This window comes from Chlamydotis macqueenii, chromosome 5 (genome assembly GCF_036417535.1).
Source record: "Chlamydotis macqueenii isolate bChlMac1 chromosome 5, bChlMac1.mat, whole genome shotgun sequence".
NCBI classification, from domain to species: domain Eukaryota; kingdom Metazoa; phylum Chordata; class Aves; order Otidiformes; family Otididae; genus Chlamydotis; species Chlamydotis macqueenii.
Window position 1 is genome coordinate 41,501,423 of NC_141560.1, and position 116,897 is coordinate 41,618,319.

Consider the following 116,897-nt stretch of genomic DNA (forward strand, 5'->3'; position numbering starts at 1 on the left):
TCATTTTCCCAGGTAAGAATTCCTTTAGAAAAGCAGCCAGAGCCTTCAGTAAAATTGTGAGAGATGGTCTTTACCAAAGCATCAGCATGGTGGATGACTATTTTCACTGGCTTATAGCAATTTTGGTGCCATTTGTACATCATTTTTGAGTGTAAGAATCAGACAAGGCCTGTGACAACCTTTACTCGTTGTATTCTGATGGGTTATTTTCTTCAGATCAGATGAAAGGTTCATAGGTAGATCATAAATACTTGGTCTCTGTTCCTGAATTCAAAGGTCACTTTGCATGAAAACAGCAAGCTGAACGTAGGAATAGGAGTGGATCGACAGCCAAAAGTCATTCTCCAGAATGAGTAACTGCTGAATGTCAGAATGGAGTTCCTCCAAACCTGAGTAAGTCAATTTTTTTTTTCATGTTCTTTGATATTTTTTCTGTAATGTATTATTATAGCCAGATTTGTCTTTTAGCACTGCCTTTGCATCCTACAAGATAATCTATTACAGATCTGCCTTCAGGTAACCATCTACCCATGCAGGGAGAATTTCTAACTTAATTTAACAAAACAGGTGAGCTGTTGTGTGAGGCAGTAGCTCAACAAATACGCTTCCATTGCACCTAAATGAAATCAGTTTGGTCATTGTTCAGGGTCTGCAATGCTTGGGTAACAACCCTGTTAAAAAAGGGAGCCCAATGGTTCTGAGAACCATTTGGCAAATTCAGAACTGGCAATATGATATGGATTAACTATTTGGGTTTATTACATGGGAGTGAGTTAATATCACCCCTCTGGTAGGGAAAGGCAATTCTTTGAATATCTGCTCTCCAGATGGAGAAAGTAGACAGTGCTAGACTAGCTCAAAAGATGAGAAAACATTGAGAGGATTTTCTTTATATTTCTATTTCAAACTTTGCTAAATTCTTCCTTTCATAAGGCTTTCACCTATGGTTGTGATCCTTCCCTGTGTTGTTGCTGAACTGTCGGGCTTCAATGCTGTCCCTGTTTTGCAGAAGTCAAGCACTGGGGGTTAAGAAACATCTGCCAAAAAAAAAAGAAAAGAAAATGCAGTAGAAAATTATTGCTTCTGCACTTCCCATACCTTTCCATCTTGTAAAATGGCAAAATTCTTCATATTTATTAGAGCTCAGAAACCTATCAGGCAAGCAACTTCCCATTTGCAGCGGCTGCTGTTGCTAGTTCCCTATTGCTGTCTCCTCACACTAGGAGAGATAAGGTATTATTTTATTTTATGTTTTATTAATTAAAATGGCACAGAGCCCAGAATAGCTCAGAACTGGACCTTCACAAAACGGACACAGAATATTTGGGAAGCAGGTCACCCTGCTCCACACCTCTGCAGTTTGTCAGTTTGTTAATTTTTCATTCCCTTCTCTCTTCGCATCAGGTTGACAGCAGCAGACACCTCTCTCCACTTCCACCGTTACAACAGGTTTCTTGGTTTTGCAGCTAGGCTAATATCCAGGTAATACTTATAATGATGGCAGTAGTCCAAGCAGATTATGTTTGGTCACTAAAGATGTTTCTAGCTATGGATATTACTTTTTTTTTTTTTTGAGTGATTCTCTTGCCTTCATAACAGCAAGGTCACTGCTGTTACAGATTTACACCATAAGACAAATGACTCCAAAGGAGTTGTTCAATTGAGCTGAAATCCAGTTTAGTGTGTAGCAGACTCTGAAAGGCAGACTCTTCCTTTCTAATCTTCCTGAATGTTCAGCTTGGGTGCTGTGATGGATTACAAGCCTGATTTTTCACTGATATGGATGAAGCAGACAACACAGCCTGGGGAAGAGGAATAATGCTTCCTGACTCGCAGCCGAGGACCTTGTCCATGTGATTATGAACCTGTGTCACAATCCTTACAGTGAAGATATGGAAAAACTGAACACATGAGAGGAAAGAACCAAGTTGGTTCCATTTCCTTACTAAGCAGCTATTTGATTTCCGTGGGAAATACTGTGATCTGAAAGCCAACAGCAGCACCTCAAACCAGTCTTCAGACAACATAACACACTTTCAAGCACTGCACTGGAAGTGATTTGCAGATCCCTCTTTCTGGCAGAGTCTAAGATCAGTTCTCTGTTACTCTACTTCCAGTGCACCCAAGGAAGTTATTGTTGGCTTTCAGGTCACGGTGCTCCTCATGAGATCAAGTGGCTGGAGAGAGACTGAAAGAAAGAAAGTAAAGCTGCATAGATACATGTCACAGTTTCATCCTGAAACTAGAGATGTATTTTAAAAGGAAGAACTCAAGTAAGTTAAAATTAAAGCTTGAGTGAAATTAAAGTGCAAAGTTCAAGCAAAAGGAAATTAAGGTGGTATATTGGGTGTGATACTGAATGTTGTACCCATTGGGGCTGGGTTCCCTACGTACACTGGGCATGTTATAGTTTTTTGTAGCTGGCTAGACAGATCTCTTCAGCACTGAGCACCTCACTGGAGTTTCTGACTTTCTCAGTGACCATGGGTACCGAATATGAGAAAGATCATATCAAAAAGCTGCAGGAGCAGCGTATGTCCATGCAAAAGAAAACCTTCACCAACTGGATGAACAATGTCTTCTTCAGGAATAATGTATGTAGCTCCCTCAATTTGGGGATTTTTTTCTGGTTTTTTTATTTTATTTTATTTTATTTATTTCATCTACTGTATTCTTTCTTTATGTTATTTTTTACATATATTTTCCTGAGTGTTGTAATTACACATATATGCAAGCAAGCAGGGCTTTGACTGCTCAGAGTGCTCCAGCCTGTATCTTCTACTTTACATCTGTCTCCATTGTCCATGTTACCGGTCTTCCTTGAAATCAGGGTTTACTTTTGTAGACTATAGAACCCGGTTGTATTGGCATGACCAGTGTATCTTGGTGATCGTTTCAGAGGAAAATCTTTATTTGTTTTTCTTTTTTCCAGTAAAGTATCTGCACATGTCTGGATTTCCCCAAACAACGGTCAGTTATTAATTGCCTGGCCAAAATGTAATACTTTCTGCTTTGCCTGATCAGTCCAGCTTGAGTTGCTGCTCAATGGCTCTGAAAAAGTTGCCTTAAGTCTAACAATTTCAGACATACTACCATGCAAGTATGGCCAGTTTGTTTCCAGTAAGTCTCAGACTTCCAAAAAGCTTCAGTTAGTGTGCAGTTGATTTGTTGTGCAAGGTAATGCAAATATATTCCAAAAGTCTCCAGACTCACTGCAGATAAACTCATTTCAGGCACAAATGATGTAGCTGTGTCACTGTAGGGAATTACATCATATGAAACAAATTCCCTTTTCTTGAGTCTGTAGCTGAAATGAATGAAAATAGACTTCAGTGACACTGAGCAGGACGAGGCCTCTTGGCCTCTATTTTATGATGTTTCAGTACTAGATATGTTTTTTTTTTTTTTTCAGTGTAAAGTTTTAAGCTGGTGATTGGTGCAAAGGCAGCCTCAGAGCACAACAAATTTTAAAATATCTTTTTCTTACTGTGAGAGGAAAGCTGTAAAACATATTTTCATTTTTCCATCTGCAGAAAGTTAATTTTTTATGGTGTAGGAAATTATTTCTGTTTAGCTACAGATACATACATACACTTTCTCATTTTAAAAGCACCTTCAAGTTCAAAGATTAAAATGTCAGTCTTAACTTCCTGCACAGTACTTGTTCGTGTATCATAAAAGCATGGGGGAAAAAAGCCTCAGAGAGCTTTCCAAACCATATACGGTAAGAAATGGTGCAGAGTCTGACAGCTTATCTAGGTCCTCTCAGCAATGTAGTCTCTGCTTTTCAACGCCCGCTTTAACATGATTGGATCATACAACGGGACACTGCAGTATTCTCAGTTGCACTGTTGATTAAGCACTAAGGACGCTATTGGATTGAATTTGTTAAGCAATCTTTGACTGGGATCTTTATGAGAAGAACAGTGCAACAAAGCTATTAAAACTAATACTGGGTGAGGCATAAAGCAGATATATGAAGACTGTCTCATTGCAAATTTAAATGGAACTATTCTTCGTTTCTAGAAATGTCACAGAATGTAGCAGTTTAATTTTTTAATGGTAATATACCATAGGTAGAATTTTAAGTTTATTTAATATGTAAAAGAAATAAAGTTGGCAACTAAACAGGGAGTTTTTAATGGAGATAATAAGTCAGAGAAAGTTGTAAATTCTTGTTCTACACACAGACTTAAAGTCTCTCTGAGTTGCTTTTACACTTTCACTATTTTCTTCTTTCTCTGGAGAAAATATCCGCTAAACCGATTAACAATCGGTTAGGAATGAAAAAGCATGTCTGTTACTTGTCCTTTTTTCCCCCTACATTTGACTATTCTCTGAACTTAAAAAGCTACTACTAAACTTCACAATTATTTTTTTTTTCCCTGAAGATAAAAAGATTATTTACCGTGATTTCAGAATCATAGTAAATTATTGTTGGGTGTGTGGTATGGTTTTAATGTCACTTCCAGATTACTAGTGGCATAAGGCCAAAAGGAAATGCCCAAGGCAAGCTCTTGTTAGGTCAGAGTACACACTATGTCATGTTGTATCACCTAAGCACTGTGTGACCTCACTACTGGCAGCAATGAAATAAATTTTTGTAAAAGATCTTAATTTTCTCTTAGTGTGAGACTCTAGCTAAACATATGGAGACTTTGAGTTGTAGCACAGGTCTAAGCAGGATGTCGCTAACTTTGTTGAGACTATGGAGTAAAAACTGAGTCATTAAATGCAGTTATCAGCTCAATTTTTGAATGAAATGCATTGCTTAGAATAAAGAGTTGAAAAGATTAATTTGAAATGCAATTAAAACTGTCAGCACTTCCAAAATATTTTATTTTGAAAGTGCTGGTTTATTTATTTATTTATTTTTCAAATTCTCCTTTTTTACTTCAACCTACTTTCATAAATTATAGAATCATAGAATAGTTTGGGTTGGAAGGGACCTTTAAAAGTCGCCTAGTCCAACGCCCCTACAAGGAGCAGGGACATCTCCAACCAGATCAGGTTGCTCAGAGCCCACTCCAACTTTTGCCCTCCAATGTTTCCAGGGATAGAGCATCTACTAACTCTCTGGGCAACCTGTGCCAGTGTTCCACCACCCTCATTGTAAAAAATAATGTTAGTCCTCCTGCAAATCAATTTTTTGTGAATTAAGATTCACCACTTTTCACATATATGCACTGACATAGTGACTCGGTGAAACAGCAAGAATGTGGTGTTTGTTTAGTGTTGGAAGTAGAGGATTCTGTGGGCCAGATGTTCAGCCAAAGTCTGTGTTGTATAACTGGTCTTTGCAGGTAAAGGTTGAGATACGAGATATTTACACAGATTTAAAGGATGGCATCTCTCTCATGCAACTCCTGGAGCTGCTCTCTGGAGAAGCTTTGCCCAGACCGAACCGCGGAAAGATGAGGGTGCATTTTCTAGAGAACAACAGCAAAGCCATCACATTTCTGAAATCCAAGGTAAGTTAATATTGATATTATAGAACACAACAGCTTATGCATGTTACTAGTTATAGTATTATGTTCCTTATTATTTCTCCCTCTAATACACAGTAAGATATTCTTTGAAGACAGGCCAAGAGTTTCATTAAAAGAAAAAAAAGTCAGCAGATTTGAATGTCTTTGTTAGAAACAGCTAATGTTCCCCCAAAACAAGTCACACCTAAGTGAAAACATGCTGCATTTCTATCTTTCTAGTTGTTATGTTTTCTCAGATGTTAGAGGAGAGCAAATGTCATTAGGCAAAGCTGAAGGTACCTCGTATAAAAATGATTCTCACAGTTTCAGCAAGTCATTGCAGTGGTTTTATTTACTCCAGTTGTGCATCCTCATTTCAGCTACACATTAGCATGTCATTTCTTTTTCTTTTCCGAGCAAACTATTTATTGTAGACCTCTCTGGAAAATTATCACACAAAACACTGTGCTATGAATTCCAAAGGAGCAGAGGGGTTTTGTAGCTTTAGACATGGGAAAGTATGTAATGTCTGGATTTGTGCAAATGCAGTACAGCACAGGGCTCCAGCTGACACATGCCTGCTACAGGTACACACTGTGTAAGGCCCAGTGGTATGTGCACATGCTGGCTCTGCAAGCTGGACCAGCCAACCGTCACTTGTCACATGAGTCCAGCCTCCAGAGAGGGGATCAAGCAGATAGCAGGAGCTGGTATAACATGCTCAGACTTCTTGAAGAGATATCACCTTCTTGGCATAAGCTACAACCTTACTTGCTGTTGAAGTAATAGTGGAGAAGGCAGATGTGGCTTGTTTAGTAGGATGTTTGTACTGTTTAGGGAGCCCGAGAGCTATGTGCTGACTAGCTGGCTGGAGACCAGACAGAGGAGACGGTCTCTGAGTTTTCCCTGCTGTCACTCCTTTGGAGGAAAGGAGCGCTGAATTGTGTTTCTTTCCTCCCCTTATCCACCAGTTTTCAAAACCCTTATAAGAACATTAAATCTTTGAGACTACTGTCCCTTTGCCAAGCTTTTGCTGAAACTCATCCGTGGTGCAAATGAGAGCAGGTGTATAGACAAATTAAGAGATCTGGTAAAACCTGTTTCCTTAAGAAAATAGCCTGAACATCCTCTTCAATAACAGCTTATTACACAGATATCTCCTTCAGAGAGTTGGACATAAGTAGTTTCATGCTGAACAGATATTGGTTTATTAGCAGGTACAAGTAAAAGTGATTGGTCCTGAGAATATTGTAGATGGTGACAGAACCTTAATCCTGGGACTCATCTGGATCATTATACTTCGATTTCAGATTTCGTCTATCAAACTTGATAAGGTAAAACAGTGTCTTTGTCTCTTTGCCTGATTGGAGTATTTCAGAGACTTCGTAGAGTTCCAGGCCAGCAAGGACCATTTTGATGTTTCCCACACATTCTGATCATGCAGATCTTATAGTATTACCCAGTTACTCAGCCAGCAATTTCTAAAAGTAATTGAATCCATTTTATAGTTTCTAAAAGAGACAGAAAGCAGTAACTTGGAGGTAGAGAGGATATTCATGTTCCTCATTCTCTTCTACAAATTTTTTACTGGCTTTTGCCTCCAGAAAAAAATTTCTCTGATGACAATTCTCTCTAGATTTGAACTGCATGCTGCTCCTTTGCTCTTTCTCTGAAGAAAAGTATACTTGTAAAAAGTATTTAACATGTACTCTAAGTACATGAAAGACAAGATCCTATGAAGATATTATGAAATCAAAGTTAATAATTTCTAACATTAGACCTAGAGACATGATATTTTGTTTCTGAGTTTTAGTTCACAGCTAAGGAACCAAATAAACTGAGCTTTGCTTTCCATTTGACTTCTACAAGCCATGCAGAAGAGAAATATTTAAAACTTTTTAACACTTGCATTTCACATTATAATTTCTGAGTTCATTCAATTCACTTCTATTTTAATAGAAAACTTACACTTTCATGTGATATCATTCTACCTTAATGGCAGATACAGTCTGCAAGTCATGACTTTGAGGGGATTTGTGAATAGGACAGAAGTAATACAAAAAGGTCTTCGGGAACATAAGTGTAAACCACTGATCTGATGCTACTTCCATATGTTGTTAACACTGATTTTTCTTTTCCCTGCTGTCTTCACAGGAAGAATTTGGAGGCAGAGCTGATGTTCTATTTGCCAATGAAGCCTTACTACTCTGGTGTCAGCATAAAACTGCCAGTTATTCCAATGTGAATGTGAAGGACTTCTCCAAAAGCTGGAGTGATGGACTGGCCTTCAATGCACTCATACATGCTCACAGGTAAGACCTGATGGATCAGTTAAGAAAGAGTTGCTCATTGCTGTTGCTAGCTCCAGCACAAGTTGTTCCAAGTTCTGAATTACAAGTATTTGTCTCTTTGCTCTTTCTCACTGAACACTCTCCTTTCTTAAATGAGTATTCTCTCTCTTAGGAAAGAAAGCTCAAAAGCTCCTTCTTGGTAGTTCCTTTTGTGGGCATAAAATCACATTTCCAAGGGAATATCACACATCTGAACCATGCTGCCCATTATTTGGTCTTAGCCTTTCAGTCATGTTCCTGTTGCTCTTTTTTCAAAAGTTATTATTTGAGAGACTGGTTTTATTGTATGAACTTTGTGAGCATGTATACCTTCTAGTAAAAGTAAGCAACCTCTCAGTCTCTTTCTCCCTTCTCTGACCCTTTGAAAAAGTGTGAAGAAAACAGCCTGAGGCAGGAGAGAGAAACTACCTGGGACAACCTTGAACACTTCTTACCCCATTAACAGTTCTGCTGCATTGCCTACAAGAAAGATGGGGAGAGACTGTTTAGTAGGGCCTGTTGTGATAGGATGAGGGGTAATGGTTTTAAAATAGATGGAGGTAGATTTTTATTAGATATTAGGAAAAATTTTTTTACAATGAGGGTTGTAGAACACTGGCACAGGTTGCCCAGAGAGGTGGTGGATGCCCCATCCCTGGAAACGTTCAAGGCCAGATTGGATGGGGCTCTGAGCAACCTGATCTGGTTGGAGATGTCCCTGCTCCTTGCAGGGGGGTTGGACTAGATGACCTTTGAAGGTCCCTTCCAACCCTAACCATTCTATGATTCTGTGATCTTCTGGCAGGATACTACAGTGGGATCCTGAAACTTCCCCAGCTGGGAGTCACCTCCCTTTTCAGAATTGCCTGTCTAGTGGGCTTTGGTTTTCACCCATGAGTGAAAAGCAGAAATAAATGAAGGGCAGAGATTCACTGGGAGTGGTACTTCAATTTCATAAAAGATAATTTTCTTCCTGTTATGTAGGCAAGGGGTGATGCTCTTGAATGAAGCCCAGGGTCAGAGAGAGTAATTTCAGAGTTAATGTCACATTCCTTAGTCTAATAAACAGTTTATGTTTTATAATCTGAAAGAACGTATGACAAACATCAATCTTTCTTCCCCTCCACACCCTGTTGTTCTCCTTTCCCAGGCCTGATCTTATCCACTATAGCTTACTGCGGCAGGACCAGCCCATCAAAAACCTGAACAACGCCTTCAACGTTGCTGAGAAAGAGCTAGGAATCAGCAAACTGCTTGATGCTGAGGATGTGGCAGTACCCTACCCAGATGAGAGATCTGTCATGACTTATGTGTCACTCTATTACCACTACTTCTCCAGACTCAAACAAGGCCAGACAATACAAAAGCGACTTAACAAAGTAAGTGTATTGCTATCTTCAGAAGTTAAAAGTTAAATACCTAAAGCTAAATTTATGTTGGAAATGAAGGAGAGTTTTTCAAGCTCATCTTTGGTTCTTTTGAACTGAATCAAATGGCACAGCCATTTAAAAGACCTTTTGTTGTCACTTGAATCTTAAGAAGTGTCTGTAGACTCTCTGATCTCTAAAGGGGATTGCATTTATCTCACTGAAAATGCATCCCTTTTTGACCTCATAGTTTCTGTTTGAGAACTGATGTGGCTTCAAGGCAGCTTGAGGCATACGGATCTCATTAATCTTGGGAGGATTACTGGTAGGGAAAAGTAGATCTAGTCAACAATTTTCTGATTTAATAGGAAAGAACAATGTTTTTTTTTTTCTATGAGAATACTTTGGATTTTATTACCTGTGAAAATCCTCATCCTTTCTTTCTAACTCTTTAGTCACATACAAAATGAAAAAAAAAAAACAAAAAAACAACCTTGAAAAATGAGGGAGTGCAAAAGAAGGTGAAACACTCCCGGGGATTTTTTTTTTTCGCTTTCCACATACATTGTGTCTCACATATGATCATGAGTTATATTAAAAACTACTTGCATCCTGTTAATGGAAAACTGAAGGAATGTTGTGGTCTTTCCACTGAAGACCACTCTCCTTGGAGAGAATTTCTTTTCTACCTTCAAAATAATCTATTCTGGTTTTGTCAAAAATACAAAATAAATAGCCCACAGAAAACCTACACGTGCAGGATGGGTCCTACATGAACATCTGGACTTGGAGAACTGCCTGTGCAGTTGAGAGAGGGAATATATTGCTTAATGGAGGCACAAAAATCCAAACTAAGACTTTTCTGGTGGTGGCAAGGTGAAAAGCTTTTGCAAAGCAGGGTTTGCTTAGCTAACAAAGTGGTCTGGGACAAGGACAAGATGATCCCAAAACATGTATCAATAACAGTGATGTTCCCTGAAGAGAAATATTAGATGAGAGCAGTACTTGGAATTTGGTCAAACAAAGATTGCACACGAGTGACGAGAGTGGGCGGTAGGATCTGACTGGTCTACATGTGAATCTCTGGATTCTGGCCAAGAGACATTTCTTTTTTTTTCTGATAAACCTGAAATAGTCCTGAGTCACCAAGCATGTATGAGAGGAAATATAAGGACCAAATAGGCTGTAACTTCTGTGTTACAGGAAAAAAAACCCTAATATTTCTGTCTGTACTTTTTCAGTTCTTGTTGTGCTCCGTTGTTTTTTCCACTTTTTATACATGTATTTATTCTTTCTTTTCTCTTTCTCTTTCCACTTACCTGCTTCTTTTTCTCTCTTTGCCTCCTTCCCTAATTTTAGGTTGTCTGTAATATCGTGTTCCTATCTTCCTGCATTTCTGACACACACAAATGTTCAGAAGGAGAACAACACAGATGTTAATCTCTTCATGTCCTTAGTCCCCTCAAATAGGCAGCTCTGAATTTACTAATAGGATTGGGGAGTGAAGCCTGAATGTGTCAAGGAAGCCTTTGAGTTCAGACTAATTGTGTGACCAGGATGGAAGAGAGAATCAGCTGGGGGAAGTAAATCTGCTTTCCCCCTCCCATGTGAGATGACCATGCATTTGCTAGGATCTTTCAGCAAGAATTGGGTACGATGGCAGAAAATACAGAATGGAGCCCTGATGTCATGGGCTGCTTTTCCTGCACTAAAGGTTGGTGCTGTTTTACTCCTCTTCCAACTCTGTGACGCTTATTCATTGCCAAGTGCGCTTTCTGGTAGGTAAAAGCAGATTACCGCTTGCAAAGACCGGGTCTTTGCTCAGTGCCATCTCCCTTACTAATCTGCCTGTTTGAAGCAGGCAGGCTCAAGGGAATCATAGAGGCAGACAACATTGTTCAGCATTAAACTGGATGTCTGCAGATGGGCTACTAAGTTAGGATGCAGCAAAAATATAATATAAAGTAAAAAGACAAATATGGAAAACATGTAAAATCGAAAGAAAGGATGATTTTATTCTAACACTTTTTATCTCATTATGGATTTAATTCTAAATGTTTGCTCCAGTGTTTAGCTGAACTTGAAATTAAGGCAGACCAGACCACAAATTAGACAGACAAATGTCCTAGACTTGGAAAATTAGTATTGAATCGGAGTTAACATTCTTACCGAGCCCCTGTTTGGCTACAAGACATTCCCTAATAATTTATATAAAGAAAAACAGCTTCAAAAGAAGAGATTCCAAAGGGGCTGTTTGAGTACAGTCTGCTGTGGGCATGTGAGAGAACCAGGATCTTGTCAGATGGTCTCCTCTAGCCTAAGGTGGTGAAGCTGAGAGAGTGTAATTGCATATTAAATGACATAAAATTGTTTTGGTTTCAGGCATGAAAACAGGAAAAAAAAAATCTGTTTTTCTTTTCCGTTGTGGATCAAAAGATCTGAACCCTCAGTCTGAGATACTTGCTTTCTAGTCAGTCCACACAGGAGCTGCTGACAGTCTCCATGTGCACCCTGTTAATTCCAAAATTAACCTTTTCTTAAATAAAAGCTGAAATGAGACATTAAATAATATTTATTTCTCTGTGCTTTATGGAAAGTTATTCTAGGATTTCACCTGGTGTCAGATGTGACAGCTATCACCACATTGGTATAAAAATGTGGTGACTGTGGCAACCTGCTTGTTAAATACTGTTTTCCTGATGCATATTCAACTATTTGAATCCTAAGCTTGATTTATGAAGATGTTTTCTGTTTACCTATCTTGTGTCATTCTGCTTCTTATGTGGCTTGTAACTTTATCCTTCCATCACAGATCGTGTTCTTCCTGAAGGAGATAGATGACTTGAAGCTTCTGTATGAGCAGATGGTCTCTGACCTCCTGAAATGGATTAAACAGAAGGTGACGGAACTGGATGACCGTCATTTCCCCAACTCTCTTCAGGAAATGTGGCTGCTCATGGCCAATTTCAAGACCTTCCGCACTGTGGAGAAACCCCCCAAATATCAAGAGAAGGGCATGATTGAAGCTCATCTTTTCAACATCAGGACCAAGCAGAGAGCCAACAACCAACGGCCATACTTGCCACCAGAGGGGAGGATGCTGCAGGACGTTGAAAAGCACTGGATTCTCCTGGAAAAGGCAGAGCACAACCGGGGGAAAGCACTGCAGAAGGAGATGCTGAGGCTAGAAAGGCTGGAACAGCTAGCCCAGAGGTTCCTGAAGAAGGCAGCCCTGCGTGAGTCCTACTTGGAAGACATGAGGAAAGTGATTGGGAAGCAGGACTTCTGGCCGGAGAGCGCAGATAGGATGGAGGCTGCTAGTAAGAAGCTGGAAGCCATTGTGGCAGATGTACTCCCCAGGAGGGAACGCTTCACAGCTTTGGATGAAATGGCCACAGTCATCAGCCAGGAGAACTATCATGGCAAAGATCAAATTGTGAAGAAGTGAGTGACAGTCATGAGACTGTGTAGCGGTAGAGATTGAAATTAGTTGAAATTGTGATGTGGTGGAAGAAAATGAATTATAGCTGTGAATCATAGCTCTGCTCCTCATCAGTAGAACTGGCAGGAATTTCTTCTACCTGTGAATAGTTTCAGCAGATAAGATAGATGCTTCATCATCTTTAAAATGTTAATTTTTTACTTGAATGATCAAACTCTTAGACTGATTTCTGGTGAAAATTAGCTTTAAGATATTTTCATTATATATGAAAATGCTTGTTCTACCAAAAATCCTATTTTCCATCAAAAATGCTTAAAGGGATACATTTTTTTTTTTTCCAAATCAACCTATTTCTTTTTCAGTGTGTAGTTTGGGGAGACAGAGATTAGTTAAAGCACAAAGTCTTCTCAGATTGACTCCAGTTTGGAGTAAATCTTGAGAAATTATGACTTCTCTGATTATCAATATAGCCTGATTTGGGAATGGCTAAGAATGCCATATAAATAACTTGTGGTATTTCAATGCTTTTCGAAGTTCAGATAAAATCAGAAATCTGTGGAAAAACTAAGAAAAACTTTATTAAAGTAAAGCAAACTCTTTACGAGATCAGATCGTGATTTATGATATGGTTTAGACCAAGCAGCCATTTCAAGACCACTTATTTTTTTCAAGCCTTTCCATTGTATCAGATTAAAGCAATCTGGGATATCAGCTATGAGGATAAAAAATAATGTCTAAATTAAAAAAGGCAATGACACTTGATATGCTAGTCAAAATTCCTCCCTGTGATCACACTAATTAGACAACAATATTGCTTTGACCTGTTTTATGATCATGGCCTGTCCTCTTGCACTGTTGGCAAGAGTTGCGTGTGTTCTTTTAGCTCCTCTAAAGCTACAAGCGCTGAGAATCTCCCAGTGCTGCCCAAAGTCTTTGGTCCAAATTGGTCATTTCTCTCCCTTCCTTTGTAGGCAAAACAACATTTCAAAGCAATGGCAGGACCTTCTGGATCAGCTGCAGAGACGACAACTCTCCCTGGGTACAATGCAGGAAATTCTGGGCCTCCTGAGGGACGTTGATACCATTACGGAGGAGCTGAAAGAGCTGCAGGTACTGAGCCCTCTCCACCAGCACACAGCTTGCACTGCTACCTATCTGCGTTCCTAAAAAAGCCTCCATGTTCCAGGGACTGACTGCCTGGTGCCAACAGAAAATAAGTCCATCGGTTATAGAAAAAAAAAATGCCATTTTTACTTAGATGCCTAACTGCATTTCAGTTCATCATTGCAGATGACTACATGAGAAAAAATAAGCTTTGCTACAGGGCCTCTCCCTAATCAGAATGCCAGATATGGTAATGCAGAGAGCGCACTACAGGTTCAAGTTATGTGGTAAAATAAAGATGAGAAATAATCTGACCTAAATTTAGAAGTGTAAAATCAAAAGTGGAATGAAATAGCCTACTGTTGCCATTCCATGTAATTTTTCTGAATTACCTTCTGGAAGTACCTCCAGTGATTATACAGGTAGGGACTAGCTCAGGCGTATGTCTGGAGAGAGAAATGTTCCACTGTAAATGCACAGTGATTGCTTTTAGGAAGAGTTTCCAAGTGCTATCAGGGTGTCACAGTCCAAAGTCTTCTCTTTAGCATAGGAAATAACTGGTTTCATATTGATTTTGTAATGGCAGGAGGTATATATACATCCTTTGGTCTTGCCTTGTCTTATTTAAAGACGGAAAAATCCGTACAAATACAAGTTGCGTTGTACCTAAGTTGAAACAGTTAACAGGGTATATGAAGTTGTGAATTTCAAATTAAAGATAAGAGCTATCTGTAAGTTATTAATCTTTCTATCCTAGTGTTAGTAAGTAAAGAACACCTAATGGTAATAATGTTGTTGGAACCAACAGGATATGGGACAAGATTGGTATGGGATATGAGGATATGGGACAAGATTGGTAAGGAAAGATAACCGTACAGTAGGATTGATAATTGTGTCCACTGATACAATAAGAAAGAGGATAGGCTTTAGCCACCAGCTAAATACTATGAAGTATGTACTTCATTATTTAGATAGCAAGGGCAAGTAAGTTCCTCAAACAACAACAAAAAATTGCAGTCCATACATACCATAAAAAAGGATATTGTAGAATCCTCCAAATACAGACTGTGAATCAATCTGCCCACAGATGGATGTATAGCAGAGAGCTATTCCTTGTGCACGTAAGTTCTAAGACCTTGAGTGCTTCATCAATAGAAGTAACTTAGATGTGAAAACAGATGCTTATTTGAAGAGACCGTTACTTGTACTGCAGTAGATAGAAACTCTTGATTGTTGCCATTAGCTTGTGAAATTGAAATAAAAGTATGATTTCTCTAATTAGGCAGCTTTTTGGCTTTAGCTAGCTGACATTCTTTTACATTTAAAAACTATAAGAGTCAACAGGAATCTTTCAACCAATTTCTTCGTACTGAGCCCCTGGATGCACTATCTGCCAACGCCTTTTTTTTTTTCACTTTGTTTGCAGGTGCTGGTGAATTCCCAGGACTGTGGGAAGCAGCTCCTGGAAGTAGTAGATTTGCTGCAGAAGCACAACTTGATTGACTCGCAGATCTCTTCCTATGATGATAGATTGACACAAATCACCCAGAGGACAACAGAAATCAGCAAGGACAGCACAGTTAAACCAGAAGTGCTTTACGCGAAAGTTCAGATGCTTCGTCAGCTGTATCAGAACCTCATAGCTGTGAGCAAGTCACGGTAGGGCTGTGCTTATGGTTCTGCTCTTCCTGATTAGGATGGCAATCACTCCCTTAATCAGAAGAGACAACTTCCCAGCATTTGGGATTTTTCATTTCTCCATTTATAAAGACACAACACAAGCAACTTGAGTGTCTTGATTGCAGGTGACTGGAAGAGATCACTCGCTTTCCTAGATAAAAAATAGCTTAATTCTCAGCATTTATTATGACTTCCTTTATGTGAAGTCTGAACAGCATATGATTATCTCCTCATCTCCTACAGGAAGAGGGAAATGTAATTTTGTTTCCTTTGTCTTCTTCCATAAATAAAATGATTGATGACAAAGAGGAGTTAAAGGCATTAAAATTTTGGATTTTCTAAATTCTTCTTTGATTATGCTACCATTGTCTCCACAGGACCCTAATTCTGACTGAGATATACTGTTTGTTTCTTTGTTTCAGAAAATCTTTGCTAGAAGACACTTTGAAGCTTTTTGAATTCTTCCGTGACTGCAAAGAGGAAGAATCGTGGATCTCTGAGAAATGGAAGCTAGCAAGAACGACAACATTAGGGAAAGATGTCAGCCAGATTACGACATCTATTCAGAAGCACAAGGTATCTTACTTTGCTGGTGGTGCTTTGTCGTCGTATTATAGCAAGATTTTAGACATTTATGTCCTTTCAGTTCAGTCAGTGCAGCACTTATAAGAAAGCTGTCAAACCATACATTATCTCAAGTGTCATGACCAGTGTTTGGAATTTTTAAAATGTGTATAGGACAGGGATTTTTCCCCAAGAGGGGAAGGAAAGGGTAGAGAAGGAATATGCTTCGCAATGAACTAGAAGTGCAGCTTCTAGTAAAGTCACTGGGCTCCATATTAGCTTGCTTTGGATGGGAGGGGAAAAAATTTTGCAAGTTTTTGTTTTTCCCACCCATCTTTTCTGGCCAAGAGACACGTGTAGAAAGAAAGAGGTGGTGAAAAGAAAACAGATATCAGCAAGTAGGATGGATAACATTGTGTGAGTTTACAAATCTGTTACCACTTTCCCTAAGAGTTTGCTGTGGGCTAATATAAAAAGTTTAGCTATATAAACTACTACCTTCTTATGTGTCATGGTTTAGCCCTAGGCAGCAATCAAATATCATGCAGCCACTCACTCAGCCTCCCCCTCCCCAGCAGGATGGGGGACAGAATCAAGAAGAAAGGAAAACTTGTGGGTTGAGATGAAGACAGTTTACTAGGATAGCAAAGGAAGATGATGATAACAAAAAAAAAATATAGGGATACTAAAATATACAAAACAAGAAATGCACAATTTCTCACCACCTAACAACCAGCCTGTCCCGAGCAGTGATCATGGAAATGAAACTGAGCAGCAAGCAAAGGAGCGAGAGAGAGAGACCTGCCCCCTGGCCAACACCCACTCTTATACTGAGCATGACATCTATGGCATGGAACACTCTCTTTAGCCAGTTTGAGTCAACTGTACTGGCTATACCTCTCCCAGTTTCCTGCACCTGCACATTAGTGAATCCTGGGAAGCTGGAAAGATGTCCTTCATCGTTCTAGCAACAACTAATAAAATCAGTGTATTATTAAAATTCTTCACGTACCAAATTCCATACCAAATCCAAAACACAGCAGCTACTGAGAACATCATTAGCTCCATCCCAGCTAAACCAGGACATTATGGCAAAGGATCACTACGAACAAGTGAAGTTACCTGTGGACCTGAAAACTTGCATGACAAAACTGAACAGGATCCTCTTGTGTAATTTTAATATACATTAGTGTACATCTGCTTGTGTATTTGTTGCTTCTGGAAGTCATAAGACAGCTGAATTGGTGGACAACAAACAAGTATCTCCTTCAGAGAAGACTGCATAACAAGCTTCACACTAAAGGCGAAGAAGTAGGACAGTAACTTGTGGGGAGCCGAGGGGCAGTCATCTTGGGGCTCAGGGAAAAGTCATAGGCTTGGTTAAGACACGAGGCTCTTAGAAGTGTGTGTATTACAGTAGTGGAGAATAGGACCCCCTCTTTGCTCTCAGCTGGCGCGGAGTGAGTTGTTCTGACATGTCTCCTGTCTTTCTGCTAGGCTCTCGAAGCGGAGTGCAATTCCCACAGGGCTGTATGTGCAGATGTGATGAGGAGGGGCTGGGAGCTGAGCCAGAAGAACCCCACGCACCAGGAGGACATTCGAAGGCAGACAGACAAACTCCAGAAGTTGTGGCAGCAACTCCAAGATGAGGTGGCTGATCGCAAAAGCCGCCTACAGGCAGCAGTTCTCATCAAACAGGTAAGCAGCTCTGCTGTGGTGTGTGGTATGGGGGGCATGGATGTGGTTCACTTCTGCACCATGTTTCCACATGCAGGACAGGAGTGGCAGGAAGCCTTCAGTTGTTGGTCTTTAAAAAGATCTCCAGCAGCAAAATCTCAATCCTCCTGCAAGCCAGGCAGACAGGAGATTTGAGCAGCTGGGAGTTGCTCTAAGCTAAAAATGCAAAAGGAAATAGCTCACATAATAGTGCTGATGCAGTCTTTTTTGTGGGTGGGATCTGGGTAGCTGTGTGACATTTTTCTAACATGAAAAAAAAAAACAGCAAACTAACTAAAACAGAAGCCAACAACATGCCTTAAGACCTGGATTGACCATGAATTTCACAATGTCTGGGAAACGTTTGACACCATCATACTTTTCTGTGTAGACTCTGATCTACATTTTTACACCTACAGACATTCACACATCTGCAAATAAAGAGCTCTTATAAAAGCAGCATTCACAAATCACATTACATTATCTCAGGTATTCTTATTCTCCCTTTCCTAAGGTCTTTGCTCAGTCTGTTGTTCCTACAAGACACTCGAACAAAACTTAACAACTTTTTCTTGACAAAGTCTAAATTCTCTCTTCTGTCTAGTAAGTTTAACATCACTATGGTGTTGTAGTTCTTTCCCTTTCCTTCGCTACTATGGGCTTTCTTTTTTCCTGTTGTACCTTTTTTCTATATCTCAAAAACTTGCTTTGCTTTTTTACAACCACAGCCAGCTAGACTGCAAATTCTGGAAAAAAAGAAGAAAGCTTTTGTTGTAGACAGAATTAAATGTTCATTGCTGGATTATTCCTCAGAACCTTTAGTAAATATCTGTTGGAATTATGTGGTGCCTACCAACATCATACATTGTGGATTCCTTTTACCACTGCTATTAAGCACCATAAGTTTTAGTTAGTTAGGATTTTTTAAAGAGTTACATAGGCAATCCTTGAATCTGTTTACTCACTGTGTTCTGTGAATTATCTGTGCTCGATGTGATCATGAAATCCATCACGGATTTTGAGTTACCTTATTCATAGCTTTCACAACACCTAGAAGTAACCTTATAGCTACAGACCTAATGGCATTTCTGTTTTATTCATTATTTTCAAAAGAAGAAGGAGCTGGATATGATACTTTTTAGGATGAAACCAAGTGTTTTCTTCCCTGTGTTCCTTCAGTACTTTGCTGACATCGATGAAGCAAATTCATGGTTGCGAGAAAGGCAGCCCCTCCTGGCCAGCAAGGACTATGGAAAAGATGAATCGAGCGCTGAAGCACTGTTGCATCGTCACTTGCGCCTGGAGAAGGAGATTGCAGCCTACTCCTCTGAGATAAGACGCCTGAAAGAGCAGGCTGACATTGCAGCACAGCAAGCTCCAGCTGCAGTAAGTAGATGAGGAATTGTGTCACATTTTATTGAAGAATATAAATGAAATGTTTTTTAATTATATAAAATATTTTTATTGTGCCAGAATATAATATTCCAGATGACGTAAACAAGAGCATTTTTTTTAATTCAGAAGAAATTTTTAGAATTGAGGCGAAGTTTTAGATGACAGATGTTCATTGGCCACTCATAGTTCATCTAGTTAGTGTTTTGTGAAATCATAGAATCTTAGACTGGTTAGGGTTGGAAGGGACCTTCAAAGGTCATCTAGTCCAATCCCCTGCAAGGAGCAGGGACATCCCCGACTAGATCAGGCTAAAATGCTAGGAATACGCTCGTCTATATTAGTTCCCTCTACAGGTTCTCACAAATACTTTCACATTCTTTATTCTCATAACATTATTAATTTCAATCAGCTTTAAAAAGCAGACATTTAATCTAAACACTTGTACAAATACTTTCTACACCCTAATGTAGTGAGGAACTATCCCACAGCTCCAGGAGCAATTCATATCATCCCAGGATGGATGTTTAACGCACATGGGATGAAGTCAACCTCTGCAGATGTCTCTCTTTTTCATTGACCAGAAAGGGAACTTTTGACTTGAGATCGGTTAATTTTGACTCGAGACAACAGAAGTCAGGGAAGATGAATGACGCATTTCATAGCTTGCTTCTTTCAGACTTCTATGATCACTCAATGTTTAGCCAAACCAGTTTGAGAGCTATGAACACCACTTTGAGTTTTTCCTTTACCTCATTGTTTCAACATTAATTTTTATTAGAACAAAAAATGTATTACTTTGATATTAAACATGAAAAAGTATGTGATAGATGGTATTGATGTGCAAATAAAAACATTTATTTATGAGGGTACTTACAGGCTTTGAAACTGGAAATTTCATGGTACTAAAAGAGCACTACAAATAGAACTGTTAGCATAATCCTTGGCTTGTTGGCAATTTTTAAAGTTTTTTAAAAAAAAAAACCAACAACCTTGATATGGGCACAAAATGGGAATTTTTACTGAATATTTTAAAATGAGCTAAATTAACCTACTTCTTTAAACAACACTAAAATGTTTTTCAGTTATTTGGTTCATTCTCTCAGAATCAAACAAAGGAAAAAGATTCAAGCAAATACTGGAAATGTTTTGTTTAAAGGGTCAGAATGCTGTGATTTGAACTAGCAACTGCAATTTTTTCTTCCATGTGAAATTTTTATCCAAATCAGAAATCTTCACCCACTGATTCTATTAAATTTTCCTTAACAGATGGTGAAGACAGACGCCCCAAGTGACTTAAATCAAAAGACAGCTAAGCTACCATTCAGTCGAACCCAGGCAACATCTGAAACTGCATTCCCTGGAACCTCCAGTTCAGATGTCCATTTTCTTCCAGAGAACATCTGGAAGACCCAAGATGAAATAGATTCACTTTATGAAAATATACAGAGCATGGCTGAGGTATAGTATCCCCTCCAATATTTTGCAGTTCACAAAAATAGTCAAGTCCAAAGCAATGTAAAGTGAGATTAAGCGTCGTGCCACCTTCTACTTTTCAGTCTAATAAGGTGCCATTAATAAATGAGTAACTTCCCATTTACCTTCTAGTCTTTTTATTTTATGAAGAGTGGATTCTTTTGTGTGATCTTTTTTTTTCCCCTTAATATTTGCTTGCTGCAGCTCTTAAATCTTTGGGCAGTCTTACCTGATACCAGAAAAAATAAACAGCCATAATCTGCATCCTCCATTTATCACTTTTCACTCCCACCTGCCAAAATCTTGCCCTAAAGACCGACAAAAGCATGTTGTATGAAACTTTTACATATTCCTGAGATTACTGAGATAAATTCTCATTCAGAAGCAGCAAGCAGCACAATGGCCTTGCTGCCTGTCAGCTGAGCACTCTTCAACTGCTTCTCTTGTGCTTTTAAACTACTGTTGCTCTGAGAAGAATTATTGTGACCATGAGGTAACATGTTCTGTTCTCTTTCAGCAGTGTCTGTCAAAACTGCTAAGCTACCACCTGTGTATTGTAGTTCGAATGCAATGATCTTTTGTTTTCTTCAAATGGCAAGGAGTTATTACAGCAATACTTAAGTCTTCATCTGCTTTACAGGACAGAAAAAAGGCTCTGGAGGAAATGATTGGTTATTACCGCTTCCGTAGCTCTTGCGAAGAATTTCAGTCATGGATGAAAGACAAAGAGAACATTTTCCGGACTCTGCAGCCTCAAGCAGACAATGTGGAGGTCATGCAGCAGAAATATCAGGTACCTCTTTTCCCTGCTCAAACCTTTTAAATTGGATTGACGTTGGGAGAATAGATAAAGTTGAAAAATGAAGTTTTGAGAGTCTTTTCATACATTTCATCTTATGGAGTTGTGCATAGAGGAGATATTTATTTCATATGAACGATGCCAAGCTTATTGAAGCTGGTGTAATTATGTCCCTTTAACTTCTCCTGCGGATGTGGTATCCTGTACAAATATAATGGTACAAAAGGACTCTCTTTGTGGTTTATCCTGTGCCACTTGAAGAAAAATGTCAGATGATGAAAAAATCCTGCATGCACTTGCATTCTTGTGGAGCGAGACATATGTACATAGGCAAGTGTGCACACCAGGGAGGTCAGGAGGGCTACAGGGGAACTACATGTGCAAGTGTGGATGGTGTTAGCAGACAGGAAAATGGAGTAACCAACTGTGGAAGCAAGAGATGAGTGGAAATGACGGATTATTGAGAATTGTGTCGATAGCAATGGAAAAACCTCAGGTTCTGCATTCTTGTGTCTTTCTTATTTTAGAGCTTTTTAACAGAACTGGCTGCAGGCAAAGGTCAGCTGGGAGATATTGAAAACTTAGCTGTTAAATATGGAAAGATCAGTCCCAGTAAATATTCTGAGATCCAGATTTGGCTGGAAGAGATCAACAGCAGGTAAAGGTGCTACTGATAACAGAGGATTGTCTCGTGGGAGCAACTAGAGAGCTGACCTTTCACGCCCTATCTAGACTACACTGAGAGAACACCCCTCCGACAGATTTTTTTTTTTTTTTTTTTTTTTAACTCCCAGAAGTTGCCTGAGGGGACGTTTTCGCTGAGGTGGCTGAGGTTTGTTGTATTCAGGTGTGGCTGTCGCCGCCAGACAGGGACTAGGGCGAAGGGGCGGGGGCTGCTCCCTGGGGCCTGGGCTGGGCCTTGCAGCCGGGGCCTGTCCCACTGCCCCAGCCAGGGAGCCGCGCAGGTGCAGGGGGTCAGTCCGTGCTCCTCATGCCCGATTAGTCTGTGGTGAGGGACCAGGGCTGCAGACTGGCTGGCAAGCCTGTTTTTGGTGTAAGACCTGGACCTGGGCCCACACCGGGCTGTCAGGGCACAGCGAGGTCTGGCTGCTCTCTTTGGGATGGGGAACCAGCGGGAGGAGAAAGGCCTCAGCAGACAGGGCCAGTCCCACAGGGCGGTGAGCAGGGCGGGCCTGGGATGGTAGCCAGGGCCAGAGGTGAGTCCCAATCCTCAGTGCTGCCTGGCAGCCTGTCCCCACTGTCACCAGTGGGAAGGGGGCAGCCTTCAGCCCCACTGAGCCTGGTGTCATATCTCCAGGACTCTGGGGGGGGAGCTTCTATGCCCCTGACACTGAGATATTTAAACTGCAGCAATTTGTGTGTATTAAAGCACAACGTGAATCCACCCACTGACGGATTCAGAGCAGTTCTGTTTGTATTGAACAACAGTAGCTGATTTGGTTACTTAAACATCAGGGTGAGGGTACCCTTCACAAATATTGAAAGGAACAGCAAACCCTGTTTGATTTTAAGTATGTTTAGTACCTGTAATATACATACTCCTGGCACCATGCCATTCAGCTGGAACTGAGAGGCACAGCAAGGTCTGCATTTTGACCAGTGCTGTTTATTTGCATCATATCCATGTTCTGGTCACCTGAGTAGCACTCCTTTGCCTGAGATGGCACTGAGATGAACTTTGAGATTGTGGACGACTGTTCACCACCTCAGCCCACTTAAGTCCTGATGAAATCTTTATACAAGACTTTTTCTGAATAGAAAAAGCATCTAGCTCATGTATAATGAAGGCTATAAATTGAATCTGCTCTCTAGGTGAAGGTAAGTTTACAAGAAATGCAAGTAATGAGGTTATCTCTCTCCAAGGTGGGAACACATGGAAACTCTGAAGGAGGAGAAGGGCTCTGAGCTGATTGGAGTGGCTGATGTGAGGACATTTCTTCAGGACTGTCAGAGCATAGGCATACTACTGCAAGACAAGATGTTCCAGCTCAGGCAATTGGAACCAGGAAACTCATCTGCTGGGCTGGAGTCAGACGAGCACAAACTGTCTACAGTTGAGAGAGAGGTCCTGGTGATAGAGAGGAAAATTGAATACTTGAGGAGTGTTGCAAAATCGTAAGGAACCTGCTCTTTATTTCCATATTCTTTGCTAGTTCTCTAAGGTCATGTTGTAAATTATGGCTATAAAGAGAATGAGCAGCTTGTAAAGGTTCTCTAGAAGTTTTTCTTTCTAGCAACTGACTTGCCTGCTGGATTGAGAACATCTCTCTTCAGTATGGCTGGGTGATTGGTGAAGTGATTGCTTCCAGACTTCACTGTTGCAGGAGGATAAATACCACAGGACTGTTTGTGGCTCTAGAAAATTATCTCTGCTAATGGGAGTTACTTCCACATTTTGAACTAGGTATTGTTTAGGTCCTGAAAGAAGGTAATCAGGGGAAGCAAGGGTGAAGGAAGAAAGATAGCAGACAATTGTGCACAGGAGTTTGAATTTGAAATATGAGTTTAAAATTTTTTACTTCTTTAAGTTTTCCATACATTCACAATGGGAATGAATCACTGAACCACAACAGTGTTACCAGTGTCTTTCACAGGGATGCACTTTCTGCAGTACACCATATTCACACCAGTATTTCTTACTAGTGTCAAGCATTTTTTGCCTTAGCTGACTCTTTAATGGAATTCTAAATATCCAAATCCATTTAAAGAGTATTGGTTCAAGCTGTAAATGCCTGAAGTGTTCATCCAATTGAATGTATTTTATTTCCTCTTGTTAGGATTAAGGACACCAACCCTGCAGAGAGCAGGGCTATCACTGAGCAGGTGGAAAACATGGAGAGGCTTCTGGCAAAGTTCAAGCTCGAGACCCAAAAGAAGTGGGACATTCTGCAGCGGGCCAAAAATCAACAATCCTTCCTGCAAGAGAGCCGCAGGCTCCTGCTGTGGGTGGAAGGCATTCAGGAGAAACTGAGCAGTGAAGAAATGGGTGTGGATGTGGCTTCTGCAGAGCAATTGCTGAAGGAACATCAGGACCTGCTGAAAGAAATCAGGTCTCAGAAAGAAAGGTAGAGAGATTCTGTCAGGGTGGGCAGAGTGGGGTGATAGACAACAATACTGTAAAGATGAAACTTTTCTATTGTACATGAATTATGTATGAAAGTGATGCTAAGAGTTTATTCAAATGCTCTTGAAACTTTGTGTTGAAAAGAGACTGTGGAACACAAAATCCAGTTAGTTTTTGCATACTTATCCTGATGGCTGACAGAGGGGGAAGGAGGAGCTGTATGTTTGAGAAGTATTCCACAAGCTCTTCTGACACTCAGGTAGTGCCATCTGCACTTTATTTCAGTTCCCCTAGTCCTTCTCTTCTCAGGCCTTATGCTTCCAGTTGGCATCATCTTCAGTTCTCCTTCTGCACTGTTATGAAGTTCCAGATACTGGGTTGACCCTACTCTCCCTTTTAATGGGAAAGCCTGCTTATATGGGCTTTCAATCCAAATAGGGAAATCTCACCTACAGCCTCCAGTATGTATTCCTGAGCAAACAACCAGCTTCGTAGTGCACAACCGTGGCTAACAGGAAGAGTGAAAGGAAGGGAAGCTTAATGTCCAGGCACTGTCAAGAAAGCAAATAGGTGTGATGAAAGATAATTCATATTCACTCATGCAGTGAGGTCTCACTTTTCTTTTTGACTCTGAGAAGATTTGTGCAGCTTGAAGAGCTAGGGGTCAAGGTGATCCGTGAACAACCCAGTAACAACAGGACCATAGAGGTCCACCAGTCCATGGAGAGGCTTGCCGAGAGGAACAAAGAGCTGGAGAAAATGTGGGAACAGCGACAGAAAAAGCTGCAGGATGGCCTGGAATTGCAGAAGTTCAATAGGGAGGGAGACCGTGTCAATGCAGCCCTCTCTGGCCATGAAGCCTTTCTTCGGGGAGATGATCTTGGGGTATGTGCAGCAGCTGATTGTTTTTTCTCCTACTTCATCTCCCCATCCAGGGAGTAGCAACAATTTTCTTAATTAGATCATTTTCCTCATTCTTATGGTCATGGCATTCAGCTGAAACTTCGATAGTTTTTGTCAACTAAGTGGAATAAAGTTTTACTTAGTTACGACCTTTTGTATTGCACATCCTTAGATGTGCCAGAGTGCTGGCATAAATGAAGAGTATAGATTTTCTAAAAAGGTGAAGATGGAACCATAATGGAAGCATAAAACAGAGGAACCAGATATGATACAAACGTAAATGCCTGTGGCTTGCTTGTAGCCCTGAATGTCCTTAGGCACATGCAAAATATACACTATATCTCCTACCTGAAAAAGAAAGGGGAAAATAAGGTCCTTTTTTTTTAATTGCTACACAAACAGCACATGACCAAGAAAAGACTTGATCTAATTTTCCTTCTTAAATGCAGGACCATGTAGATGCTGTTCAAAGCCTACTGAAGCAACATCAGGAATTTGAACAACTGCTGATGGCTCTGAAGAGACGAATTGAAGCACTTAATGAAAACGGAGTGAACCTAATAGAGAGCAGGCACTTTGCGTCTCATGTGTGAGTCCAAACATTTTTGTTTTTTATGTAGCTTTAATAAATGATCCAGCGTGATTAGGGTAAGATGAAAATCTTTATCTGAGCCAGGATTTAGTTGACCTCCAAGCTGTGATCTGCTAGATGAGGGAGAAAAAGGTATTTAAAAAAAAAAATAAATACAGACTTCCTGTGCTCTCAGAACAAATAAGCAAAATGCTTTAGGTTAAAAGTAGCATTTGACAGAACACTAGAATGATTCACCTTGTATAATAAATTACCTATAGTGCTAAAACTTCTTTAATATAAACTCTTTGAATACCTACATAAAAGAAATTTTCCTTCATTTATCAGTATCACAAGGAAATAACTCATCAGGGGCAGCTCCTTCATGTTTTTGTTGAAGCTGAACTGTCATCTGTAATTCCTTTACTGTGCTAGAGCCGCTAGAATCTAGTAAAGGGACCTCTGCATAGACAAGAATTAGAAATATAGGGTCAGAATGGACCTCTTGGGCCAAAAAGACCATGTTCTTGTGATCACCAGTCTTGAAAATTCCCTCCGCAAATTTATAAAACTGCTCTTAAAATCTGATTTCCTGCCAGCACTACTACAATTAGAAGGCCATTCCAGATCCTCATTGCACTTACACAGAGAAAATTATTCATTAAGGTGGAATATTGGGAAAGAGAAAGGTCTGGGTGTTTTAGTAAAACATACATGACTCTAATTCACTAGTATAACACAGCCATACAAAATGAAAGTCCAGGGCAACCGGCAAGAAATAGCTGCTTTCCAGATGAGCCCAGCGTGGTCATTGGACAGGGCCATATATGCCTTCCTCCTGTCAACAGAGATGTTGAACTAGATTTCATTTATATCATAGTCATGACTACAGCACAATCAAGGGGAACCAATATGACCAGTGCTGCATTGGACTTTCTGTTTTCTTGGTAGTATTGAAGAAAGAATGGTCACTCTCCGGCGAAGGTGGGAGCGGCTGATACAAAGCAATGCCAAGAGAAAACAGAGATTGTTGGATTCCCTACAACTGCAGGTAAAAGGACTGATGCTTCACATTTTGTCAGGCATGTGTGAAGTAATTTTACCCTTTGTCTTAATATGGCACAAATCTCAAACTGCTGAGCATTCCTACTGCAGCACATTTTCTCTTTGTCTATGAGACTGAGAATTTCACTTTCCAGGCAGCAGGTGATGCACTAGTAATAAATCTTACAAAGCCACAACCATAGCAAAATACCAAAACAAAAATGGAGACATTGAATGGAAAATATCAATAGAATGTTTTGTCTACTGGATGAGTTTATTCTGCTCATTAATTCTTATTGTTCCAGGCCTTAATAATGTATTTTTGGTGCCAAATTTAGCTTCCGGTGCTGAGATTCAAAGTTATACTGGAGGATTGTTACACTTATGGTTAAAATAGTCTATCAAAAATGCGAACTTCGACTGACAGTTAAAAATAACACATTAGTAAAGATGACAAAAAAAGAGACCTAAAAGTTATTACTCTGAGGGCTTAAACTCATAAATGGTGTGAGATCATACCTCTTCAATTAAGGGTGTTCAGTATGCAGAACAAATTTTATATTAAAATATGTCATGTTTCCTAACTGTTAGGAAAAAAAAGAAAATCAGAGCTTGATCCTAACAGCAAGGATGCACTGCAAATCCACACAGAATTAGAAGTTAGATCAATTTAATCCTGTTTGTTTCTGTAAGGAGTTTAATCGTGATGCCGCTGAGATTTTGATATGGATGGAAGAGAAGTACAAGATTGCATCAGATGAATCCTATCGTGATCCAACAAATATTCTGCGCAAACTGAAGTGGCATGAGGCTGCTGAGAAGGAAATGATGGCTAATGAGGAGCACTTTGCAACACTGATAAAGGTGGAGGAAGTTTTGGAGCTAAGTCTTCCATCTTGTCTCAAACTTCATAGATGCTGGTCTGCTCAAAAAAATGATGTGCTATGTTTCTCCAGAAAGGAAATCAGCTGATTCAAGACAACCATTATGCTGCAGTTTCTATCCAGGAGAAGATGTCAGAGCTTCAAGAGAAGTGGAAGGAATTGTATGGCAAGATGATAGAGCGAGGTGACAAGCTAAGACAAGCTGGGCAGCAAGAACAGCTCATGGAACTGCTCCAGGTCAGGAGGTGATAGGGAACAGAGGGGAGGAATGGCCTAAGAGCCTGGATTCTCTGTTGTGTGGTCCTTACGAAAAAGAGCAGAATACCTTCCAGATAAAAGTGTGTTTTAAGGTGTCCATTTTGTCTACAGTCTGAGGAGAGAAAATTCAATGTAATACTGACCAAGCTCACTCCAAAGCTATGAGCAGGATAACAGTGCCAGCACAGCACCAAGACACAAAGCCATTGAACTTGGGCTCAGCACTGCATCTGTGTGGCCATCCTGTACTGGGAAAACAATCAAAACTCTCTGTATGGGTCAGTGCTGTGCAAAGATAAATGCTTGTTTGGAGTCTGTTTAGGGGTTGGAGGCATGGCACTGTATTAAGTATATTGTCGTCCAGGCAAGTTGTATGAGAGGAACAATGGGCTGAGAAGCTGTTTCGATACTAGTATGTCATGGAACTGCTGTTGTGTTGTAGTTATAACCTGAAGCCTTTGAAGATTGTTTGATTGTTTTGTATTATGTCACTTAAGATAGTTCAGAGAGACTGTTTTCAATGATGTACTTTAGTGTCTCAGAGAAGAGTACAGTGTGCAAACCAAAATATTCCCAGGAGATGCCTCTTAGAGATACCTGGCCATCGTGTTAAGAAAGGACATATGGATTTAAAAATTGTGTCCAGGAAGCTATCATGGGAGGGGCTGAGTGAAAGAAAATTATGGTGAAAGGTCAGTACGAGTGTGCCGTAATCTTTTCCTGACAGGATGCCAAAAAGAAGATAGAGAAAATTGAGAAAGTTCTTCAGGAATCTGAGACAGGCCATGACTTGCGCTCTAGCCGTGATCTACTCAAGCAGCACAGACAGCTGGAAAATGAGACACGAGAGCTGGCAGAGAAAATGAACTCTATTGTATCTCATGCGAGGAAAATGGCCACCAATCACTTTGACTCCCAGAGGATTCTGGATGAAACACAGAAATATCTGAAAAGGTGAGGTGTAACTCTCTTTTTGTCTCCACTCCTTGTGACAAATAGCATTTTTTGTTCTACCTTACAGAAAATGTATTTCGGTTGATTAGGTTTAACCCATATTCAGGGGTGCTTTCTCCTCCCAGTTTTACCACAACTGTGCTTTGATCTGCACCTACACAACTACCTGTTGACCTGCCTCAACTGTTATTACTGGACCTTGCTCCTTGCGTGCTGCACTCCTCCTTTAGTCCTCTGCTTATCCATAAGTCATCCACTGCTTTCTATGAAGTGCAGTGATCCAGCATTCAATAGTGACTAGTTCCTTAAAACATTACAGGACAAGCCTAGGACTTCAAAAGTGTAAATCACTTTTCCTCTGCTTACATTTCATGTCATTGTATAAGTCTACTTGCCAAAAATAGCCTTCTGGAGAAGGGATTCTTGTATGTGCAGCCAGCACTAATCATTTAAAATTTAATTGTAAGATAGTGTCCAGTGTTTTTTAATCTTCACAGTAGTATCATAGCCTAATTCCCTTGGCAGAATCAGGATAAAGCTTTGTTTTGACATATTTAATGGATGACCCCTAGGTTTAAGTCTTTGCAAGCACCTCTTGATCAGAGGCGTAAGTTGCTGGAAGCTGCAGTGGATCTCTATGAGTTCTACCATTATCATGACATGGAACTGAGCTGGATTAATGAGCGATTGCCTATTGCCCATTCCACCAACTGTGGGAAGTCCTTGGATGTGGCTCAAAGCCTGTTGCAAAAACACAAGGTAACTTCTTAATTAAGTGTATTATAGCATGTTGGCACATTGCATTTCACCTCAGCCTGCAAACCAGCACCTGCACAGTTCTCTTTTACCTTCAGGAAGGCTGTTGCAAGCAAAATGTATTGCCACACTTTCAATGAGTACGTTCATTGATTCCAGCACTAGCCCAACTAAAATGGCTCCAGTGGATTGAGATAAATCAGCAATGTGGTGATGATTTTCAGAGTAAACACAAAATTCCTGTGAGAACTGCAAAATTTGTCATAATTTTCAGTATTATTATTCTGAGAAATTTTGTAGCTCTTCCCATTAAAAGTGGATGAAAAGCTAGTGTACCTCACACTAAATAGAAAAAAAAAAAGAAGTTTTTTGCTTTCTAGGTAGATCTGAATTGAATATTTTAACTGTTGCATGCTCATCCTATTTTAGTTCTATGCTTACTGCTTCACTATACATACAGTCTTGAGGTTTGTCATGCTAGGTTCTCTAGGAGGGTGTGTAACAGCCATTTAATGTTTATTTTAGTTCTGTACTGCTTGTAAAATGGTTTGAACAAGGCATAGTCAATATATTTAGAAAGACATGTTAATGCTGATTTCTGAAGAGTTTGAGTCTCTTTGTCTTGGGCAGGGGAAGGGACAGGTGCATGGTAAGGAGAAGGGGTAAAATCAGGCCAGAGCACCAGGCCCAGGACTTCAGTGAGTAATGCTGAGGGTGTAGCGAAGTTAAGGGATGTCTGCTGCCGCCGTACAGACTCTTTATCTCCTTCCTCAATGGCAGCACCAAGAGCACAGCATTATACAAGTGGGGCTAGGACCAGTGGCTGAGGCTGCTGCTGTTGTAGAAACAGACAGTCCTTGTGTCCCCACTGGCTATACTCTGCTATCATCACCAGCTGCCAGTTTTGCTTGGGACTAGAAGCACGTAGAATTTCCTTGTCGTAACATACCCTTCCTTTATTCTTATTTCTTTTATCTCATTCTCAGGAGCTGCAGGCAGAAGTGAATGCCCACAAACAGCAAGTCCAACGAGTCTTGGATAAAGGAAAGACAATGGTTGTAGGCCAGCACCTGTCAGCTCAGAAAATAAGTGAGAAATGCCAGGAGCTTGTGGCTGCCTGGCAGGGCTTGGAGAAGGCCTGTGAGGAAAGGATGAAGCAGCTGCAGCATTCAGTTGGCTTCCAGGAGGTACAACTTACAGCAAAGTGCTTACAAAGTAGCTTGTACAGACAAACAAGAGGACCAAAGCTTTAAACTAAATAACAAAACAGCTTTGATCGGACAGGTATCCACTCAGTCACTTGAGGCCAGACTCACGGGAATGGAGGGCTGAGTTGCATAGCCGAATGCAGCCCCTACTCTAGATCTGCCGCTCTAGAGGTTTGCCTTGGGCTCTGTACCCACCCTTATGGTGTGTAGAACACACATTTCTCCTAGTGGTAGCTCCTTTCTCAATATCTTTATACAGCCTCAGGCTTTGACTTTAAGTAATGGAATGGATCCTGAACTGGCCCTTCACACTGGAGAATTATGACTAGGAAATCAGAAAAGAAGGGACCTTTTGTGCCATTCAATCTTTGCCTGTTCCAGGCAACAAAATGATAATGAGAAACTGATAATACTCTTTCACTCTCACAGCAAGTTAGGTGTTTTGGCCTCACTTTTTTCAACAGAATACTGGACCTCTATGTTTAGCCTGTTTAAAAAACAAAATAAAACAGAACAACATGCAAATATTTATCTCAATAATCCAAATTTTCTGTCATCAGTAGGTCATGTAGGAGTGCAGTTATTCAGATTACACATGCAGTTTTGTAGACATAAACAGCATTTGCACAGAGTTCACAGGCCCACCTAAAGTATGTTCCCTGGGGAGTTTGATCATCTGGTTCTTATCTCTTCCATCTATAAAAACAACTGTCCATACTATAGGCTTTATGAAGCCTGATTCTTATAGGTAATTTGAACTTCTCAGGAAGTGGGAAGAGAAATATCACACTGATACTGCAGAGTTAGCCCCTGCCCTCAGTGAATAAGGTAGAGTCAAGGATAGTGATGTGAAGAAAGAAAAGTGAGACAACTTGAAACTTGCTGCAAGAGCTTTGATGCCTGGGGAAGTCTTTAGTTATCCTGCACTGAAGATTTCCGTCTGTGCCCTCCTCCTTCTTATGAATTGACAGAAAAACAGTGTGAAATAGTAATTATTGGGATTAAATATTCTTTATTTGCTATTTAATAAAACGTCACATCTTACAGTGCATCCTCCATTTGGAATTTACGTGAGTATTTTGAAAGTTCAGGTAGAAACTAATTTGCTTTCTCTTTGACTGGTAGTTTTTAGTGAACACTTCAGAACTGGAGGCTTGGATAGCAGAAAAATACCCACTTGTGACAAGCAAGGACTATGGTAAGGATGAAGATGGAACACTGAAACTCCTCAAGAAACATAAGGTATTTCTATGCTTAAATTCTGTACGCTGGCCTGATCTTCTGGTCTGTCTGCAATTGTAAAATTTCCTGTCTCCTTGGTACTTAAGTGTCCAGCCATCTACAAGATATTTTGCATTGATGTATGTCTACATGTGAATGGACTGATCAATGCAGCTTACTAATATGGCTGGAAAAAATCTAGTTTGGGGGAAAAGGAGAACGGTGAATATTCTTATCTTAGTTTTCTGAGGCCAAAACTGGCTATGATCTGATAGTCAGTCTCAACAGATGCATGCAGAAGCCTTATTTTTTTTCCTAAAATCAAAGATACAGATAGAGTACTGTTCCAGGAATACCTTTCTCTGCCTAATAGTGCATCAGGAATTTCTAATTGTCTCTATTCACCTAATTTTTTTTAATTTATATGCACTTTTTTTTCCCAAAAAAAATGTTGCTAGAAAATTATCTAAAATTCATCCAGTCTTGGAAATGTCACATGCTTCCAGAAAGTTCTTCTCCTTTTTCAACATCTCAATGACTACACCATAGGCTGGTGCAAAAGTTCAAACAGTGACTGTCTTGGACAACTGACTCTCAATCAACTCTTTTCTCTGCCAGGCCCTGGAGCATGAGATTGCCATTTACCAAAATTTGATGAAAGAACTGAGTGAAAGTGCACAAACTCTTCCTCTTGTGGGGCCCATCCAGTATGTTGAGGTTGATGCACCAAAGGAACAGGTTCATTCAAGACTCCAGAAGTTGCAGGAACTAGCAGCGGCAAGGTATAAACTAGAACTGTTCCTTGGATCCTAGGTTCGATTCAAAGCCCACTGAAGTCATAAAGGATCCAGTTACATCACTGGAATTTAGATCATATCCATTATCTCCTTTTTTTTTTCAATTGTATTTAGGAAATTTAAGTTAGAATTCTATGCACCCACAGGCTTTTCATTATTGCTAAGCAAGAACTCTACATTTTATTTGGGGAGTTTTGCTACATATTAAGCCCCCAAATTTCCTCTTTACCCTTCATCATCCGCCTGTAAAGTGACTTGAGATGCTGAATTCTGACTTACCTTTTTGGTATTTGGAATCTGCTATCAAAAGGAAAAAAATGTTTTTAAAAGGTTTCCTTAATGTTTCTTGAAAATTAATTAATTCATTACACAGCAAAAGGGAGACAATTATAGTTACACTTATCTTTATGCTCAGTGGCTGTGCTAGTATAGGAAGGGTTTTATTCTTCAGTGAGTAATTTACTTTTCATTTAACTTCCTTTTTGTTATTGTTACAGTAAGATGTTTACAACAGGACAGTTTGCTTGTACACAGGATTTTTAAACACTTCTGGTTTGTTGTCAGGAAGAAACAAAGGTCTCAACAGTTTAGGTTTTTCCTCCACAAAAATTTCACCCAGAAAAGGAATGAGGCTCTGCAAGTAGAATAACAAATAAAGGAGACTGAATACTAGAATAATTAAGCCTAGAGGAACTGCTGGTATTTTTCCTTTTGTTTTTATTCTTGTTTACAATTTAAAAAGTAAAAGCACCCATAGAAAATCCTGTGAATGAAAAGTTCAGAAAAAGAAATACTAAATCTAGAAATATCAAAATGTTTGTGAGTGTTGAACACAGAAATGTTTTGTGTTCATTGATGCTTAATGTTAACCTGAGTCTCGTGGTGCCTTATCAGTGTTTGGGTTTGTACCTCTGATCCTCGTTCTTCTTGGCAGTTTGGACTCTCTCAGCAGGCTACATCTCTTGTGATAAGAATTTGTGATTCAAACAGCCCTCCTCTTACATTCCCTTGGTCTAATTGTATTGTCTTGTCTCCTTCCCACCATAGAGGGAAGAAGCTGGATGAGACTCTTGTCTTGCATGAGTTTCTACGAGAATATGAAGATCTGCAAGACTGGATCACTCATCAGAAACAAACAGCCAGCTCTGAAGACTATGGAAATGATTATGAGCATGTCTTGGTGAGTTTTTTGAGTAACAGATCAAAAATCAACAAAACTGTATGTAGTGAGATTGAAAAATATTCTAAGGTTGTCCTTGAAAACTTACAAGACAGACTAAGAAATAAGTATAAATAACTGGGAGATGGGAAGAGAAAAGGATGAAAAGTGGGTGGGAAGGATTGATCCGTTATGACAGACAGGCAGCATTGCCTAAGACTTACATCTTATTACCATGGGGGCTGAGCTGCATGTAACAACTGCATGCTAAAATGTCTACACCTTCAGAGAACAACTCCTTTCTATTTTTAATAATATTTCAGGGTGATGTCCATTAAGGATTTTTTTTTTCATCACAAATACTGATGTACAGACATCTACAGCTATACTTCTTCACGTGGCACAGAAACTAATGTAACATCAGCCTGTTAGAAATCAATAGCCATTTGGAATCTTCATTTTTATAATTTATTTAAAATATCTTGTGTCCTAAATCTTAAAATTGGACTACATTATCCAGTTATAATACTGAATACACATTTGCATTCCTGAAGTGAAAGCATACAATTTAATAATTTACATTAATTGTACATTGAATATTTTTCTATCCCTGGTCATGTTTCTGCCTCCCATCTGCATCATAAACCTTGTGTTTTGCTAATAGTTTCTAGCTTCTCATAGTCTTTAGAAGTAAAATCCAGCAATTCTCTGCAATTTCTCCATATCCAAATATGCTCACTTTATTACCTGTCTTTCAGTTGTGCTCTGATAGGTGAGGGGTATGTTTAGGAAAAGAGCACTCAAAATGCCTTTTCTGTTATTGTTGTTGTTCCTTCAAAAGCAACTTTGTGCCAAATATAACACATTCCGACCCCAGCTGGAAGCAGCTGGGAAGAGAGTTGTGGCTTTCCAGCAGCTGGCAGACAACTTGCTGAACTGTGGACATTCTGAGTCCCGGGAAATTCGGCAGAAGCAGAAAGAGCTAAGGTAGGAGACTTAAGTTATCCCTAGAATGCTTTGTCCTTTCAATTCACTCTCGAAGAGGAGGAAGTGAGAAGGAATTAAAAAAGAATAAGGCATGTCCTCCCAGTTCTCTGATTGCAAAATATGTGGTTAGCTCATGGATAGAGAGCTGCTGCCATGCCTCATTTAAAAATAGAATACTATAATGCAGGCATTATCTGCTTGCTGATTTGGCTTCTTGTAAATTGCATCAGAAGTGTTTTACAAGTAAGGAGTGAGTGAACTTCCTTTACCCTTTGAAACAGGATCACCTAACTGAAAAGCTAAGAGTTTAGTTGCTTCTTTATTGCTTCTGCTCTGCAGAACAACATTAAGATGTTCTGAGCTTCTGACATCTGGCATCGGTTCAAACTGGCCCAAAAGGGAAGCATGAAGGGAATAGTAGGTTCTGACTCAGTCCTCCAAGTCCTGCACATAGAACCTGAAAAGCATATTGGAAAGGGGCACAGTTATATAGGACCATCTATTTAAGTGCCTGGAGTAGACCAGAGGACATGGACAGAGTGTGGTGAGAGACAGGCAATTACTTCCACAGAATTTAATGGCAGAAATTAAAAACAAAGTAAAAGGAGGTCTTATTTTCAGTCTTTCTTCAGACCGTTAATCTCCTTTACTCCTAGTTTGAATGTTTTACATGGTGCTTTTCCCCATCATCCCTTGTAGGAACTCCTGGGAGGAGCTGTTGGAGATTACCAGATTACGAGGTGCACGACTGAGAGATGCTGAGGTGATTCACAAGTGTTACCAAGATCTAATAGATGCTCTGGCCCATATTGAGGTAAGAAATAATGGGAAAATGTCATATACTGTGAACTTCCTTTCAGCTTGATTTATGGAGTACTCTTATGATTCTCAGTGTGCTTACTGCTATTTTAAAAAAAAATCTCAGTAAGAAACCTGAGTGATTACTCAAAGTGTTAAAAAAAAAAAATAATGGGTAATCCATAGACATCTCACTGGTCACCTTATGAGAACCACTGGTGAAACCAGGTGCAGCTAGAGTTACTGATCTGTGGGATAAGTTGAGAAGACCAGGGCTTGAACTAAGTTGTCTGACAGTGCAATGCATATAGTAATGTTCGCAGCCATCAGGCCTAAGAAACTGTTTACTGCCTCACTGTGGTGGTTCTTTGTACACCATTGTAGCTTTATGTGCTGAAGAAAGAACTGTCTTGTGAAAAAGTCGTTTTCTCGATTACAGTGACTGTTTGCCTGTAAGGTTGTCAGACAATCATATGACCTGATGCAAAAAGCTGGGCCAAAAATCTTTTCCTTTCATTTCAGTGCCCAGTACTGGCAATAATTTAAAACAGTCCCAGTGTGAAATCTAGGGGGAGAAGTCCCAATGAAAATCTTTAACCTTCTGTTTTATCTGAGTATCCTGAAGAATTTCAGGGAGAAACCACATCCTTGCTGTAATGAGAGGTGCGATTTCCCTAATGCAAATGAGTACAGGAGGCCATGATCCAACAGAGCTTCCACTATTTGCAGGGCAACAGGGCTTTGTTAGGTTATGCACAGTAGATTTTCTACTTGCTTGCACTGGCAGAGGCTGCCCAATTGACTATATTCCTATTTTCTTTCCCTATCATGAATGGAAAATCAAACTTAATAATATTTCACCGTATACCAGCTGGGATTTTCAGAGACTGATGCATATTTAACTTCAATGATGAAGTAGTTAATTCTGTGGCAATGACAAGTTCAGAAACACATCACAGACCAGCTGTTGGTTTATCCCCATGCTGAGTTTGGTCCAGGCAACCAACACACACTTCTTACATCACATCTTGTTAATAAGCTTCACTACTGAGTAGGAGAGCACTTCAGTCATCTTGCCCATCCTTTCCTGTGTACCCTGCTTGGATGTCTACTAGGGAAAGCCATTCCTCATAGGAACATAGTATTTGCTTAAGTCACCAACTCCAGTGCTATCATAGCACAGGCAACTACAACATGCATCTTCTTTTACAGCACCTTACCAAGATGTGTTGTTGGTACCCTAAACCAGCCTGTGAATCTGTTATGGAAATACACTTCTCCAATGATTAGAAAGATTCTTCTGATTTTCACCTAAATTGACCTGGAGCAAGTTTCTATTAATTTTATTCTAGCAACAGTGTTGTCCTCTGGCTGAAATGCCTTTTATTTTTGCTTGCTGTGTTCCTGGTGTGTGTCTGTGTAACAACTAAATGCTCTCAGAACCTTTGAGCTAAACAAATGTTTAAGTCTCCTTTTATGTGATGGTCTCTCTGTTTCTCTTATCTTTACAGTAATCTTTCCTGAGTATGTATAACTGAATTTTTATCTAAAGTTGGTTCACAGATAGACCACTTGTATCCTAAAGAATGGCCAGAAACTGTTGGTTGTTAATGCTACTTTAAGAATTCACTATATGTCACTGCAGTAGCTATTCAAGGTTGATTCCCAACTCAAAGCCTGTAAGACATTCTCCTTTATTGTCTGATCAAGGAAAGACTTGAACCTTCATCTCTCATAGTCCAGTTGGACAGCTTAATCACTAAGATACTTACAAATGAGTTACTAGGACAGATTTTTCTGCCTTCCTTTTACCTATCATAGTTGAGTAACCCAGGATGTCATTAAGTGTGCAGTATGAGTTGCACTACACAGAATAACTAAAGTAGGCTTGTAGTCTGTTTTGCTTGGAAGTAGAAAGTAACAAAGCTTTCTCTAATTTCTTCCTTCTAGGAGAAGTCCAAAAGTATTCCAGATGACATTGCTAAGGACATGAGAGGTGTGCAAACCCAGCTCCGGAACCACGTGGCCCTGGAGCATGAGCTCTCTGGGAATGAGCAGCAGGTAATTAAAATCATTTGTGGTCTTTAACATGTAGCCAAAATTCAAGTTTCCAAGACAATCATAGTAATAATTTGGTATTGTGAACCAAATTATTACAGGCTGTCTATGACAGCCTGGAAATCTCTAAGGATCTTCCTTTATCTTCTGCTTTTTTAATATGTTCAAGGTCTGATGGCAGTATTAGGTAATTTAAAGTAGGTCATTTAAAACCTTACAAATAAGGGACATATTACAATGAGCGCTGACTATTGAAGTGATTCACAGGAACATTTTTGATCACTGTTTGAAATGTACGATTATGCTAGGCTTTATAATGTGTTTACCGCCTTCTTCAAAGTGTTCAAGGTGATTACAAGGGAAAACAGAGAATCTATTCTGTATGCAGAAAAACTGAACATTCATTGAACACAAAATGCATTGATTGACTATAGAGGATTATAGAAGCAAGGATGGGGCAGCAGTCTGGAATTTTCAACAAGTTTAGAGGAGTAGGAACTGGACTGTGAGAAGGAACGATAGGGCTCATTATACAAATTTGTGAAAAGTTTCAGCTCATCAGAACAGCTGTTGTTTAGAAAACTTCCTTGTATATGGCTTAGCTTCAACTAGACCAATAAAATTGGTATGAGTTTTCTTTTCATCTCTTCGTTTAGTACGTCTAATGGTATAGTTAGCACAGCATGTATTATATTGAGTTTACTGAAGTAGTTATCCCAGTATTGCTTATCAGTGGCCTCATGTCTTGGCCTCGTGGCAGATGACACTAAAATTGATCCCATTAGCTGCTTGTTAGTTTTAAAGGTGAAAGAACATGAGAGATGCATGAAGAGAATGTAGTCACGGTTAATCTATTTGGTCACTAGGAAAAACAAGGTATGGTTAGCTATTATTTGCATTGCTTATGTAATAAATGGTATAGTAAAAAGAAGAAACAAAATCTGCCTGCCTATTTGAAAAATCACTGTTGTGATGAGCCTTAGCAAACACTGGATGTCACTGTTATTCCATAGAACTGAAATTAGGGATGCTTTTCTTTAGCATGAGAAAAGTTAGAAAACATTACTTGAATTGACATTTCATGTACAATTAACATAGCCCTTATCATAACTTTTCTGATATTCGCTGGATATCTGTAAGTCTCTCTTTCCTACCCTCTTCTTTTGTCCTTGTGTATAGCTGCAGGAGCTGATCCACTCTGCAGATCATGTGCTGACCCATTGCTCAAAGAAGCAGGTGGAAGACCTGAAAGCAAAGCAGCAAGCAATACTGACCAAGTGGAAAGCCCTGAAGTCTAAAGTGGAACTGCGCAAGAAACTTCTGGAACAAGCGTACAAGCTTTACCAGTTTCAGACACATGTAAGCACCTCTTCTTTCTGTCCATTGGCACACAGGGGAAAGCTGCCTTCAATGTGTATGAATCATAGGTGTGCTTCCAAGCTGCAAAGGTTGATGCAGAAGGCTGCAAGTGCTATCTGTGTTATTGATCAAGTATTTAAGTGGTTGGAGCTATTTAGAAAGGTGTTAGAAGACAAGGATCTTTTATCTTCTGTAGGAAGGGAAGATTGTATCCAACTGAGTATGGGAGAATTGATAGTTGTCAGATATGGTCATCACTTCTCAGGAGTAACAGTAATCTTTTCAAAGACTCTGCAATTCCCACTGAGTGATAAAAACAGATATTAGACTCCTATTTATAATGGCTAAAACTTTGTTCTCTCTCTCTCAGGGCATGCAATAACCTTCAGTTAACTTAATTAATGGAATGTATCAAATACAACTCACTAGTCTTTGCAGTAACCCCTCAAGTTGCTTAAACAAAATGATGTGCGTATATCTGTGTAATATCATCATCTGCAATGCACAGTACTTTTTTCTCCAAAGAACTCCGTAGGTCCCTGAGCTATGATTTGCCATGGAATACTTTGTGAATGTCAGTAGTCTCAGTGAAGGAACTTGAGCAACACCACTGAAAATTAATAGATTATTGCTGCAAGTACTGCAGTAGCAGGTACTAAAACAGCAAGAGTCCTCCCTTTTATCATGAAGGAAGTTGCTAATGTAGATTTCTAGGATACCTTTACATTTTTCGTATTCTTGAACTGTTCCAGCTATAACTTCAGTGTCCATTAAAGATAACTCAGGTAGATTAAATTCTGTGTCCACATTTGCTAGGAAGCAGAGAATATCCAGGGTATGCTCAGGGTAGGGAAAAAACCTTCCCACAAGGTCTTCTTAAAGTTGTGAGCTGAGATCAAGACCACAATAAAGTATACATGATGCTTTTGTGTTAGCATGAGAGGCTTCTGCACATTAGGCTAATCCACTTTAAGTTTCTTAAGTGTTCAGACCAGCTTTACTTGCCATGTTTCATCCAAAATGGTACAGTTGGAGATAAAGGATGCATATAGCACTTTGTTTTTTTCAGAGTTTGGTTGATTTGGTTTTTAACTGTTAAGAATCCATTGCCTTGTACAGAACTGCTCATGGGGAAAAAATTAATAAGCATACGACTTAAGGAAAATTAGAGTGACTCTGCTGATGTAGATGAAAGGTTCATTTGTCCACTATCTTTCTGACAGTTATCTAGGGATGATAGTAAGAACAAGGCAAGCTTCTAGTAGTATGTACTCTTCTAAAATATATTAGATTCTTGAAGCCCTCAGCCTAGGGACATCTTCATCAGGATATGGATCTTGATGGATTTATCCATTAAAACATAGTCATTCAGAGTTTACATTATTATTGAGTTGTTTTATATCTTCTGTCATAAATTTAGTTATTGACTTCAGATATAAAATGTCCTGTTGGTAGAGGTGCTTTTATTCTTTTTATTGCTGGGACAATACAAAATACCTTTGGTTTTAATTTTGTCTGAAATATGTGATGCATCCTGTGATCTGAATGGCAAATCTATAGCCTGTTTCTTGCTCTGATAGTGTGTCCTTTCATCTGCATTGGTAAATTTACAAGCAATGAACACCTTAAAATATATATAAATCTGCCTGTGCTTAATAGACAGGGCTACACAGTTATTAAGGCACTTTCTTAACATCATAAAACAAAATTAGAAAGCCAGGTCTGTATTCTGAGTGACATACGTAGATGGGATTACGCCTCAAGCATTTCCCTGTCTATTTGATGTCAGTTTGCTGACAAGAAATATTCCTGATCCTAGTGAAGGGTCTAGAGCACAAGTCTTACGAGGACAGGATGAGGGAACTGGGGTTGTTTAGCCTGGAGAAAAGGAGGCTCAGGTTAGACCACATCACACTCTACAACTGCCTGAAAGGAGGTTGTAGCGAGGTGAGTGTCAGTCTCTTTTCCCGGGTAGCAAGTGGTAGGATGAGAAGAAACAGCCTCAAGTTGTGCCAGGGGAGGTTTAGATGGGATATTAGGAAAAAATTATTCACTGAAAGGGTTATCAAACATCGGAACAAGCTGCCAAGGGAAGTGGTTGAGTCACCATCCCTGGAGGTATTTAAAAGTTGTGTAGATGTGGCACTTAGGGATGTGGTTTAGAGCTGGATTTGGCAGTGTTAGGTTTTCGGTTGGACTCGATGATCTTAAAGGTCTTTTCCAACCTAGATGATTCTATGATTTGATCCTCTAAATTTTCACCTCCTTTCCTGACAATAATTCCTGATGAAGTGAAAAGTTGGTTCTGCAGATTGGGTAAGCTCATTTTTCTGTCCAGATGGGACAAGGCAGGGTTACACAGCCATCTCTAATGACTGTAAGCATCGCAGTAGCTCTAGGGTAGGTTAGAGCAGCTTTGCTGTAGAACGTCCCCCAAACTGCTGAGCACAAAGAGGCAACTTTGCTCCCTTTCCTCTTTCAGCCATGCCATGAGGCCTACAAACTTAATATTAGTCACAGCTGTTCAGTGTACTTTTTTTCATTAGTATTGTTCATATGCAGTCCATGGGGCTTTTCCATTATGAAACTGTACACAGATTAAGAAGTGAAACAAAAACAAATCAACCTTTCCATGAAATGAGAATTCTGCACACTTATCTAGTGTATCTCTTTGCATCCCATCAAGTACGATTTTAGTCTGATTAAATAGCAGAGCTGGCCCTAACTGACAACACACAGTAATAGCAGAGGGCTCCAAATCGTCCAAGAAACTGTCAAAGAAAAGGAATTTAGACATTGATTCAAAGTATTTCTGAATAGTTTGAGGTTCTTTTTCTGAAGTTTGTGCTAGGATCTACATGGTCTCAGTCACGCTCTGCTTAGGAGTTTCCTACAGACTGATGTCTAGTCTATCCTTAAATGTTGCTGGCAGTGGAAGTCAAATAATCTCTTATTGGCTCTTGACTTGTTCCATTGCTTTAAATATGCTGAGATTTATGGGTTTTTCTTCATAATACTTACCTTAAAATTTCCAAGCCTCAGACATTTATAGTGCCAAGGGCAATGCCAGTGTCTATAGTGACATCAAGCTGTGTGTGAATTAGTTCTGCAAATCAAAATGATGCCAAAATATATGCACTACATGGGCCTCTTTTTACAAGGACTGTGCTTCTTTTAGAGTCATTTAGTAGCTGTGTTCACTGGTTTTAAGAAAAGAGTATCTTGGCTTTAAAGCTTAAACTCCTAAGACCCCAAATTGGCCATTTTCAACTTTGTGGTGCTTTTCTGAAAGTATTTTTTCCTGGCTGAATGGTTCACAAGCCAGCTTTGAGCTGTACAAAATTTTGGTGATAGGGATAAAAGATCCTTGGGTAAAATGGAACAGGCAAGAAGCTATTTGCATTACATTGTTTCCTTCAGTGGAAAAGCCAGCAACCATTCACAAGAGAAAATTTTTCATTCCCTGTAGTAAAAGAGCATTTTCCTTTAGCACTTACTGTATGTAACAGTCTTTTTAAAAATGCACTTAAAAACTAAAAGAACATTTACCACCTCAGAACTGAACCAACTAATCCAAAGATAATTAAACCATAATGAGACTTAATTAATCATCCTATGTAATCCCCAGCATGGTCCCTTGCAGTCCTATTTTTTACAAAAAAAAATTCTTCTCTTTTACATAAGAGCATAACACCTATTACAGATTCAAATGGTATGCCTAAAGTGAGTGGACTGGTGAAGGTGCAGAATCAAGTGCAGAGAAAGACACACAGAAAATGGCAAACTGTTGTTACTTGCACAAGTTTCTTCAGTCACAATCAGAAGATAATGCTGAGGTTTGTTTAGAATTTTCTTGCTTGTAATTGCCTCAGCTGAACGCTTCAGACATTTTAAGATACAGTAAATATGTTTATTGGTTCATCAGATTTCAAAAGTAAACTAGCGTTACATCCTTGTTCCTTCCAGATTTGTTTCACTACCAATCTCTGTCATATAGTTCTACAAACCAGGAGCTGAATCTGCACGTCTGATATGCTTAAGCAAATTTTTCTGACCTGTAATTTGCCTTTTTTTCCACCTCTATTAGAGTGAGCTCATTTGTTTTTCACCTGACTTAGCAAAAACTAAGTCACAGAAAAATAGTGATTTTTTTTCTTTCTTTTTTTTTTTTTTTTTATCCTGTGTGAATTAATAACACCAGAAAACACTTAAGGAATGATGGACTAAAGGGCAATAAATGATATCATGTTGTCGTTGATTATGTTTGATTATGATATTACAAAACATGTATTATTTAACACAGTATGTAGAAAATCCTGCAGTCATGTTATTCACCCTTGTTAAAATTCATAGAAGTACTCCAAGCCCTAATGAAATATTTTCTTTCTTATCTGTGATTTTATTACCTATTATTCACTTGAAGTTGAGCAGTCAGCCTATGATTTTCCTGTCTGATAACCCAAGCTTGATCTCTAACTTCAACTTTCACATTTTCTTGCGTTCCAGGTGTGGGACTATTTCTCATGGACAGCAGAAATAATAAGGGAAATGAGAGCCAAGGAGACCATTCGGGACATATCTACTAGCAGCCTGAGACTTACCCAGCATCAACAGCTACTGGCAGAGATTGAAGCACGAGAAGAGAAGTATAATCATGTTGTACAGCTAGGACAGTCACTCTTGCAAGATAAGGAAATAGGATCAAAAGAGGTAACAGAAACTCATTTGAGATCAGCCACACACATTCAGCTACTTAACACCAGTGTGTATCATTCTATGCTATATTGTGCTGTAAGCATACAAATGCATGTGTACACTCACACATATTCATATGCATGACCTACATTTACCTCAGTGTGTTACCTAGCTTGGGCACAAAAACATTTGTTCTACTTCGTACCTCAGCAGTACATGAGTGCTGGCATCTCCTGAGGGCCTGCTGCAGCTGGGCTTCTTGGAGAAATTCAGTGTGTTCTGAGCAACAGAGATAATTCTACTTGCTTCCCAAACTAGGTTTTCACACAAATGCAGTGGTTCACGTTACAGTGCTATATGCATACCAGACCAGGCTGGACAAAAACCTGTCAACCGAAGAATGAAAACACTCAAACATATGAGAGAGTTTAAAGCCTAATTGAAACATTTTCTGCTGGTATATTTAACTCCCACGAAATAAAACATGGAAATCAAAATGTCAGTTTACTCAAGAAAAATAGCTTCTTAGATTCTCACAGCATTAATTTTTTTTTCCCACTAGTTTACTTCTCCCCTGACAATTCATTACCATATCTCTTGAAGATCTTCAGAAGACTGCAGAGTTTGTGCAAATTACTCTCTCATCTGACCAAGCTATTTCCTGAAAATTTGTTGAATTTTGTATGTGTCTAGTAACTAGGAATCTTCTTGACTGTAAAGTCCTTTGCCTGTAGAAAAACACAGAAAAAAAAATCATTTATAGAAGTCCTGTAGATATGCAGCGTTTGGAAGCTGAAATTACATGAAGTCTAAATTGAGGCATGTATTCACTGATTAGGAGAATATGCTGTGTTGATAACTTGTTTAAGTATCTGTCCTGTCCCAATTTGAAATGCTATAATTGCACCATTATGACTAAAGATAATGGAGAATTAGGATTTGATTCTAGAAGGTACACTTGATAAACAATTACCTGCCTTTGCTCTTGGCTTGCACTGCTATAGATGCTGTAAAAAGCGCTCCTCCATTTCTGAAATGAGGCACCTCTGATTATCTCTCTGCCCAAATAGAAGTGCTAGAACTTGTTTCACTTTTTTCTGTTTAGTAATTTTGTTGCGATTTAAGGGGCTTATCCTCCAGTTCACTTAATCCTTTCTCCTCCCACCTTACCTTGGTCCATGGAGTATAAAGACCAACATGAGTTTTTCACTGGAAATTGTGTTCAGATTCAGCAGAAGCTACAGGCTCTGTTGGAAGAGAAGGAAAATGTATACAATGAATGGAAACAGAAGAAGGAGCGGCTGGAGAAAATACACCAAGAACAAATGTTCTACAAGGATTGGGATCACTTGGACATGCTCTTGAATTCACAGGAGGTACGTGAATGATAAACTTGAAATAAGCAGTTAAACTCTTCCAAACTAAAAGGGGTACTACTGTTCACCTACAACTTAAAATCCTTGGGTCTGTGTATAGACAAGACACTCTTTTTATTGTTATTATTTGCATTGTGGTATCCCTTGGAGACTGTAATAGTGTACAAGATTCTCCTTTTTTTTATAGGGCTTAGGTGTGGAACCAGAAACAAACAAACAAAAAAAAATGATCCTTGCTTGAAAGAGAATTCAATGCAAATAAACATAAGAGCTAACAGATAAAGTCACAACACAAGAGGGAGACAATGGTCCAGTATTAGTCAGCTTTACAAACAGATCGCAGCGTATCAACTGCTTAACCACTGGCAAATTGTTTTGTAGGCTTCAGAGAGAAGGGCAATGGTAAAGTGGGTTTGAAGGAGGACAGGGAAATTACTTTGCAGATATTGCTGGAAACCTCACCCCAGGCTGAGGGTTTGTGCTGAGGAAATGCAACTAGAAGAAAATGAGTGTTGGCAGTGTGAATTAATCCAAGAAAAGGAATTGACTTCTCAATTCTGCAAGGGAGTTTATAGCAGTGTGGAGAACAACTGTGAAAGAATTTGATTGTAAGGAATATTCATTTCTGTTTGATGCAGTAGACAAAGATGAGCTAGTGGAAAAAAAAGCTGATATGAAAAGCTGATGTGAAAAGAGAGGGCTGATATATTTAATGCAAAGAGACAGAAGGATGTTCTTATTATTTTGTAGCTCTTGAAATAGATTTTTTTTTCCACCAATATTAAATTATATTTAATCTTTCTTGCGCTTTCCTGGATCCACGGAACTGTAATAGTGTACAAGATTCTCCTTGTCCTCATGGGGGACTTCAACTTCCCTGACATATGCTGGGAGTACAGCACAGCACAGAAGAAGCAGTCTAGGAGGTTTTTGGAGTGCATAGAGGATGCCTTCCTAATGCAGTTGGTCAGAGAGCCCACGAGAGGAACTGCCCCGCTAGACCTGCTGTTCGCAAACAGGGAAGGTCTGGTGGGAGATGTGGAGGTTGGGGGCTGCCTTGGACAGAGTGACCATGAAATGATGGAGGGGGGATAGTAAAACTGCTACCTTGGACTTCCAGAGGGCGGACTTTGAATTGTTCAAGAGACTAGTAGGGGGAGTCCCCTGGCATTCAGTCTTAGTGAACAAAGGGGTCCAAGAGAGCTGGTTGCCCTTCAAGAAGGGAGTCTTAAGGGTGCAGGAGCAGGCGGTCCCCCTGAGCCGCAAAATGACCCGGCGGGGAAGAAGACCGGCGTGGATGAATAGGGAGCTATTCTTGAGGCTCCGGGAGAAAAAGAGAATCTACTGCCTGTGGAAGGAGGGACGGGCAACTGAGAATGATTACAAGGAAGTCGTTAGGATGTGTAGAGGTGAAATCAGAAAGGCAGAAGCCCAGCTTGAATTTAACCTGGCCACTGGGGTGAAAAGGAATAAGAAACTCTTTTATAAATACATTAACAGTAAGAGGAGGACAAAGGAGAATATCCACTCTTTGCTGGATGAGGCTGGGAATGTGACCACTGAGGATAAGGAAAAGGCGGAGGTTCTGAATGCCTTCTTTAGGTCTGTCTTTAAAGGTCAGACCACTTATCCTCAGGGTACTCCTCTCTCTGACCTGGTAGTCTTGGCTGGGGAGCACGCTAACCCCTCTGTGATTCTGGAAGAAACGGTCAGAGACTTACTACTCCAACTGGACTGCCACAAGTCCATGGGGCCGGATGAGATCCACCCAAGAGTGCTGAGGGGACTGGCGGAGGTGATAGCCGAGCCGCTTTCCATCATCTATCAGCGCTCCTTGTTGACTGGTGAGGTCCCGGAAGACTGGAGGATTGCCAACGTGACTCCCATTTACAAGAAAGGTTGTAAGGAGGATCCGGGGAACTACAGGCCTGTTAGCCTGACCTCGGTTACAGGGAAGGTTATGGAACAGATAGTCTTGAGGGAGATCATGCGGCATGTGTGGGATGGCCGGGGGATCAGGCCTAGCCAGCATGGGTTCATGAAGGGCAGGTGCTGTTTGACCAACCTGATCTCCTTTTATGATCAAGTGACCCATCTGCTGGATGAGGGAAAGGCTGTTGATGTGGTCTACCTAGACTTCAGCAAAGCCTTTGACACTGTCTCCCATGGTATTCTCCTGCAGAAGCTGGCAGCCCATGGCTTGGATGGGTACACTCTTGGCTGGGTAAGGAGCTGGCTGGAGGGCCGGGCTCAGAGAGTGGTGGTGAATGGAGTTAAATCCAGCTGGCTACCGGTCACAAGTGGTGTTCCCCAGGGGTCGGTGCTGGGGCCTGTCCTCTTCAATATCTTTATTGATGATCTGGATGAGGGCATTGAGTGCACCCTCAGTAAGTTCGCAGATGACACCAAATTGGCTGGGAGTGTGGATCTGCCTGGGGGTAGCGAGGCCCTACAGAGGGATCTGGACAGGCTGGAGAGCTGGGCTGAAGCCAATGGGATGAGGTTCAACAAGACCAAATGCCGAGTCCTGCACTTCGGCCACAACAACCCCAGGCAGTGCTATAGGCTTGGGGCGGAGTGGCTGGAGGACTGTGTGGAGGAAACGGACCTGGGGGTACTGATTGATGCTCGGCTGAGCATGAGCCGACAGCGTGCCCGGGTGGCCAAGAAGGCCAACGGCATCCTGGCTTGCATCAAAAACAGTGTTACTAGCAGGAACGGGGAGGTAATTGTCCCCCTGTACTCGGCACTGGTGAGGCCGCACCTCGAGTACTGTGTTCAGTTTTGGGCCCCTCCCTGCAAGAAAGACATTGAGGCCCTGGAACACCTTCAGAGGAGGGCTACAAAGCTGGTGAGGGGTCTGGAGCACAGGCCTTATGAGGAGCGGCTGAGGGAGCTGGGATTGTTCAGTCTGGAGAAGAGGAGGCTCAGGGGAGACCTTATAGCTCTCTATAACTTCCTGAAGGGAGGTTGTAGTGAGCTAGGGGTCGGCCTTTTCTCTCGTGTAGACAGTGATAGAACTAGAGGCAATGGTTTCAAGCTGCGCCAGGGGAGATTCAGGCTGGACATTAGGAAATATTACTTCTCGGAAAGGGTAGTCAGGCACTGGAATGCACTGCCCAGGGAGGTGGTGGAGTCACCGACCATGGGGGTGTTCAAGAAACGTTTGGATGTTGTGTTGAGGGATATGATTTAGCTGAGAAGTATTGGTGATGGTTGGACTGGATGATCTTTTAGGTCTTTTCCAATCTTGATAATAATAATAATAATAATAATAATATTTTAAAAGGTTCCAGCTTGAGGCCTGACATTTGCTATTACAAAACTTAGTGCAGAATTCAGAAGTCTTTTCTAGTCCCTATGTGCCAATTCATGGATTGGTAGACTGCTGTAACTGTGCTGAGACTTGGCATGCAAACCACATTGATGGATTGAAGGCTTCCAAACAGAAGGGTTGAAGCAAAGCTGATGGAGGGTGTACCTCTGCATCATTTCTTATTAAGGAAGAGTAATTCTTATTTCTCCAAGACCACTTGCATCATAATATAGTGGCTCTTAGTTTGTGCTGAGATATGTTTTTCGACAGTGCTTTGCCACTAGGACTAAGTCCTTTGGAAAACAGACACTGAACTGTGCCCTGCAGTGATACTTAACCCTTTAGGACACATGGACTTGAAGCCTTCTGCTACTTATTCCTTGAAGGAAAGGCATATCTTCATAATTCCCTACAGTTGGCACCCTTGGCAAGTATGGCCTGCATTCTGAGCTTGTGCCAAAACATGAAACCAAGAAAGTTTCACCTAGGATCAGGTCTCTGGAGTAAAATATTACATAGTTCTTCCCATTAAAAATTTTTATTTGTTACTTAATTAGTAAATGGCACAGTTTGCATTATCTCTATCTCAAGTCCCTACCAAGCAGGAATATATCATTACTAAGCTCCTACATGGGGAGCATCATCAAGGAAAATGTAAACTCTACAAAATTTTGTCCACTATATTCTTTCTCTTTTCATGAAATGGAGGTCAGCCAACATGCAGAGGCACTATCACTGTGGCATCTGCTTTGCTATATATATATCTCAGAGGTAAATGTGTACGAAGCTACTATGTGTTAGTGTTTCTTCTTGCCTCTCAGTCATGAATCCTGATTGCAAAAGACTATCTTACTCTTACATGAAAGAGGTTGCACCTGGCAATTTCAGTATGGCCCCAGCACATTCTGTACAGGTAAACTGTCCTTCACATTACTTCTTTATTCAGATGAATTTACCATTACCATATGCTGTGACAAAAGGGATGGGTGTTTGTCATAGACTGGGTAAATTCTCTTGGTAAAGTCAACCACAGTGCCTGCCTCTACAACAAGTTTCTTCAGCCAAGACATAGCCTGAGAATGAAGGCTATGACCTTGAGAACTATGAAGGGTGGTATTCAGTTGTTCTCACAGAAGGAGTCGTCTGGTATTCAGAAGGTGGAACAGTAAAGTATGGATACTTGGCTGTTCCTCAAAGCACCTCTTTGCACAGATGGTATTTTATGGTCAGGGAGAATGACAAGAAAATAAGCGGAGAGGTGCAATGACAAGCTGGTCTTGTCCATGTAGGTATAGAGAATGAGGGAGCCACAGTCATCATATGCTCTTATGTTACTTTAACCACCTTCTGCATCTGTTTTTGTTGGGTTTTTTTTTTGGGGGGGGGGGTTGTCTTTTTTTTTTAAAAAAAAAAAAAAGCACTCGAGTTGAAAAGAACACTCTAGCTATGGAAAGAAGATTCATAAACATTTTTGTTTCTCATTTTTGCTTATATTTACTCCTCAAAATATTAAACCTCATGAAGAATTTTTGCTTTTGTGAGAGGTCCATGCATGTAAAGAACTACAGTTCACAGAGTTACTGTTATAAAATGGAAAAGTAGGTCATCATGGTGTGAACATATAAACAAATGTCTCTGATATTGTAGTCAATGACCAAGTATCTACCTACCAAGGAAATTACAGAACACCATAGATCTCTAAATTGGTAATCTGGATATCACGGTCAGCCATATGTCTCTGAAAGTCCCTACCATCACCGAGCTACTACAATGCCTAGAAGAGACTGTTACAGATTAGCACTCAAATTTAATCCAGGAAACGTGTAAGTGCTGTTAGATAGGAAGAAAAGACACTGAATTTATTAATATCCAAGGATGCAAACAAACAGATCCTCAATGAACCGTGAGCATACGGGACAAATTTAAACCCTCGCTACTCTGGATGCACCAATCAGGCCGATGCTCTGAGGAACTTTCCTTTCAGGAATTACTAGCTTTCCTCCATCATGATGACTCACTCCTGTGTTGTCCATTCTTCTCATCTTGGTTTTAACCTGCAGCTGACACTCAGCAAAAGTACCATGAAGAAAAGGCAGCTGCCCAGGAACATCAGCCTGCCTCAGAGCTAAAGAGTATTGGTGAAAGAACATCTCAGCTGTACTTCACAGATTTCACTGCTACCTGCTCATTTAAAATATTTTGCTGTCTTTAAGTCAGTTTTACTGATTCGAGAGCTGGCAATGTTGGCAATCCCCTCAGTGTCCAGAGCACTGTCAGTCTGCAGTGAGTATAAATACAGTGATGCAAGTTTAAGCTATTATGCTGCAGAGTAGACATGTGTTTACATACAAAATAAGCTGTATCTTTGAAGAATTTATGGGATGAAATCAATAAAGAAAGCAAATCATTGCAAGATGATGCTCATTTGCCGCTGTTTGTGGAAGAACAGGAAGGAGTTCACATTCTACTGGATTCTAATATGCAGTGGCCCTGAAGAGAAATTACAATATCCCCCGCTGCTTTTGTTCTCTCTTCTCTAAGTATGATCATTCTTCAAACGGGTTATTCCTGTGCTGCAGGACTCCCATCTAAATGAGGGAGAAATAGCAAGAACTGCAAAGCTGTCTTTTGCAGCTGCCACTACCTACCTCACAGATCAGTATACACAATTTGACAGTGAACTGAGTTTCCTTAGTCACTATTTGTATTTTACTTCTCTGCATTTGAAGAACAATTGGAAGAGGAATCTGTTCATTTTGAGTGGAGCTCTGTTACTACTATATGGAGTTAAAATGTAGCCGCATAATGATGCAGACTCTGCTCCCCAGGGAGACAGGCAGGAGGGTAAGAAAGCAGTCCTTTCAAACACGTTTTCAAAAAGTATTCCGCCAAGACATCAGTTGAAGACTCCCAAACCACTTATCCAATGGGAATACTGTCATTTGCTGCTTTCAGAAAGGACAAAAGCAAACACACATTAAAAAAAGATTCATTTCAGGCAAACAAGTATAAGAAATCTCTCCACCCCTTTTGTTTCTTCTGATTCTTGTGTTTAAGGCAAAGCTCAGTCACATGCATTTCGCTTTGCACATCTGCAAAATATGTGTGTAAGAAAGCAACTTCTGTCATCCCATAATTTTTGGATCCTATTTTCCCAGGACCGAGTCTCTCTCCCAGCAGCAAGGAACAAGGGAATGAAGAAAGCAACAGAGGAGTGTTTTAAACTAAAAACTGCTACTGAGAACTGCTCTCTCATTCGCTGTCTGTGCCAGTGTGACAGGTTTGACTTTATGCCAGCATCTAATATTACATCCAAGTTACTTAAACCTTCGAAGGATTTCTGCAGAATTTTGTCTACGATTGTTCTATACTAAAGAAAATAGAGTACATATGGAGAAAATTAGGCAAACATCTATCTTTTAAATTTTTTTTTATTATTAATTCAGTTGTGCCATTGCGTAGAACTGTTGTAGGAAACTCTCCTAAGACCTGCGATCTTGCCATTTGGAGTGCAGACAAGCAACAGCTGAAAAGAGAAGGAAGGAAAAAAAAAATTTTTTGCTTTGAGCAGAAGCAGTGTCCAGTACACTCTGCTCTCTTCTAACCTTTTCATAGTAGAAGATGCATTGCTCAGGTTAGCTGCTTTCATTTTTTCTCACAGATGAAATAACAGTGAGTTTGCAGGCTGTCTCTGGCAGGCATTTTTGGCTCCCTCCTACTCTGTCTGCAGTCTCACTCTCGGAACACTCAGGGAGCAGAGCCTCATGCTGCGTAATTTATCTTTCTGCCCATCCCACTCTCATATCACTTTGCAGATGTGACAGGCGGTGGTAGCAGTATTAGAAGACCTATGCATTTTTATTTCAAATGTGGATTTTTTTAGGTTTTGGGTTTTTTTATTTTTTTTCCTGGAGAATGTTTATTCTTCTCTCATTCCTTTGCTTCAGAGGAAGAATGGAAATTTCCAGTGCCAAAGGAAAAAGGATTAGGAGCTGGTTTTAAAAAGGGGGAAAGGCAAGCTTCTGTGGCTTTGATTTTTGCATCGGTTAGGACTAAACTTCAGAATGTCATGCAGGGACCATCGCTGCAAACTTTCATCTGCAACCTATGTCTCTACTGCGAAAGTGGTGCTGTCTTCCAGCAGAATGACCCCACCTCCTCCTTTTGAATCTGCTGTGCGGGACAGACCTTTTCAAAAGATGCCAGCATCAGCATGGCTTCCTCCCACAGGTCAATCTGTTACAGAGCTTGCTTCTGGAAATGCCAGCTCATCACCAAGCAGTGTGTCTTCTGGAGCTTACTGTTCAAGGCTAGATGTCGTCCTGGCACACACATACCAGAGCAAGGGTTTCAGGAGCACTAGTCACTGTGTCAGTCCTTCTGATGAGACATCCAGGAGTTCCAGTCCTGCCAGGGACGCTCGAGGCCATGGATATGAGGGTTCTGGCACTTGGTCAACATCTGCATCTTACAAGCAATATTCAGAAAGAGAAAGAAGTGTTTATTGTATTTCTCCTGAAGAAAATGATCCTTTGAAACTTGCTGTATCTTTACCCTCTGATGTCCTTTCCTGCAAAGCTCCACCAAGCTGGACATCACGGCTAGACGTTGATCTGTCTGCTCTTCCAGCTGTTTCTACACTCTGCAGCAAAAATCTGCACGCATCCCCAGAACCTTGTGATTCTCTCCCACCCCAAGAAAGCTGTAGCCAGTGTAATGTCCAAATGCCAGACCTCCATGCTTCAATGAAGCTCTACATTTCAACTTGCAGCTTGACGATAAAGCCTTTTCAAGCAGATTCCCATGGAAGTAGTCACACTCATTCAAGTCTGCTCATACCACAATTAGAAAAGGTGCCTGAAACTCCAGCTGGTCTAACAACAGGATTCCAGAAATCAAAACAAGGCTTCCCTTCAGGTGGATCTCCAGCCCTTCAAATCACAAGGTTTCACGTGACTTCCTCCAAGTATCCTGGCCTTCCCCAGCAGGCTGTCTCCAGAGATATATGGCTGTCCCCAGCTGTGCTGACTGGAAGAGAAAATTCAGCTAATGGGAATGAGGTCACAAGCAAGGATTTAAATCCAGAGCTGATTGTCTTTCAGAACCACCCTTTGTCTAGGCCAGGGTTTAGGAAGACTCCATGTGATGGTCTAACACCTGCTCACCACAAGGTTTCCAAAATCACCCTGATACTCGCCACCCCTTGGACTGCTATGCCTATCCAGGTGGTAAGAGAATTTAGAAGAAGCCCAAGTCCAACAATCTTTATCAAAACACATGACTCGGATATAGCTGGTCCACCCTTTCACCCCGTGGAGATTGGGACTGGCCTCTCTCTATCAGTGAATCCAGTTTGCTGCTCAGGATTGCTTTGTAGCCATTGGGCAAGATGTGGTTTGAGACCTTCCCAGGAAACATGCGCTCTAAAAAGTGTATGCCCTGACAACCTTTTGACAAACATACCAGCTCACACCACATCTTCAACTCACAGAGACACGGAGGGTGCATGGTGTCCATCTATTGCTGTCAACATTGCATCCTTTGGATCTGGGAGGAAAGTGGTGAAGATTTCCATTCCATTCTAGGAACACTTGCAAACAGAAGCTTTAAGTTGTGTTAATCAAGCTGTGTGGATTTCTTCTTGTATACTTCCTACCATGTTCCCACTCCCCAGAGACTACTTGCGGGACAATCGGAAAGCTACTTGTGTTCTGCTGTCACTAAGACTGCAGTTACAGCTTGATCCATCCTAAATGAAGCTCGGCACTCTGATCTGATTGGGTGCTTCACAAGCGTTTCATTTTAACCACTAGAGTACTATTGTCAACATGACACGCTCAATGTATGTGCTTACAGATTTTCCATAATAGGGCCATAGTGCTCAGCACTTTGAAGGTTCAAGACTTCAGGGCCAAGAACTGGTTTCCTTCTCTGCTGGTTGGTCTGGGACCTGGGACAAATCTTCAGTGTAGTTTTTCTTAGATTTTTCTGTTTCACTGTTTTCATTTTCTTATTTGTCAGATTATGCTATATTTCTACAATGGCTAATTCCTGGTTTTGTAACTTTAAAAAGTAATACTTGTTTTCAAAATCCGAAATATTTTAGTGTGTGTAGGAAGGAATAACTCTTCTTTCCCCTTAGAAAAAGAGAGGCACCACCCTTTCCTGAGGGAAATGAAAGGAATTTAGCCTCCACAGCATCTCAAATTTGGATATCCCAGCAAAGTTTCTAGCAGTGAAATTATGGGAAATTTAAGAGGAATTTGGTCTGCCTTCAGACAAATATTTCATAAGTAAATATTTTAATTATGATGTTGTATGGGCATAGGATTCTGGTCTTCTACTACAGGATACTTACAGGATAGGAGTCAAGCTTATGAATTTTGGTGAAGAAGGGGATAGGTGGGAAGAAAGGATCGTAGCAGTTATGGGAAAACAAACACTGATTTCTCTCTGTTTTTTCCGTATACATTTCCAATATCAGATAATTATATTCTTATGTCGATGAGACAGCATGCGGTGGGAGAGGGGAAGGAAATTTTAAATACATTTGGCATTAGAATTTTACATCTAGATTGTGAGGTCAGAGGCCAATAATATGGTGGTGTTAGTATGATAGAAAAAGTGTATGAATTTTTTTTTATAAACAACTTCAGTGTGTTTTATTCCACTTATAGTTATAGTATGATACCTTGTTATAACTTTTACTGAAATGCATCATAATACAACATATTTGTGAGCCATATATAATCATGATATTAAGTACATTTATTTGCTTTGCTAAAACAATTTTTTTTCATTAATTCTTTTTTGTATTTACTTTTATCAGAAGTACATCAAATCAAACCTTGTTGTTATCTATCTGAGCAGAGAGTTTGGACTTGATTACATGCCTTAAGCGAAAGCATTTAAAACTGGGAGTAGTTCTGGCTTTTAGTACGTGCTTAGAGCTGAAAGATTTTCAGTGGCTTTCCAATAATCTGAGCTGCAAGTCCAGGACAGACCGTGGGGGCAAAATCTGTGCTTGTTATATGTGAAGAGCAGAAGCAAGAGAAGGGAGTGGATTTGCACAAGTACTTAAAATAGTTTTTCTTCTAGAGAAATAAAAATGACACTTCTTGGAAGACAAATTTCCTTTGGGGCTGTGTCAGCTTCCAGTGTGTATAAATGTGAAGTTGTGGCATCCAGAGAGCATAGTTATCCTAATGACTAAAATGTTTCATTCAGTATTTCTCAAAAAGCTAGAGCTGGCCTGTGGTGTCACGTAAGTGTGTATATAGTACTATTTTATTTTAAATGAAGATCTTTTTTTAATTGCACTTTGCAATTAGTTCTGCACTAACTTGTAAGAGTTCTTATGACAGTGGGGCTAAATCTATGCAATGAGCTCACAAATAGTGGAAAAACTCCAGTTAAGAGGGATTCTAACCTTCAGTTCAGTGCTTTGCATTGTTAACAACTTGGCTATTTGTTACTTGCTCCATTTCAAATCTCAAAAAGGGCCAAGTCCATTTTGTGGTTTTAAGCATCTTTGCAAATCTTCACTTAAAAATGAGTCCATTATATAGCGAGTGGTCAAGTCTTTGGTGCATTTTGTGGTTGAGCATTAAATTCCTAATGATGGGCCATGATTCATAACACAAGCAAACTTAAAAGAATGTTTATTCCTGCTGTGTGCTGTGGGAGACCCTGGTAGGTTACCTGAGGAGAGCTATGCAGTGTTTCGTATTTGAAATCAACACGTCTCGCTCAAAGCAGGAGTTTGGGGACCTGTCTAAAAATAGGCCAAGAAGTTACGTAATTGGTCACAAGCCAGCATTGTGGTGTGGGAGCCAGTTTCCATTCTGCTTTCAGATTGGTAGAACAAATGCTTAAATTTAAAAAATGTGTTTCTGATTCTAGCAATTGCTGTCATAACATTTCTTTTAAAAGACGAATGGAAAGTTTTTACCTCACCAGCTCTCCAAGTAGCACTGTTAATGCTACTGAGGATGCTTTATTCTAAGCATATTGCTGTCATCTCTCCTGTCATGTACACAGCCAGTTTTCCTTTGCATCAATTTTATTTTTTTGCACTGGTTTTCTTTCTCATTATTAAAACCCGGGTTCCCAAGAGCATTTGCACAGGCTTCTACTTGGAGGACCTGGTCCAAAGCTTTCAGAAGTCAGGAGGACTTCTTCCCACTGCTGCAACAGCTGAAGGCATGGGGCTTGGAATGCTTGGTGTTATTTGTGTGTAGTGATTTTCAGTGGGAGCAAGGCACTGAGCACTCCAGTGACAGCTGCTTATGACTCACCATCCCACAGTCCTGCTCTCAAATGTCTCTGTTCTCTTTTTCCAAAGAAACTAATCATCTTTACCAGTAGATATCCCTTGCCTTTTTCTTCCAATGCAGATACATGAGCAGGAAAACTAATGGCTGACAATTTCTTCAGGTATCACAGAGTTTGCATTTTCACTGCTAACAATTACTAAATAAAGATCCTGAAGTGATCTGTGGAAAATTATGGGAATTTTCTGTTTTCTCAGGAAAATATTTTTTTGATCAAAAATGGTAGATAATACACAAAATCACAGAGAAGCTACAATGCTTTTAAAGCAGCATTTAATAGAGATGCAGCATGTGGCTGTATGTTTGTGTACCCTGAAGAGAAGTGATTTAGATTCAGCTGGTAACTTTTTATTTCAGTGTCAGTAACAGCAGAATGGATGGTAATTATAAGTGGTTTAACAAAGCATTACAATAGACAGACCTGGAGACCTGCTCCACAAGAGCAAACCAAATCCAAAAACATTCCAAATAATTTCATACACTTTAAGAGTGTGGTAGATCAACGGATTAAAGTTGGAATGACGGAGTATCTGCCCTCTGGTGGGGGCTTTGTTTAACATACAGAGGTATAACAGGCGTTAATGTATTTCTTTAGGCATCCTGGTGATTTATGGGCCAGACTTACTAAAAACTTAGGCCTGTTGTACAGTGGCCTTCCCTTCTTCTTGACAGTGATTTCTGTGTCGGAATTTACTCATCTCTCTTCTGATACTCGGGATAGATTAGTCTGAACTAAAAAGCAGTTAAAGTGATTTGAACATCTGGCCTGGGCATGATATTCTTCCGTACGTTTTTCTGCATACACAAAATATTCCTCTCATTAACTCTCCCAAAAATGAACCAGAAAGTCAGGCCAAGTCTGGCTGTCAGTCGTCTTAGCCAGAGCTGCCAAGGAGGGCTGAGTGGTGGCAACAGTAACAAGGTCCATTGACCAGCTGGAGATCAAGGCAACAAAGCAAGGTAATGACTGAAATCTGGGGTCTATCCAGAAGGACTAGGGCAGGGCTCAGGCCTCCTTAACACAGCTGAGGCAGGGCTGGGGCCAGGGCTGAACCTCAGAGGGACCCCCAGGTGGGAGCAGTGGGGCTATCCAGGGGATGGTCAGGGCTGCCAGAGCCTTTTGGTGCACTCAGACCCTGACAAGTAAGTGTGGATTCCCTGGCACAAAACACATGCCTGGGAAACATCTCCTTCAGAAGATGTCCTGTGGGGTTAAACAGTCATCCAATACTTCTGTCCAGACAATGAACATTATTACTGGTTTTCTAAAGTAGCTGCCAAATGATTTTTTTTTTCTCTCCTGTATAAAACACCCTGTCAGACCACTGCAGAACTGTAATGTTTTGCAAAGCAAGAGAGATGTTCTTCCTGTGCACATCTATGGTTTCAAAGAACAAATTCATCTATGTATGTTCTTTACCATCCCTTTTCTGAAACTATTAGCAGTTGTGTTGTTTCACTGATTTTATTCTGTTTCTTTCCTGCCTCTTAATTCTTTCACACTATATCACTGATCTCAAATTCTTCTTCCATCCCTGCTAATTGCACTTTACGTAGGTAGAATTACTGGTTGGAATTTCTCATCCTTCTCCAATTACATGAGCTCACGGAATGAATTACACAGGGCTATGTCCTAACCAATAAATGCAGTCCCTCATATCAGCCTGAACTCCAGAAGTCTGTCCAGTCATACTCACTCCACTGTGAACCTTGTCCACAGGTAATTTTTGCTCATGTCCAATCAGAGCCTCTGATTGGGATTTTTGTCCTGCTTTTGTCTCATCATTGAATAAGGGAAGAAACTGTGGGCCATGAAATCCACTGGAAAAGAATAAATTCCTACTGGCCTGCAGAAAAGCTTTTTTTTTTTTTCTTGATAACAGGTAACTACATTGTTTATTCTTTTGCATTTAACTAAAGTAAATGGGAGCAAAAATGCATGGGAGAAGTAATTGGGCAATCAATTTTCTTACCACCACAAGAAAGTCAAGAAACACTGTGGTACCTTAGAGATGTATGTGGATTAGTTAGAACAGGTCGTCACAGCGTTAAAAGCAAGTAGCGCAGAGATCAGTTTCCTTAAACCTGCATTTGTTATTTTAGGATAAAGTCTTTCTGCATCACAGACTAACAAGACAGACAGTAAATAAAGTAAATGCAGGCAAGTTGGAAAAATGGCCTGGAAAAAAACCCAGATGTAATGCACTTGGTACAGGTGCAAACTATGACATTTTTCAGGAACAGTCAGCTGCATAAATACAGGATGGGGACAAGCTGGCCTGATAGCAGTTCTTCTGAAAAGTTTCTCAAGGCTTATTGTAGATTGCAAGGTGAACTTGAGTTCATGGTTTTGTGTAAAATATAAGCACCACACACAGATACTTGCGAAAGATTACAGCTTGGAAAGCACACATAAGCTGTCTGCTGCCTTCACTCTGGCAGCCTTAATGCTTTTTGCCACGTATTGCACCAAGTATTAGGAACTGCATTTCAAAATAAGTGAAAATGGAGAAAATGCAGAGATGAATAAGAATAATCAGTGTCAAGAAAACACAGGCTTTATGAAATGATTGATCAGATCAGGGTAGTTTTAGCCTAGGGAAGATAGAAATCCCTGTATGCAAAAAGCCTACAAACATGTACAAGGCTGAAGCAAACATAAAAGGAATTATCTCCTTTCTGTGATGAAGAGGGCTGTATGTAATGAGTGAAGTGTAAGCAATGCATTTTCAGGCTAGGTTTTTGGAAAATCTTGTTAAATGGTAAAGGTAATGAAGCACTGGAATATATTGCTCAGGGAGGCTGTAAAGTCTCTGTTATTGGAAGAATTATTATTCCTAAGAAGGAATCATACAGACATCTGTCAGACATGACAGGGTTCATCTTACTTTGGATTACAAGGATGCTTAGACCTCTGGAATTCACTGCCAGCCTTGTGACTTAGTGGTTGTGATAAGCAGCAGTAGATGACTTTCCTTAGCTGAACCTTTTAATGCTTCTCTTTCTTGCTCAAGACCATGGAGCTCTACTATTTAATTTCAGTTGCCTTCTGTTCCTTTTATTTTCCTCTCAAGTGTACTCTCAACTGCAGAGTTAATACTTCTTCTCACATTTATGAATCAGATTTACGTGATAATGAATCCACTGAGGAAAATATTGAACTTTTTTTTTACAGAGATATTTGAATAGCAGTGACCTTGGAAGCTCTGTGGATGAAGTAGAGCAACTTATAAGGAAACATGAGGCTTTTGAGAAGCTTCTGGCATCACAGGATGAGAAGGTACAAAAATAAATAAATATTTTATCAACCCATGAGCTAGAATTATTTTTGTTTGTTTGGTAGGTTTGTTTGGTTGGGGTTTTTTTTGTTGGTTTGGTTTTGTTTTGTTTTAAATCTGGCAACACATTAAATTGTTGATGGGTGTGATAGGCCTGATATGCTTGATCCAAAGAGAAAGTGCAGAAGCTTAGTGAAATAAGCAGGAGAACAAGTGTTAAACACTCCATGTTAAAGTCCTCCCTATATTGTCCTGCAATAGACAGGGAAACCACATAGTAAGTTGAATAGTGGGACTTACCAGAAGAAATATTTAAAGCAGGCCATATTGTGTGTTACAGATATCAGAAGTTTCTTATTTTTTTTCATAAAATATCAGTGGCTTTTAAAGCAAGTAAAATACAATAGGTCACAGAAGATGACTTGTCTAATTATTTAAAAATACATTTGGTATACAATGTCTGTACCAAATTGGCTAGCCTCTTTGCACCTTTGGAATAGATACTGAATTTCTCACACACATGTAAAGGAATCTGGCTGGCTGGTGGCCACTGCTGTAATTCACCCAGACTAGAGCTAAACTCAAACCTGGGGCTGTGCCTAGGTTCCCCAGAAGGAATGAGCTCCCAGAACCCATGCCAGCTCCCTGACAGACTGATTGCTCATGTTGAGAGCTACCTTCCAACACCTGATTTCCACAAAGCAATAAAACCTGAGCACTCATGGGTGTCAGCCTTGCTCCATAATTCCTTGCACTGCATAGGGATTCCTGGAGCTACAGCTTTAATTCATTTAAGTAGCCTGGGTGCACTATACAGACCAGTGACAAGGACGTCATAGGTGTGACATAGTACAGGGTGAGGGTGCGATGAATGCTGGTTAACTTGTCTGCTATTCTTGATTCATTTCAGAAAAAAAAAAAAAATCTAGGTATGTGAAGGAGCCTGGGTATTTGTTTCTTTCACACCTTCTGGAAGCATAAAAGTAATTTGAGATTTCTTGCCTCCTCAGATGATGTCTCTTCAAGAACAGGCAAGCAGGCTAGAAAAGGCTGGTGTACTGGAAGGGCGAAAGATCCAGCACAAACTCAGTGCCATTCATGAGAGGAAGCAGCAGATCAAGGATCTATCCCAGAGCAGGAAAGAGAATCTGCAGACCGCCCTTCTTCTGGCAATTTTCTACCAGAACTTGGAAGAGGTAAGAGAGTCTTAGACTGAACTGGGGGTGGAAGGCAGAGGAGCTGACTACCTCTGTTGGATTAAGTGCTCACCCTTACCAGAGGTTAGGTGGACTGATAATCTACTCTGGTATGGCAAGTCCCATTCTGCCACACTCACACAAAGGGGTAGATGCTCCAATGCCATTACTGTTACTGTACCATTGTTGTGGCATTGGCACCCATTACAGCTGCTTTACACATCTGAAGCTCTGCTAAAATAAACCTAATAGAAGGAAAACTGACAGCTACTACCCTATGTTTCCTTTAGTGGGAAAGAAAAGATATTTTGAATCAGGGTGGATACAGAGTGGAAAGCATTATGGCAAGGGTGCCAAGCTTTAGTAGTGGGTGTTCACTGAAGGCCTTCAAAACAGTGCTGTAACTTTGCACAGGTCTTCAGCTCTTGTAGACTGGTCTCTGCAGAATATGTTCATCTCTGTCTCCTGTTCTGGCCTTAGTCCTGTAACTGAGTAGCTCTGCTCCTGGCACTACTGTTGGAAAGACATACTAGGTCAGTCTTTCAAAGGTCAGCACAATGTGTGTGACTGAAAAATGTGCTAGCATCTGGTGTGCTGACATAAACAACAGCATACAGGCCCAGAGAGGAATTTGCAAACACTCTTCCTGGTCTGGTATGCACCCCTTCTACTGCTGCATCCTGTGGAACATCCTCCACGGTTTAAAGAAAATGTGCAGGTGCTTGTCACCTCCCAGTCCATGAAAAAGTTACATGTCCTGACACAGGTCAAATTATAATTGTCACAAAAGGCGAATGAATGCCTATAACACTGATACAGCTGACAACAATTTTTTTTTAATAATCTACAGAATAAATGGTTGCTAAAATTCCATTTACAGCACAATATGTTTGGAACTCCATGCCAACCCAATGCCTACCCCTGCAAAAATAATCAACACTTCCATACCCTCTTCTTTGACTACACTAAAAAGCCAGAGCTGCATGCTGGTGTTTTTTTTTTAAAATAAACTTTGTCAGGAATTATTTACACAGCCAAATATTAACTCGTATTATTTTACTATACTTTTTCTATCATATGAATCAGTCCATCAGTAATGACCAGTCCACCTGGTGGACTAGCAGAGAGGAGTGCATGGTGCACCGCAGAGTGCTAATATTTGCAAAACAGCAAAGTACCTTTGGTGAAAAGTCGCAGAACTGCCAACATCTTCTTTGTCAGAGAAACTGTCAACGCCCTCCTAGAGATTAAATCAATCCATTAGGTAGGAATACTTCTGGGTTTCTTCTGCAGAAGAAATTGCATCTCTCAGAAGAATTGCATCTCTCTGTGATTGTCAAATCAGTGCTTGGGCTGGGATACTCCTTCAATTCTTGAATCACACACTTATCACAGAGGATCTGGCCTTCTATAGTGTGGAACATTTCCCTTTTCTCATCCACTTTCTCCACATAAATTCAGCCGAGAGTTCTATAGGGAGTTTTTGCTCTCAAACTACCTGCTCATTTACCTCGCCAATCTAAATTCATTGCCTATTGCTGTAGAATGTGAATGCCACCAAGCAATTAAGAAAAAATAAATCCTACAGTAATACCTCTCTTCCTCTGGGTAGAATGGAATATTTAATTTTATTTTAATGATGTTCTGGATGTGTATGAGTTAATAGATGAGAATAGTCCCCAAAGGGATGTTAAATTGCAGAGATGAGTTTTGAGTTTAGCTGCGAAATCAATGAGGTCACTGCTTATTCTTGCTTATTAAAAGAACAAGTCCCATAGCTCAGGTCCCACTCCTCTGAAAACTCTCCCTCCTGCAACTATCTTAAGTTATTTCTATTGATCAAACAGATTTTTTTCGTGTGTGTCAGCAGAAAATAATTATTTCTGTCATCATTAAAAGTCTCCTACTTACTCTCTAGAAGCAATTACACAGAAAGCTACAAACATCAGTACAAAGACAACACAGTCTGTGATTACTGAGGAGAGGATGGAGAGCTCACCATCATATGGTCTGCTTAGAAGGCTAACTGCTGCAGTTTGTACCCTTTTTGAGACAAAGGACCTGCATAACACCCACGATGACTAACTCAGGAGGTTACATGCAGCTCATGAAACAGGACATACTCTCCTACAGCAGAAATAGGGCACTTTTCTAGTCCTGAAGAAGTGAGACAAACTTATAGACTATCCTATTGTCACAAAGTCTGTACCTCGGTGTTAACATGGAAGGCAAATGAGCAGGTTGCTACTCAGAAATACTTATATTTATTTAAGTTATTGCAGAGGAAAGATCATAAAGTTGAAAGTTTTGACTTGTAAAGCTGGCTCTGAGTTTTAATGCTGACTCTGAAACTTGCTCATTGTATTAGTGGCATTGAACTTCCTTTCCCTTTCATCTTCTGTACAAGAGAACAAAAAAACATTTACTCCTTTATCTCAGAGGAGTGAGAGACAGAATTAGTTGTTATCTCTAAATGTCTGGAACAGACATATCCCTTTATATGCTTTAAATGTTTCTATTATTAAAAATCAGTGTAATTTACAAAGGGTTTGTGCTCTTGAGGTTACAGTAATTGATATTTTGAAAATAGTTTTCTAAATTGATATTGCCCACATTTTTTATGAGTCCCATAGAAATAAGCCTGGTCCCATGTGTCTGCACTGAGCATAACATTGGTCTTACTGTTGTCTTCAATACAGTGAAAACGTGTGTCCAGACAATGGTAAGTGTTTTCTGTAGAAAGATCTTGGGACCGCAGATCAACCTTGCTTCACATCTGAATGTGGACACAGGGCCAGGAGGAGGATCTGCCACTCTCTAGAGCTATCCTAAGTAAGCCTTAAAATAAACCACTAAGAGTGCAGATGTGATCTTTTTAATGGTTTTATTCAATCTGTCATTAAGTCATTGCTTATTATTAAAAAGTAGGAGAGAAATAGCCCTTTAAGTGACTATATACAGGAGATTAATTTTTTTCTCATCCTATTTGTATGGATCAGCCTCTCCCACACAAATGAGAAGTCAGTTAAGTGACATTCAAGTGTTAATGTGTGGCTGGGTAATGGGAGCAGGCCCTAGTTTGCGGGGAGAGTGTCAGAAATGAAAACAGCAGATGACAGCGTGGTGTCCTGGGCAACCTTGACATAAGGCTCCTGTTTGAGTCTCTGACTGTACTTTGGAAGGGAACAGTTTCTGGAGAGCATGCTGCTAGTGAAAGCTATTTCTGTTATTGTTTATAAAATTTCAGCAGCTGAAGCAACATTTCAAATCATTAATTAACTGAGAAAATCCTCCAGTTGTCAACTCTTGTGCACACGTAGCACAGTTCCACAAGGACAGCCAAGATGCTTTGAAACTAATAAAGCTGGCTTCATTTGCTATTCTTGTGTTGTCAAAACATGAGGTTACTTCAGTAGTTTGAGGACAACAGGATCAGTTACAACATATGTCAAGTGTTCAATTCTCAGTGTTTTGATGGATAGAAAATATTTATTTCAGTCGTAAGGACTAAAGTTTAGCAGACTTTAAAGGAAATTATGGAAAACTCACTACTCATTATCCTATTGTCCATTTTATTCTGCATACATTTATATCCCCTAAAAAATAATTTCCTAAGAGAAACACATAACCCTGGCTTTTTTAGTCCTAATGGTCACCTTCTTATCTGAATCTGATGTTCCTGACTAGACCATTTGGAATCTTATGAAATGCGAATAGAGTTCTCTTTGCTTTCAAATAATCTGACTAGTGCTTGACCCCATCAGTAAAGCTTTATTTGCTTTGCATTTTCCAGTTAGGTTTCACAACATAGCTGAGATCAGTAAATGTTAGTGCTGTTATATAGGTGAGGCACAGAATTCTTAAGAATCTGAACCCAGCTTACAGGTAGGTCAATGAGAAATAGGAGATGGAACTCAGAGCCCTAAATCCAAGGCTCAGCTGTCATAATCTCATTTCAAATGTGTCTACCATGTCAAGGCTGCATATCTGCTCAAAGATTCTCTATATCTAATCTAGAAGACTGTATAATCTGTTTATGGCTTGTGATAAAATTTGGGATATTCAAGGAACTTTTCATTCTTCTTTTGGTCAGATAAAAAATATTTTAATTCCTACCTGCTTTTATTTCCTATCAAGTAGAATAGTTCAGGAACTGGAGAGCCACCTTGACTGTCAGCTTCCAGCTCAATCTGCCTATCCCGGGCATAGACACTTGCATAGAACAATGGCATGTCTTGGGAGGAGGCCCCAGGATGGCATGTAGTTGTCATGCTAACTCTGTCTCACACTGCTGCAGGCAGAAGACTGGATCAGTGAGCGCATGCAGAAGCTAGAAGATCCTTCCATACAAGACCCCAGCAATCTGCAGGACAAAATGAAGCTGCTGCAGAAACATCAGGTCTTTGAGGCAGAGATTCTAGCAAATGAAGAAATCATCACAGCTGTTAATAAGGTAATTCTCTCACTCTTCTAGTGATTTTACAGATTATTGAATCATAGAATAGTTTGGGTTGGAAAGAAAACAATCACCCCCTGTCCTATCACAATAGCCCCTGCTAAACTGTTTGTTCTCATCTTTCCTGTAAGCCCCCTTTAAGTACTGGAAGACTGCTATAAGGTCTCCTGGAACCTTCTCTTCTCCAGGCTGAACAGCCCCAACTCTCTCAGCCTGTCCTCATAGGAGAGGTGCTCCAGCCCTCTGATCATCTTCGTGGCCCTCCTCTGGACTTGCTTTAACAGGTCCGTATCTTTCTTGTAGTGAGGGCTCCGGAGCTGGATGCAGTACTCCACGTGGGGTCTCACAACAGTGGAGAATAGGGACAGAATCACCTCCCTTGACCTGCAGGCCACGCTTCTTTTGATGCAACCCAGGATGCGGTTGGCTTTCTGGGCTGCAAGTGCACATTGCCAGCTCACGTTGAGCTTCTCATCCACAAGCACCCTCAACTCCTTCTCCTCAAAGCTGCTCTCGATCCATTCTCTGCCCAGCCTGTATTTGTGCTTGGCATTGCCACAGCCTGTGTGCAGGACCTTGCACTTGGCCTGGTTGAACTTCATAAGGTTTGCATGGGCCCACCTCTCCAACCTGCCAAAGTCCCTCTGGATAGCATCCCTTCCCTCCAGTGTGTCGACCACACCACACAGCTTGGTAAACTTGCTGAGGGTGCACTCAATCCCACTGTCCATATTGCTGACAAATATGTTAAACAGTGCCAGTCCCAATATCAACCCCTGAGGAATGCCGGTTGTCACTAATCTCCACTGGGACATCGAGCCATTGACCACAACTCTTTGAATGTGACCATCCAGCCAATTAATTATGCATGGAGTGGTCCATTCATCAAATCCATGTCTCTCCAGTTTAGAGACAAAGATGTCATGTGGGACGGTGTCAAATGCTTTGCATAAGTCCAGGTAGATGACATCAATTGGTCATCCCTTATCCACAAATGTTGTAACCCCACTATAGAAGGCCACCAAATTGGTCAGGCACGATTTGCCCTTAGTGAAGCCATGTTGCCTGTCACCAGCCACCTCCTTATTTTCCATGTGCCTTAGCATAGTTTCCAGAAGAATTTGCTCCATTATCTTGCCAGGCACAGAGTTGAGACTGACTGGTTTGTAGGTCCCCAGGTCTTCCTTGTTTCCCTTTTTAAAAATGGGGGTTATGTTTCCCCTTTTCCAGTCAGTGGGAACTTCACTGGACTGCCACAACTTCTCAAACATGATGGATAGTGGCTTGGCAACTTCATCTCCCAGTTCCTTCAGGACCCATGGGTGCATCTCATCAGGACCCATGGACTCATGCACCTTCAATTCCCTTTGATGGCCTTCTGCTACAGTGAGCAGTTCTTCATTCACCCAGTCCCTGCCTTTGCCTTCTGCAACTTGAACAATGTGCAATTTGTGAACATTCTCATTGAAATTGGGCAAATCACATAGCAGAAGGGTGCAATCATCTGTAATACCTTTCTATGTGCTCCAAGTCCATGAATGTCATTCTTGGCAGGGAAGTATCCTAGTGTTCTTGATTCCCTTCAGATAGAAAAGCTTTCCAGCTAAGTAGTATCATTTGGGCAGTAAGAATTTGTATTAGTAATTTATTGTGCAGTCCAGGTTAGGAAAGTGAGAGAGTCCTTCTAGAAAGGTAATGTAACATGGTAATCACATTGAAAATTAGTGGCAACCTTCACTTTGAATTTCTTCTTCTGAATGTGAAGAAAGGAGAAGCTCTGCTATCAAAAGGCCACCCAAAATCAGGAGACATCCGTCGCCGAGTCCGCATGCTTCAGGAGCATTGGGAGAAGTTGAAGCGAGCTGTTGCTGCCCGTGGAAAGATGCTGGAGGACAGCCGGGACTTCTTGGAATTTCTCCAGAAGGTGGACCAGGTGGAAGCCTGGATTAGGGAGAAGGTAAATGGATTCTAGTATTTAATAGCAGCACACTAGAGACTTGCTGTTTAGCAGTGAACTTCTGAGAAATGTGTCATCTTCCAGAATATTTTCTTAGTGGCCTTTGCCTGGAAGAATCATTACGTGTTCTACAAAAAAATATGGAAGGGGTGATTCAACAAATTCTAAAGATTTTCTGGGATGTTTCCATGGCAGAGTCTGCCGGACGGTATTAGCACATGTTCTCATGTAAAATGTGCACATAAAGAGATTGTGATTATTGGTGGTTGTTTTGTGTGTCTCTGTCAAGACAATGAAATGAAAGGAGGCTAGCATGAAGGAGACTTGAAGCATTTGGCAACTGGCACTCACTCTAATTGTGTATCAAATCTGAAAGTTTCTCTTTGTAAGAGTGAAGGAAGAATAATTTGATCCACTAAGTTTTCATTCAGAGGTTGCTTCCATAATCAGTAATAGATTAGAGAGGGAGTTGTAATTATCTAACCATCAGAAGAGACTACTTCAGAAGCTGTAGTTCAGTGATTTACAGACACATCATAGAACTGATTACATCAGCATAAGCACTGGGACATGCTGTGTTCTTGTACTCTTAGCCTGAACGTTTGCCTGTCTGCTGCTTGTTTCCCCAGGAAGTCATGATTAATGTAGGTGATGTGGGAAATGACTACGAACACTGCCTGCAGCTCATGAAAAAACTGAATGAGTTCCGTGGAGCAACATCAGGGGTAAGAGGTGTTTTCCATGTGCATTCCTTTTGTGACTGGAAGCAGCAGTTATGTTTTCAGCCCAGGTAGCAAATACAGTTCCAGTACCCTGAGGAGGTGAAAGATCAGGGGAGTAGGAAGCATCACCACTTTATAAGCCATTAAAATAGATAGAATTTTCCTGCATTGTGCCTTCTGCTTTGATGATGTCTAAACAGAGTTGTCAGGAACTCATGACACAACCTAAAATTTTGTATTGCATTCTACGACTGAAAAGTTGGCTGTGTGAGCCTGAATTTCAATAAATTTCCAGTTTGGTTCATGCAGTCCACAAGTCACAGTGTGTTCCACCTAAAAGTGGATTAAAAATGGTTGTTTCAGCCATGTTTGTTTGAATCTGAAAGTTTATATGGACCTTCCATGAACAACCCTGTAAAAATAAACTGACCACTTTCTCCATCTCACTCCTTTTATTTCTCTCTTCTCCTTCTCTTGAGGAACAGTCAAGTTTCTCATATTCCTTCATCCAAATGAAGCACATGTATTTGGGGGACTTTGTTTATACAGCACATGTGGTAGCTCATGAATACATAACATTAATAATCAGATATCTAGTAAAACAGCAAGCATTTACACCTTGGATAGCAGCCATGTGACAAGACAGCTGCACAGTTCACCTTTCTGTGCTGAGATCTCTGACCTTCTGTTGAGGTGCTGAGTCATGCCAGCGCCCCTCTTGCCCCCAGTGAGATGTGCTAACCTGGGTACCAAACCTTGGAAATGCTGAGGAACAGGCCTTGCCACAACAAGGGCTTCCTTGGGATGTGCTTCAGCTCCCACAGTGAGATCTGTGAGACCATACATCAAGCAGAGGCATTTGCGGCAGCCTCTTATTGTCTCTGTGTGAACTACTACAGATGTGGTTTAACAGGTCTGAGTGTCACACAAGAAAGATTACTGTGCCGATTTGCTAGTCTTGAAGCCGTGGAGAAGGTCTAGAAAGAGGCGTATTAGGACTTTGAGTGAGAATTACTCTAATGTTCTCCGCTAACGTTCTTTATCCTTTGTTTGCCTGTTACCTTGTTTCCAATGCCTGTTACAGCAGCTCCCATCTGCGATTTCTATTGCCTAATAGCAGGAGACAATCCTCTTATATGCAAAGTAACAGTACAAATATGCCTGATACCTGGGAGAAAACCCTGAGCTCCTCTTTCCAGAGGCCAGCAGAATTTCCTGTGAGAGTGGATTAGTACTGGATTTGGGAAGAGAGCCTGATTCAGCACCAGTACATTTGTGAAGTGAAGAGACTTTCATTGGCTCTTCAGTCCTCACCAGCTGAACTGTGAGCTAAGGGATGTAGCAAGGATTCTGCTGCAGGTTGTACCAGCCAAAAAGAGGATGGTGAAAGAGACAGAAACAACTCAGTGTCACAGTCAGCATAAGGTAGATTTTATGTGCCACAGGAAAATCTTGGCCTTAAATAAGCCACTCTGAACATGACTCCTACAGAAAAATGCTGTGACAGTGATACCCTCATAGCTAATGCTTAGTTATAGAGTACTTCATAGGGCGACATAAACAGAAACAGGCTACTCCTGGCACAGTGCGTGCATCCATCCAGTCTAGGTTTCACTAGATGTCATCATGCATTGATGGCTGCCAGAGTTTCTACTCATATTCTGTCACATTGTGCTGCTGTTATTTCCCAGGAGAGGAGGCTACAGGGTTTCTGAAGAATATCTGGCTGTCTGCTGCTTTCTTTTGTTTAGTTTATGGCTGTGTGTAATAGTAAAGCACATATGGAAGCATGCACATTGGTATAAATGTAGCATAAATAAAATACAAATGGAGTCAATACTTCTATTAACAGTGTGCTAGCATCTTGCAGCTGTGCTTCTACTACAGCAGTGATTAATGTCTCCCTGCTAAGCTTGTGATTTACTGTTCTTAGAAAAATAGAGAATGTTTTTAAATCCCGAAGCAGTGTTCAGTGTTGGCCATCCGTCATGCTCCAAAAGAACAATTATTCCACTATAGTCCAGATTACATGTGCAATGTGCAAATATTATCCTTTCTATGGTATGTACATGGGAAGCAAGTTGCCTTGAAGACTTAGCATACCTTTTAAAGTTACATTGCTTTAGAAGAAAACACAATGGCAGGGTTGTCTGGCTTTCTCAGGGCTGTATGGATTTTAAGCCTGTTGTGCACGATACAGAAGCCTATCTAGAGAAACCAGCTGGTAGGCCTAGGAGCCACAAGTCACTGCCTGTTTGACAGAGGAACAATCTGCCACACATCAACTGTTACACAGCAGCCACCTATGTAACCAGCAACTGCACGTACGTTTCCTCAACACATGAGCCCCTGATGGAATGCCTTGCTTAGAAAGGAAGCTCTGAGGGTCATCATCTAGACCTAGATCACTGCTGTATCTATAGTCATTAATGTCCTTACTTGCCTTTACTGTCTTCTCATCAGGCACTGGTAACACTAGCAGCTGTAGCAGAGGAAACACCGTGTGTCTGAAATGTTTGGTAGTGAGGTAAAACTCTTGCTTGTTGCTGTTATTGTTTTTCATGTTGCAGTGGAAAACTCTCTCATAAGCATTTCGAAGACATAGCTTTTGTTCTTTTTTCCACATTACAGGAGACAACAGTGGACGATGCTCACATCAGGGCTATCAATGCCCTGGCCATGAAACTGGAGAGACAGAACAAGGAAGAAACAAAGACAATATATGAGCGCCGAAAGCAGCTCAATGAGAAGTGAGTATGCTTTTAAAGCTTCTGTGTAAAGCGAAAACAAGAAGGGAAGATTAGGTGACTTGGGCTGGAATAAATGGAAGAATCACAATATGTATTTTCTTCTTTAATATCATAACTACCAAGCATGAGACACTGGAGTTGCCTTTCAACTCTCAGAGCAGTTAGCTAGAAGAATTTCTAATCCAGCAGGGCCAAAGTCATGTTTCTAGCCTTGGAGGCAAACAGGCTGTTTCACAGCACTTTACACACTAGATCCATGAAGCTAAGACACTTAAATCTGTTCACATAGTTGTCCTGATGAAGTGCATATTGCTTTTGCTACTTCACAGCCCACTAGCTAAGAACTAAAGTCATGAGGGTAGAGATTGTGAGGTTATTGAGAGTTTAAGGAAGCTGGATCAGTACTTTTTAGCTTTAACCCCCATACCACCCTGAAAACTTGGAATAAACGTAACCAGATAGTCTTGTCAGGCTAATGCTTTATTTCTGTGATGGGTCCCCTATTGTGGGGAACTGGTGATCAATACATAAAGTAGTTTCAAAATCCTGTCATTTTACTTAGATCTGAGCATCGTGAAACTCAGTTGTGGAAATCCTCACCTCTGAAATATTATCCTCACCTCTAAAAAATATTATTTTCCAAAAAAGGTGGAACAGTTTCCATGGTAACCTGAATGCATACAGAAAGAAGTTAGAGGGAGCCCTAGAGATTCATGCCTTAATCAGAGAAATTGATGACATCACAGAGAGAATTACTGAGAAGGTGAGTCCTTAGATTTTGATTAATTGAAATGGGAAAATGTTCTATTTTGCCAATAGTGATAAACACACGCATGAGATATACTGAGTATCCAGCAGTGACCTTTGATAGTTATCTCTATATCAGGTTTGTAGGAAGGCTGAAATGTCATTAAACACTTTACAGATTGCAAACTCTAAGGCATTCATGGTTAAAAAGGTACATTTGAAATGTATTATGAGAAATTAGAGATTAGAGTCTGCAGTAAAAGAGGATGCTGTCTTTATCTAATCAGAGGGTACAGAGAAGATGAAGGTGAACTCTTCTTGGAGGTTCTTCTTGGAGGTGAGAGTCAGCAGGTACAAGTTTCAACAAGAAAAGTTCCAAATAGATGTAAAATGGAAAAAAAAAAAAATCACAACAGGAGTGATCAAACACTCAGGTTACCCAGAGAGACTGTGGATTCTCTGTCCTTAGAAAAATTCAAATCTCAACTAGATCAGAGCATGAGCAATCTGATCTAAGGTGATACTGCTTTGAGCAGGGGTTGGACTACATGATGTTCAGAGGTCCCGTCCAACCTAAATTATTCTGTGATTCTATGATTCTAATTAATGGAACCTAGTCAAATGGCATTGCCTATTAAATAGTACTTTTAGTACTAGGTGACTAGCTGCTATATCCAAAGTAGTCATCCATGGTTTCTTCCACAGCCAGTAGAAAGAAGCAAGTACTTCTAGAGCTCAGTGCATCTGACCTATTTTATATGTCCTCTTGAGGATGAGATAAAGCATGCTCCAGCAGTGACTCCTTTCCACTAACTGTAAGGAGAATTAGACAAGTAATTAAGCTGCAGCATGTTTTCATTTGTAGACATCTCCATGTGGTCTGATACGTCCTTCTACAAGAAATTAACACAGCAAGATGCAGTAAGTAGTATACAAATCTAAGCAGCTAAGAGACTGGTGTCTATTTTTTTGCTGTGTTACTGACATGGGTGTACATCTTCAGACAGCACTGAGCCAAGTCGATTCTGAATACCAAAAGCTAGTTAGCTGAGCTTTTAGACCTTTTTCTGAATTATCTACTTAGCTTGAATAGAGCAACGTCTTGTGTTCCAGATTCAAAGCTAGTTCATTCAACACTGGTTTGCATATCTCTCCCAGCTGTGCAATGCAGACATATTAAATATGAAACTTTGAAAAATTTTATAATCTTATTCATTCAGAAAATGGAGGTAAAAAATGCCTATCCTGGATTATAATACTGAGATTAATAGAAGAAAAAAAACTATATAAAAACTAATTATTTCATCCACATAACTAGTGATATTAATTTAACTATATGTTAGTAGGCAGATACATAGTGGTACTACTTAAGGTTATAAGGCTGTTGGTTTGACATTTTTATAACAACTTTTATGAATGTAGTTCTTCGTTGTCTGGGATATAATTCCTGGTAGGATTCTGAGTGTCAATTTTATTTACCATATTTTCATAAAACACACTTGAAAGTTTCTGTGATACAATTTAATGGGAAGTATTCGGCTGGTTTTGTATTTGGAAAAAAAAAAAAGAGGGAAAAGAAAGACTGAGAAATGTAGGGAAGCGTTCCTGTCTTTGTTTTATGCATGATTGCCCAGAGGGACCTTAAGTAGGATTCTGACTGTTCAAAGAGTTGTGAATTCTTATTCTGTCTCTGTAAGGAGTGCAGACAAGGTGACGTGCTGATATTTAAAAAGTCAATAAGAACATTCAGATGGCAATACAAAGAAGGCAAGGAGGAGACTATTTGAAAGAACCAAGATAGGATCCTTTTGCTTTTTGTCATCTTCACCATTTGCACATCCTATTGCCCCCTCCAGAGTGTACTGATACAAGCACTGGATTATGGGAAAGATGTGGAAAGTGTGGAAAACCTGATGCGAAAGCATGAAGAAATGGAGAGAGAAATCAGTGTTATTAAGTCCAAAATGGAGGTAAGAAGTGGAGAAGTACAGAGGATACTGTAAAAAGTTCAGTTTTTCTTCTTGGAAACGTGGTGCAAAGATCAGTGTGACTTTTTAGATTCATCAGTATGAATTGCACTGCAATGTAAATGCAGCACAGATTTATTCTCAGTAAAATACTGTGCTGCTTAATCCTACTTTATTTCAAATGTTATTCTTCCTAATACACCAAATCTAAAAAGAGAAGTCTCTTCTTAACATGTTAGCTGATTCTCTGTCCCTCACCTACAAGCCAGATTAGACTGTTCTATATCTTCTGGAAAGTGTGGAATCCAAATATAACTTTCCATCTTTCCCCCAGTTTCTGTACTGACTTGAATCAAAATGACAACTCTAGTTATTTTTAGAAATAAAATGCGAAACCCACGTGTTACAATCCGATTTCAGATGAGAGGAAGGCCCTCTTGCGTTCTGGCTGACCTCAGACAAGTCCGGGAGGCTAGAGGCAGCTAGACCAACCTCCCACTGCAGGTTTGATCACCTTGAGCAAGGTTAAGACACAAATGAGGTCAAATGCCATGCAACCAAACTTAGTTTTATTATAAAAAGGTGAATTATAGTAGTGATGGGACAGAGTGAGAAGAAAAGGTGGAAATTAAGCAAGCATTCTGAATAAAGTTGCAAGAATAGTCACCACCATGGATGGTGGTGACTATGGACCACACACTTCATGACCATGGCACCGCTTTTCACACAATTGTTACATAAGTCACAAACTAGGCATCTCTATGGCCTTACAGTCATTCTTATGTTGTCTAGCAGCCAAAGGAATCTCCCGCTTAGATAAACAATTCCAAACCAGGGGTCTCTGTGGTCTTGCAGTCGTCCTTATCTTATGAAGTAGTTTTGAGGAACTTCTTGCTTGACTAAGCAATCGTTTGAGACAAAAACTCTACAGTTCAGTCTCTCACACCACAGTGCATGTATTTTTCTGATATAGATATCAAAACCAGAAATCTTAAGTTATAATTGCCTGCCTGATGAGCTCTGACTTTTGTAAAATGTCCAGTTTGCATCATTTAGGACTAATCTTGAACATGGGCCTGAGCTCCTATATAATTGCATATTTTTAATAAAAGGAAATGTTTTCAGCTGAACCGCAATAACAAAAATCCTATGACAAGCTCTCACAGTTTTCACTATTAGCAGAGTATTAAGCCTTTTCATATAGAAAATATTTTTACAAATTTTCTCTAAACTTCTTCTTCACAATAGCATGCAAATGGTGACATTGTGTGATGCTTTCATACATTGTGACTTTGTTAGCTAGTTCTCAAATGAAATGTGGGTGATTACTAGTCAGCATTCCACAGACAGCACTAGCAAGGCTGCATGGGGGAGTGCTGGACAGAAACACAGAGATAAGCAAGGTTGGGATTTTTATTTTTTCTTTTTTTTATGCTGCCCCAAATACCATGCACAAAGTATTATATCTGTACTTTTCTTATGGATTAAAACCAGTCTAGTATATTGTCCCTTTCTGCATGATTAAAAATCTTTGTTTTCATCAATTTGATGGAGTTTTACAAGAAAGATACCAAATTTAAAACTGGGTTGGTGAGTGTTCATTACTGTTTATCAGGTTGTGTTAAGGAAAAGAGCACCAACTAGAAGTCTACACTGAAAGTAATGTTCTGATACTGCTGTTAGCTGAAATAGATACAGATGATTTTTGAGTCTTCTGCTGAAAGGCAAATCTGATTGCTTTTGTGTACTGCCATATTTTCATGGCTTCTGTTACCCATCTTAGTTAGACTAAGCTAATAGAGGTTACAGTTAGCACTTATTTTCCCTGTACGTTTCCCCCTATTCTGCAAAACTGCTTTCTTAATTGTAAGTTAACATTTGTGCATGTTGAAGCAACATACACATCTCTTTCTTCACATGGATGTTTGCTTGCCAATGTAGATGTAATTTTTGTGCATATAACAAGTCTCTTTATATATTTCATTATTGTAATTTAAGTACTTGCTTTTGAAAACTGGAATCTTAAAATTAACTACTTGTCCTGAAAGGCAAACTCAGGAATTAATATAAGCATTTGGCATAAATTCACCCCACTATAAATCTCTTCCCAGCCATTGGCATTAGAATCTTTCCGCCTTTCCACAAGGAATCCATCCATAAATGACAAACTGACTATGAAGCAACAGGAGATGAAAAACAACTGGCTACGACTCCAGGGACAGGCCAAACAAAGGTAAAGACTTCTAGTAGTCTGAGTATCTCTCAGCAGGAGCAAAGCTGCTCCCTGGAATCTCAAATCTACTTGCCAGGGACCTTTGAAAAGTTTTTGAGGATCCTTTACAAAGTTTATACAGGCAGCTAAGACAGTTGCATTGGAACAGTGTGACTTGGTACAAGAAAAGTTCCACTGGTGTGACTTTAGGAAAACTAGTACAATGAATTTGTGGCTTATCCCACGAAATAATGTTACTAAAATACCTCCAGATTATCGGATTAAATCCATCAGGAAGCCTTTGTGAGAGACTTATTTTTGTGTGGTTCTGGAAGATTTTATTTTTCTTTAAATCTTTCCAAAACAAGAACGACTTAGACCTGAGCTGTAATCATTGCTGGAAGCAACAGCTATGAAGGCTTTTTTACCTTTCTTGTCCTAATGAACTGATGTAGAAAATAAGGTAAGCATGTTTTCTCCAAGGCAGCACACATTTCCTGTGATTTTGGTTTAATATGAGGACTGTTAACAGCTGTAAGGGAAAAGTATCCTAGGAGGCTTGAATTCACTTCATTTGGCTTCTTCTAGGATACTTTCCTCTGTAAACAGGGAGGGAGAAGCAACTAGATAATTCTGTATTGGATAATGCTAAACTGCACATTGTGTGACAGGAAGGAGAAGCTGGCAGCCTCCTATCAGTTGCAGAAGTTTAACTTGGAGATGAAGGAGATGCTAGATTGGACCCAAAACATCAGAGGCTTAATGGAAGCAGGTGGGCTTCCTAAAAGTGCAAATGAAGCGGAAAGCATGATTGAGGAGCATCAGGAGAGAAAGGCAAGTATCATTGTTCTTCTAATTGAACATACTGGAAATCTTTCCCATGGGAATTGATTGCTGCAGACACAGCAGAGTTTTGCTGCATGCATCTGTCAATAACATGAAGAAAAGACCATTTTCAATAACAGGCTAGAGATAGAAGTCACCTACATATTGACAGAAACCTATACCATGGGATTTCTGGTAGCTCATGTCTCTGCAAAAAGTCTCAGAAAGCCACGTTAGCTCTCACTTGTACTGCCATCCAGCCCTGTAGGTAAAAACCTGGTTCAATATCAAAACGTGCTCACTGTCAGTCTCTTTATTCAGATTGCCAAAAAGTTAATGCCAGTTAATTCTAGCTTTGAGTTAGATTTTGTCATGCAAACTCCATCTGCCTGAGAGGAAATAAAACCAGCAATTTTTCTCACACAGGGCAGTAAAGTACCATTGGGTGATACTACGCATTCAGTTCTGAAACACTTCATATCCCAATACTAATTATCACAAAAACTTTTGGTGGCTAATTTGGCTAATATTTTTGGTGGATTTTCTAAAAGGAGTGGTATTGTTAATTAACCTTAGAAAAAAAGTTAATACTTTACTTTTTCTCCAGTGTCATAGCTATCTTTCAGCTGCTGTGTTACCTTTCCTTTGCAGTTATCTTACTTCTTCTAAAAAATCGTGTTCCCAGAATCACAATTAATGTCCAGTGCTTTGTGGGTCCCATAATAGCAAGAATAGAATGTAGACTTTGAGTAATTTTCTAGACTTGGCTTTAGTATGAAGTACCTGAAGTCCCATCCTTTTTCAGTCTTCCGTTTTAACAATGCTCTCTCCTGTCGCAGACTTAACAGTGTTTTTGCTAATAATTCTTTATCACATTAGAAATACCCCAAACCACTTATGTAGTGTACTCCAAATTTAGGTGGTAGCAAGATCTAAGTCTTTAATATCTGTTAGCAAAGGAACCCAAATGACTCTAAGGAGATGGTCACACAGAAAAGGAGGAATCCAGGCAATATGTTCTTTTGTATTGGGTTGACTAAACTAAAATTATAGAAAAGACAAGAAAAATGGAGGGTTTGTTTTTTTTATTCATTCAGGCTAGTGGCTCAAATTGAAGTCCTTAGGAGAGACTAGAGTAGAACACAAGGTGCTAATCTGAAAAAAAAAAAAAAAAAAAAATAGAAGTGCTATCTTGCAGCTGTGTTATTGATGATTGGGCAACACCAACATTTAGTAGTACATCTCGTAGTTTTTAAGGTGGTTTATGAGCTAATACATGGTATTATTTCAGCACATGGTTACTTTCATTTTCATATTGTTTGTATTAGGGATTCCCCATTCAATTTGCAGAGGTCATAGATGCTTGTAATGCTTTCACCTTCAGGATTCAGTCTATAGATATAACTCATTCCTCAGACCAGGTGAAACAGTTAAATGTATATTATTCTAACGCTACAAAATAAAGTAAAACTGTGTCTTTAATGTAATAATTTGATGCCAACTTATTTGGCAGGAGAGGAAAAATTCTTGGCACTCTTTCTCTTAAGAACCATGTTTATGCAGGAAAACTGGGAGGGATACAGTATTATGGATGTTCAAAACTGTGTTCATCTATATCTAAGCATTTTCTAATCTGTTTCTAATTTAATCCCAATTTTGATTTGTAGGAGATCAGTTGTTCCTAGAGCAACAAAGTAATTTATTGTCCACATTTATTTTCTCTTATGCAACTCTATGCTCTTTCAGTAACATAGCTCAAAGATGAATGATTTTCCATATAAATATTAATGTTGGAAAGTTACAGCCCACATTCTTCCCCTTAAGGCTTGTGTTCTGAATAACTGTCATTCTGTAAACTCTTGGCATCAATCTTAGTAATATGTTTTAGGAGGAGATTGAAGCACGAGTTGAAAGATTCAAGTCTCTCGGTAACTATGGTCAAGACCTTGCCAATTCTGGTCACTATGCAACCCCTGAGATTCACCAGTCCCTCTCCAGACTACAGCAAGCCTGGTCTGAATTGGTCCAAGCATGGCAGGAGCAATATATAAAATTGTTTCAGGCACAAGATTTACAGGTGAGTAAAAAGATATTCAACAGAGAATGCACAAGCCACTGACAACTTTCCTCAGTATACATAGCAAATTAGAAGACTATATAATGAAAGATATGCTAATAATACCCAGTATTTAATGTATATTTCACCAGTTTCTAGAAGGCATGCTGAGGCACATTCAATGGTGGCAGGACTTTTAGAAATTGTACCTTTACAAATCAAATAAATTCCTGTGGAATATGTGCTCATATGTTCTAAAACTTATGAGCTATAAAACTTAGCAAAATTTGGTCAAGCTCTCATGTAATTGGCAAAAAGCACAGACTTAAAATAGAACATCACTACCAAATCCTGTAACCTCCTCCAAAAAAAAATGGAGGCAGGCAAGTATTTTAAAAAAAAAATCTGAAGAAAAATTTGGCATGGACAGAATATTGTATTTTTCCATACCTTTTTTTTTCCTAAGAAAATAACTGTTTTGGCTGCAGTTTTCCAGAAATACTTCCCTGTAACAGTCATATCACTTACAAAATTTCTGCTTATACGGCTTGTTGGCAAAAGTTAGAAATAACTGAAATGGAGAATTTTACAATGGGGAATGTCAAGTACCTTAAATAACAGCTGGTGCTACTAGTCTCATCTAAAAAGTGTCACATATATGAAAACTTAAACCATATGGTAAGGGCTGCTCTCGTGCTTCTTTGTGTATTACATTCTACTTATTTCAGGCCATGTTACTGTCCCTTTTATTGGCTAGTTACCTTACATCACACTATCTACACTATTAGCAAACAAGCTACAGATGCTTGTATTGTACCCTAGAATACATCATAATCATATTATAAAGGAGAAAGTTATAATAATAACTGTTACACATGTGGGTTTTGGAGCTTCTAATGCTTATTGCCAGCCAGTGCTATGCAGTTAATTTTTGGAATCAGAATCATAGAATGGTTCGGGTTGGAAGAGACCTTCAAAGGTCATCTAGTCCACCCCCCCCTGCAAAGGGCAGGGACATCACCGACTAGATCAGGTTGCTCAGAGCCTCATCCAACCTGGCCTTAAACATTTCCAGGGATGGGGCATCTACCACCTTTCTGGGCAACCTGTTCCAGTTTTCTTCAACCCTCATTGTAAAAAAATTTTCCTAATATGCAATCTAAATCTACCTCCCTCTATTTTAAAACCATTACCCCTCATCCTGTTGCAACAGGCCCTACTGAACAGTCTCTCCCCGTCTTTCCTGTAGGCCCCCTTTAGGTGCTATAAGGCTGCTATAAGGTCTCACAGAAGCCTCCTCTTCTCCAGGCTGAACAGCCCCAACTCTCTCAGCCTGTCCTCATAGGAGAGGTGTTCCAGCCCTCTTATCATTTTTGTGGCCCTCCTCTGGACCCTTTCTAACTGGTCCATGTCCTTCTTATGTTGGAGGCTCCAGAACTGGACACAGTACTCCAGGTGGGGTCTCACCAGGGCAGAGTAGAGGGGGAGAATCACCTCCCTCGACCTGCTGGCCACGCTCCTCTTGATGCAGCCCAGGATGCGGTTGGCCTTCTGGGCCGCAAGGGTGCATTGCCTGCTCATGTTGAGCTTCTCATACACCAGCACTCCCAAGTCCTTCTCCTCAGGGCTGCTCTCAATCCATTCTCCGCCCAGCCTATATTTGTGCCTGGGGAATAGCCCTGGAAGTTTGATTTCTTTCAGTCTACGCTGCCAAGGTCAGGTTTGCCTTTGTTTTGCACCATGTTTATGACTGCTTTTTTTCCCTATACAGAAATTCTATGGCTATGTGGAGCAAACTGAGAGCTGGCTCAGCAGCAAAGAGGCTTTCCTAGCCAATGAAGACTTAGGGGTACGTGCTCTGAGAAATTACAATTTTCTCTGCAATTGGTCTGGAGGAAAGGGAGCTGTGAAGTATGATGACATGCTCTGAACCTTCCTGTGATCTTATTGCTTCTGAAGTTACTCTCTGGCTTGTTGACAGTTTAAGATCAGATTTCTTTCCTTGCTACTTTACACAGGATAGAATTTTCAGCCCCAAGTGTAATGAAAGAATCCAACTACTCCGATTACAGCAGGAAAATGAGACTACTTCTCTCTAACTGGTCACATACGACCCAAATACATTTACCTGCAGTGTGCAGGTCATCACTGCTGACATACCCAGTGTAGCTTTAAATTACCTACCTCAGGTATCAGTAACACTGCAATCACTGAAATCACAGACCGATGCATGAGTTGCAAAAGCTGTGCAGGATGCTGGATATACATTCCGATGCTTAGCTTACCATGCACTTTATATAGATAGTGCTACCAAATTAAGTTACTTCTGCAGGAACTACAATTACATCTCAAGAGTTCAGTGTAGATATAATTGGTACAAATTATATGAAAAACACACGATGCTAGTGGCTGGTGTTTGTCTCATTTTCAGCCTAGAGGTATATAGGCTTCCATTGCAGTATATGAGACTTCTTAGAAGGAGCGACCAATTTTCCAGTCATATTTAGATCAGAAATGCACAGAAAATGCTCTGTGAGTACTTTCCTTTCCCATGACTCATGTAAGCACTCAGAGGTTTAGATGTTTTTCTGACCCATTTGATGCGAACTTTACTGCTTCCTTTCAAATAGTGAGAAAGCAGAGTTTATTGTGGTAACAACATTTTGACACCACTGATTCTACAATTAAAAGGGCAGAGGGGTGCTGAAAAAAAGAACTCTGAATCTTTAAGCGTGGTATTCACAAGACGAGAATTCTTCTGACGAGAAGTCAGATTCTGTGTTTCTCTTCAGATTAATTGTAATGTCAGACTCCAGTCCTCAAATTCAAATCTGGATCTGAGCTCTTCCAAATTCCATGCGTTGAAACTGAGGCTCTAATTTTAATCTCTTTCTGTACGTATTTGTTCACTTAACTCTGATCTCAGTTTGTCATCCCACATTTGCTTACAAAATAGCATCTATCTTAAGATTGATTTACGATTAGGAGCTGATGCTTCATCTCTTGAGAAGTCATATGTTCTGTGCAGCACAACAATATTCAGGAGAAGCTAAGCATAGAATCACAGAATCAGAGAATAATTTACATTGGAAGGGACCTTTAAAGGCCTTCTAGTCCAACCTCTTTGCAAGCATCCAGCAGTTAGTTCAGTTTCGACCTTGAAATAATGGCCTCAGACCATGTGTAGATCTCAGATTCCATGTCAATAAATTTCAAAGACCAATAAATTTTCTTGACAGGTGGAAAATGTGGGGTAAATGCCATTTAGCTTCTGGATTATCAGCACTGTGGATGGAAAAACTCTGACTGAAAGCAACTTTCATTTGTTGAATTCTATCCAGGATTCAGTGTCTAGTGTGGAGAGCCTACAGCGGAAACACACACAGTTTGAAAAAGCCCTGGAAGCTCAGATGGAGAAAATTGATGAGATGGCTTCATTTGCTCAGCAGCTAACACAGAACAAGCATTATGACTCAGACAACATCACCAACAGATGCCAGACTGTTCTGAGGAGGTAAAGTCAAACGCTTCCCATGTCAGCCACCCATCTCTTCTGCAATGAGACTCTCCCCAAATGACTAAATCTTTAAATGTCTTGAGAGAACCATGAACTGGTTTACATTTAGTCAGCTTTGCACTTTGCACTGTAGTCTTGCCAAATTGGCCTGAGTCTAGTCAATATTTCGTTAGGAGGTTTCCAAGATACAGTTAAGAGGAGGGGGAGCAGGATTCAGAAGGCAGCAGTTTTTCTGTAATTCTGTATCCTGGTCTGGCCTTAGGGACAGTGCTGCAAACAAAAGACAGAGGCCTGCTGTGCTATTAAATACTTCATTATTGTTAAATACCATCAAGAAATGTCATTAGTTACACAACTGCTTTTTCACTTTTCTAATGGGATTGCTCTTAAAGCCCTGCTCAAATTATCTATTATGGTATCTAAAATTTTTCTGATCAGATCTTGCCCTTTTGTGTGAATTATTTTATTTCTTCTAGTGTCTTCCATGTTGTTAATCTTAAACAAATGCTGATAGTAGAAGCAGTTGTATTCAGTGCTATTGTAGATTAAAAGAGATATGTAAAATTTACAGAGAGAGATTGGACATACCTTATGATTTAAGTGATCATATGTATTTATTAATATGATCAAATTATTTCATGCCTGTATTAACATAAAAAAGTGCTGCGAGTCTACATTTGGAAAAAAAGATGAAAGGATGGTGTAGCTTTGGTTTATTAGTGACAAATACCATCATACTCACAGGCTTTCTATATAAGAAACGTGCTGAGTTTATGTTCTCTGGTACCATGAAAGGCTATAATGGTGATCCTTAGAGGCAGATATTATATATACACAATTTGTGTGTACTTTAAACATATCTGCTAGTAATCCTTCCTATAATGTCTTGAGCATTTTCTCTGACAGTCCCGGTACCGGTAGCGGCTCGGTACCGGTAGCGCGACCCCGTCGTTTCATCATCCCCGCGGGGGCGGCAGCGCCGGGACCCCCCCTGGGGCCCGTCCTGGGGCAGCGCGGGGTCCCGATCGGCGCCTTCTGCCAGGATTTCAACGAGCGCACGTGGGGGGTGAAGGCCGGGGTGCCGCTGCGCATGCGCCTGCTCGTGCACGCGGACCGCACCTACGAGCTGACCGTGGCCCCCCCCCCCCAAAAAAAAAGAAGATCATCTGAGGAACCTGAAGGTGCACAAGTCCATGGGTCCTGATGAGATCCATCCGCGGGTCCTGAGGGAACTGGCGGATGAAGTTGCCAAGCCACTGGCCATCATATTTGAGAAGTCATGGCGGTCTGGTGAGGTCCCCGATGACTGGAAGAGGGGGAACATAACCTCAATTTTTAAAAAGGGGAATAAGGAAGACCCAGGTAACCACAGGCCGGTCAGCCTCACCTCTGTGCCTGGCAAGGTCATGGAGCAGATTCTCCTGGAAACCATGCTAAGGCACATGGAGAGCAAGGAGGTGGTTGGTGACAGCCAACATGGCTTCACCAAGGGCAGATTGTGCCTGACCAATTTGGTGGCCTTCTATGACGGGGTGACGGCATCGGTGGACAAGGGACGAGCAACTGACATAATCTACCTGGGCTTGTGCAAAGCTTTTGACACTGTCCCGCACGACATCCTTCTCTCTAAACTAGAGAGACATGGGTTTGATGGACGGACCACTTGGTGGATAAGGAGTTGGCTGGATGGCCGAACTCAGAGAGTGGTGGTCAACGGCTCGATGTCCAGGTGGAGACCGGTCACGAGTGGCATCCCTCAGGGGTCCGTGCTGGGCCCGGCCCTGTTCAACATCTTTGTTGGCGACATGGACAGTGGGATAGAGTGCACCCTCAGCAAGTTCGCCGACGACACCAAGTTGTGTGGTGCCGTCGACACGCTGGAAGGGAGGGATGCCATCCAGAGGGACCTTGACAGGCTGGAGAGGTGGGCCCATGCCAACCTCATGAAGTTCAACCAGGCCAAGTGCAAGGTCCTGCACCTGGGTCATGGCAATCCCAGGCACAAATACAGGCTGGGCGGGGAATGGATTGAGAGCAGCCCTGAGGAGAAGGACTTGGGAGTGCTGGTGGATGAGAAGCTTAACATGAGCAGGCAATGCGCCCTTGTGGCCCAGAAGGCCAACCGCATCCTGGGCTGCATCAAGAGGAGCGTGGCCAGCAGGTCGAGGGAGGTGATTCTCCCCCTCTACTCTGCCCTGGTGAGACCCCACCTGGAGTACTGTGTCCAGTTCTGGAGCCCCCAGCACAAGAAAGACATGGACCAGTTGGAGAAGGTCCAGAGGAAGGCCACGAAGATGATAAAAGGGCTGGAGCACTTCTCCTATGAGGACAGGCTGAGAGAGTTGGGGCTGTTCAGCCTGCAGAAGAGGAGGCTCCAGGGAGACCTGATAGCGGTCTTCCAGTACCTCAAGGGGGCCTACAAGAAAGATGGGGAAAGGCTGTTTAGTAGGGCCTGTTGCTATAGGACGAGAGGTAATGGTTTTAAAATAGAGGGGGGTAGATTTAGATTGGAAATTAGGAAAAAATTTTTTACGATGCGGGTTATAGAACACTGGAACAGGTTGCCCAGAAAGGTGGTGGAGGCCCCATCTCTGGAAGCGTTCAAGGCCAGGTTGGATGAGGCTCTGAGCAACCTGACCTAGTCAGGGATGTCCCTGCTTCTTGCAGGGGGGTTGGACTAGATGACCTTTGAAGGTCCCTTCCAACCCTAACCATTCTATGATTCTATGATTCTATGAAATCATGGGAGACTGCATATTATGGACAATTCTCTCCTAGGGAACGAAGGGTTAGATCACGTGTTTTAGAGATCAAAATTGAAAATCCTTAACCTCTAATTCACTCTGTGACTTTTACCTCACACATCTGTCTTCATCTCAGAAAAGAAAAACTGCTGGAGAATGCTGCTGCTCGCAGACATCTGCTAGAGGAATCAAGACTTCTGCAGAAGTTGCTGAGGAATTCCTTTGAGGTACAGTTACACAGGATTCATACTGCGCTGCTTAGGTGTGAATCCCAGAAGGGATTTACTGTGAGAAAAATCAAGGAACTGAGCCTGGAATTAGATTATATTGAGAAAGATCAGGATAAGAGTGAAGAGATATTTTTCAGCTTTCCAGTCACAACTTCCCTCCAGTCACCAGATGAAGGATCTACTGTGCATTGGACACTAGCAAAATGCAAAAATAAATGCATTAAAAGGAAATGTGCCACCATTTTAAAATTAATGGGAGGAGACAAATTAGTTCTTTTCTTGTGAGATATTGACAGTGGGTTAGAAATTGGGAGATAATAGCCCTTTCTACTCCATGCACACGAGTACCTGCACACATGCCCACGCACACATGCCCACATGCTTTCTCATTGCATGGGGACGGGACTATCTCATGGAGACAGCCCCCTTTCCAGGTAACAGTGCTGGTAAACAGAGATATAGGGGTGACTTCATTATGAAAGACAGCAGGAGCTTAGGGGAGCAGAACCTCAGAAGGACAACTCATTTGTGTCCCCACTCACTAGTCCCCTGTTTTATACATATTAGAGGAGAGCCTGGTAGGTTGGACCTGAAGAAACACCAAAGCTTTTGTCTGCTTCTGTTCTTTCCTCCCCAAAGGTGGCTGCCTGGATCAATGAGAAGAATAGCATTGCCCAGGATGATAGCTGGAAAGATCCAAGCAATTTGCAGACAAAACTGCAGAAGCACCAGACTTTCCAAGCAGAGATCATGGCCAATAGAAATCGCCTGGATGCCATCAGATTGGTGAGAGAAGCTGGGTTGATGGCCAGGGTGGGCAAATGGCGTGAAGGACTCTGCAGACAGTCTGAGTTACAGTGATCTCAAACAAGCAAGGGGGAATCACTGTCCCCTCGCTGACATCGTTCACGCTGTCTCTGAAGGGACTGGGAAGCTTATTCTTTTAGTCCATCAAGATCTTTCTGTGTCTATAGATTTCTTTCAGGTTCTTTTTTATTGTCTAGTGTGAGCTTGCTATCTATATTCACTGTGCATGCAAAGGAAAGAGATGGGTGCTGTCAATGAAAGTTTCAATCCACTGACTTTAGGGACTTCTCTTCACAGTGAATGCCACTTTAGAGGTACACCTGTTTCTTTCCAGCTGGGAACCTAGCTGATTGGATACACAACTTCAACAGGTCAGATAAGATATATCCAATAAAAACAATCAAGAAGAGTTTTCAAGTGCTGCTTTTGCAAAGGCATGCTAGTACGAGCGATATGAGGAAAGTTTGACAAGCTTTTTCAGATATTTGTCAGAAGCTGTGATTGGATTATGAGTTTGGAACGACAGACTGTTATGTTTATTAACCTTCTTTTTAGCACAGCGCTTACTAGCTGTATTTTGCAATAGATAACATAGGAAGGATGTGGAACTGTTGGAGCAAGTGCAGAGGAGGGCCACGAAGATGATCAGAGGACTGGAGCACCTCTCCTGTATGGTCAGGCTGAGAGACTTGGGGCTGTTCAGCCTGGAGAAGAGAAGGCTTCTGGGAGACCTTATAACAGCCTTCTAGTACCTAAAGGGGGCCTACAGGGAAGATGGCGAGAAACATTTTAGCAGGGCCTGTTGTGATAGGATGAGGGGTAATGGTTTTAAAATAGAGGGAGGTAGGTTCAGACTTGATATAAGGAATAAATTTTTTACAGTGAGGGTGGTGAAGCACTGGTGCAGGTTGCCCAGAGAGGTGGTGGAAACATTCCAGGCCAGGTTGGACGGGGCTCTGAGCAACCTGATCTGGTTGGAAATGTCCATGGTCCTCGAACGAGGGTTGGACTAGATGACCTTTAAAGATCCCTTCCAACCCAAAATATTTTATTATTTTATTATTAAAGGTAGATTCCTTCCTCAGACTCACTGCATCCAGTAGTGTAGTGTTGCTGTGCCTCCCCTTCCCCATTGCAAAATGTAGAAATAGCTCCATTTAGTTTTCTAAAGCAAACTTGGTCCCAGCTTAAGGATATACCTACAGACTCTTCTATTGATGGAGGTCTTGTTGTGCCCCCTTTACCTCTTCTTCTGCTAACCTGCTAAGCATCTCCAGCTCAGGGATTAGAAATGCAGATAGACTTTCATTACATAATACAGTGGGACAACCGTATGTGGTTAAAAGAGGTTTTATTATCTCATACAGTGGTTACTTATATGAGATAGTTCTCTCTTCACACACAAGAAAGGGCATAGAAAAGGAGAGGTGGCTGGGCAATCTCTAACAGTGTTCATAGAACGTGCGACGTCACAGAAAAAAAATGAGTGTTTGCAAAGTAGGCTCCCTGCCATCTTTTAGTCAATGTAGCAGTTGTGTAACGAAGATTCTATTTACCCTTTGCATTCTAATATTGTCTTCTAGCATTTTAAATAATTTTAGAGGCCAGAAAAACACGAAAACCAGTGTCTGCCCTAGTTCCAATAAGCATTTTGCCTTTATCTGTTTTTTCTTTGTCTCTGCAGCCTCTGTTATGTCAGGAAATTATGACTGCAGCCAGCCCTCTACATAGCAGTGCCAATAGACTTTGTTTATGGAGACAAAAGTGATATATTCTGGTTCATTCAAAAAAGGAACAAAACTTTGACTTTTCTCTTTGCTATAGGAAGGGGAGAAGATGCTCCGTGAGAGGCACTATGCCCCTGAAGCCATTCAGTCCAGACTACAAGAAATGGAAGAGCTCTGGGAGGAACTGCTAGCAAGTTGCCAAGATAAACAGGCCAAGCTGCAGGATGCTTACAAGGTAATACAGAGATGCCAGTGGTTGGGTCTTGGTGTCATTTCCAGAGATAGCATGACTGCCTTGCTACAAGTCTCATCTATGGGTATGTCACTTGATATAACCAGACCTGATTCCTCAAGAACATTAGAGCAAAGAAACTACTAAGTGTAGAGTGATCGAATGAAATGGGCAGGAGAGCTGCAGACCCCTATACAGCGAAAAGGATTTGTAGGCTGTTCTCCCTTCTGCTCTCTCCTGCTGGTTTAGACCAGGATTCCAGAGAGTAATACTGTGGGAAAATGTGTTCACTCATATATGTCAACTCTCTGCATCTGTCCCCATGGCATCTTTTCTCCAACACATTGCAAAAGAAACCCACAGCTGCTTTTCACTTTTCTAGCTCCAGGCATGTGACTTCTCATGACTGTGAGTTTTACATGGGCTATTAGACGCTCTGCGGGTACAAAATAGAGCTCTCCATTTAAATGGCTTGCTTTTAAGGTTCTGTGTCCATCGTTTGTATTTGTGCAACAGAAGTAAGAATAGCTCTTGATGTTCTCTGCATCTCATCTTGTGTTCACTCTGACTGAATTCTCTTCTTCATTTGGACGACCATCCTACGTGGGAAGAGTTCACTGAGCACTGGGAAGCTTCTCTGTGCTTGTGTGTAATTCTTACTGAAAATGGCCAGGATTTTTATATCATGTTGTCTGTCACAGAATCATAGAATGGTTTGGGTTGGAAGGGACCTTTAAAGGTCATCTAGTCCAACCACCGTGCAGTGAGCAGGGACATCTCAAACCAGATCAGGTTGCTCAGAGCCCCATCCAACCTGGCCTTGAATGTTTCCAGGGATGGGGCATCTGCCACCTCTCTGGGCAACTTGTTCCAGTGCTTCATCACCCTCATCATAAAAATTTATTTCCTTATGTCTTATCTAAATCTACCCTCTTTTAGATTAAAACCATTACCCCTTGTCCTATTGCTAAAGGCCCTGTTAAAAAGTTTGTCTCCCTCCCCTAAAGTTTTAAATGACCTTTTCTTCCTGCTTCTCCTCAGGGCCTTCATTTTCAGAGAAATGTAGAGGATATGGAGAAATGGTTGGAAGATGTGGAAAATGAGTTGAAAGCACCATATAGTAACAATGATCTGGTGGTTTTGAACAGTCATCTGAAGAAACAAGAGGAACTGGAGGAAGATATTGCTGGCCATAGGGACCGGCTGCAAGAGCTTGTGGTCACAGCTCAGCAATTCCAGAAGGAGAAGCATTTCCTTGCTGATGAACTAGAAGAAAGAGTGGATCAACTGGTGCAGAGGTGTGTGAGTGCCTGCCATCTTTTTCCTATTTTTATCAGCGTTTTTCTTCCCTGCATTTTTTTTTCCTTCTCTACATCACTCCATTCTCTACATCATTTTGCATTAATTCCTTGTTAATCTGTGGTCCTCATTGAGTTCCTTTCAAAACCTGCAGATACAAAAGTCTTCGTGATCCTCTGCAGGAGAGACGTGGAAATCTGGAGGCAAGCATACTTCAGTACCAGTTCTTCCGAGATGTTGATGAGGAGTTGACCTGGGTTCATGAGAAGCTCCCCATGGCTTCCTCCAGGGATTATGGCCAATCCCTGGCAACTGTTCAGAGTCTACAAGAAAAGCACCAGGTAATGTCACGTGAGAACCATTCTCAGTCTTCAGAATCAAAAAGAGAGCATGGAATTAAATTTGCCTCTGGCAAACTTCATCTGCTGTGCTTTGGCTAACAGGTATCATGATGACAGGGATTACTCTTATCCTTTTCTGATAAAAACAACAATTTTCAAAGGATATGTGCATGACTTGGCAACATGTGGGATTCCATGCTGCAGAATGCAGAGAGATTGTCTGAGTGGCCAGGGATCAGGTAAGGCAGTATAAAGCCCTGGCAGAATTAAATCTGGCCAGAGACATCAGGAGCAACAAGAAAAGTTTCTTCAGGTACATCAGCGATAAAAGGAAGATGAGGGAGAATGTGGGCCCTCTATGAAGGAAACAAGAGAACTGGTTACCTGGGACATGGAGAAGGCTGAGATACTCAATTACTTTTTTTGCCTTCACCAGTGAGGGCTCTAGCTATGCTGCCCAAGTTGCAGAAGGCAAAAGCAGGGACTGGGAAAATGAAGAACTGCACACTGCAGCAGAAGAGCAGGTTCAGGGCCATCAAAGGAACCTGAAGGTGCACAAGTCCATGGGTCCTGATGAGATGCATTCGTGGGTCCTGAGGGAGCTGGCGGATGAAGTTACCCAGCTGTTGTCCATCATAGTTGATAAGTCATGGCAGTCTGGTGAGGTTCCTGCTGACTGGAAAAGGGGAAAAAAAACCCCCATTTTTAAAAAGGGAAACAAGGAAGACCTGAGGAACTACAGGCTGGTCAGTCTCACCTCTGTGCCTGGCAAGGTCATGGAGCAGATTCTCCTGGAAACCATGCTAAGGCACGTGGAAAATAAGGAGGAAATTGGTGACAGCCAACATGGTTTCGTTAAGGGCAAGTCATCCCTGACCAATTTGGTGGCCTTCTATGATGGGGTTACAGCATTAATGGACAAGGAACAACTGACTGATGTCATATACCTAGAATTGTGCATTGCATTTGACACTGTCCCACATAACATCCTTGTCTCTAAACTGGAGACACATGGATTTGATGGATGGACCACTCAGTGGATAAGGAATTGGCTGGATGGCTGTACTCAAAGAGTTGTGGTCAACAGCTCATTGTCCAAGTGGACACTTGTCCCTGTGGCATTCCTCAGGGGTCGGTATTGGGACCAGCCCTGTTTAACCTTTTTGTCGGCAACAAGGACAGTGGGATAGAGTGCATCCTCAGCAAGTTTGCTGACACCACCAAGCTCTGCAGTGCAGTTGATACGCTGGAGGGAAAGGATGCCAGCCAGAGGGACCTTGACAGCCTGGAAAGGCTGGCCCATGAGAACCTCATGAATTTCAACAAAGCCAAGTGCAAGGTCCTGCACATGGGTTGGGGCAATCCCAGGCACAAATACAGGCTGGGCAGAGAATGGATTGAGAGCAGCTCTGAGGAGGAGAGCTGGGGTGCTGAGGACGAGAAGCTCGACATGAGCAGGCAATGTGCGCTTGCAGCCCAGAAAGCCAACCGCATCCTGGGCTGCATCAAGAGAAGCATGGCCAGCAGGTCGAGGGAGGCGATTCTGCCCCTTTACTCTGCTCTCCTGAGACCCCACTGGAGTACTGCATCCAGCTCTGGAGACCCCAACATAAGAAAGACGTGGACCTGTGGGAGCAAGTCCAGAGGAGGGCCACGAAGATAAGAGGGCTGGAGCACCTTTCCTATAAGGACAGGCTGAGAGAGTTGGGGCTGTTCAGCCTGGAGCAGAGAAGGCTTCTGGGAGACCTTATAGCACCCTTCCAGTACCTAAAGGAGGCCTACAGGAAAGACGGGGAGAGACTCTTCAGCAAGGCCTGTTGTGACAGGACAAGGGGTAATGGTTTTAAAATAGAGGGAGGTAGATTTAGATTAGATATCAGAAAAAAATTTTACAATGAGGGTGGTGGAACAGTGGAACAGGTTGCCCAGAGAGGTGGTAGATGCCCCATTCCTGGAAACATTCAAGGCCAGGTTGGATGAGGCTCTGAGCAACTTGATCTGGTTTGAGATGTCCCTGCTCACTGCAGGGGGTTTGGACTAGATGGCCTTTAAAGGTCCCTTCCAACCCAAACTATTTTATGATTCTGTGCTTCTATGATTTAAATGCCAGGTCAAATGCCTCGTGGGAAAATTTGTGCAACCTGTAACAGGGCTGGAAAAGACAGATCTTTCCCAGATCAGGAGTGTGTGTGGTATATAGAAAGAGGGAGAGAGAGCACAAGCTCAAGCATTTGGTGCAATCTGCATGTCTACAAGTAAAAATCTGAACTTATAAAAGTTTGAAATATTCCCAGGGTAAAAAGTCAAGACTGCTACAGGTGGCAGGGATGAAGTCTCTTTAAAAGTTGATTTATCCTAGGTGTACTCACAATTTAATGAAGAATTGTAAAATGTTTTCTGGAATATTTCTGAGTAAGAGTCATGGGTATATTCTGAATAGTTTGTACCTTCTTAGTATTTGGTGTAATTCTCATATTTGTAAAAATTCTTTATTTAAGCAAGATGAGTTGCTGATTTTGAGATCAGAGAGTAAGAACAAAAAGTTTGTTTCATCATGATTAAAACAATAAATGCGGTTATGTGTGCAATTACTCCTGAAAATTATGACCTGATTGGCATGGTAGGAAAGTAATTAGGTTCACAGAAGAAAGGAATGTTTGAGCTTAATTAATCTGAGAAAATATTTGGGATAACTAAAGGAACAGTGGAGATACTGCTTTAGGCTGCAATTACCTTTGTGTTAATCAGCCAGGTCTCAAAATATTTCAGTGAACTGTGAGAATGGGAGATATAGACCATAATACCAGAGCATAATAAAATTCAATTCTTCCTGCCATTTTGCTGCTTACTCTCCTGGAAGCAGGACTAAAATGTAAGCTTTGAATTCTCAATCTTTTAGTACCTAGATTCTCTAATCTACTAATTCTATCCTCTGTTGTTTGTCTTAATGAGCCAGATTTGCAAAATTCAGTCCTTGGTTTGTTACCACAAAAGAGATTATGCATTAAATGTATCAACCAAAAAAAAAAAAGAAAAAAAAAGAAAAAAGAAAAAGAAATACTGTCTTACTGCATTTATACACAAACATAATACACATACACACTGCTGCTTGGATTGGAACAACTTCCACTCACTCCCCGGCTACCTTTTTTTTTTTTTTTTTTTAAAAAAAATCCTGTTGTTATAAATAAAGTCCTGTGAATACATGTTCCTAAATGTTCAACTGCAAAGTTGTTCTTTGCGCTGCTAGCTTGTTATTACAAACCAAAGATGGTTTATAATCTTTGGCACTGGATTCCATTCTGCTGGGGTCAGATAGGGTGTCACTTTTCAACAACATAGTGGCTGTCTTGAAATGAATAGGGGCAAGTTAAAGGCAAGATTAGAATCAGAGCTCTCTTCTAGCCAGGTCTGACACCTAAGTTGAAAAAAACAGGTCCTCTCCTCATAGAGTGTATCTCTTCTCCATTAACACAGCACTGCAGTCTAACTGCAAAACTACCTGTTTCACAGCTAAGAAAATAAACAGTTGTAAATTTACAATTGTAAAATGGTGGAGTTGGTTTGTGCTCAAGGTGCTCAGGCATAGTTAGCCATGGAATGCACATCTGCCCACAGACAAATTGATGGCATGGTCTGTGCCCACCCAGGCAAATACCATATGAGGGGGTATATGGAGGTATGCATATGGTTTTAAAACCTGCCAGTCTTCAAAAATTGATTTCAAGTGAAGTCTTTGAGAACTGGTTCAGGTAGCTTTCTTCTCTCCTTGTCCTCTTGGCTGCCTGGTAGTATGTGTACTCACAGTGTTTGCGATGGCTGTTATGCAAAGCTGCATCTTCTACAAAGGTGTTGGCGAGTGATAAATACTGATGAGCAGGTGAATTGATTGCTCTTCCTGGACACATTTTAATTCAAGGAACACCATGTAACAGGGTGGAAGTGGCTATATTTCAGTAGAATCTATAGATAAGAGGTTTGTGGTTAGAACCTTTTCCCTCCACACTCTGGGGTGGATACACACCAAGGTCCAATCTTCATGGCTGTATTTGATTACTACAATCACTCCTTTACCCCAAAAAACTCCTCCACTCCACTTTGAGCATTCCCTCAGACTTTGCACCCCTGATCCATCGTTGTGTATAGAGAATAGATTTATAATGGAATGACGTGACTACATCTTCTGGTATAAAAATCTCCATAGCTTTTCTTTTTGGTCTGTCATTTTACTCTTTTTCCAGAATTTGGAGAATGAGATAAGCAGTCGGGATGCTTTGACCAAAGTCGTGCTCAGTACAGGGCAGAAACTGGTAAGGGGAGGCCATTCAGCCTCTCACAAGATTATGGAGCATCTGAAGGAGCTAGAGACTTCTGTAGAAACATTGAAGGCAGAGGCTCAAGAGAGGAGACAGCGGCTCATGCAGTCACATGAGGCCCACCTGTTCCTGAATGAGGTAAATATGGTTCCTGAGAGATTTATTTTGGTTTTTTGTTGCTTAGAAGAACCAAGACTTTCATTGTTGAATGGATGCAAGTGCTGAGATAGGAGCAGAATTCATACTGTCCTGATTTTTCATATCTGCTAATATGGATACAGTGGAGAAGCAACAGTTACTTTTCCAAGTATCTGCAGTGAGGGATAAACATGTATACATAATTACTGGGTTCTGGGTACACATTTTTTTCAATAGTATCTGCTAGATTGCATTACAGGAAGGCACCTAAGCTGCTTTCTGTTCTCACTGATGTCTCTCTTTTGGCACCACTGCTTTCCAGTTTTCTTTGTCTTGACCTAAATCATAGCTATGTTAAGGCTCATCCCTGTGTTTTTATACAGCTACTGGAGGTGGAGGCATGGCTGGCAGAGAGGAGCTTCATTCTGGAGACCTCTGATTATGGGAAGAATGAAGAATCCACACAAGCTTTACTTCGTAAACTTGAAGCTACCAAGCTGGACATGGATGGTTTCAGGCCCCGGATTGAGAAAGTACAGGAGACAGGTGCCAGATTAATAAACAAAGACAGCCCAGAGAGGTAGGAAAGTGAAAACAGGCTCTGCTCCAGGTCTAACAGGCCCAGAGAAGACAAATATAGAAAAGTTCAACCTTCAGTAGCTGTTTGATGGCTCATTCAGAAATATGACTTCGGGGGACATCAATCCCTCCTTCACCACCGTCACCCACACTCAGCCCCCCAAAAGCTTGATGATTGTTTTAATGTTTTCATGAATGTTGGTTTTTAACAACAGGCCAGCTAGTGCAGATCAACTTCCTTGTCCATTGTCTATTCCCAGTAACTGTCATCTAGTTCTTATTTACCCTAAAGGTTCAAAAAACACTGTGCTTGGGACATGCTTTACAGTTCACTGTTTTTCATTGCCCATTTGCTTTACATCTGGGGGGAGGAAGTGAAAAGAGCAGCTCTTCATATGAAATACTTTAATTTCCAGAACTAGCTGGTTTTAGTGGTTTGGCATAACTCAATCCATGATGTTATCTGTTTTCTTCTGTGTTTTTGAAGGTGTTGCAAATTCAACCTGTCAGAAAGGACAATGTTCAAAAAGAACAGTAAAACAAATACATACCTTCTGATTCTTGTTCTTTACAGTCCAGCCATACTTTCAAAGCTCCAGGGGATCCTAGCAGACTATCAGTCTCTCCTACAGAAGGCTGAAACCCAGAGAAAATGCCTGCAAGAACAATTCCAGCTCTATCACTTTGAAAGAGAATTCCAGCTGGTGGATGCGTGGCTTTCCAGTAAACAGTCTGTAGCAGAGTCTGATGACTATGGGCAGGACTTAGATGATGTTGAGGTAAAAGAAAATAAAAGGTATTGTATGTATTGTGTGGCAAAGCAGGAATATATGTGCTGCAATTTTGTGTAGCTGCTGACAGTGAGGCATGTTACAGTGATAAAAACTAAGCAAACCACTTATCTCTGGAGCAAGAACTCAGACTAGTTTCTGTCTGCTTATACAGGGCTCTGTGAGGCTCATGGAGGCTCATCCTCCAGCAAAAAAAAAAAAAAAAGTAGATGCATCAGAAAGTTAGCTTTTTCTTGGGATAAGGTGAGGTCAGCACAATTCACTGCTGGCTCTGATTACAGATTTGACAGGGCCTAAAAAATTTGACATGACTAGGGCCATGATCTTGTAATGATTTCAGTAGAAAACACTGGGATGCAGCGTTCACACTTCTAGCTGCTGATCTCAAGGATAAATTTATCCTTAGGGCACACAGTGCAGAGATGTATAATTTATAATGTCCATTCCTCAACAACTGCTGCACATGTGGACAGTCTAACAGGTTAGCAGCACCTGTTTGTCAGGATGTGGTGATTTTTCTCTGTGACATAAGATGTTAAATTATCAAGACAATAGATGACACCTTCTAACTTCAGATCATCTGGGTTTTTCAAGTGATGTGCACTTGTAGACTGCAATACATAGCTTTTGTGTTATACAGTACAGAGAAAGTGATCCTTCTGTCTCTCTCAACGAGGTAGGCAGAAATTCTTATATCTAAGTCTGCTGTGTCCCCATTTATCCCACAGGTGCTGGAGAAAAAGTTTAAAGATTTTGTAAATGAGGTAAAACCTTTGGGACATTCCAAAGTTGTCTCCTTAAATGAGTTAGGAGCTAAACTAGAGAAGGAAAACCACAGCAAGATGGACATTATCCAGGAAAGGACAAGGCAAATCAATGAGACGTGGGAGAAATTATGCCATGCCATCCAGACAAGGACAGAGGTAGGAAATCCATTAAAAACTGGGGCATTGAATTCCCTGCAGTTTCCCATGTCCTTCCTTTCCCAAACCCCAGTGCATTGCTCATGTTGAAACACAAGGTTTTTAAAAGCAATAGGTACAGTCTGTTCTATTCTTTCTTTATACATTTCCCTTTATAGCCACTGCTTACCCTGCTGTTCCTGGCATGGCTTATACTTGAAAGATAGTTATCAGCCTAGCATAATTCTTTTACCTTTAGTTCACTGCTAGCTCTGGTTTCCTGAAAAACTAAGCCAATCTAACCGTTTACAACCACTAACAGGAAGCCAGCTCCGGCACTCATTGGACTCTTTATTGAACTACTTGAGCTTATTAAAACTCTCCAGATGAAAACTCTCCAGATTTTTTTTTCAGAGTTAGTTACTTGAAGTCAAAGAAGGGGTATAGGAGAGAAGATTATAAAGGACACAGAGCCAAAACCCCTACCTTTTGTCAGCAGTTAACTGTTAAATCAGCTCACTCCCTCTCATGAAACTGCAGTCACACATGCATTTGGAAAAGCAGAGTGGACACACAGAACTCAACATTTTTGTTTGCTTTAAGGAGAACATAAAATGTCAGATGTTCTCAACTCTTTTTTTGACTACGTTACATACACATTTTGCTTATGAAGTAGCTCAAGCCCACTATTTTCTGTTAGCAGCAGTAAATGCATGGCAATTGTTAATATATAGTTTGACTGTAAAATAGTATTAAAACATTTTTAATCACCTCATTTCAGAAAACCTAATTTTTCACTTAACTCCTCTTATTTTCACTGTTTGCAGTGTAGGCCTCTATTCCAAGCAAGTTTTTAGGACACTTTCTGTGATTGAGAGCGCTACATTTAGAGGGCAATTCATGCTCTCCATCTTAGTCATTCATATTATGTAGGGTTAAATTGCTCTTTCAGAGACATCAGTTTCTTTCCATTGAGAAAGAGAACCCAGGGAAATTAAGACAGATTGAACATCTTGCTTTCAGGAGACTTAATTGGGAAGGCGTTTCACTCCTGCTCTTGTTCAGACTGTACTGCATTGGGACACATTAGGGTTGCCCTTTTTTTGTGCTGCAGACATGATATATATAGTACTGCCATAAAATTGTTTCTTTATTCCAGAATCTACAAGCAGCTCGGCAAGTTCACCAGTATGATCATGATGTGGATGAAGTAAAGGGCTGGATGCAGGAGAAAGAGGCAGTGGTGGTTATAGATGATTATGGATATGATCTTCCAGGTGTACAGACACTTCTCAGTCAGCTTGAGGGAGTAGAGGTAAGAGGATCCGTCATGAAGCAGTGGCAGAAAAGCATAAATGGCAAAAAAAAAAAGAGGCTGATACTGGATTTGAAATCCTCTCAAGTGTCTTGTTTGCAGGCCAACAAAAGATAAATTTATTGCACCTTGAAATATTATTTGTGTTTCACAGAACAGGGCCTTTTCCTCCCATTTTTAACATTGTGATATTATATTATTAATGCTTTTTGCTTCTAAGAATGACCTTATCTTCTAAACTCTTTTCCAGATTGTTATTATAATTGCAAAGGTATCATCTGAACTACAAGAGACCTCAGGTCCACACTTATCAAAATATTCAGTGTGTTGCCTCTAAAGAAGCTTCTTTGATGTTTGATGGTGAATTTTAAAAGGCATTAGGAGGAAGCTTAGAGAAAAAATATTGACAGAGTCAGATTTCCAGCCTCTGTGAAGCTAATGGCTAGAGAAGATACGCACCATCTTTAAAATCTGCTTTTGATAGATGTAGGTGGTGACTTAGTTTTATGATCCATTCTGTCTCTGTTCCAGAGAGATCTAGCAGCCATCATGAAAGAGCTGGAACGGATTCGGGGAGAGGCTTGGCACCTCAGCCGCACATACCCTCAAGTCAAGGAAAACATCATGGAGAGACTCACAGATGTGGATGAGTGCTGGGAAAACCTGGACAAGAAGTTTCTGGAGAGGAAGGCAAGACTGAGCCAGGCAGAACAAGTCCAGCTATACTTCAATGACTGCAGGGAGCTGATGTATGTGTTGGCCCCTTGAGTTTGTCAGTGGGCCTTACTTCTTGTTTTTCCCGCATAGGATTTTCTAAGTTACACCTGTCAGTTATTTGACTCGTGTCCCACGTGCTCTGCAGCTTGCTTGCAAATCTCTTTGAATAATAAAACATGGCATCTTCTTAACACTTCACAGAACTTACCATACATCAGAGGTTACTGTGCCACTCCACATCAGCACAGTGCGCATGATAAACTCACATTTTTAGTATTTCCTGACAGTCTTGGAGAAATCAGTCACTCTGGATAGATTTGGTAGTCTCATAATTCCAATTGAAAATAATGTTGATTCTGTAGGAAGATGGGGGATGTCTCTGCTGGATAGTAGAGTAATCTCTACACCTGTACAGGCACCAGTATCCAATTTTCTCGGTCAAAGCAACTACATTAAAGGTAACCTTCTAGAATAGAGTCTAGAACACTTGCTTAAGTGCCAAAAGTGTTTTGCACACCTGTATTTAATTCCCTGTATGCATGCACTCTTCTGTCCATTTATATTAGGGGTCAGTTTTTTGCGATAATTCAATTGCTGGGAAATTCTGTTACTGTTTTCCCCCTTTTTAAATCTGAGTTAGAACAAAATGCTGAGTGTTTAAAGCATCTACAAAACATACTCTTTAAAAAATATATGTTGACCTAAACATCTCTTTTTGTTTAAACCAATCATGCCAAAGCCTCTATAAGCAGAGGTCTAATGTAAAAATTCAAATAATTAATAGAAATATGCTATACTCAAAGTCGCAGACCAATATTGAAATATTATATTTCATTATTTTCATATTCATTATATTATATTTCATTATTTCATTATTTGTGTTTTTAAACAGGATTTCTCACAGAAGAAATATAGACATTTTAAATTCAGTGTAGTTAATGAAAGAGTTAATCCATGACAGGAGTAGAAATAGAAAGACAGTGAAGTGATTACCACTGACTAGCGGACATTTACTCTGTTAACGGATAGATCCTGAGCTCAGGAGGCATTGGTTTATGCCAGCTGAGCCTCACAGAGTAGAAAATTTTCCTTGAAAAGTATCTATGAATATGCTGCTTTGCATGAGTGCTCTGCATGCACAGGAAGTACTTTGATGCTTGGTGATAAGGTTAGGTGAACAGCCTAGCCATTTGCCAGTTACAGCTCTTCCTGAGGATTTGAATGCACAGTGCTTCAGTGTGCTTCAGCTGCCTTTAATACAGGCTGTGTATTGAAGCAGCACTGGGAATATTCTATCAGGTTATAAAAATCCATAGATGCGTGACTGAACTTTCATCAATTTATTTGTGTATTCATCATGTCTTTCATGAGCAAATAAAAGTCTATGTACATGTATCCACAGCCACGGGATGTGTGCATTCCTGAGTATCCAGTAGACTCAGATTCCTTCAGTTTTTACCCTTTGTGACTCTCTTCTGTAGGGCCTGGGCCAATGAGATGCATGCACTGGTGATATCTGAGGAACTGGCTAATGATGTCCTGGGAGCTGAACTGCTTATCAAGCGTCATGAGGAATACAAGCGTGAGATAGAGAAGCAGTGGTTAAAATACGAAGAAATGCAGCGGGCAGGAGGTGACCTAATGAAGAATGGACATTTCATGTCTGTGGAGGTGTGTTAATGAGTTAAATATTTCACAAACAGGAGTGAACAAAGAAGACATTAAATAGGCAGAGGTTGCAGCTTTATGTCTCTTTCAAAACAGAAGGACTAAACAGGACAATCAGGTTCTCTGCTATTAAAAGCTGCAGACTTCATGTGACATGTAGAAAAAGAAAATACTTTTTAAAGTTCTTACTCCTCTAAAAACTGATTTTGAAGCTGACCATAAAAGAATAGTCACTGGATTGATCAGGGCTATGTAGGGGAGTAGGGAGGTATTGCTATTCCACAGAAAAAATGTGCCACATAGATGAGATTTTAGTATTTAATTACACAAGACCTAGGATAAAATATGTCACAATGCAATTAACCATAGGATAGAGTGATGTCCCTGAATGCACCAGAAGATATGTAATTTTTCAGAAATGTTATAGAGTCAATGGGGCAAGAATGTTAACATTTCAGTGATCCTTTTATCTATGTACCTTCACACTTTGACCTTTACAGTGATCCCAAGCTTGTCTTGATACTGACAGTAGATACAGAGATCACACCATGAAAAACATCTTCAGAATTCATGCAAGATTACATTACTTCTGTTGTACAAATCATTAGAAAACTTTCCACAGTTTAAGGCTTTCCATTGTTGCCTTGCCATAAATGGATCTATTTGTTGAATCTTCTGGTTCTCCCTAGTTCTATAATACAAATTGTCTGGGTATAAAGTTTCATCATGGGAAAGCATATAGCAGAATATTGGTCATACAGTATGTGGAATATACATACAATTATAATATATAGCTATACAACGTACAGGCTAAATGAATTCAAGTCAGAAAAATGAGGACTCAGACATCCTTTCTAAACCATGTTAACGCCACAGAGTTATCTAGAGTTCATCTTCTGGATCGTGAGGGAGATTACTCACTAGTCAGCTGTCACATGAAAGTCTCATTGCATTTTTCATCTCCTAGCATTGCAAATGTTCTTTTTCTAGATTGAAGAAAAACTGTTAGAGCTGTCAGAGCTGATGAAGAAGGTAAAGGAGAGCTGGGACATGAGGAAAGAGTTATATGAAGAAAACTGGGAGATCCAATTGCTCCGCAGAGAGCTAGAACAAGCAGAAGCGTGGCTGGCTGCTAAGGAGAGCTTTCTTTCAGATCCTAGCTATGGAGTGAGTAACGAGTGCAACACTATTGAAATGCCTCTTAGCAGATACAGAATGCTTGAAGCATCTAGCAGCTTGGGCCTGAAGCTAATCACAAGCTAAACAGTAATGTACCCTTGAGATTACAAAGGGCAGGAATTCTGTTCTCTTACAGAATATGAGCCCAGGACAGTTGCTACATTTTATATGGTGATGGGCTCCAGGAGGTGGTGACTTCCAGAGGGTGGTAGAAGACTGGGGAAAACTCCTGTCATAGTTCAGCCCCGATCAGGACCAGACGATGCAGTCTCTCTCTCACTTCCCCCACACTCCGAGAGAACAGGGAGAGAAAATATAAGAAAAATGGCTCGATGTTTGAGATAAGGACAGGGAGAAATCCTTAAAGTTACCGTCATGGGCAAAACGGACTCGACTTGGGGAAAACTATTCATTTATTACTACAAACAGCAGGATAATGAGACAGAGAACAAGATAACCTCCCCCCACCCCTCCCTCTTCCCAAGCTTAACATTATCTCTACTACCCCCCACCCCGAGCGGCACAGGGGGGGAAGAGGGAATGGGGGTTGCAGTCAGTTCATCATACGTTGTTTTACACCGCTGCTTCATGGTTGGGGGAAGAACTCCTCACATTCCTCCCCTGCTCCATCGTGGGGTCCCTCCCACGGGCCACAGTCCTTTGTGGAACTGCTCCGGCGTGGGTCATCTCTTCCACGGGGTGCAGTCCCTCTAGAACAGCTGTCCCAGCGGGCCCTCCATGGGCCACAGCTGCCTTCAGGCATCCACCTCCCCCGGTGTGGGGTCCTTCACGGGCTCCAAGTGGATCTCTGCTCCTCCGTGGACCTCCATGGGCTGCAGGGGGACAACCTGCTCCACCATGGTCGTCACCACAGGCTGCAGGGGAATCTTGGCCAGGAGCCGCATTACTCCTCCCTCTCCTTCTGAACTGACCTTGGCGTCTGCAGCTGTTCCTCACAACATGCTGGTAGATGTCTCTCAGGATCTTTTTTACATCTTATTCACTTCTCATCTCCTCTCCACTTCTTGCAGCCGGGCCGGACCGAGTTGGGCCCAGTCGGCTGCCTGGCGAGAGGCCAGAGGGTGAGGCCTGCCAGGCCCATGAGGCCTGCGCCTCCCCCTCTGTGCCTCTGCCCCCACTCAGCTTCTTCACATCTTCTCTTCTCTTTTCTTTTTTTTTTTCTGTTTTCCCCTTCTTAAATATGTTATCGCAGAGGCGTTATCATGGAACATTCTGCTACCAATCGGCTCGGCCTTGGCCAGCAGCGGGTCCGCCCTAGACCCGTCCGAGTCCACTGAACAAAGGGGAACAACTTCTAGCAGTTTCCTACAGGAGCTACCACCTTAGGCCCCCCCTCACTAACAAAACCACGACAACTCCAGACCATTTTTTCACATAAGATAACTTGCAGGGGATTGAACTTTCTCTGTCATGCTGAGAGCCTATTTCAAAAGGAAAAAAGGTTTTTCACTACTTCATATTGGGTAGTAGAATGTTTTGCACAGCTTGATAGCTAGCTTGTAAATTCCTATTTAAACACCAGCATCTATAGTTTTGATTTTTTTCTCATTGTTGACTGTCTTCTGATGGTTTATAAGATGGGGAAACAATGTCATTAAATCAGGTATTGAAAACTAAGCAGAGAGCAAGACAGAGGTTTAAGATACATGTGTTGTAGGGCAGGAATAAACTCTGTCTAGCACAAGCTGGAATGCAAGTACTTAATCTGTATGTAAACTGTTATAGTTGGAAGCCATGGTACCACATGGCTTTGCAGAAAAAGCATTGTTATTTGAGCTCTTTTTTCATGTACAGCAGAAGGACTGCAAGCTACAGACCTCTTTTTTAAGTGTAAATTAAGATTTTTCACACAGTACTAGGGGTTTAGATGTTCACTTACAAAAATTTCAGAATCATCATCTGGCTAAATAGAACGGGTAAATCTGAAACTCTTAGGCATAATCGCTTCTGATAGAGTTGATTTTGGACTTCTATATCTGATAATTTTTCCATTCAGGATTCAGTGTCTGAAGTAGAAGAATTACTGAAGAAACATCATGATTTTGAGAAGATGCTTGCAGCTCAGGAGGAGAAATTTGCTCAGCTCAGCAGGAAAACTAAGGTGAGAAGTAGAAGACTGATGAGCTGTGTATGAGACACATGTTTGGGGCTCAGTCATTCCATCTAAGAATGAACTCCTGTGTTGAGATGAAGTAAATGAGTGACCAAAGCTGAGATACACCAGATAGATCAGCTGAGAACAAGACCTATATGTGGATCAAAGGAGTCCAACTAGCTTGCAAAAAGTCTAGGGGAGAAGTGGAAGCTTTCTTCTGCCAGAAGCAGCAGAAATGGTGTGTAGTGTGCATTACTGTATGAGAAACAAGTGATACCTTGCTACATGGATGGAGTGATTTTGATCCATTCAGGATTTCAGCAGGCAGTTGCAGCCACCTGACAGTGCTGGAGGATAACAAAGGGCTGAAAATAAAGGGAGAGTAAGGCAGAGACAGGCCTTGTTCCTTCTGGCAGCATTCCCATTGTATTAGGTACCAAAAATACTCGGTCAGCCTTCCAGATTCTGTTTCAATGGTTTTAAAAATTATTTTCCTGGAATAACCCGGAAGACATAGCTTTGTGTTTGGCGTTAGGCTAAAAATTAGCTCAGATGAGTCTCCTTTTTTTCAGTGATTTGCAAATTGGCTAAATGGAGGGAGGAAGGTCCTTCACTCTAAAATTTTCCATGAGAACACCCCTGGATACTCACTGTTCCTACAGCAAACTTAAGCAGTGCCATAGAAGAGAAGCAGAATTCCTCTGGAGCTTTTGACTCTAAGCTTAGACTCAGACTTAAGACTCAGCCTCTAGAGAATGTAGCAAGGGCACAATTCACTCTATTTGAGATTAGCTGTCATGAGTACTATGGTTTGGGCAACAAAATAATGCTCAGCAATTAAGTTCAGTTCTAACTCTAAGATGCCAATGGAGGTACAGGCCTTAAAATTCAACGCCAGGAAAGAGAGTATTTGAAAAACTATTCCTGCTTAAAATAAAAAAAAAAACCGAAACCTTTAGGTAAGTACCAATGAATGCAATTAAGGTAATTTTTCAAAATGTAATACTTGTGTGCTACAGAGGGAAATGAATCTTCTGAAACAAGTGGACACAGAAGAGAGTGAGCAGAAGGATAAAGGCAAAGTTGTACGGGTTCCCTCTCTGAAACGAAAAACATCTGACAAAAGGAAAACACCACCAAAGGTGACAGAGATAAAGAGCACAGTGCCACTGCCATCTGTGCCTTCACCCAGCCTGTCCTGGAGGGCCCCACTGGAAACTATTTTCTCTCCTGTTGAAAAGTCTCCATCAACATTCAAACAATTCACTGCTGGGGGAGTCCCAAAAGTGCTGAGCAGCAACAAAACAGAAATGAAAGCTGAGAAGAGGCTCAGTGAGATTATCACTCCACCTACACCAAAGACAGTGGGCCCACAAGCTACATCTCTGGAAAGTCACAGTCCTTTAAGCTCTCCTTTATCTCCTGCTCTCATAAGCCAGCAACGCAGCAGCAGTTTGTCAGAATCGTATGCCGCAGACCTTTTATCACCTCAGGAAAAAAGTGCTAGAGGCTCCCCTTTCTCCAGCCTGCAGACAAAACTAATGACAACTCCACCTGAGCCTGGCCAAAGGTCACTAGATAAATCACCAAACTTACTGCTGTCTAATTCCTCTTGGGAAAGACTAGAGAATACATCTTCGGTAAGTTCCAGGGGTTCCTGGCTCTCTCCTCACAAAACTGCTATCCTGTGCTAATTAAAGTAAGGAAATATAGGAAGTTCTGTATGAAAGTCACGAAGAGCACTATGTAGTGGACATTTCAGTGGATAGACTCATGGATCCAAACAGCAAGAGGTACTTTATGTGCCTTTGCCATTGATACACTTTCCAAAAAGATAGTTGACTTAGGCAGCTAGGTATAGCTTAAAAACATTTTTAATTTACTGAGCTTTATAGCCTAGGTCTTGACAACTGTATTGGTTTCTGTTCTTCTTTCCTAAGCTAGAGGTTGTTCGTGCTGCTGAATACTCAGCAGATCAGTTAACAAGAGGCAGGAAATGCTGTCTCACAAAGAAGCAAGAATGCTGATTTACCTATACCCTCTACATGAGGTGGTGGTACGTAGTGTACACTGAGCTTAGAAGTCAGAGAGAGGCAAGACTTAGTGACACACTTACCAAAGAGCTGACTTGGTGCAAGGCTAGAATGAGCAACTCCTGTTTGTTCACCCTGGCAGGAAATGCACTAGTAACTCATGGACAGGTAAAAATTATTGCCTTCCCCTCTTGTATTTTGCAAGGAATGTGTTTGTCACATACCCAAGTGTACCAGTACAACACTATACATTGATGTAGTTCGGTATTATTGTAGGTGTGGTATGAATAGGAATTTAAGTTGTAAAGTGTATTTAATAATACAAAAAAAAAACCCATTAATTAATTAATACACCATAAAAGAACAAATTCCATGAGTAAATTGTTCTGTAAGGATATGAATTCTCTTCATCTAAGTAGTGTATCAGAGATGTGACTGCAACCTAGAAAGCATTTCTAGCTGTGCTGTGAATGTAAAGGGTAGAGGCAGTAGAGATCGGTTTCTCTGTCTAGAAAGACCTTCAGAAATTATAACATCTATTTAAGGGCAATTTAAAAGTTAAACATCAATGTTCTTGTGTATCTCAGGTTTCTGCAAGTCTCCAGCACATGGAGGGACTCCTAGAAAAGAGAGACCAGCTCCTTCCAGGAAGACAACAGGTAGAAACAAATGCGACCACTCTGGGTTAATTAATTTTTTCTTGAGTTATAGTCCAGATCTGGTCTGACTTCTTCAGGATAATCTCTTGCTGAAGAGGAGTTCAGGACTGTGGCTTTAATTCAGTTGCCACTAAAATACCTGAAGAAGTATCCACTGACTTTGGCAGTACCTGGTCTAGTCTGTAAGAGAAAAAGACAATGGAATTTTTGCCTGTTATGGGAATCTGGCAGAACAGGGTCTATCTACATTTAATGGATTTACAAACCAGAGCCTAGGCTGTATGAACATGTTACTTATGTTCCCCTAATTATAAATACAGATTTCAAAATATGAACTAAATTGAAAAAAAAAAAAAACACCAAAGAAAACCCAAAAAACCCAAACTAAACCACCACCAACATTAAAAAAAAAATACAAACTTCAAGACCCTGTATCAACATCTAATGGTTTGTTGGCAGAGGAAACCCTCAGTTCTATGATTCCAATGGTTATAATTTCTAACTGTGCTAGAAGATAATTAACATTTCTGTTTATCTTTCAATAAGTAGTTTGTTTAATCCAGGGCTGAATTAAACTGAAATCTAAATTCTCATCCTGGGAAAGAATATCACTTCAGGTCAGTAGGATAATGATCATAGCAGGGCAGGACATTTTCTAATATTCACCACCAATCTGTAGACAGGTATTGCACGTGAACAAGTTGTCTTGGATTGTTTTTCCCAAAGAATATTTACTCTGAAACTTTTAACTTGAAAGATCTCTTTAAAAAAAATTAATCTGGTACGGACTCCATCTTCGGGAAGAGAAATTCAGTTTTTCCTCTCTTCTGGATCCAGTGAACTTAGTCTGCTGTGATACTGAACTTCCCTATCACCAAACAAGAAAAACTATGACTTACCTTCCTCAGGACTTTTTCCTTACTTTTCTCTGAATGACCAAATTGTCAACTTGATTCACTGGCACAACAGAACAAGAATACACAGAAATAATAGGATTCTTCATCCAGAAGGGTCTCATGGCACTAGGCTAACCTTTCAGTCATACATAGTTGGAGTAGGAAATAGCAGGTACCTTTGCACAGTGTTCAGTAGCATTCCAGTGGGGTTAGTTTAGAAAATTAAGAATTCGGCTGCTACATTAAATTTAATCTACACAGTTAAAAAAAGTAGACTGTGACCAGCAGGCAAGAGCCAACAGTCCAACTGGGAAAAAAGTGGAGCTTTTAATGGCCAAAAATAGACATAACTTTGATTACCCACCTTCTCTCAAAGATGTTGCTGACCACAACTTGGTATACAGTTTGCTTGCACCAGGTTATGTAATTTATTCAGCCCTGACTTAGAGACACCCTTCCTGTATCACCCACACCAGAAACTTCAGCAGATTCTGTTTTTCTAGGAGATAATAATGACTAAGAGAGCTTCTGTGATCATAATCTGGGCTACTCCAATAAAATATATAGATAATAATTGGCTCTTATTACCATTTCTATTCTTGTAGCCAGCCTCACGGTCTTGGAAAACCTTCTATGTAAAACTTGATGGATTAAAGCTTGATTTCTATAATGATGAAAAAGAAGCATCTGAGGTAAGTTGTTTTTTTAATTTTTCTAGTAATCTCTGTGTTCACCTATTTAAAAATACATTTAAAAGAAAACAGAGTTACATTTGCTTTGGTTTGGAGCTGGGGTAATCAGTTGTCTTTCAAATGTCAGCTGAGTGAAAACTCAACAATTGTTCAACTGATACCAACTATAAGACAGAATAATAAGCTTTCAGAAATTTTCAAATATATGCCTTAAAATAACTATCTTATTCAAGAATTACTTGAATTACTTATTCAAGTTATAACGCAATAGTCCATTCTTCCTCTGTGGTTCTTCGCATTCAGTGATTATAGTCATAAAGTCAGAAGCAGTAAAAGATAGTATGGATGTGTAGTAAGCATGCATATTGGTATGGAATTGAATCCTAGCAGAAAAGACACGGAAGACATTTTGTTTTCATTTCGTCCTCCTTCAGAACATATCCACACTCCTGTCCCTCAGCATTCCTGGCGCCAAATGTGAGAGGCTGGTAAACTACATCAGGAAAGAAAATGCCTTCATGTTGCGGTAAGTCTTCTTCAGAGTGCACTAATGAAAACTTACACATCTACATGCATGGTTGTATTTGCCTACAGTCACCTAAGACTATTAGGAGGCATAACTGAAATGTCTTACAGTGCTTGCCCCACTCCTAAGGACAGAAGGTATAAGGCAAGACTAACTACAATTCACCTTCTCCTATCCTTATTTACAGGCTGAGAGATGGAGCAGAGTATTTCTTCGCAGCACCTTCTCAGACACTGATGGAGGACTGGCTGCAATCACTAAAGAATAATATAGGTACATTCTCACTTCCTTCAAGAATGAACTGTGGTTTTAGCAAGTGATGGTGAAGGAGAAAGAGCAGGTGTCCTTAGTCTGGGGCATTCTGAGCTGTCCTTTTTGCCTCTGTTAGACAGCAGTACGCAAGTCACCTGCTACCTTGCAGTGTGATGACCTGGCAGGGGAATGCCCAGGGCAACTTGCAAAGCAGCCTTTTGGTTGTACTGCAGTCAGCATCAGGTTATTGACAGGAAGGGCCCTTGCCCAAGGGCTATCTTCATCCTTTTATTAAGGAGTTGCTTTGGATCTTGAGCAACAGCTTTTCTTTTGAATCTAGATCTCTTTCTGGACACCCCTCACTAGGCAGTGACTTGGTGGAAGGGAAGCCAGAGCACAATTATAACAATGATGTTCGGAGAGAATTGTTATGGACCCAGAAATGGCAAACTCTGCCTCTAACACTACTTCAGGAGAGTTTTATTTATATTCTTTGACTCTGCAGGACACAGCAACAGATCACCTTCCACAGTAATGGTGCAGCCTTTCACTGTAAATGTAGAGACCTCCCAGACAAGACTGTGGGACATTCCAGACAGAGACTCTGCTGAAAAACTAACCAGCAAAAGCTCACTCCTGAGGTAGGGGTTCTGTGCTGCAAGGCTGAACAGACATCAGTGCTGTTTGTGCTTAGGTAGCAGTCACCTACAAAGGGAGATTGCCCTGAGGTCAAAAAGCCCCACTCCTCTGTCATTAATCCAGTCAAATACATCATTCTTGAGTATGACCCTGCCTCAATTAATTAGCGTCATTTATGACATGCTACAGCCAGTTTTAAAAAATGGGCCTTGCTATAGTCAGCCATATCCTGTCTGTGGTTTATGGCTTAAAATTGGGACACCCAGAGGAGTTCTTGTATCACCTATTGTAGGCACCAAAGATATGGAAATAAAGTATCTGGTCTGAAGACTGGGTTACCTGTATGCTCGATGGAGAGAGACCTGTGTGAACAAATGCGGGAATTGGAGCAGGAGCCTACAATAGATGCTTTGGATTTTTCTCTGAACATTCTCTCCAGCAGGATCTGAAAGGAACCCAGCCTCCTAATTTAAGGAGCCAAACCAGTCATCTAAAGTTGCATTGTTTGAATACTTTCCTCAAAGGCTGTTTTGAGAATCCAAACACAGACGTGTAAAACACTGCCACAGCCAAATTCAGAAATTTGGCCTGTGGTGTAAATCACTTTCTGTTGCATTTGGAGTCTGTAAAAGTCTTACAGGCTATGATATGAAATCCTAGTCCCTCTGCCTGGTAGATTTTTGCTGCTGAGCTAGATCCCTAAAATGTTCTTACATATAGACAGTGACTTAAACTCTTCTAGACTGTACCTGATATTCTGGTGATTCATGTTGTTGATAGGAGAACACCTTCCTTCAAAATTAAACCGGAGAGAGAGTCTGCAGAATTTTCCAGAGATCTTAAGGAAGATTGGACTACAGTGACACGAGCCTCCATCACCACCCTAAGCCTAGAACAAAACAGTAATAAATCAAAACTGCTTCCATCTCAACTAGAAGCAGGAAGAGAAAAATGACATTTGCCTCAATGAATACCAAACCATTCACCATCACATCTTAACCCAGCCCTCTGGAAATATGTTGATATGTTTTAAGTTAATCACCACCTTTGGAACTTATTTTAATTATGTATTAAATCTGGTAATACCATTAAATATAATTAAGCAGGACTGCATCTGGTATACTTTTGTGTATACAATGACTCTGTCATTCCTCATATCACCTAAGTGATAGCTACTCCGAGTTAGCTAATGGAAGAGCAGAGGCACCTTTAAGTCAGGCAGCACAACTGAAGTGACTGCGAGACAGAAATGGGGAGCACTGAGCAGAGCATACGGTGCTAGCTGTGAGCGAACAGCAGCCACCTGCAAGTAACTTTGCAGATATCAATGGATAAGATTTAAGAGGGTTGGGCAGTCTGTACACCACAGAAGCAAACGTCTCAAAGGGAATGTTATATAATTCCTGCAGTGTTTTATAGTCTCCATGATCTTTCATTTTTACAACACATTAACCAACAATTATTTGCCAATTCTTTGTGGATGAGGTTACCAGGAAAAAAAAAGTCCTGCAGTGTTACTCATTTTTAGTGGAATCTGAAACTAAAATAATACGTGAATGATCAGTCAGCATAAAAGGAGAGGAAAAGCGGGATAGCAAGGAGGAAGTCTAGTCCCCAGAACACTGTTCTCAGAAAGACCAAATACTAGGTTGATTAACAAGAGCCTATTGGGAAGCTGGATTGAGTAGGAATTATCTAAGTCTTTTGGGGAATTACAGGGAAGGAAAAAAACATTCTACAGTATGTTATCTGTATGAAGTCTCAACTTGTTCTCATTACACTATTGGCCTTTTTCACTCTTCTAAATACCTGTAGCTGAACAGTGTGTCAGGTGCACACAAACTATCAAATTTTTATCCCCACAGTGCATGCAGCAAAGTCCCAGCATGATGCAGCAGCAGTGCAACAGGTGACCACATCAGGAGCTGGCTGTTCCTTTTTGCGAGTAGTATAATGCTTATTTTGAAGAGATACCATTCCTTGGGCTAAACACAGAAGTGTTGGTAGGATGAGACCTCTGGAGGTCCATAATTCAGTGTCTTGCTCAAAGCCAAATAATCATCAACACTAGATCAGATCAGATATGGTTTTGTCTAGACAAGCTTTAAAAACTCTCCAAGGATGGCAATTTCACAATCTCTTTCCATTACCTTGTTTAGTGCTGCTCTACTCTGAGTGATTTTTTTTTCCTAAAGTTTCGTATGAACCTTCCAACCCAGGACTTGTGCCTGTTGTCCCCTGTTACATCATATACTGACACCAAGAAGAGCACGGACCCATCAGCTTTGTACCTGCACTTCAGCAGCTCTCATATTGCCTTCTCTTTTACCAGACTAAACAAGTGCAGCTCTTCCAGTCTCTCTCGTAGGCTGTGTGCCCTCAAACCCCTGATCATCTCAGTAGCCCTCCACCACACCCCTTTCAGTCTCTCTGCTTCCCCCTTGAACGGCACATCCCCAGACTGTTCCCCGTATTACCAGTATGTCCTTGTCACTCTTAACGAAACAGGGTTACACTCCTGGCATAGCCCGTGATGCAGTTTGCTTTATTTGTGCTGCTTAACTCATATTGACTGTGGCATTCACTGTAACTGTCAGATGCTTTCAGCAGTGCTGCTCAGTGCTGACATGGGAGCATATTCTGCACCTGGTGCTGAGTTTTGCACTTTTTCTTGGTCAACTTAATGAGATTTCTGTTGGTTCAGTCCTCATGTTTTCTCAAAGTCCTTCTGGATTGAAGAGCTGCCATTTGTCATGTCACCCACTCCCTGATTTTTTACTATTGTCCTCAAATGTATGAGGATGTGTTCTACCTTGCTGTATAACTCACTGATGAAGTTGCAGAACAATATTAGTCACGGTATTTACCCCCAGATACTCCATTTGTCACCAGCCAATGTCTAGAAGTCAAGCCATTGATTGTTGCCATTGATGAAGGCAGCTCAGCCACTTTTCAAGCCATCCAACAGTCTGTTGATCCAGCAAGACTTCCACAACTTCCAAATGAGAATGCTTTTAGAGATAAGGGACAAGCGTTACTAAAGCTGAAGTATACTACATCTACTTTTTTTCCACATGACCACATTTCACCATGAAGGGCAATTACATGATCCAAGTCTGATGTCCCCTTAGCAAATCCATGCTGAATGTTCCTCATTGCCATCTTCTCCTTCATGTGCTTGAAATGAAGTCTAGGAGGACTTGCTGCATGATCTCACCTGTGGGTCTGGTGAGGCTGATTGGCCTCATACATAGTTTACCAGATCCCTTCTTGCTTTCATATTATTCTGTATCCCTTCATGAGAGACCTCCTCCAGCCATCATAATGCTTCACAGGTAATAGAGCAGCAGTCTCAGAGTCACACAGCCTGCTGGTGCAGCACTTCACTGAACATCTAGCTTCTCTACGTGGACCCTTATCTGTTGCTTCCCCAAGGTCCGATCTTCCAACTCCTTCCCTAACAGTGCTGGTACACACGAAGGCTGGGACCAGGCTTTACCTACGAGTACTGAGAAGCAAAAGAAGAAAGAAAAAAAGTATAGAATACTTCAGCCTGTTCCATACTGTCCTTCACTAGGTTTTCTCCTCCATTTGTTTCCCTAGTGGGAGACACAGCAGACAACTGGAATAAATTAAAATGAAAACTTGGGCAAAAGTGCTATGAAATTGCTGGATTAAGTGGACAGGTATGTTGAACTGCATCTCTTCCTACAGGGCTCTAGACAGAACCTTCTTGATGCACAGATGTGTGCACACCCACACATGTGACTGCACATGCATGTACTTCTGTGAGGAGACACTCATGTTCCAAACTCGCCATTCCAGCAGTGACATTGTATTGCCAGTTCCCTTTCCGTGGTTAAGACTGAGGACCAGAGTGTAAAGATGAGGCCCCACACTAGGTCACTGACCTCAGTTAAAGAAGTTACAGAGCCTGATAGAATGGTGCAGAAACAAATGAAATGAAAATATGTCTTTGAAAAGTTTTTTACTGCAAAATAAGAACATGACCTGCAGGGAATTTTCTGGATAAAATGGTCTCATTCCTTTCAGAACACTTTGTTTTGTTGGAAAATAGATGGCAAGTCAAAAGTGTATATCCAGAGAGGAATTATCATCTGATCGCAGCGGAAGCAATTCACAGCAGAGAGTTGTCACTATTTTCAGCAACTGAACTGTAACAATCCAGGTGGCCAGAGCTGCAGACTGTGAAATCCTTTAGTCTTTAAATTGTTTGAGCTTGATACTGACAAATGAGAGGCATTAGATGCTGTCAGGTCTGTACCTCACTCCCAGGGATCGTCAGTGGTGCCAAATTGCATTGCTGTGGTCTTAGATGAGATCAGACTAAGAATAGCTGCAACCTGATCCCTGGTCTCCACAGAGGAAAGATAATTGCACTTAATGCTTTGTCTCGTCTTATGATGTTTTCATGCTCTACTTTTGCCTTGAGGTGCTGACGTAAAGGACCCACTGAACTGGCTGTGCAGTTAGGGCAGCTTCAGCATAACAGATTTTTTTTTTCTTTTAGTGCTCTGAATGGCACTCTGCAAAGCCACAGCTATTGAATGGAAGCAGTAACCTCACTCTATGAGCCAACAACAACAAAAAAAAAAATCCTTCGACAGCCCCCTGAGTATCACTCCCATGAAGAAAGCAAATAAGGGAGCAGTTATTTCCTAATAAAAGGAACTTTACAGGGTTTACCAGATTCTTACAGGGAAAGACGTTCAGCCTTTCAAAAGTGATTAATGTATTAGAAATGCGAAATGCCATGGGATCAAATTAGTGAGTGTAAGCTTGTCTTCCTGCACCTGCCAATGTATCAACACAGTTTATGTTATTCCACTATAACTCATTTTCAATAATTAAAAAAACATAATGGAAATAGCCATCAGCTCTGGGTGGGCTGTAATTTTGGTGGTTAGAAAGTGTGACTACTAAGAAAAAGGTCACATTTGCAAAATTGTTTTTGCTAAGCTATAAATAGCCAATTTTCAAAGGTAGTTTCTGCAATTGTTTCAGAGGGGTTGCATCTACTACTACAATGGGCAAATAAATAGGTAAACATCTTTTTTGCCATTTGCCAGAGGGATCAAAGCAGGAGAGTCTGAAAAAAAAGTAGCTCATGAGATGGAAGCCTGTCATTATTATATGTACACATTTATTGTGTTATTGCAAATGTTAATTGAAGAATGAGCAGGATTTGGGTTTCCAGGTATCCACACTGGGGCTCACTAGTAATTATAGGGGCAATGCCCTAAAGCATTTTATATCATAGTGTAGGTCTCTCAATGATTTTTCCCAACAGGAGAGCTGTAGTGGCCTGCTGGTCCCACCAGCTGGAGTGCCCACTCCTCGTGCTTTTACCAAGTCTGGCTTCCCAAAGCAGAAGCCTTATTTGCTGTGTCATCCCAACTGAGGACTCCATCTGCCTCCACACAGCTCTTTTCCCCACACACCTACCTTTCAAGTCCCACGTCCTTACCTTAACTCCTGGCACTGTGCAGCGCACTGAGGAGGCAGCTGAAGCCATTGCTTCCCATGAGGCGTAAGCTGCCATTACTGAGTAAGACTCTCAGAACTGCCAGCAGCAGCTGTTGAAAGTGTGGTGCTCAAGCTGCGATGCATGTGAGACATTTCAACGTTGTTTATCCCGGAGGATATCCCAGCAGAAGCCCCAGAGAAGCTCAGGGGAGATACACACAGTGCTGTGCCGCAGCAGGAGGACTGCTCTCAAGATGCACCAGCAAGAAGGGGACAGCGTGCTCAAAGATAAAATTACCGCCACTTATTTTGACCTTGTATCTTCTGACAGTGCTGGCTGCCAGGACTCAGCTAGGAGCCAAAGCAATGTCACGTAGTTTTATCCGTCTCGGGCACTGACATGAGTTTGGCTTTCGAGTCTTAACCTGATTGTGCTCTGTGCTCAGATACTTAATTCTCCAGCAAATAAATCTTTTACCTTCAGGAACTGGTTTATATCCCATGGATGTGGATTATATTTTCTGTTGACAATGTCATTGCCATTATTAAAACTGCTGTTGTCCTATGCCCATCGCTCTTTTAAGGTTCTGCCTGCATTTGTCACACTGCAACACACACTCGTCGGTAGCTTACCTTTACATGCATGTACAGTTTTATGCTATTTGTACTGCTTATATCATAAATTAGCTGTGACTGCCTGAAGCAGAAGCTAAAATCCTTGCCCGAGGTATCTTGCTGCTCAAATAAAATACATTGGCTTTAAGCGACCTGCTCACATAGGATGATGCACTTCCACAGCAGGACTGTAACATGAAGCTGCGTGGCATTTCTTGGGGCGGGGGGCGGGACGGACGACAACTCTTGCCTACTTCCTCTCTCCTCTGTTATGGAATAGTAAATTGTTCTAAGGCTTCAGGAAAACCCTTGCATCCTTAAATACGGGGTGGGGGTTGGGGATTTTAGAGGTGCAATGAGTTCCACCAGTCAGGATGAAGCAGAGCTGATCCAAAAGGGAAAGAAAGAAGACTCCTGATGCACCTCAAAATAACGTGCCAATGACACTGTTCACCTGAGACACAGACTCAAGTCCAGCCTCACCAGATTTAGCCCAGGCTCCTCAGGCTAATGAAGGAGTGATCAGATGAACCCTCCAGCATGGGCTGGGACCTGTTTAGCCCTTTTTTGCCTACATACCTATCTACTGGTGCAACCATTCGGATTTTAGGCTCCACTTGTTAAGGTATGGTGTAATCATGAGGAAGAAGCTCTTTTTTTTTTTTTCCCCTTCTACTTATCTCTGTTTCTGAGCCAAAGTAAAGTTACCTAGCGTGAAGGTGGGCAGAAATGGCATTTATCCACACAGGGCTGGGGGCTCTTCCCTGACAGGTGGAAGCCAAAGCTTCAAGTCCTTAAGTCCTCTGACAAGGACTTCAGCCTCAGTCCTTTTTTAGCCAGGCTGAAGCATGATTCTTGCTCTTTGCTTGGAGTCTTCTCCTCTGCATTGGCTAATTTTCCAGTGGGAGGGAAGGAGACTGCAAAACACCAATTTTATGTAAATACTTTTTGGGTACATGGAATGTCTAGAGTTGAAATTCGTGTTCAGATTGATTCAGATCAGTCACTGCATCCAACAAGGTGATCTAATCATTATATATTTTTTGGCTAGTCCAACACTTTCTTCTGTTATATCTCTGCTCGGAGTTGCTGCCTGTCACAGAAAATACAGCAAGTGAAAATAATGGGAAATTGCTACATTTTCCCTTATTGTTGATAATTTTAAACTGCTTTTATAAAAAAAAAAAAATTAAAACTAACTTTTTTTTTTTTTT

At 40.9% G+C, this 116,897-nt stretch overlaps 1 protein-coding gene across 1 annotated transcript; it reads left to right on the forward strand.

Annotated features, from left to right (window-relative positions):
* The first annotated feature begins 2,483 nt into the window (after positions 1 to 2,483).
* Positions 2,484 to 110,668, forward strand: SPTBN5 (spectrin beta, non-erythrocytic 5). Its single transcript, XM_086748721.1, has 67 exons — positions 2,484 to 2,594; positions 5,304 to 5,471; positions 6,683 to 6,802; positions 7,623 to 7,780; positions 8,949 to 9,177; positions 11,978 to 12,609; positions 13,579 to 13,717; positions 15,138 to 15,370; positions 15,814 to 15,967; positions 17,453 to 17,653; positions 18,851 to 19,057; positions 20,333 to 20,524; positions 21,180 to 21,332; positions 21,866 to 21,996; positions 23,223 to 23,474; positions 24,137 to 24,424; positions 25,062 to 25,308; positions 25,776 to 25,915; positions 26,849 to 26,948; positions 27,635 to 27,805; positions 27,898 to 28,062; positions 28,811 to 29,037; positions 29,610 to 29,796; positions 30,780 to 30,980; positions 32,127 to 32,243; positions 32,841 to 33,004; positions 34,067 to 34,199; positions 35,020 to 35,165; positions 35,865 to 35,979; positions 37,914 to 38,024; positions 39,201 to 39,380; positions 43,887 to 44,090; positions 45,302 to 45,451; positions 60,276 to 60,380; positions 61,389 to 61,574; positions 65,872 to 66,027; positions 67,796 to 67,987; positions 68,617 to 68,712; positions 71,341 to 71,459; positions 72,108 to 72,222; positions 74,063 to 74,176; positions 76,285 to 76,406; positions 77,057 to 77,219; positions 79,099 to 79,287; positions 81,038 to 81,115; positions 82,608 to 82,780; positions 85,664 to 85,754; positions 86,397 to 86,543; positions 88,389 to 88,526; positions 89,565 to 89,821; positions 89,977 to 90,163; positions 94,405 to 94,617; positions 95,001 to 95,197; positions 95,771 to 95,975; positions 96,716 to 96,910; positions 98,049 to 98,204; positions 98,736 to 98,953; positions 100,403 to 100,592; positions 101,580 to 101,756; positions 103,786 to 103,890; positions 104,904 to 105,524; positions 106,505 to 106,576; positions 108,078 to 108,164; positions 108,599 to 108,690; positions 108,878 to 108,963; positions 109,448 to 109,583; positions 110,362 to 110,668. The coding sequence occupies exons 1-67, from the start codon at positions 2,484 to 2,486 to the stop codon at positions 110,534 to 110,536; spliced, it is 11,679 nt and encodes a 3,892-aa protein (XP_086604847.1). The 3' UTR covers positions 110,537 to 110,668.
* The last annotated feature ends 6,229 nt before the right edge of the window (positions 110,669 to 116,897 follow it).

Excerpts from the sequence above, each read along its gene's own strand:
- SPTBN5 (XM_086748721.1), top strand. The coding sequence starts at position 2,484 with ATGGGTACCGAATATGAGAAAGATCATATCAAAAAGCTGCAGGAGCAG. Across the intron at positions 6,803-7,622 it reads CGTCTATCAAACTTGATAAG|GAAGAATTTGGAGGCAGAGC; the intron begins GTAAAACAGTGT and ends CTGTCTTCACAG. Across the intron at positions 15,371-15,813 it reads ATAGCTGTGAGCAAGTCACG|AAAATCTTTGCTAGAAGACA; the intron begins GTAGGGCTGTGC and ends TCTTTGTTTCAG.